Source organism: Barbus barbus, assembly GCF_936440315.1.
Source record: "Barbus barbus genome assembly, chromosome: 33".
Lineage (NCBI taxonomy): Eukaryota > Metazoa > Chordata > Actinopteri > Cypriniformes > Cyprinidae > Barbus > Barbus barbus.
Window position 1 is genome coordinate 14,502,063 of NC_136761.1, and position 144,179 is coordinate 14,646,241.

The window sequence follows — 144,179 nt, forward strand, 5'->3', positions numbered from 1 at the left end:
AATGGACAATCACCCAACGCATGGATTGCACATTGTTTTAAAACGGAAAACTGAAGAAGATGGAATAGCGAACAGGAGACAAACGGAATGCTGAAAAATGCACTCGTCTGCGTAAAACACAGACCTACCGCTTGCCCGCAAAACCCTTTCATTAACACTAAATCGCCTGTCAAGTCACAGTTGAAGCTTCAGCGGCTGGAAGAGGAAAAGCAGACTGTCTGGTTTTGTAGGATTGGGACGAGGGACAGTAAGAGAGCTCCTGGCTTAGGCTGTGGCCTCGGGACAGGCTCTCCTCTGCAGTTACTGCTTTATAAAAACATTTGTGAGATTCGCTTTGGATTATTTGATTTAACTGTTGTGCGCGATTGTTTTGAAAACCATGGCGTCCTATGTGGACAACAGTTTTCGGCAGGCGGTGATGGTGAATCCTTCAGACAGGACGCAACAGGTCAGAAGACAGTCTTTTAAATCATTTATGTGCACTGGTGGCTGGTGAATGTTACAGTATGCTGCTGCTACTAGTATCACGTGCATGGTATGCTTTTCTTTCACAGTGTTGACAGTGCAACAGTTTTTAAGTTTGTACAGCTTCAGGATAGCAGTGCAATGAAATAAAATGGCATGGATTAATATGCATATATGTATAGACTTGTCCCCAATCAGCTTATAATGCAGGCACGTGTATTTTCTCTTCACGGTTTTTGCAGTCTATTACATAAACATGAAGCAAACGTTTGTAAACTTTACGTTTTTCACTGCTACGCAAGCCTTGTCAGCTCGTCTTGCTTTAACATTAAATACAGCAGTGCTGTTGTGATGTGAGACGGAACTGACTTTTAGTTTTAAGTGCAAAATATTGTTCTATTATGTTTTGAAAGGCGTTGCGTTGGTGTAGTCTCCACCCTTTTACGTGGCTCAGCCGGCGACAGAAAAACTGTATGTTTTCTGCAGGGCTGGCGATATGTAAAAGTCGAAATGTATTTGCGGTTTAGTTTGTGTTATTTTTTTCCCCTCGAAGTGTTTGAATTGTCTGTGATGATTTGGAGAAACTACGAAAAATAATCGATACTAACGAGTCAGGCACTTAAAGGGACAGGCTGCTTTGTCAGACATAATAGAAGCTACTGCACATCTGGTTAATTAGATTTGGCCCTCTATTTTATCTTAGGTTACAATAATTCACAAAAATTGTGTATTTTTTGCTGCAAATCACCGAAGATCAATATTTTAAGGGCATTTGAGGTCATTGTTATCATAAAGTGGACATGAATTATTCGTGAACGAATCGGTGTTTGAATGAATCATTAGAGTAAACGACTCTCCGACTCTCGGGGCTGCACCGAATGAACAAAACATTTATTTTGCAAAATAAATGATCACAAATGAATCAACAGAAATGCACAACTCATATTTTGGGGGTGCTTACAAGAAATGGATGTTGCTGGATTTGCATTCATTTAAATATTGTGAATTCGCTTACAAAAAAAAATCGTTCGCTTATATATAAAGCAGTGTTAAGTGGCCATATTTGCACATTGTACATTGTGTACATTGCTTCTTTCAGAAAACGTCCATTTTAATTGTGTATGGTGAGCAGACATTTGTATGCATTCTCGTTCACAAACAATACTTGTGATTCGTTCATCACGTTCAGGTGACGTTCATTTGTAGTTCACAAACAAAACCATTAAACGACAAAACAATTAAATGCTTCACAGCCCACACAGCAATGCTATATAGGCTCTTGCTATAGTCAGTTTTTAACAGCAGGAAGCAGTCACATGTTCAGAGTCTGAACATGTGCAGAGAACGAAAAGTCAGTGCATGGAAGTGAACAAGATGGTTTGTTCACTTTAAAGATTCGTTCACAAATGAAACGCCATTAGTCAATACTAATTAAATAATGCGTTGGGCACTTGAGGTGAGAGGCTGTCAGAAAATAAACGATACAATTCTTCTGTTCTCTGGCTAATTTGATTTTAGCCCCCTTTTTTCCACTTTTAATGGGTTACAAAGATTCTCCTACAGATTATGTGTGTTTTGCTGAAAATAACCAGCTCAGTGTATGAATCTTGAGCACATTATCATACATTGGACATGAATAATAACAAACCAGCTCGTCTGCTTCACATGTGCATGCTATTAATCACACAATAATCTTATAATCACACAAAGTTCCTGTTGTGTGTAAATAAACATGTTAGCTCATTAAGCCTTTTACATCAGATTGAGCCCTAAAATGTAACAAACTGATTGTGAAAGAGCTATTTTAGTGCACTGGGGAACAATCACATCTGTTCATGCATTGAGTTGTTTGTACCTGGATTTAAGCATTGCAGACAATAGAGGCTGGTATTCATTAGTGAATGCAACTCTGTACAGCTGCATTTCCTAGAGATTACGTGATATTCCATGTCTGCTCCCATTGAGTGATGGAGCCTTTAAATCATCCCGGGTCACTTCAGAGTTGGCCTTTATTCAGCTATCCCAGTACTTCGGCCTGAGTGATCAGCATGTGTGCGTGAGTTTGGGAATACTGACCCCTGAAACCAGAGCGCACCACACCTTAAATTCACAATTGAAAAAGTCACTTGCGAGTTCGTAGAATATAGCATGATGTAATCTCAGTCAGTTCATGTGGACTAAAAGGAGCTGTCTCATTAAGTGGGCTTTAAGACACCCTTCTAGTGTAAAGGCTTCTTTTTAGGGAATGACACAGGCTGTTCTAATGGAGCTTGCAGCTCATTATGGCTTAACGGCAACAACCTCAGCGCTTTGCATTAACTTGCTGATGGATGGTTTAGATCTTAATGGGGCAAAATGTGCCCCAGTTGGAGTAGGCAATATGGGGGAATAGCAAAGGATGTAGCTTCTACAGCTTTAGGAAGCTATTTTCGAAGGCAGAAGGTTATGCAGAGGTCAAGGAGACTGTAAACAGGCTGATGGGAGTTTGTGCTTTGACCTCTATGAGTCAGTAGATCAAAGTGCAGGAGGGCACATCTCTTATTGTTCCACAGAGCCACATATTGAGTATTCGGTATATGAACAAGCTAAATATAACATTTGGCGTCAGAAGACAAAATTTGGCTGTCTTTCTTTTTTTCTTTTTTTTTGATGCCCACAAACATATGAGAAGCTGGTCATCCTGGACTGATGGTTTCCTTCCAAGCAGCTTCCTTCCTTTCTTTAACAGTGAGAGGAATTGCATGAGAGGGTTGTCTGAGCTTGACAGAGTTTAAGAAATCCTTTTTCTTGTTTGCAAAAAAAATAAATAAAGTCTTCTTGCTCCATTTCCTTTTTTTTTTTTCCTTTTTACTAATGAAGCTTTGTTTACACACACATTCCACTCAGTAAGCTGCAGGTGTCTTATGAATTCTTGTAAGAGCAGAGGCATATGGGTCAATCTCTGACAAAGAATTGTCTAGATTTTTTTTTTTTTTTTTTAAAGTCAATCAATAAATTATATTTGACATAAAAGAAAAGCCTATTAAAACATCGCTTTACCACAATGCAAAAACTATGATATCTTATTTAATATATTATTGATACATTATTAATCCATAACTTAGTATTATAGTGTTTTGATTGAATTGTTTTGCTTTATTCTGAATTACATTGTATTAATGCTATGAAAATCACCATTGATAATACTGGAAATTACAAAAAAAACAAAACAAAACAACCCCCCCCCCCAAAAAAAAAAAAAAAAAAAAGTATATCTACAATATATAATATAATATAATAACATCAATAATAATAAAAAAAATTCACCATACAAATTTCAATGTATGGTGTTATTAATATATTATTTTGGAGTGAATGTTTTACCAAAAGCATATACCTTCTAAAATGTTATAAAGAAAAATTTGTTAAACATGATTCAACTTATTCAAAATCTGTAGACTGTTGTCTGGCCATCCTCACTGTCTAAACATGTTTTAGTAGTTAAAAGTTCCTTTTAAAAATACTGGCAGTAAGAACTGCTATTCTTATAGCCTCAGGTCTTGTTTTTCACTGCTTCTGAATTTTTACATAGCTGCTTTGTTCTTAGTCTTCTTGCCAAGTGAAGTCACGTTATGAATAGGCGTCATTGCCTTGACAGGAGTAGTTGGACACATACTGTACATACACAAGCGTGCGTGAACAAAGAGTGGTTTCAATGACATCTCCCATCTCAGTTTACACAGGAAGAATAGACGGGCCGGCTGAAGAACATAAACAAATGATGACAACTGTCACGTTAAAACTAGAGCATGTGGCACGTCTTTCTTCTCCTTTGTTGTTGGCTTGTGAAATATTATTCTTTGGTAATATATAGCCTGTAATGGCCCATCAAATGCTGGTTGTTGAAATGATTATGGAATTGCATTGGTACCTTTTAGTCTTATTGGGCTGTTTCCAGTATGATGAGGTCAGTTGACCTTTTGATTTCATGCCAAATGATGCTTGGCTTATGTTAAAATTGGCCAGGCACTGGGTTCCTTTGTTTATTTAAAAGCAAAATATGAGGAAAGCCTAATGGCTGAAGTGGGAATTTCACTAGGATTTGGAAGGCAAATTAAATGTTTTTACTAGCGCATTCCAATCCAGTTATTGCAGGACCAACAGCATCTGACTATGTGGGTCCGTTAGTTTTGGTAGGAGAGTCTAAGAAGTGCATCCAATGAAGTAGAATGCAATATTTGAATGCACCAGTGGTCATCACATGCTTAATTTAATAACAAACTTAAAAAAATGCTCATCACAAGCTACAGTTGGTCATATTGCTTTGTGTTTTACCTCTTGTGCACTATGGAAAAATACATTTATAACTTTCTAAAATGCTTTTCAAAGGTAAGATGTCCATTTGCTTACACTATTGAGATTTTGCAGAGATTTTTTCAGACTGCTTGTAAAATATGAATAAGATTTGTGATAAACTGCACCTGCTTGTTTAGTTACATTTGTTCTGTTCATTTCATTTTGCTTTCTAACTAGGGAGGGAATATGGAAAAATGTAATCAGTGCTACTTAATGATTCCGATTGCTTATCGATTCCATTAAAAGTATTGCTTTAGTTACAGCTGGACTTGATGAAAGTTCACTTTGTGGTCAGTGAATAAGTGAAGAACAGCTCTGACCCGATGTTAGTTAGTCACTAGACCGATTCAAACCAATAGCTTTGCCTCAAGAATGACTTGTGAGTCATTTTTGCTGATTCATTAAAAAGAACCAGTTCATAAGAGTCATTATTATATGCGTATCTGACATCACTGGTCGTGCTGTATGTTTGTTGTTGCATGCAATCAGTGAGGATAGTTCTCTTTCATCACATTTAATCACAAATGCATATTTACAGTAGAATGCAGATATTTAAAACTGTTAAAGAAACAAAACGCCACGGAGATTCTGTTTCAAATATATGTATAAGAACCTGTTTCTTCATTCTCAATCCTATTTCCATCACCCTTAATACAAGCTCAAGTCAAAACAAGAGTGAAATGGGGTCATCACTGAATATGAATGGGTGTCTCGGGGTGAAGATCGTGATTTAAATACACTATTTGGGCATCAGTAGTGGTTGCCGGCCCATGTCCCTTCTGGTGATTCTTTTGATCCTCTCATTGGGCTGCTTGTGTCAGAGGAGACTCATCTTCATCCACGCTTACAGCGGATCGCTTTGATCTGCCGCTCTGTTTCTCTGCTCTGATCCATTTGTTAGCATCTCTGTCTGTGATCTTTCTCAGTGGATGAAACCTCTCACTCTGAAGCTACTGACAAAATGCACAGTTCTCTGAAGCATGATATAGCTTTTCACAAATCATGCTATGCACATCATGTTTAGTATAACTATTGCTGTTGCTCAAACTTAGAGCTAAAGGTTTTTTCAAAACTCTTAAAGGAGCAGTTTACACAAAAATTAAAATTCTGTCATCTCAAACCAGATTTCGTTGAAAAAAAGAAGATATTTTGAAGAATGTTGAAAATCAACCAGTTGACAGTAGCCATTGGCTTTGTGTTCAACAAAAGAAAGAAACTCCTATAGTTTGAGTGAATTGTAAGCTGACTGTACCGTTTTTTTAAATTAATTTTGCGCCTTGTTGCTTTGTGGCATCCTTCATTGAGGTATGGCAGTACATAATGCTCGGAGCGGTGGCGGTTGTGCATTGTTTTTTTCATTGCTTGTATTGCCCACAGCGCTCTGATGAACAAAGAGCTCAGACAAACATTCAGTTGCATTACAGAAATGTCAAGGCTGGAGAAATGTAAGCGCATCTGAATTCATCTCTCCGACACACAGCAGCAGAGGAACCAAAGACATTCTTTCTGATGGAAAGAGAAAAGAAAAACATGCAGACAAATTTCATCAAGTGTTCTGATGGTTCAGTGCCACCATTTGTGGAAATAGCACTCTGCTCTGGGTAGAAGTGGCCTGATGGCAACTAATCTGGAAATAGCTCCTCTCAATTAAATCCTGGCCATGCATATTAGGGAAACTACAAAACTGGTTTGAGATCAGTGTTTAAAGGTAGTAATCCCGCCTGTCCCTTACCATTTCAGCTACTGTGAATGTAGACCAACACATTAGCTGATTAATTACCTGATTATCTGCAGTGTGCTAAGGATTGTTTACAAAAGCTCCCTTCATTCAGTATGTAGGCCAGTTTCCACAAACGTGATATCCAGTCTGATGTATTTGTTCATTTTGTTCTTGTTCTTGAAAATTGTGATGTTTAGCCTTATTATTCATTTAAATTAAGCAATCAGATACTATTTGTCAGTCAATAGTGGCACACATTTTATTATTACACCGAAGTACTCTTTAAACATTGCCTCCTATGTATAATCTGTTTGCATGCAGCTCAGACACATGAGCCCGGGATTGTATTCCCCTGGATCATGAACAATTGTATGTCTCCAGATAGAAAGCTCTAGTAATGAGGTCATATTCCTCTCTGCTCTTTATGGCTCCATGTACCTGTACATTGCCATGTTTATAAGGGTTCAGCACAGGTTTTATGATGACAAGGATTTAGGCTAGGTGGTGCCCTGCTCTAAAAAGTGTCTCTCTTAGCCCAGACTGACGCCTCGTTCTCTTGCCCTTATTATTTGAAAAAGCAAGTTAGTAGTGCAAAGCCAAATGTACATGAATAAACCAATATTGTCTATTGCAAAACCTTGTTGTCTCCATGCATCATACAAATAGCGTATGTAAAGTGAGCTGGAAATTTGATCTCATTTCATTCCAGTAGAGTTTGCAGTTCACATGTTGTGAAGTTAGTGATATGATTCTATAATGAGGATGAAAATACACAGGAAATGTTGTATAATATAGACTGTTTAAATTAGTTATTTCTCAGTAGGAATTATATGTATAATTATATTTTTTCTTGCGTCATACACAACCTTGGATTTTTTTTATTTTTTTTTTACTAATATGCTGCCTGTTGTATTTTATTCAGTTTATTGACTATTACAATAACGAATTGTGCAGGAAAATGTTTAATTGCGGTATATGTCACAATATGCAACTAATTTTAAAGGTCCTAAATAGACATAATTTCCTTTGCACAAAGTATAATTGTACTGTCTTTCTGTTAATTTCGCATTCATTACGGATTTGTGCTATTTACCTATAGGGTCTATATTTCTTTTTACTCTTTTGACTTTGACAAATAATGTCTGCTTGCTTTATTAAATGCATATTAATAATCCTTATAACATTTCTCATCTATCACCTGGGTGCTAATTTTTCATTCTAAAATGCTGCCATATAGTCTTCTATTCCCCTTTCAGTATATTCCTTACTTCTCCATTATAAATCGTCTAATGAGCTTTCTCTTCCTCCCTTTTCTGAACTGATATCTGTATTGGAGGTGTTGGGAAACCATCTCAAGTGACTGTTAGCTTGACAGAAATGTGGGTAGTCACATTTTCTGTTCCATTACATGTGCCAAGAACTAACAATAACACACCAGTGGTGCTTACTAATCCAGACTAATCTAATTCTTATTGAAATGTCTGACAATTTGACTTTTGTTTTACCCTTCTACTCTTGCACAGGGATGGAAGAGCTTTGTTGTCCCTCGGGTGAGTGTTAACCTGGGATGAACCATACGGGTGGATTCCTCATGCCATGTCTGCTATAACATCCAGATTAGACAGACCGCTTTTCCCAGGTGCATCTCTTAGATCGGTGAAATGACGCCTTGCCTGAACTCACTAGGTTTAGAGCAGCTTCCCCTCAGCTCTCCTCTCCATTTCTGTTGGCTGAGGTAATGTGTAATTTTGTCCGCCTCATGGACACTGATGGCAGAAACCATTACGGATGAGTTGGAGGTGAAACTCATGACGTGAATCTCTGAGTGTACAGTATTCACCTCTGACCTTCCCTAATGGGAAGTAATTGCCTGATCTTGTCAACCTAAGGTCATGAGTTTGCCATTACGTTAGCAAGATATTATTACAAAGAATTGAGTTTGTACTGCATTTAGGTGTAGCTCACAGTGTTCAACCATTTTGCAGGGCGGTTTTAAATCATAATTTTAAAGTCTTGTTAGGGGTGAGCAGTGTGTCCAAAATACATACCTGGAAATGACATAACTGTGTAGTAATGTCTGTATATTGACTTGCATAAATACTCAGAAGTCCATTTCGTTTCTTTTTATTAATTTTTCTTTTACTTTTTTTTATTTGATGGATGCAAACCAAAAGATAAAGATATGATTATTTATAACAAATAAATAAGTCTGGCATCAGTGGAAGAACAGATGTTTCACATTTACACTCCCATTCAATATACAATATGTATTACATAAAAAGGAGATACCTTTTGCAGGAAGGATGCATTAAATTGATCAAAAGTGGCAGTAAACATTTATATTGTTACAAAAGATTTCCATTTCAAATGAATGTTGTTCTTTTGAACTTCCTATTCATCAAATAATCCTAAAAGAATGGATCATGGTTTCCACAAAATTATTAAGCAGCACAACTGTTTTCAAACGATAACAAATAGGCATTTTAGAATGCATTTCTGAAAGATCATGTGATACTGAAGACTGGAGTAATGGCTGATGAAAATTCAGCTTTGCATCACAGGAATAAATTCTGTTTTAAATTATATTAAAATGGAGAACGGTTATTTTAAATTGTAACAATATTTCTAATATTACTGTTTTTACTGTATTTTTATCAAATAAATGTAGCCTTGGTGCGCATTAGACACTTTTTTACAAAACATTAAAAAAATCTTACTGACCCCAGACTTTTGAACATTAGTGTTTGTAAAAACAAAGTTAAAAACACCTCATTAGTTTTAAATGTATGACTTCCATACTGTATGTTTGAAGCTGCTAGCACTATGGTTTATTTGGAAATTTGATGAAGCTTCAAATAAGAATTTCAAAAGGCATCCATTTTCCACCGTTCTGACAAATCACTCTATATTCAAGGACAGAAAGGTGGCCTGCGCAGATAGTGGATGGATCTTTTTGTGCCAAGTATGAGCAGCATCCTGCTTGCATGGTTCCTTCTGTGCACCTTTCTCTCTAGAATATAGATATTGTGACCCTAAATTTGTGGTCTCAGATCTTGTTTGGTAAGCTTTGCCCTGTCACGCTAAGCACTATTGTGTGACTATTTTTGTGCTAATCCCGTATGTCTAATAAAACCAATTAGCTTAAGCCCATCTTCACTGGCCTGTTTGTATTTGATCAGTAGAAGGCTTTAGACTAGGTTAGGAACAGGCGAACAGGAAAAGCTCTCCTGTTGGCCTCATCACAGACCTCTGCTGTGTACATAACCCAGATTTTCTTTACAATAGCAGCTCATAATTATCCGTGCAGTGACAAGGTCCACCGCAGTTTCGGAAACACTTTTATTATACTGCAAAGCCCTTCAGTAGCAGCTGATAAATCCCTGATATGAGTGTTTATGGAATGTGATTAAGTAATAAAGGCTCACTGATTGTTTAAAGCACTAGCTTCAGCTGTTTGTTTAATTCATGCGCTCCGTTATATCACCTTACGCTATCGTATTACACATCTGTGATTATTGGCTTCTGCACATGACGGCCATCACTGCTTTCTGATACGTGGGTATCCAAGTGCAATTTTACACTGTCCACCTCACACTGCGCTTTTGTGTCAAGAACATATTGTTCATTAGTATAATCACCAGTGATGTCTAATGGATAGGTTTTATAATCTGCATCAGTGTTCTTTATGCATTATGCTAATGAGAGTGGCTTGTGATTGTAGTAGGAGCCTTTCATCGGGACGCACCCCTCCTCAGATGGGCCCCTTCAGCTTTGTGTCCCCAGTGCGGTTTCAGTACAGCGGACCCCTGTGGAAATCAACCAGCGCTTGTCACTAGTAATCAGTGTCATTGTAATTATTCTGTCATGTAGAGAAGTTAATTACTCCTTTTGGACTTGTTCAGTAGGAAACATTAAAGTTTAAAGGCTGTTTTAGTGAAAATGACATTTATATAACCAAGGCAGACATTATTAATAAAGGCAAGGCAGGTTTTTATATGTGCAAGTCACAAAAAGAGAGTATTAGCAGCATATTGATACTCCTTTTTCCCATACAGTGAAAGCTTACAGTGACCAGAGGCAAAATCCAAAATTCATTGTTAAAATGATAAAAAGCACCATAAAACTAATACTTGTATTCAATATACCATGTCTTCTGAAGCCATTTGAAGCCTCTGTGTAAGAAACAGATGAAAATCTATAGTTTTGTTTACTAAAAATCTCAAAAGTGCTGTTGAGATTTGAGAGCTATACTGAAAGATACACAGTATTTTGCTTTTATAAACCTTTTTTTTATTATTATTTGACAGTCCTGTTTTCAGTGTGAATGTCCTTCAAAATTTCTCCATTTGAGTTTCACTAAAAAGACGAATGCGAGAGAGTGAATTTATGTCCAAACTATTTCTTTAAATGTTAGTTGTTCATTAGCACACTGAATGTTTTGATTTAGTTTTTGTATTCTAAGTTGCTTCCATAAGCTAGATAGGTCCTTAAAAAAAGCTCCAGGGAAACTGTGACATCAGTTTCCCTTTTTTAATTCAATTGTGGGCCAACATCCTGAGGATGCAGTCTGAAATAGCATGATGTGTTCTTCAGACGCCTTCACCGCAAGCTTCCAGGGTGGTATTACACGATTACTATGTAAACAGGAAAGCGACCACTGTGTTGACCAATTAGGTGAACAATTGGAAATGAGGGAAACCACTCTCTCAACAACAACAACAACAAAATATATTCATAGCCACCTGTAGTATAATGCCTTTGTTTTGCTCAGTTCTTCGAAAAGGGTTTTAAATAGTGCACAAATTTCTAGGACAAGGTTACAAAATTTCCTAATCCAGTTCATGACAATGAGCTGAAACAAAGAAACAAATAAATATTAGCATTCAAAATTATTTGTCAGACTGTCTGAAAATATTTGTCATACTGAGTTGTTCCCCTATTTATTTGAGTCTTGAGTCTTTCACCGTTTTGTTATTTTTATGTAGTGAAAAAAATAAACATTTAAATATAGATTTCCATATGTTCTCCATTACATTTTACCAATTAGATTATTTTGTTACTTTTTTATGTCATTACAAATCTTTAGCTAAACACTGTTGTTTACCTCAGTAATGTCATGTATACAGATATGTAGATTGTCAGATCTTCTCCATTAGGCGGGTGATTAATGACTTTAATCATCAATGATTTGCAACCCAATTATTAAAAAGAAAATTTTAGAAGAATGATTTGTTCGAGAATCATACATCACCAGTCCTAATATACTTGCATAGAGGTGACAGCATGCAAATATTCTTTTCTCCTTCCTGAACAATGTCCTGTTGAAAACAACAACCACAGGCTGGTTTTCAGAACCAACCTTGATACCTCAGGGCTCCAAACTGCGACTAAAATGGTCGCATTTGCGACCAAAAATATTAATTTGCGAGTGAAGTTTTTGCTGAGGTCGCCACTGGCGACTATATATAATTTGCATGAAAGGACTTTTTTCCCGATTGTTTTGCGCTCACATCTTTTGTTATGTTCACGTATTAAACTTACATAAGACGATGCGCATCAAAGTTTTACTGAAAAGAGTTTCAAACAGTCCTCGTCTCTGCCGCACACAGTCTGCTGAACACAGTGAGAGAGACCTGAAAGGGCCTGTTTACACCTGCTCACTTCATGCATTTTCTCTGATCGGATATCTATATGATTTGTTAAAACGTTTCCCCATTTACACTTGGCCACATAAATGTGTCTTCGCAAAACGGATATAAATCCGTTCTTCAATTCCCGCTTCATATGCAAATATAACGGAGTTCACGTCAATGAAAGCAATGGATAATTTTATTAATTATCAGCTAATTTCAATATCAAGAGAGCGCGCGGCATCAGCACTGGAAAGATAGGCTAGTCTCGCTACTTTTAATGAAGAAGATTGTGTGTTGAACGTCTGCGACTTACTTTCAGGTTCATTCAGTTTGCGCGTCGCTTGCTGAAGAAATAATCCGCTACTCATCCGCGGTGATGCTTGTTGCATTGCGCTGTCATATCTGACTATAACATGCCATATAGCCTATAAAACGCTCTCACACGTCTATTATTTTAATATTATGGGAGGAGTAAAATTACCATATGTGGTTTCAACAACCAGATGCATTTACACTTGTCCGGTCGATCTTCTTATCGAGATCTTATATGCTGTGTTCTGTTAATGCATGGACTTCCTGTTATTTGAAGCGCACTTGCCATCCAGTAATCGCAAAAAGCTTTGTGCTGTCTTACTTTTTAATAAACAAAGTATCAGCTTTAAAATGCTACGAAATTCAAATGATGCGGTTTGGGTGCTCTTTAATGCGGACCACAAGCGCACACTTTGGGTAATATAAACACCAGTACCCCGCGTCCACACGGTCCGTGTATGCGTCCGGATCGCGCGAGCGGAGAGTATCGCACTTAATGCTCAGGCGCGATCTCTTTAGCACCTCAGTTAAAGCAGCAAGTGAACCCATTATATATTTCGATTTACTACTATAGTATGAAATGAACATGATCAAAAGCAATAAGAAAGCCTATAGTACAACTTACTGAAATGTTTTATGTAAAAGCTGTGTTTCAGTGTTTCAAACTGAGGAAATGTATAAAGCTTGTAAACATTGCATTGTAATACATTTACCTCAGAATAACCACTCAGTGTCCATAAACTCATCAGTCAGCTAGAAAAATAACTATAAAGAGGAGCGTTTTGCTATATTCATGCGCTGTTGCATATTAATATTTTTACTTATTCTGTTGTACATGATTCAACTCCTCCTATAAAATTGCATTTTACTAATGAAGAAAAACAGACTGAATGTGTGAAAGACGTGACAACATTTATAGGTTGCAAGTGATGCTTATGGTCCATGATATTGGTACAGATTCTGTGTAACGAACAATTCTTTGTGACTGTATATTTCAAGTTGTAAAAGACATTTAATTCACACTTTAAGTGAACCTTAGTCCCCCGGTCGACCTGATCATCTACAAGATGGATTAAAATGCTGATAAAGCCTAGAAAAGATAAGACATAAACACATGACAAAATGATTGAAATGTTAAAATAGGGGGGAAAAATAAAATGATAATAATAAAATAAACCACTTTTATTCTGTGGCACCTAAAAAAATAATTTGGCGCCTAAGTTTTTCTTTTATAGGAGCCAATGGCTCCTTACTCGATTTTTTTGTCTGGAGCCCTGTACCTCCATAAGCAAATTTCTCTCTCAGACTTGGCAAGGCTGTACGTATCATCTGTATGAACAAAGATCTATTTGAATGCAGTGTTTCCTCTCTACATCTGTGCTCTTTTTAGGTTGCGTTGCAGCAGAACATTTTAGTCAGCCCAGGGTTTTCTTTCATAAGTATTTCTCCTCCAATTTATATTCTGTGCCTCACATTGTCTTCAAAGGAGGAACACTATGGACCCCACAGGCCTAAAATATGCAGCCAAATACTCTGAATGCTCAGAAAAGAAGCTCTTTGTCTCAGAGTTCCCTAGCAACCGAGTGGACTAGAATGGCTAGAAGAGAATCGCCCTACAAAGGGAGAGAATTCAATTGATCCGCTATTGTCACTTGCCTAAACACCGGCCAGTAGTAGTAGAGATGTTTTTTCTCTTTGAGATTTGAAGGAGCAGGGTGGGGGAAAAGGAGCTCAGCTGAAAAGATTGGCCTGGAAATGGGCTGCAGACGCAACACTGTACGTAGCCCTTGGCTTTTAACTAAGACTCGCTTCCCCTCCGCTGCCCGGGATGTGCTACATCATCAGAACTTGGCAGAGTAACGTTGTTCCGCCTGTGTCAGCATCGGTGATTGTTCATTTAATTGTTGGGGGAGAGAAAAAACAGCGTGCCCTTCCGTATCTCAAGCCCGTTTTATCCAATTAGCTCATCTGCTATTTGTTGATGAAGTTAGGTGTCAGAAGAGCACAGCGATGATGGCGTCTGAAACAAAGGACCTTACAGAGCCCTTCCACCTTAGGTTGTGCATTATTTTCTTTAGGGTCATGTTGATTTTGGTTCGCTGACATCTTAGAGCTAGTGGACTATTAAAGGAATAGTTTAGCTAAAATTAAATGTTTTTGTCCTTTACACACCTTTATTTTTAAGAACTAACAAAAACTAAAAGCCTTTTAAAAATAGTTTTCATTAATTGAATGAAATATAAATATTAGATTCTAAATGTAAAAAAAAAAACATTAATGTTCTATAAATGAAATAATTTAAGTTGAAGTACTAAAACTGAAATAAAAATAAATGTAAAACTAATAAAAATATAAGAAAAAAAAAATTGTTCAACAAAATTAAATTACTCAAACTAAAATTCAAATAAAAACTGAAAGAGAATCTATGCCTAAATTTTCAAAATATTAATAAATACTGTATAAAACACGATATAAAAGTTAATCTTGTTTCTTCATTAACCAGAACTTCTGTTGTCATAAAAAAACAAAACAAAAAAACATCATAACAGTAATGAAATGAGTCTGTATATCTCATTCATTGTGTTCCAGATCTTCTGAAGTCATACAATAGCTTTGTGTGAGGAATATTATCACTAAATACCATTTGGTCTTTTCTTCAAACAAAGCTATCAGAAGGTTTGGAATATAGTCATATAGGCTGCTTTTATGGTACTTTATGGAGCTTAGGATACATTAAATGTACTATTAAGAGAGAAAATAATATGGTTTAAGAATAACATAAGGGTGGATTCTTTTTGGGTGAACTGTCCCTTTAAGAAGTTCTTTTATCTGTCCTCTCTTCTCCTGCAGATCTTGCCAAGATGAATCTTTGAACACCATTATATAATACAACAGGGATAGGAATAACATTTTTGAGTTGTTTGTCGCTGACAGAGCTTGTGCATTTCTGCCTGGATGTTTGGCTTCGATCCCAGTCAAGGAGTGCTGTGATGAGGTTGAGTGTTGGTTTTTAGAGGCATCATTGTTTAAACCGTTATGTGGGACCATCTATCAGTGTGGTTTCAAGGTGATTTGTGGTTTTGGGCCATTGGGAAAGATCTCGCTTTGTGTTACAGTGCCTTATCATTGATGAAAGGGCACAGATAATGTCTGTCTTGCGTGATCTAGTCACAAGTTTCCCAGCATCAATTCAATCCTTGTATTGCAACAGAAAAATAAACAACTGCTTTAATGGACAGAAATGTGCCCATATGACATTTTTATTGTCATGAGATGATCTGTCAGTCAGCGATTGCACAAACACAGGATAAGGCTGAAGTTCTGACATATGATGTACAGTTGTTTTTTTTTACTTTCCACTTTCTGTATCAGGTTTGTGTGCTAACTCTGTTCTTTTTCTCACTGCATGACATTTATTAAAATCTCCTCATTTGAATGATTCTCTTCATCTTTCTCACTTCATCTGATCCAGCAAAGCTCCTGGAAACAGTGAAATAATAATGAAGGCAGCTAGTCATTGATGTAGTTCAAAAGAATGCTGGGAGCAGGAAGTGTTGTTTTTGGAAGGAACCGTTTTAACAGCACATCTTCTCATCGTCATCCTCGCTGGCTGCCGCCTCCTTGTTCTGCATTATTTAACGTGCATGTTCTGCTGTGTGATGATGGTGATGCTCAGATGTCTGGCCTGTTAATGAGACACTTTCTCTGCTGTTCTGTCAAAGTTTAATATGGTTTTGGTAGTTTACTGGCAGAGCAATACTTTCATTCTTTTTTTTTTTAACAATTCAACAACACATGCTTTATATTTTACTAACTATCTGTTAGTGCATATTTTTTGGATGATCCAGTGAATTATGCTTTATTTAGTGAAAAGTAGCTACTTCTAATTGCATTTTCTCTCTTATTTGAAACTTTATGGCCACAAACCAAAATATAGTTGTTAAGAAGTTAATGCTATGTTTTGTGTTATGTCAGGGACTAAAATGGCTGCAAATGTGGATTAAAAAAAGCATTTAGAATATAGTTTTTGTTAGCGAGAATCAGCAAATCATCCCAACTATTTAAAAAGGTTTTGATTATTTAAATAAAGCTGAATAAAAATTAAATATTATATTAAATGTTGCCTTTGCAACTAACTAAAACAACGTTAAGTACTTAAAGTATTCATTAAAATAACTATAAAATAAGTAAAAAAAAGAATTCAAAATCTCTAACTATAATAGTTAGAGATGCTAAACACTGGTGCATCCATAGGTGAATTCGTCAGATGATATTTTGTTAATTTCAGTTCTTTTGCACTCTGCATAAAGTAATGGACACTGTTGGAGCTCAGATGTCTGGTTTGAACTAATGACTCTAATGAACTTATTCTTTTTAGTGAGTCACACAAAGAGTCACAAAACATCTCTGACTCGCTTGTGTATTTAAGCAGCCTGCTGCGACTTCTACACTGTAATTTAGTGAAGTGACATTCAGCCAAGTATGGTGACCCATACTCGGAATTCGTGCTCTGCATTTAACCCATCCAACGTGCACACACACAGCAGTGAACACACACACACCGTGAACACACACCCAGAGCAGTGGGCAGACATTTATGCTGCAGCGCCCGGGGAGCAGTTGGGGGTTCGGTGCCTTGCTCAAGGGCACATCAGTCGTGGTATTGAGGGTGGAGAGAGCGCTGGACATTCACTCCCCCCACCTACAATCCCTGCCGGCCCGAGACTCGAACCCGCAACCTTTAGATTACAAGACTCTCTAACCATTAGGCCACGACTTCCCCACTTCCCCATTTAACTCTGTATTAATGCGTTAAATTCATAAGTACATCTTGACTTGTTTGGGACATATCCTGCTTTAATTCTTATATATTTTTTGCTTTCAAATCTATGTGTAACAAAACAAAACAAAAAACATCGTTGGAGCTGATTCGCCTGTCATTCATGTGTCGTCTTACAGAGGCAGGTTGATTAAGTTCGCTGAGGTTTAAAATTCAAGACACTGATTCCATAATTTCTCTGCTTGTGGCTTCATCCTTGTAAATATTGCTAGTGCGTCAGCATAAGACAAGACATGAATCCTGAGCATGCATCTCTCTTCGTCACAGCTGTACAATAGTAAGGGGTCTCAGAATAGAGTTTTTTAAGCATCCAGAGATGGCAGCTGCTTCAGCTGTGTCTCAGAACGACTTTTGACTCGACAGCAGCAAACTGGACCGTTTCCGTTAATTATTCACACTTATTTGCAGCATGAATAATGCAGCCTCTGGCAAGACCAGGGGCTCCAGTCGCTAGCGCTGCACTAACGGCGCGTGAACAAACACCACTCGAAAGGTGTTGACTCGACAGCAGGAGGTGTTAGAGCAGAACCGAGACCCAGCATCGTCTGCCTTGTCATCACTTCCTGTTTTTGTCTCTCTAATTGGCTGTTGCGAGTTATTCGATTTAGTTTTCCCATTTCCTTTCAATCATTAGTACGTTTTCAAAAGAAACGCGTCGCAGTGGTAGGTTTCAGCCAATGTAAGGGGTTGGATGCAACCCAGATCAGTTTCAGCATGTAATGCGTCAGTGTGCCAGCTGCTCGGCTGTCAGAATAAATGCCTGTAGACTGCTGCAAAAGCACCTGCAGTTTAATCACACATGCTACGCAGAAAAGCTGGTCTGTCGGCTGCTCTCCTGCTGATTTACTTTCACATAGACTGACAAGGCCGGTGTGTTTATTCCCCTGTGATTTACACATTGTGACACAGATGAGGACAGTGTGAGTTTAAGGGTATTTCTACATGAAATTAGATGCAGTGTGTGCAGAGGATTAAAAAAAATCTTTTGAGTAGGAGTCTTTTTGACTCCTACTCAACTCCCACTCTGTGTACCATGATTTTTTTTCCTTTCAGAAAATGTCTTTCTTTTATAATTGTACCTACAAACAGCTAATTTTCACAAATTATCTGAAAATGTAAATTCTGAAAATGTAAACGTTTTCATCATGAGATCAGGTTAGTATAAAATAAGGGTTGCATTTCATATGTGACCCTGGACCACTAAACCAGTCATAAGTGTCAGTTTTTCGAAATTGAGATTAATATACCATCTGAAAACTGAATAAATAAGCTTCCCATTGATGTATGGTTTGTTATGATAGGACAATATTTGGCCAAGATATAACTATTTTAAAATCTGGAATCTGAGGGTGCAAAAATCTAAAGCCAGTCGATTTGGTCAAAGTTTTAAATACATTTTAGTATTTCTGTAGTAAACATATAAAGTCACAATCTGTGTACCATTAAACGTGGTTTAACTATGATTAGAGCAGCAGCAAGCGCTTGAGGTTGCCATGGTAACCAGATATATTGCACGCAAATTAATTGTAAAGGCTGCGCTATTTCTAGCAATAAACACATTAATAGAATGCACCATAAACATGTTTGCCAACAGAATCAAAAAGTAGATTTTAAGCAACGAGTGAATTACCCACTGCTTTAAAACAGATATCTGTTGGACATTATTCAAGTTAAACGGGCACCCAAACACATTTAGTAACATTAAATCTTACTGTAAAAATGGCCGATTAAGCAGTTTATATTCTGAAATGCATTTCTAGGTTTTATTCTGTGTGCATTAAATTACATTTGGATGTAAATGGTCCTTTTCCTGACATAAATGTAAAAGACTGAGCTGCTAAGGGAGCGTCCTATGGATCACCTTTATGAGGCTGTCCGGGTCTGGAGTCGGGCATCTAGTTTCATCTGTCTTTATTTTGGTTAGGTTCCGATTCCTCTGCAGTTATTGTATGTTGTAAAACCCCCCCATTAAATATCCATTCATGTAATGCAACCGTTAGCCTTCTCCACACTGAGCAGTTTTGCCACTTTAAAGCTGAAGTCATTCATGACAGTCTGCCTCTGAGGCAGCAGTGGGGTCTGGAGTGTGTCTGTCTTTTTTTTGTGCGCTTGATGCGACTCTGCTTTTGTTTTTATAGGATTAGAGCTGCCAGTTAAAGACATGATGCTAAGCCCATTCACATGCTTCCAGCTTTCCTCTTTCTGAGCTGCATTTGACTGCACGCGTTCATGTCGGGTTATTACAATGACAATTTAAGCTGTTTAGCATCGGATATGCACACTGGGGACAGCATTGAGGAAATATTAAATGTCACCAGATCAGTGAACGGTTCAGATGCAGCCTGCCTCAATGTAGTATAATAGGTTTGTTTACACCGTTATGCATCATACTGTCTTTACATTGTTGAAAATATTTTGATAATTTAGCTGGTGACCCTAACCATATTCAGTACTGTTGGGACCAAGGCGGCTGTCGGCGACTGTATATTCAGTTGCTAATGCTAGTGACCTTGTTTTTGTTTGCAAAGACTCCACCTGGTGCTATGTGCTGTTCTACGGATAAAAATATCCTTAAGGGCCACACTGTCAATAGGGTCTCAAGGACAGTGCGGTGTGAGCACAGTTGGCACGGAGAACGCAATGACGCATGCTCTTAAATGCCCACAGTGAATGATCTATAGGTTGGCACGTGCCCTCGTGGTAGTTATACTGCTGACCCGGCTTAACATTGCATGATGCACAGAGACCTCATATTAACATAGCTGTCTGATCCTAAAGACGTGCCACATTTCCCTTTGTTCTTATTCTTTGCGGTATATTTTTGCAATGCAGACCAGTGATTTCTCTTTTGGATGCAGTACAGGGAATGTTGCCACACTTCTTGAGATAGACAAATAGCAGTAACACCCTCTTTAGAGAGCCACGCATGACCTCACGGGTCGCTTTGGCTGTCTAGTTGACAAATCACTTGAGGCTAATTAAAATGTGCAGACAACTTTTTTTTTTTTTTTTTTTTGCTAGTCTGAGTCTGTTTGCTTCCGATGCTATTTTTTTATTTATTTATTTTTTTTGCTTTTTTGGGCTTGGTGTGCTTCAGTCCACCTGTATAAGCTTATTTATGTAGAGTTTATGTATTTTTGTACATGTACGTGATTTTGCAATTTTGTAATGTTTTTTACAGTGTATAGTGAAATAGCCTATATATACAGTATGTGTGTGTGTTTATTTATTTATTTATTTATTTATTTGATACAATAAATAAAACAATGATTTTTGGAGTATAAGAAAATACCATTTCAGTTTTTCTACTTTAAAATTTCACTTTTAAATCAGTGTGTTACTTGCCGTTTATTTGTAATTGTATATGAAATTTACTAGCAATTTCTGAGTGAAATTTATTTCTATACGAGATGTTTTCAGTGTAGTGAATGGTGAATCTTCTATATATAATATATATGAAAGGTTAAAGCCAATAATACAAATGATAATATAATATATGGTTCGTAATGTATAACAGTTTATTTATCTGTTGTATGCAGTTTATGTAAATAAGCAACTTTGCATGGTCACACAGGACATTAATATAAATGATATTATAAAAAGTTAAATATTAAGAATACAAACATAATTTAATACATGTAATTTGTAATATAAACAGTAAAATTATTTTTCAAAGATTATAGAAGAAAATTCTATTCCAGGCTTTCTACTTCAAAATTGCATGTTTTACTTATCGTTTCTTTGTAATTAATTGTGGAATTTACTTGCAATTTTTGAGTGGAAATTGTTTCCACCTTTTTTTTTCAGTTGTGCTTATCTGTGTTTTATAAAACAGTATTGATGAATGGTGCAGACAGGTCTTCGTTTATCTATTTCACTTCGTAAGACCGACCCTTGCTTCATCATGTGTTTATCATCCCAGGAATCTCGATCATTCCCCACGGCCACAAGCTGCTCAGCCTTTCCTCTGTCATGGGATCTGTGTCCAATGGGCCCCCTGCCTTCATTTACCAGACCCGTGACAGAAAGAGGTCAGTTTTAGTGCTCAGCTTGGGTCAAGGCTGACCACCTTCTCAGCTATATGTGCATTGTTGAAGTGATTGTTAAACACCTCATGGCACATGAAAGGGGCAGATCTCCTTAAAGGCGTGGATACAGAGCTGAAAACTAAATAGCAACATATTTAGGGGAAACTGATTGTTTTCCTGACAGAAAAGACATTTTCAAACGTAACTTGTTGGAAAATAGCACCCTGTGTGTCATGTTGCATTATGGGGAGGAATCTGTACTGTTTAAATGGGAAGTTACAGGTATAGTTTGCTGTGCTGCGCTGGCTTTGTTTCCTGATATTGGGCCCTTTCACACCAAGAACGATAACTATAAAGATAACGATAAAGTAGGCGTGGGCGATATGACAAAAATCTTATATCACGATATGACTCATTTTATATCACGATATAGTTATTGTTTTTTCTTTTAAAAAGGATTTTATGATTTAAAGTCTTTTATACCATAGAAGTTTCATAATCCTTGTCACCAATGTCAATATCAAACTAATACAAACCCAAAACGAGACAAAAAACCCGTCAAGTAGTTTACTCTCTCTTAAGACCTAAATCACTGTGTTAATGAGGATACTTGCAAAGACAGGGATTCTGATGCATATAAGTGTTTATGTAATCGTTCAAAGCCAATAAAGCGGCAAAAAATGTGGGCTCCTCTCACACACAAACAGAGACGGTGCACGCGTATAGCTCTATTGTTTGTTTCAACGGCTTAAAATCGGTTGTATGAAACGATAGACTTTTTATTTCGTCCATCCGATATCGTCATATTGCACAACCCTACGATAAAGATATAGTTTTAAAAATCGTTTACAATATTAAAGAATAGCAGAGTCCACACCACAACTATAACGATAAATGCACAGAGAAACAATATAGTTGGAATCACTTTCAGAATGATTTTTTTTTCAGTTGATGAATGATAAAAACATTGACAGCCAATTAGAATCAATCTTGCTATGACAAGCTCGAGAATCTAAAGTGGAAGATGAGCATGCGCTTAGAATAAACAGACACTATCGTCTGCGGGTGTGGACGCTATTATTATGTTTATAGTTATCATTCTTGGTGTCAGCGGGCCATTTCACTTGCAACATTTATGGGATGTGATGTAATGTGATTTGGAAATCTGTCTTCGCTTTGTGTGTTAATCCTTGTGAAGGATGTGATACTGAAGACTGGAGTAATGGCTACTGAATATTCAGCTTTGCCATCACAGGAATAAATAACGTTTAAAATATATTAAAATATATATATTTTACACTATTACTGTTTTTACTGTGTTTTGATCAAATAAATGCAACCTTGGTGGGCATAGATTTATATATATTAATTTATATATATATATTTATATAATATAAATAATTCTATGCCCAACACTTCTTCACACAGGGCCATGTGGGTTTGGATTTTGTTTTCCCTTCATTTGCAACCCTGCATGTTGTGTTTACTTGTGTTATCTTTGATTAATATTTAAATTTGTTTGATGATCTGAAACATTAAAGTGTGACAAACATGCAATAAAATAAACAAATCAGGAAGGGGCCAACACTTTTTCACACCACTGTATGTATGTATGTGTGTATATGTATGTGTGTGTGTGTGTATATATATATATATATATATATATATGTATGTGTGTATGTGTATGTGTATGTGTATGTGTATGTGTATATGTGTATATGTGTATATGTGTATATGTATGTATGTGTATGTATGTATATGTATGTATGTATATGTATGTATGTATATGTATGTATGTATATGTATGTATGTATATGTATGTATGTATATGTATGTATGTATATGTATGTATATATAGAGAGAGATTGATAGATAGAGATTGATAGATAGATTGATAGATATAGATAGATATAGATTTATATATATATAGATTGATAGATATTGATAGAAAGAGATAGATTGATTGATTATATATCTATTACTTATTAGGTACAAATTGAGGCATGTATTTATTTATGTGATGGCAAATCTAAATTAAAAGCAGTCCTTACTCTAGTTCTCAGTGTCACACGATCCTTTAGAAATCATTATAGTATGTTGATTTGCTGCTCAAGAATCATTTCATCAATGTTGAAAACAGCTGCCTAATGGTATTGTGGAAACTGATATATTTCATGAATCGAAAGTTCAAAAGTACAGCTTTTATTTGAAGTAGAAATCTTGTGACATTATATAAATGTCTTTACTGTCACTTGATCAATTTAATGCATCTGTGCTGAATAATGTTTTTTTTTTTTTTTTTATATTACTGATTCCAAAGATTGAATTGGTAGTGTGTGTATTTTTAAGGTTTATAGAGCATGCTGTGAGCTTAGCAACATGCAAACAGCAAACTATTGAAATCAACTGTGAGTTGATGCTATTTTAAAATCAACGATGCCACTATATAATATTACTCCATTAAAACGTCCCTCTTTATGGTCATCGTAAATGAAGGTCATTGCAAGATGATGTTGATTATGTCTGCCTCGGTCACTTCTTTCTCCTTGGATGCGGTGTCTGGATTTTGATTAAACCATACAGATACCCGACAAACCACTCTTGAGCTGTGGTTTGGGACTCTTAAGTCTAGTTACCCTGCCAACAATACAATTCAGCCTAATGTAGGGCTGATTGTCCTGATGGTTTTTAGATGCCACCTGCTCAGGCAGCTGATCCCAGTACTGTTTATTGCTATAAAGGGAAATTATTGACTGATCATGTAGATACTTAGACTGCCGGTTGCCATGGTCACAGCGATGCCTTGAGTAGAATGTGAAGAGCCTCTTGACCCGTTCAAGATGCATCGTAATGGGTTGCATTCAAGATGTTGGGATACAAAGTTGAGAAGAGGCATTTTAAGTAGCAAAAGCAGCAAAACACTTCAGTTTATTTCTGCAGTCTCTATTTTGGACAGCCAGCATACATGCTATAACAGAATATGTGTATAAACAGCTGCGGTGTGCTGGCATGGCACAAAGGCTGATGGGAAAGTATTACCGTGATAAAATAAAAGCATGATATTTTTACAGGGAGTTATATATTATATTATTGGCTGCTTTGAGCTGCTTTCACTGATCTCCTGATTTTCTTTTGCAACATTAAAAGTCATTGACATCTCATTATTTAGTCATGTGGTTCCAAACTTTTTTCCGTGGAACTCAAAAAACAAAAACCTTTCAATCTGATATTCTTCTGAAGTTATATAATATTATATCTTACTATATCTACTAGTACTATATTTTACTATAATACAATGTAGTAAAATAAAAATGTATTTATTTTATTTGTTATACATGTTATATATTATATTATTATATTACTAAAATATTATGTTATTAATAAAATACTTTATATTTTATTCTTCTGAATCTATATACAGTATAGCTTAGTATTAATATAAAAATTTACTTTATTTTGTGTGTGTGTGTGTGTGTGTGTGAATTATGAACAATATTACTTTTGTAGGTAAACTATTCCTTGACCACTGTCTAATATGTTTCCAGTGCAAAAAAAAAAGTCACTCCACATTGAAGTAAAAATACATAATCCCGACACAAAAATAAAGACACAACAATCAGTCAGAAAATATTTGATTATTAATACAGAATTACATTGAGCATTATTTTGAACTGATTATATTTGTCCAGACTGAGTTTTCTGTTGCTTGTCATGGTTGGAAACCGATTTGGAAAAGATAGGGTCTCTGTTGTCATTCCCAAGGTCTTCTACTCATATTTGCTGCATTATATCTGAGCTTCTTTTGTGGTGTGTGCACAACACATGAAGTAGGCTGTACAGGTACAGTCTCATGGCTTTGTTCATAGAGTTGGGTGAAGGTTTGAGTCAAGGCTGCTGTTGTTTGCATAACTCACCGGTTTCATCACTGCTTTTCTACCTGGTCTCAGCGGTATTTGTCTCTCAGCTTGTTACCACAGCACCCTCTGACTCCCACGAGAGTTGCGTAAGCATCGAGGGCTGAGTGCCCTGGGCTTCACATATTGTGATTGAGAAAGTAGTCACAATGCTTAAAGAAAGGACAAACTGCGTGCAAAAACCTTGTGGCGTTTAACTCTGAACCTGGCATCTGTTGGAAAATTGTGCCAGAGGCTCAGCCTTTTATAAAAAAAAAAAAAAACTGGTAAAAGTGGTAAAAAAAAAAAGTGTTGTAGTGGTAATTCTCAGATCACCCTTGTGCTTTGTGTGTGTAAACAGAGCCCACGATGTGTGAATGATTCAGAACCAGCATCAAGACCGTTTGGTTATTATGGCAACAGTAAAATTGATGCTCTTGATTTTTTGTTTTTCCCCATGCCAGTATTGATTGTTTTTAATAGCATGCAATAAAAGGCATAACTGTGATATCTGATAGAACCTAAAACACTTAATGTATAATCAATAACCACAAACACTTTTTTTGTTGCATGATGCTAATGCTGAATAATGCTAGTCTTAAATATCATTATAAAATGTTATTTTATTATTATTTATATAATATTATATAATTAATAATCAATGTTTTGAAATTTTAGTAAAAATGTTAGTAGTTTTGTTATACGCCTTTTGCCATTTTCATTAATTTGTTTAATATTTATATGTATCTATTTTTATTTTTAGTCATTTTAGAACTTACACTTTTTTCCGTTTTTAATTAATTTATTTTTAAGTTCTGCACTGTTAAAAATAATAATAATAAACCATAATAACAACCATAATAATAATAATAATAATAATAATAAATCTACCAGGATATTATCCATTTATTTTAGACATTTTTGTTCACTCTAAAACACAACTCCAAAATTCTAAATGTAGGTAAAACTAAAATAAATAAATAATCAAGTGGAAAATTCCTTCATTTTAATACAGTACAGATGTATATCAATTAGCAATTTTTTTAAGAGTTTTAGTCGACAGCAACAATGTAAAATATTTCATGTCAGTCAAACAGAGCATAAAAGAGAAAGAAAATGCTCACTTACAGTATGTTTGTTCATTCATTCAGTTTTTGAATAAACGTAGGCATATATTAATTTCAACATTAAGATTTTACCACAGGTACAATCCTCTTATCACATGTAAGTATATTAGTTCAAAACTCTTCCTTCTCGTTGTTCATTTAGAGCAAACTTGTAGTGGTCTCATTATGAGCTCCTGGCAGAGCAGAGAAAATAAAGGAGGGAAAACTCCTCATGGGGACACTGGGACTGAAGAAATGGGGTTCTGCACATTCTTTCCATGTTGAATTTAGTAATATTTGAGGGGGTGAAAAAAGAAAGCCACAGTGGTCTGGTTGAGCTTCATTCCAGCCAGTAGAGGCTTTAAGAGGAGCCGAAAGAGCTGGACACAAATCCTTGAAATCTTACACCAGCCTGAAATCTAGTGGAGGATTTGTGTAGTGCACCTCAGCCAGAAGGTCCTTTGTCATTGTCACAATCTTATTGTTCTTTTTGTGCTGGCTAAAGCAAGCATAACTATTACTGATGCTCATATTTAGGGTTATGGATTTGGGCAAAACATTACGCATTAAAGTTACCATGTAAAATGCCACACCATTTGAGCTACAGATATGAGTGATGCCTGAAATGATTTAGCTTTGTGGAAGTGAAATGTGCTATTGCGTTTCTAAGCAGTCAGACTCAGTACACCCTAGAAACCACCCAGAAGACATGGTGTGCTTAAATCCACCCAAAATAACTTAGCAATTGCAATTTTACAATACTACTACTAATAATAAATGTTTTAAATAATTGTAATTATTTGCACTCATTTAGTAATAAATGATCAAATTATTATATAGATTAAATAAGATAACTTTGGGCATACATCTTTAAATTCTTATTTTTTTTAGTAGCATTATACTACTATAATAATATAAGAAAAGTATTGTATTTATACACAAGTACTTGAAAATTAAAAAAAAACAATTAAGCTCTTCTGTGCACTCATTTAGTAATAAAATTACTAAATGAGTAGGTGGGAAAAAGTCATTTTGGCATGTGTCATTATATTCTTATTTTATATAGTCTTATAATTCTTTAAAATATAAAAATCATATTTTTTTTTATAAACAAAATTATTAATACATTATTACTAAATTATTACCATTATTTATTTTTGGTTCTATTTGTGTTGTTTTTTTTTTTTTTTTACTACACTGCATAAAGTGTTGGTGGATATTATGAAAAAAAAAAAAATAATTATATATATATATATCTATCACACACACACATACAAACACATATATATATATATATATATAATTTATTTTTCATAATATCCACCAACACTTTATGCAGTGTAGTGCTTTTAACAGCAGGGGGTGACAAAACATAATTTAAGTAATTTTCTATTCTGCCTCTTTTGACACTGCGAAAGATTGAGGTCATCATTAGATTCAAGTGTAGTTTGTCCATGTGACCTTGCCCTTTGTATAAGTGTAAATTTAATAGGGTCACTCGCCCTCTTATAAACATAGAGCCTAAAAGACGGCGTTTAAGATGCTTTGTTGTTTTATCTGGTCTGGATCTGCATCTCAACATATTTAAAATATGAAAAAAATACTACCTATTCTGTTCTGGTCCAGTCTCACCTGACATGTGTTTTCTCTTTCTCTCATTTCAAATCTTATTTATCAAATAATCCTTTAGTCTTAATAGGAGAACAAGGAGGCAGAGGTTTACTTGTACTATATCAGAAGGCAAATGTTTGGCGAGCTGTGTGTTTGCATTTGTGTTCCTTGTCACACAGGGTCTCTCAGTTCATAATCAAGTGCATCTGTGTGCGAGCACAGAACTTCTTTTGTCCTCATCGCTATCCCAGCATGCCTTTAGTGAGCACAGTTCTGGCGTCAGTGAACTTGTGCGTGTGGAAGGGGACAGGGCCGCTGTGTGCTCATCCTTAGATGCATGGACACTGTGATGGGTTTGTCTGAAGAACCACTTATATCTCAAGCGAGACGCTCTCTGGTGAAAGGACCTATTTAGGGACCTGAGACTATTTGTTTAGTAGTGTCTTGCCAAGCCTGTTTGCAATATACTTCTATAAATTATATTTATTAAAAACTGGTTTGAAATGGGCAATAGTAATGGATCCAAGAGAAAAGTATTGTAAGGTCAGATGTAAATTTCAATAGCTTTAATCACAAATAAATGTACCGGTCGATCAGAATATAGTGTTTTTTTTTTTTCTTATTATCATCATTTATTTTTTATAATATGTTATTATTTGCTGTAGTAAAATTACATTTAAATGTTGCTCCCAGTCTTTCGGGATTACATTTTTGTTCTGTAACTGCATTTCTCCATGTGTTTCGCCAGTGCCATTTTCTGTAGCACTCTTTTCAGCGTGATATAAATGTCCTTTGCTGAGAATTGTGGGAGAGCGTGTGCTTTTACAGATGAATAGACTTTGATCTTTTCTCTTTCTTTCTCTTCTTACCTGCAGGACCTGGAGATCGTTTATTCCTACTTGCATGGAATGGAAGCGCTGTCCAATCTTCGGGAACACCAGCTGAGGTAAAACTGAAGGCAGGATTTGATAAATGGATGGAAAAAATGTTTTTGAGGTCAAGCAGGTGATGCATGAGTGCATGGGTTATGCATACAGATGCATGAAAGACAGTATTGCCGTATTTGTATTGATTCATTATTTTATTTTATTACAAAACTAGTAAAGATGTTTGTTGTTTTATAATTTGAATTATAAAATTATTGAATTATTCAATTATGAGACTATCTTTTTAATATCACTTTTGGAGTGCTATTTTTAGTTATTATTTTCTCTAGTGTAAATTTATTACTAATTTTATATTATTTTTTATTTTATTTTGTTGCACAACGTCAGATTGTAATATATGTATACTTTTTTTTTTTTTTGCTACGCATGTTAAAATATTTGTTGTTTTTATAATTTGTGAACAATTATTTTTTACTTTTTTTATAACAATTTTGGACTTTTAGTTGTTATCCACTAGTGTCAATATTTTATCAGTTCCATGTCTGTCTGTTTGTTGTTTTTTGTTTTGCAAGTTAAAGGGATATTTCAACCAAAAATGAAAATTCGGTCATTAATTACTCACCCTCATGTTGTTCCAAACCCAAAAGACCTTTGATCGTCTTCAGAACACAAATGAGATATTTTTGATGAAATCCGAGAGCTTTCTGACCCTGCATAGACAGCAATGCAACTACCATGTACAGGGCTTAGAAAGGTAGTAAGGACATTGTTAAAATAGTCCATGGTTCAACCGGTATTTTATGAAGCGAGAATACGAGAATACTTTTTGTGTGCAAAGAAAACAAAATGAGACTTTATTCAACAATTTCTTCTCTTCAATGTGAAAACCCCCAACTCCTGCGACAGCAGCATCACCCGCATGCATCGTGGCGAGTGGAAGACTGGCAGAAGAGAAAAATTGTTGAATGAACTCAAAATTTTAGTTTTCTTTGTGCACAAAAAGTATTCTTGTAGCTTCATAACATTACGGTTGAACCACTGATGTCACATGGACTATTTTAACAGTGTCTTACTACCTTATTGTGCCTTGAACATGTCAGTTACGTTGTTGTCTATGCAAGGTCAGAAAGATCTCGAATTTCATCAAAAATATCTTAATTTCTGTTCTGAAGATGAATGACGGTCTTATGGGTTTGGAACAAATTAAATACTAAGACATTCAGATTATTAATGGGGGTAATGATTTTAGTTTTGGCTTAAGGTATTTGCATTGTTGTCTGAACACTTAAATCGACCTTAAAATCACGTCATATACATAATTGGGACGTGAATATTTAAGGGGGAAAGGGAAGTGGTGTGTGGCCAAGTATGGTGACCCATACTCGGAATTTGTGCTCTGCATTTAACCAAGTGTACACACAGTAGTGAACATACACCCAAGATGTTTTGTAGTAGTGGGCAGCCATTGCTGCGGTGCCCGGGGAGCAGTTGGGGGTTCAGTGCCTTGATCAAGGGTCTCACCCTTGAGGGTGGAGAGAATGTTGGTTATTCACACCCCCACCTACAATCCCTGCCGGACCCGAGACTCGAACCCACAACCTTCGGGTTACAAGCCCAACTCTCAATCCATTAGGCCACGACTGACATAATACTTTGCTACTTGACCACAGTGTTCTAGAACATTCCAAACCCTACCTGACCCCTCCAACACCCCTTCAGTGGTCTGTACACATCCTCAGGAATGTGTCAGATGGACTTGGTTGACTTTCTATCCCCCAACCGAGCTGATCTTTAAGGAATGTCTTTTGTCAAAATGTCTTTTGTCAAAAATGTTTTTGTCCTTTGGAATGTTTTGTTCTGTGGCGATACATCCGAGTGTGCTTAAACAGCACTTCTGGCATAAACCAACACTGAAATATGTCATGCACAAACAGACTTTGGTTTTGTCCTTGCTGTTCTTAACAACAGGCAGCCTGTATTGTTTTTCTTTTGGAACACAATGCCAACCAGACCTGAATACCCACAAGACTTTTGGTCCTGAAATCCATTTTGGTTTCACAACACGATATTTCATAATCGCAGACAAAAATATGAGGTTCATTGCTTCTTTTGGATGCATTAAGTTTGGATATGCCACTGATTTATGGTTCTCTCTCTCTCTCTCGTCCTCTTTTTTTTCAGGATAATGTGTGAAACCGTCCGCTATGAAAGACATGAAGCCAACGAAGTGCTCTATTAGTGAGTAAAAACCATGCTTTCCATCCAATTTCCTTTTGTTTAAGCCATTATGCTTCTGTAAGCTTTTATAGGATGTGCAATGCATAACCACAAATAATCTTCAAAGACCGTGCCAATCCAGAAGCAATGATAAATATAGCCCGCTTTTGAGAAGACTTATCAAATTACAAAGGTGAGATGTGAACTCGCTGAAGCAAAAGTGTTATATTCAGCGCTGCATGAGCCTTCTGTTGTGTTATAATGAGTATTCTAGTATCTGAAAATTACATGAGGAATACAGGGTTTCTGGGTGATACACGCACAGCTATTGATCTACAACATCTAAGACACACTGACCCACTTTAGATTCGCCCTTCATCTGGCATGTGTGTTTTTAAAAAGTCCTTGCTTGTATCCTCTCGACACTGTTTGAAGTTTATGTTGGCTTTGTCTGATGCCAAACACTTCTTGCTTTTTTGGTCCTGTAGCCCAACACACACATGCTCAAACACACACACACACACACACACATGTGTATATATATATATATATATATATATATATATATATATATATATATATTCTCTTGGGTGGACCCAGACACTCCCCTCCAATTTCACACTCCTTTTTTCTTTTCTCCTGGAGGAAGATGAAGTGTGTGTGCGCTTCCCTGCGCGGGTCACTACCCCTTGGAACATCTCATTTACTCATTGTCTCTGATAGCATCTAGTCTTTTGTGCCCGAGTAAGAGTGGAGTTGCTGCCGTGAGCTGTTAATTACTGCTGCCAAATTAGGTCAGTTGATTCTATGTAATATTTGCTGGTGTTTCATTGAAATGGGCATATTAAATTAAAGTAGGTTTGTCTTCAAAACTCTTACATTTAGAATGCATTTTTAATTTATTTTGCAAAAAAAAAAAAAAGGTGCAAACTGCTGTCCCACAACCAAAAAACACATTTAAGTATTCAAATCTTAGATTTTTATTAAAGGGGTCATCGGATGCTAAATTAACTTTTCAATTTTTTTTGAACACAAATGTGTGTTGGAAGTGTGTGTACACACCCATCCTATAATGATAAAAATCCACCCAGTGTTTTTTTTTTTAAATCCCTATTTTAAAATCCCCTTTCTCAAATCAAGCTGTTCTGAGATTCCTGTCAGAATGACGTAGTTCTGTACAGGCCCCTCCCACGATAGTTGATTGATAAGGCTAGACCCGCCCTTAGTGAGCTGTCATCAGTCCTCCATTGTGTGGACTCTGGTGCAGGGGAAGACAAGATGTCTCCGATTGAGCGATTGAGGTGTTTTGTTGTTGGATGTAATAATGAATATAGTAGTCGTCATTTACTCCCGACATCTGAGCCGCTGAAGACACTAAGGATTAACGTTACTTTCGTTTTGAAGGGAATGCGCCGATCCCCGATCTGCCTAAATGTCTGTTCGCGCGAATCATTCGTGATCCAGCTTCACCTACAGAAGAAGTGAGTATAACGTTTTTTATGAAATCGCCTTTCCTAATGATGTACTAGTTAGCCAGTTTTGCGGCTAAAGTAAACAGTGCTTCTCATCACCCCACGGAAGAGAGGGGCGGGGTCAGCAGAGCTCATTAGCATTTAAAGCAACATGGACTAAAATGGCTTGCTAAAAACAGAGCTGATTTTGACAGGGTAAAAAAGGTGTTTTTTTACACTAACATTGAGAAATTTTAACCAAAGTATGTTATAGACTTTTTAGTAAGACCCCAAAGAATCATTAACTGGGCATTTGATGATGCCTTTAAGATCCTTCTATGAAACCCTCCATAATATTTAAAATATTAGTAAGCTGCTACCAAAGCATTACTGTCACTACCGAAAATGTCCTGTCACTACCGAAACAATGGGATGTTTTGTCAAAAATAAAGTATACTGAATAATCAACTAAGATGTAATGATTTTATTAATGATTATATTTTTGGTTCATCTAGTAGTTGTGGATTTGTATAACTGTGTGAGTCAGTCCTCCGTTTTAGGTGGCTGTTTTCATCCATACACTCTCAAACTCCCAGCGGCAGACTATTTAAGTACTAACACTCCACTGAGTCTGCTACACCAGCCTTGACGCTGTTCTTCAGCAACTCACTCCACTATTTTTTTTTTATTAGACAGCTCACTGTTTTAAAGCTCGGCACTAATAATAATCTTCAGACTTGTATGTGCTGCTGCTGGTTTCCCTCAGGAACAAACCACTCCCACCGCAACAGCCTCTGAACCGCTAGTGCCAAATACACAAACATCACGCTTTACCAAGTGCTATAAAGACACACTTTTTATGCTTTATTTTTGAGCAGGTTGGAAGGACAATAATATCACACTGGGGTTTCTAAAAATATTAGTGATAAAAGTTTTAATGTTTTTACTGAGACACATTAATTTCTGCTTTCTGTAAATAATATTTAAGCAGTGTTTAAATTTGTTAAACAAGTAGAAAACCTCGGGACTTTTTTCATGTTCATGCTAATTATGCTCTTGAAAAAGAATTAGACATTCACATCATAAATGAAGACATAATTATTCTATTTTATTGGATGACTAAAATAGATTGTTCTGTGATTTATATCAGAGTGGTAAATATAGTGCCAATTTTCTTTTTTAATGCAATACTTACCAGATGTGTGAACTTTTAAGATTTACGTGAAGAATTATATTTTTACATAACTTTATTGTTTGCTTTCAATTTCTCACAATACTATAAAGTTTGTTTATTTCCAGGATTAAATGAATGAAAATCAAATCATATTTATTTAAAAATATATATTTATTTAAATATGTATGTATACATATTACACTACTGGTTAAAAGTTAAGAATAATTAATTATTATTATAATGTTTTTTTTTTTTAAGAAGTCTCTTATGCTCACCAAAACTGCTTAATATGTTTGTGGAAACAGTGATCCATTCCCCCACCCCCCGAATACTTTGATGAATTGAAAGTTACAAAGAACCACATTTATTTGAAATAGAAAATGTTTAAAATCATAAATGTCTAAACTGTCACTTTTGATCAATTTAATGGGACCTTGCTAAATAAACGTGTTCATTTCAGAATAAAAAATAAATGTCTATTGAGCAGCAAATTTAAAATATGCTCATATAGAAAAGTTACTTTAAATTGTAACTATATTTCACAATATTACTGGTTTTACCATATGTATCAAATAAATGCAGCCTTGGTGATCATAAAAGACTTCATCCAAAGACTTTTATGACCCCCCCCACACACACACACACACAAAAAAATAAATAAAATAAAATAAAACATTGTAAAATGTAAAATCTATTGAAAATAATCAGTAGTTTAAAGAAAAATAAATGACTGATAAATAATTAGCCATTTAACCAATATTTCTTATTACTTCACCATCTCAGTGAGATTTATAGTAAGATGACTTTGAGTTCATCTGTGTTTTCACACTGTGGTAAGGCTGCTGTCATCCTGCCATCTGCACTGAACAGCCTCAATAGAAATAAAGCCCTATAAAAGCCTTTTATGTGTGTAAGAATAGCTGTTAACTTTGAGTACTCAGGCAACATTGACATAAAAGTGTGTCTGTATGTGAGTGTGTGCATGCAGGAGTGCTGCTCTGTAGTGGCATGGGTGATCCATCATTCTCTGCCCTGGTCTGATGCGCACACACACACACACACACACACACACACACACACACACACACACACACACACACACACACAGACAGAAACAGCTCAGCAGAAGGGTTCTCTCCTACAGTCATGGCCACCAGCCGGTATAGAGAAGGTTTCCCTCTCCCCATCACTCTCGCTGTATTCCTGCTGGGACTCCCATCAGAGATGCCGCTGGGCACAAACACACAGCCCAGACCAGAAATGCAGGCATATCAACACAGATAATTTTGCAAATTTTTGCAATGATAAAACCTTCATAATTCTACTCATTAAATATTACTGTAAGGATATCAGTAACTTTGCAATTAGACTAGCTCACTTAATTGTTCTATATTATTTTAGTTTTAGAATTTAATATTTTATGGCTGTCAAAGTTAACAGTTATAATTTAAATATTTAAGATGATTTAGTTTTCTTTATATCTAATGAAGGTCGTTGGAAACGTTTACAATTTAAAATATACTGTGAATATACTCGTTTCATGTTTTTTTTTCATTTCAGTTAACGTATATGTTTTTATTTACATTTTAATTTTTTTGTTCACACCCCACTGATGCCCTCACAAACTTTACCATGGCTTTTGGAAAATGCCATTAAAATGTAGTAATAGCTTCTGCTACAGTTAATAAAATACTGTATAATGTTAGCAGAAGCTTTCCAAGTTTACTATATAAATATTACAAATATTACAATTTCCTAATATGTGTCTGATAATTTTAACCTTAAACCAAGAATTTCCTTTTTTGGTTGAACAAAGATTAGCAGATAAATAACCCCCAAGGATGAATGCATGAAGTCCATATTCCTCTAAACCTTGCCCGACTTCCTGCTCTCGTTTCTGCTCCCCAGTCGTTCCTGAGGGGCTGCAGGCTGTTGCTGTGTGCTTGATGAGCATTTGATGAGCGTTGGAAGAGTGTTTCAGTGACCCAGTTCAGTCAGAGCTGCTCCGTTCATGGTGCAGAACATCCTCACGCTCTCCATCTCTCACCCTCCATCATTCCCGCTCTCTCCTTCTCTCTCTGCATTCTGCTGATTAATAATTGAGTGTTTCGTTTTTGTCTGCGCACGCTCGGGAAAAAACTATTAAAAGAGGGGAGCAGAAGCGGCAATGATGAAGGGAGGAATGTAGAAAGAGAACGAAAAAAGCAAGCAGCACTCGTGCTGCGTATGAGAGCAACCAGGAGCTGCCTCATTAGTCCTATAGAGACGTTGTAGCGAGTGTGTGTGTGTGTGTGTGTAGGATTTTCGTTTAAAGGGCAAACATCCAGAAGTTTGGAGAAGTGTTTTTTAACTTAGATGATGAGGAAGTCAATCTGTCAACAAATTTGCACTTTTTAAAAATGTTAGTTAATTAAATAAGGGAAATTGCATGTGGCTACTCAACAAATAAATATATGTGAATGTGAATTAGTTCAAATTATGGTTTTATCTGTATGTTATTCTAAATCTTTTGCTAAGAAAAGAAATTACCCATTACAATGTAGCCTACAATACGCAACAAGACGAATGCTGAAACTGTATTACAAAAATATAAACACGGAAGTTCTTGGATGTTATTTTTACTGCAATCAGAAACTGACACACAAGATGCCAGTAGTTGCGTTTGTATGAAATGTAAGCGCAACTCTGTAGTGTGATACGAGAGAAGCCGGTTTCTATTACTGAATGAGCATTCCGATGTACGGAGTTGCCATGGGTGACGGAGGAGATTAGGAAACAGAGTGGCCTTGGTTCCGGAAGTATTTTTCCCATAGCAATTTTCAAAAATTCTTTATTAAAAAATTATATGTCATGAACCAAACCAACCAGCTATGAGGTGATTAATGACATTACAAACTTTGATTTAAAGAAAAAAGTATTTGAAAATCGAAAATCTGAAAATTTGAAAATTAAAAAAATAATAATCATGAACTACAATCTCATGAAGCATTCGAAAAAATCTATTCATTTAAAATTGTTGATTGTGTATATATATAAAAAAACTTTTTGTTTATTGCAAAATATGTATGTTAAAAACCTGTATATATAGTTAACAAAATGTGAGAAGATTGAGTGCATTGTCATTTGTTGTTTCTGATTGGTAGGAGATTTTTTGCAGAATCATGGGTGATGTAGTTTTCAACTTTTAAACACAATAATGACCCAGAGAGGATTTTCTGTTCCTGACAACGTGAGTTAATGTTATCACACTGGACTAAAACTGAGTTACTGATTCACATATAGGGTCTAACAACTTCCCAAACATTTTCTGGTACTTTTTCCACCTTGTGGCCTGCAAAAATGTATTATGCATTTGTTGCTATATTATTACCAAATGTTACATTCATTTTTTGGAACTGATTAGTCTGAGCTTATGAAAGACTGAATCCAAGATTTGGTGTTAAAATGGCGTAAATGTGTAAAGGGTTGACATTTTTGACTGAGAACACCAAATTTGGTGAAGGATTTTTTAGCAAGCATATATCGATTAACAACCTTGTTCTGTTTTTAAATGTTTATAAGTATCATAAAAAATGGATTCCCCCATGGGGAAAATAAATAGGATTTTTCTGTCTGGAACCCGACTGTTGCACTCTATATGATTGACCAATCAGAATAGAGTATTCCAGTGAATCGTGTGATAAGAGGAAGATATACAAGAAATCTCAGTGCAGACAAAACATATTAAATCAAATGAAAAGCAAGTACAATAATGAGGTGTGCAGTCTAGTGTGATAGCTGGGTTGTGATAGCTGGGTTATTTGCTTCATGTTAGGAGTGTCTATCAGCTCATAAACCCCAGCACTGCTTTGGGCCTGTTATCTCACTGGAGTGTGTATCGGCTGTTCTGACTCCGTGATCAAGATGTCCGCTGCTCATTGGATTGCTCCTCTTTTCACATTTCCGCTTTTAACACTTACTGGAGAGGCAGACATGGAGCAGGGCTCGCTGGGAGCTAGAAGGACGTCTCTGGCGTCGACCCAGCATGCCTCGGAAGATGTCTAACGTTTCTGACTGCTCTGTGACCTGAAAAAAAGGAGTGTTAAGGGGGACTGTGTGTCAGTGTGTTATTTCCTGCACACACATAAATCAAGCAGTCACATTTCAACTGGCATCAATTACAAGAGGAAGAGAGATGGTGTGTGTTTCGCACTTGGCCGTTTGATCGCTCTGTCCACTGGTTTCCTCTGGGAATCTCTTTATTTCATCTTTTGTCTGTGCAAAGGACTGTATTGCAGAACAAAAATGATGACAGAATGTTTACATTAAGCATTGATGTTATGTGTGCCTGTGTCAGCTACTTCTACTCTAACCATACAGCAGACCACATGTTAGAAATAAGCATGTTTTGTTTCCTGTTGAAATCTGTGTGACATTTTTCTCTTTCTGTCTCATATAGTCCGGATGACATTGGCACGTGTTGGTACATTCTGCTTTCTGGGTCGGTCTTCATCAAAGAGTCCATGTTCCTGCCACGCTCCAGGTACGTCCCTTACCCGAATGCTTTTAAATATCAAACATTCACACTTAGAAATTAGAAAATGCACCCTGAACACCCTTTCAGTTAACCTGTTATGTATATTAAGCTTGTACCTTTCTTCTTTCTCCAAAAATTCTTACAACTGATTTGAAACATGAACATGATTTGTAAGTTATTTGGAAATGTAAAGCTCAATTATGAACAAAATATGTAACATTGAACCTTAAGAAGAGTAAATATCCATCTCTGTGCATGTCATCATCCTAGTTTGCCACTTAAATGGCCCAAGTGTAGATACGCACGTCAAAAAATGTGACTGGGACCAATTTACAATTTACTGGGACAAAATTTGCATCCAATGAAAATACCTTGAAAGAGCCACTATATATATATATATATATATATATATATATATATATATATATATATATATATATATATATATATATATATATATATATATATATATATATATATATATATAATATATATATATATATATATATATATATATATATATAAATTGTTTCACCCTCTTGTTATTTCAAACCAGTATGGTTTTGTTTCTTATGTGGAAGAGAAAAAGAGAAATTTTGAATGTCTTGGTCATTTTTCCCCAGAGGCATGATGGGTATTATCTTTAAGTTTCAAAAAGCACCATAAGCATATCATGTAAATATTTTTGTCCTGCTTCAGAAGATTTGAATATATGAGACAAACTGCATGGCCTACTTTTATATGTTTATAGTACAAACGTCTCATTATACTGTTGTAGTAAGGAAAGTCAAGTCGCCTTTATTTATGTAGTACAGTATAATACAGATTGTTTCTAATCTGCTTTACAGTAGTGAACTGGAAAATAACAGAATTAATGAGGCCAACTTCATCAACTATGAGACAAATCCTAATTCTGCTATTAAGCAGCTCTAAAAAGACAGTTGTGTTGTTACTCAACTCAAAACAATTGAATGTTGTATTGAACAATTGAATTCAATAACAGTATCAATTTTGTAAAATTTATCAGTTATGACACCATTCATCTCATGGGAAGTCATGAAGGTTTAAAACACAATAACGGTGAGTAAATGATGACAGAAGTTACATTTTTTGAGTGATCTATCTCTTTAATTTCTGACCCGGGCATGTAATCAGTTACCTAATGCAAACATCATAACTTTAGCAAGGCCCATATGCAAAAAAAGACTACCGTCATTAATGAGGATCAATATTTTGCTTGGCACACTATAATCTATCTGTAGCATAGAACTTGGTGTGACAGAAATTAAGGGTACATACAGAAAGAAACATCGACTGGGCGTAATTTAAAAGCATAGCAAGCCGCACAAAAACACTTGACAGAGATGCACTAGAATTGTCTTGCATTTGGGAATATGTCATTTTATCACCATGGCAATGAAAAAAGCAGGTCTCTCCCTCCCTTGCTTTCTCGTTTGGCTTCATGGAGATAGATGTGATGTGTTGCTCCTGTAATAGACTGTGACTCAGGCGTCCAGTGAATGAAAACCAACAGGACAGCGGTGCACTTCATAAACAATGTCTTGATAGTGCTCGCAAATGGCCATTTTTTCCCCCAAGAGGCATCACAGCTACCCTGTGTACTGATTCTTGTCTGAGACAGACCAGATCTCGAGTAACATCTTATCGGCTTCCTTTAGCACATGACGTGTGCTATTTGCTTCTAGTTTCTTTCCAAACAAAAACACTCTCATTTTAATTCAGATTTTGTGTAACACTTCTGTTTAATCGCATCTGAAACTCTCACGCATAACAAATGCAGCAGGCAAGTGTTTAATTGCACAGCTATTCCCATCATTAAAAGCATAATGGTGTACAAAGTGCTGGCAGAAGTCAGAGTTGAATTTGAGGTGGCAGTGCCACCTGGTACTCATGCCAGTACTTATGCAACAAGTCCAAGCCCTTTAAAATGGTTTTGCAATGTTAACTACCAACAATCGTTTCTATTGTTATAAACTCTGTTAAATCTGATCCTCCAGTAAATCCATTGTTTTCTTAACTATTCCTGACCCCAAGACTTGGGAAAACATTGATAATCACAGTTCCTAGAGATTTTTACCCATGCTTTACCATGGTACAAATATGGCTGTTCTAACAGGGAACGTTCTCAGAACTTTGGCTAATGTTCTGACAAGATTCTCTCAAAGCTATGAACATTCTACTTGTAATGTTAATAGAATATTTGTTTGAAGTTGTCTGGTCTTTAATGTTCTCAAAACTTTAGTACATTTTTTTTTAATTGTTTCACAAGGACATTCAAAAGTGATCCTGTGATGTTTGCAAAATTATAAAATTGACCATTCCATTTATGTTCCAGGATTGTTTTTGAAACTGCTAAAAATGTGACATTGTAAATGTTCAGAGAACATTCATAAATATACCTTAATAAGAATGTTAGGAAAATGTTCTTAGAACATATTTTTGTTAGCTGAGATGATACTTTGATATGGTGCATGGTACAAAATGATTTTTTTGCTAATAAATTTTTATGTACTAAATTATTATTTTTTTAAATTATTTTACCAAAGTGTTACATGCTGCATGTCCTTCAAATAGTTGATTCAAATTTGAAAAATTCAAATTTGGCTTAACAAAACAAACCAGATACTTTTAGATTGAGCTAAATTCATTAACATTCTCACAATTTCCATGGTTCTTTTTTATTTTTATTCATCTACAGATAAAAAGTTTTGATAAAATGCAAACTTTTAAATTCTTTCAGTTACAGTAAGATGTTTTTTTTTTATTATTATTATCTTTTTCTACTTAACCACATGCAAACTCCCAGGTGGTTTTCCCATGGAAGTGCTTTGAAAGCCTTACTGTTCCTCCCTGAAGTGATATGAATGTACTTCATGAGAATATAATCTGCAACATCTGATATATGACTCAGTCCCAGACCAGACAAGTTACTCCCTACATGCATCAACATGCCTCATTTGTTGTTTAGCCACAATTTCTTAACTTTGCATTTCAATCTCCAACTAACTTTTATTTATATTTAGTGGCATGTTTGTGAATTTAACTTTTTGTAATTATTTATTAATTATAATTATTATTAATTAAGATTGTTTTTAATTTTTTGGAATAGTGGTTTTTGAATCAAAGTTCCTTTTTTTTTTTTTTTTATTCCCAGGTTTTCCTTTAGAATTTTTCTGGGTGTTTCTCGCTCTGATCACTACAGGTCTTGAGTTAAGTTGAGAGGTCATGTTGTTTGTGGGTAGAGGTCAACCCCGCCCTCTCGGCTCCACAGGAAGTAAGAGGCAGGCAGGAATGTTGGCTTCAGTCGATCACCACTGACTCTCAAGAACGCACATTCATCAGCGCATACTCTCGTAAGATGAGGGCGGTAGATGGAGCTGTCAGAACAGAGTGCAGCGTACGTGAAGTTGGATTATCATGTGGCGTTCAGGAAATCGTGTTTGTGTTTAGTGTGGTAGCAGTGTGTGGGTATGAATATTAAGAAAGGCCATTAAAAACACATTTGAGGTAGAAGTATGGAACTGAAAGCATGATTTTCAAGAAGCCGGGATTGTTTATGGATTTCATTGGACATATTTTGTAACAACTCTCTCATCTTCAGGTGCGGGTATTTATTTATTTGCATTTTTTGTGTACTGTTTTATATTAACTGCACAGTTAGATCACTTTAAGAAATTACTTTTAAATATTTGTATGAACATTTTCCAACAAATAACTATTTAAAAGACTTTATTCATTTTTTTATATATATTTTATCTAAATATATACAGTATATATATTAGTTTTTTTAAATTAAATTTATTATAATTCATTTTATTGATACTAATGTGAAAATGCTGGTTAAAGTAATCAAACCTCAAGTGTCAAGCTTTGCTAATCAATCCTCAAGCATCTCGATCCCTGCATTATATCTAGTAACAGTTCAGGGTTGCTTTGGTGCTCCTGAAATGCTGTTTACTCTGCTTTATGTTGCCATGTGTCTGCAAGTGCAGATCTGAGAGGCAGCAGAGCTGTTTAGCACTCACGGAAGCGTTACAGTAGAATCCTGTTATTGCATTACCATTTTACTGTACTTCAGCATGTCCTTAAGCCTTCCAATGTATCCCTTCTCCCCTCTCCCACCAACAGCACTTGCATAACAGCTCTTTAATCGTTGCTCTGCTTAATATGGAGAGATGAAAAAGAGTCTTATTTACTTTGGAGACCCCTATGTTCTTTGCTGTGTGTGTGTGTGTGTGTGTGCCTACCACGTTCTTCACAGAATCACATTCCAGACACCCAGAATGTTGTGTAATATGGAATGTAGGGGCCGACTGGGTGGGCATCGTGTCTCACCGGGAGTTCAATTCCCAAAGAATGTGGTGCGGTGTCTGACGTTAATATACTTTGTGTGAATGGCTGGTGTTAATATAATTTTTACAGGGTTTTTTTTTTGGTTGGCTTCTACAGAGAATCATTATTTTTAGACCTTGGGATTTTATAAGCCAGAGTTTTTTCCCCCATTTCTTTTCATTTAGTTGTGCTCAAGGTGTTTTTTTTTGTGTTTTTTTCCTAAGCACATCTAAAAAAAAAAATAAAAAATTATAATCTGTAAGTGTGGTGAAAATGTATTCCATTTTTCTGTTCTTATTGCATTTTGCAGTTTAAATTAGACTTGGAATCCCTGATTTTCAGTGTGGTTTCAGACTATACCCACCGTATCATCAACTACGGTATATCATGAATGATAAGTGAAAACACTAAATCTTGAGGTTTTGTATTTGAATAGAAGCTTCTAAGGGAAGTCATACAGCATTACAACACAGAGTGCTCATTGTGTGTGGTCTTATAACGAGGAACAATCTATGTAGAGGGAATCCCACCTGTTAGTCTAACTATAATAGCTATTTACTATATCTGCCAGCTGCGTTTCTACAGTAACCTATACAGTGTACAAGTAGCTATACAACAGTAAGTGTCGTTTTACTAATGTAATGTTTAAAGCAGCATGCAAATTTTATTTTATTTTATTATCTTTGGCCTTTTCCCTAATTATTTTAGTTAAGTTTAGTTTTGCCTTTTTTCCTATTTATTTTCTTCTTGCGTTTAGTGAAGTAAAATGATTGTGTGAAGAAGAGGGAATGGGGTCGAGAAATGCCATTCTCTGACTTTGCATTTTAACGCCACATTGCAAGTGGAGTTCAATAAGCTGATCAATAAGCTTCCCGTTGATGTATGGTTTGTTAGGATAGGACCATATTTGGCCGAGATACAGCTATTTGAAAGTCTGGAATCTGAGGGTGCAAAAAAATCTAAATATTGAGAAAATCTTTGCCTTTGAAGCAATGTTTTTGGCAATGCAAATTACTAATCAAAAATTAAGTTTGGATATATTTATGGTAGGAAATTTACAAAAGTTCTTCATGGAACATGATCTTTACTTAATGTTTAATGATTTTTGGCATAAAAGAAAATGAATATAATATAAATAATATAATAAAACAATATTTTTGACCCATACAATGTATTGTTGGCTATTGCTACAAATATACATGTGCTACTTATGACTAGTTTTGTGGTCCAGGGTCACATGTGTATCTATTTAAAAATGTTAAAGGGGACCTAACACACACAGTTTCACCCACTCTCATGTTAATCTTGAGTACCTATAGAGTAGTACTGCATCCTTCATATCTCCAAAAAGTCTTTGGTTTTATCATATTAATAAAAGAAAAATACAGCTTTATGATACTCTCCGGAAAAAGCCGAGCTCCTGGATGCGTGCCGTTTAGGCGGAGCTAAAGAGTGACGAGCACTTGCGCCGATCGCCAACATTTGATGCTGTTTCACTTACCGTCTGCAGTTCTGAATCATGACTGGGACCTTTTATAGCTGGGGCCGCCTCTTCTTTCAGTATTAAACGATGTACAAATCCAGCATCGAACTGGGCCTTGTTTATAAAACGTTCGTCAACAAAACACTTGAGAAACTCCATTGCTACCCTGGAAACACAAACTGTATCCACTGTTCATGTAATGGTGGGTTCTTTTGGGAAGCTGAACAAGGTTATCTTTCCCTCACAAACAAAAACACAGAGACATTTTTCCCGATCGAGTCCCGTGCAGTGCTGCCAAATGAAACGCATTGATGGGCACGCTCTGGTCGATGCGTGCACGGGCGCGTTCTTCCGGGAGAAATGCCCATATAAAGAGTTCCACCATCGTTTACGTCAGCAAGAACCACGATCGAAAAAAAACTCTCCGAAACGTGTACGAACCCGGAAGTGAGATTTTTGGCACAGAAATACTCTGTCCAAATTGTTTTTTGAAACTTTTCCATGCTTAGCATGAGAATCCAACTCTTTAACAGTATAAACAACTCTGAATGCCTGAAACAGCATTGTACCCCCCCCTTTAACGCATGTCCACCTTGAGTGAGTATTTGCCTTCATCTTGTGTGGAACTCCACCTCATATTTCCATTTCTATTTTCAATAGAGTTTTTTGTGTTGCTACTCAAACGCTCCATCACTTTGCACTGTACTTCTTTCATTAGGCTGTGATATCTTTTGGTGGACTTTTCCAGTCTGGTCGTAGTTTCTTTCCCAGTGGAGCCTTACTGCCTAGACCAGGAACACTGCCACAAGTGTGTGGATATGTGCTCCTCCGGCTCAGTTTCAGAGGACGCTTTCATTCCCACAGAATCTCAGGATTCCATAATTGGTCAAGCAGATTATAACCTTTCTCTCCTGTTCTTCTCCTCTAGTTTTGGGAAAAGGTCTGCTGGGAGTTTACGGCGTGGATGCGAGTGCATCGTTCTAGAGCCATCCGAGATGATTGTGGTGAGTAATCATGGACCTGATAATCATCTTCACTTCATACTCTTACTAATCATACTATGTAATTGCTGTTTTGTGCTGTAGTTTAAGTCCTTTTCCCCAGTGGTTCCCACAGTGTGCTATGTTTTACCCCCCAGGGTTACACACAAGGTCAGATTTGACATTACATGGGCTAACAATTTCAGCTCTTCCCAATGCACTGACTAAAAACCCTTTTCCGAAGAAAATGTGATGGTTCGATAGGAAACGGTGGTGGACTGTTCAACAACTGACTGTTACTTTGCACATAAGCTGACTAGTTTATCTAGGTGGTCTTATTTTTTGATGGTCTATTTCTTTGAGATAGAAGCACTCTAAAATGTTGCTAATTTGACCGCAAAGACATGTCTTATATACTGTAAATGCCTAAATGCACCTGAAATCAGCCTGACTATGTATGGGCTTTGTGAATATTTTAACATGCTAATTACTTAAATTCAGTGCCTTTTTGCCATTGTGAACTATAAATATTTTAATATTTAATGAATACAGCAATCAATATTTGTGGGATTTTTTTTTGAGACTGATGGGGAAGTGGCTGTCTGAACACAAGATACAAGCTTATACTGTAGACATTTTAGTAACCGCTATATTGAATTTGTTTATATTTATATTAGGAGAGCAATTTAGTTGTGTGCTTTCTAGTTTTGTTTAGCATCAGGTGAGCCAGACTAAAGTTGCATTTGGGAACCACTGCTATAATGATAAATGGCATTTAAATGTTTCTGTACTCCTCCACAGCTGTCTCTTTCTCAGTTTGAATTTGGCATCTTTGTTTACATTATACCACAAGCTAATTTCATTGTGGATTTGTTCCTCTTAAATTACTCAGCCCACTGCGGTTAATGTTCAACATGGCCTAAATTCAGTGCTCTCGCCTTGCCAAAAAACCTAAGACGATTATATTTAGGAACCCAAGCACTTCTGTGCATCCTAATATATTCCATATTCAGTTCATGATGTATGTTCATGAGTAAAGAAAGACCCTCTCTATCTACATTTGCAGCCTCGGATTTGGTTAAGCTCTCTGGGTGGCATGAAAATATGCCTACATGTGACATAATGGGTTCCTATATGTTTTTGCATGTTGAGTACACTACTGTTCAAATGTTGGTGGTCAGTAAGGTATTAAAAAAAAAACACTTATTGAGCAAGAACACATTTATATGATCAATAGTGACAGTAAAGACATTTAAAATGTTGCAAAATATTTCTATTTAAAAAAATGTGTTCTATTAATCAAAGATATAAATTAAAGTTGCACAAAAATAATAAGCAGCATAACTCTTTTCAGCATTCATAATAATAAGAAATGTTTCTTGAGAATTTTGGAATGTTTTTTTTTTTTTAATCTAGCTTTGCCATCACAGGAATTAATTCTGTTCTGCATTTTAAAATATTAAAAAATATATTTAAATATTTAAATAAATAATGTTGAGCAACGGTATTAATGTTTTAACTATTTTAAACTAATGTTTACAATATAGTTAAAATGCAAGGTACAGCAATTGAATAATCAAATGTAAAACAGCATTGTATAGTTGACTGTATAAATTAAAGATTAATCTTTATTAAAGTTACAAAAGCGATTCAATCAAGAGCAGTGAGTGATTGCTTTGTTTTTGTTATTTGATTAATATTAAGAAAGTGCTGTCACTTTAAGAGAATGCACTGATCCACTGCACTGATACTGTACGTTCAGCCGGCTATGTCTGCTATAGGATACTTACCAAGACGGGAATTTTGACAGAATTTTTGTGTGAATTTGTCCATTCAAACACAATACTTCAGAGAGAGAGCTTCATATTTGCGCGTTTCTTATGAGCGCACGCACAAATCTTCTCACTGCGCGCGCGAGCTCGTGTCCTCTGGGTCATAAATGCTGTTGTTATAAACTGGCAAAGCTTACATGAGTTTAGTTTAAACACCGATATCAACGCGTGCTGTTCAGGTCTCACCTGTGCGCGTGCGCTATCAGCACCCGGGTGATGACGGAATAAATGCTCATATTCCAGCATAAGGCACTCGCATTGAACAAGAGTGAATGGTTTGTGCACTTTTTTTGTCATCGCTGTTATTGTAATGTACTGGGAAGCCAGAATGCGCATCCATTAACAGAAACATGCATTAGCCGAACCCTTTGTTTTACGTGTTATTTATAACAAACCATATTACACATGCGTTGTCAGATTTAAGTTGAATCGCGGTCCTAGCGCGTGCCGAACCGTGTGTGGAGAGCCGTTTGGTTCGATTTTTTTCCGCGAACCGTGCCATCCCTACTACTGCTTCAATATGAGTACATTAACACATGAACATAATCTCTTGAACTGTTCTGAGAGTCAATTCATGAGCATTTTACCATTTATTTTGAGAAAAAATTATGGTCATAGGCTATATAAACAGAGAAACAAAGTTTAGTTTAACTTGAAGAAACTGTGACAGAAATATGACAATGTAATGATAGTACTACCACTATTAATACAATTATTATTAAAAAATATATTTTTAAAGGAATATTAACCAAATATTTGGAATATATATATATATATTTTTAATGAAATTAACTCTTTAGAGATGCCTTTGATTATTAAATATAATGAAACCATTCAAATGGAAAGCAGAAAATTTATGGAAAACACAGAATTTGGTCAAAATAAAATTAAATTTGAGGGAGGAAAAAAACATTTCATAGGGCCTTAAAAATGTATTTTTTGTTAAACTTGTAATAAACTGTTGTTAAATTGTGTACATTTTATTATTTCAATTAATTAGGTTTTTGATTAATACAATTTTATTTAACCATTAAAATAGAGTCTAGAAAAAAATTAAATGGAAAAAAATTCAGAAAAAGTGAATTTGGATTTTGGGAAAAAACAATTTCATAGGGCCCTATAAGTCGTTTAAAAGCATCTGCCAAACACATAATCGTAATCTCCTGTTTGGGCGATGGCCACTGTCCTCGGCAGTTGATGGTGCCCTTGTTGGGTAGCTCATCTGTTATTACTGGCCGATGCTGCCCTGTAATTACGGGCCGAGGCAGGATATATATATATATATATAGATACTGCACTCTCACTCGCTCACACCGCCCAATATATTCCCACTGCTTCGCTCGCCGGCAGTTGCCATAGCAGCGGTTGGTACGGTAGCGAGAGATTTGATGTGTAATCCCAAAGGCAGAGTGGGTGTGAAATGTGAGGCTGCAGCAAAATAAGGCTGAGGGATAATCATGTCACTTTTTATGGCGTAATGTCACAATGGCCAGCTCTTTTTATATGCAACTTATACCCATCATGTGTATGATGATGCCACCCTCATTCACAGCCGATCAAAGACCTGCCATGGACAGTTTGCACGTTTTAATTTCATTTTTAGGTGGCACAGTGACAGAATACCCAGCAAAGATAAAGAATAAATATTGATCCGGAACACGCATGGTTTGGTTTTTGCACATGTCTGCAATTTGAACTCTTAATTTCTAGGATAAAGCGGCATAACATGCACGACTCGGCTCTGAAAGCCCCATGCAAGTTGCTCCTCTGAAACTACATTTCCCCTTTTCTACCTTTCCTTTCAGTCTGTTGTGCGCCTCTCTTTGACGTAGGTATTTGAGGCTCAGCCCACACACACACACACTCACACACACAGACAGGCTCGCACACCCACTTCTATTTTTACTGAGCACCAGTAAGAGGGGAGGGAGGGGGTGAGGGGTGAGGAGAGAGAGAGAGAGCGAGGGAGTCTCACTCAAATCGCTCCTCCGTTTGCAGGTGGACTATATGGATGAGAATGAGGAGTATTTCCAGCGGCAGGCATCGCACCGACAGTCCCGCCGAAGGTTTCGCAAGATCAACCAGAAGGGCGAGCGACAGACCATCATCGACACCGTAGACCCCTATCCTGCCGGCAAGCCGCCCGTTGCACGGGGATACCATACGGTTAGTCATATGCTTTAACTCTACCTGTACAGTTTCTCTTTTGCCCCTGTCGGCATTCCTGGTCCTCACCTGTCCGGCTTTGCTTTCCAGTTTGTTTACATGCTGGTAAATGTGTCATTGCAAGTGCTTGTTTTTTTTGTTTGCAATGTTATTTAAGCATATAATGGATGGTATGATAAAATCTGATATTGAAATATCAGTGATTTTAGATTGTGGTATCATAGTATAGTTATGTGTACAGGATTTTCAGTTATGAATAGTTTATGTATTAAATGATCATAGTTATGCTTATTTTTTTGGATAATTCAATGAATTCAACAAGCAATTTATTTGATCAAAAGTGACAAAAAGGCATTTATAATTTTACAAAAGATTTATTTATTTTTAAATAAATGCTGTTGTTTTGAACTGTCTATTTATCAAAGAAGTCGGGGGAAGTCGTGGCCTAATGGTTAGAGAGTCGGACTCGTAATCGAAAGGTTGCGGGTTCGAGTACCCGGCCGGCAGGGATTGTAGGGGGGGTGAATGTACAGCGCTCTCTCGACTGAGGTGCCCTTGAGCAAGGCACCGAACCCCCAACTGCTCCCCGGGCGCTGCAGCATGGCTGCCCACTGCTCCGGGTGTGTGTTCACGGTGTGTGTGTGTGTGTGTGTGCATTTGTTCACTACTCACTGCTGTGTGTGTGCACTTGGATGGGTTAAACGCAGAGCACCAATTTCGAGTATGGGTCACCATACTTGACAATACGTCACGACTTTACTACTTTTACTTTAGAATCCAAAAACAATCACCATATTTTTCTTCAAAAAATCTTAAACTGTTTTCAGCATTAATAATAAGAAATGTTTTTTGAGCACCAGATCAGCATTTTAGAATAATTCCTGAATGATCATGTGGCACTGATAATTCAGTTTTGCAATAGATATTTGTAATATCTATACTAATAATTCTGCAACTTTTTTTGATAGCCCAATGAATTACTATATGTATAATCAAAGCTTTATTGGTATAAAATTATCTTTATTTGGATGCAAACCAGAAATAAGAGTGTTATCTGTGCACAAACAGCTTCACATTTTATAACGCATAACTCAATATTATTTAACTTACTATAGTCAGTCTTAATTCTAATTCTGCACTTTCTATGCATAACGTTGGATAGTAATATATTCAATGTATTTGACTGCTGCCATGAAACATAAAATAAGCTAACATTTCTTCATTATAACAGTGCAGTGCATCAGATGCGCACCAAAATGCTCCTCTCACAAAACATACGCTACAGGAACATTATGTAAAGCTTTAGATTACTGGAAGACTACTGGAAGTCTGTTGGTACTCTTTTTTTGTAACATTAACCACTTCTTTTTCCTCGTATTACCAATGTGAAAGGAACAAGATTTCTGTCTCCTTCCTATGAACTTTGCTCTGCTACTATATTTGCATTTGTTCTTCTATTACTGTAAGAATCTGTTCATTTAGCTGCACTGTAAACCCCACTGTTGTCATTAATAAAGATATTAAGTTAATGTAACTTGACATTACTTAAAGTACTAAGTTTTGGCATCAAAACTTAAACAGGTGTATTTAACTTACTCATTTGGCAGCAAAAACGTTTTAATTAATATTTTAAGTTCTCTGAACTCAACATTTTAATTCATTTAAATGTTTCACCATGTCTCTGTTTAAAATGATTGGTCGCGCTTGAAATTCTGCTTTGACAACCGCGCTGATTGGTCGATATAAGTTATATGACACAAGGCGGGAATATTTTTATTTTTTTTTGTCGTGCTGAATTTTGCTGAAGCAGCAGCAGGACAGAGGCACTAGCAGAAACCATCTGACAGAAGAAAGACAAAAGTTAAATTAGTAAGTAGAGATTTAAACGCTCATATACATTTTTCTTTATTGATTTACACCTTATTCTAATGTTACGTTTTTCGTTTCACTCCAGTAGCAGCACAAGTACGCTGGCGGTAAAGCAGGTGGGAAGAGAGTCGTCCTGAAAGATTCATTAGAGTGACGTTACACAGGTAGGTTAATGATAAATATTTAAGTGTAAAATTCGCTTGGTTGCCGTTTTATTTTTGGAGAATTTTGTAGTTATAAACACGCATGAGTTACTAACTTTCTGTAAGAACATTTTAATTTCCCGTTTAATTTTTTTGGTTTCTTCCCCCAGCTGCACTTGCTGCAGGCGATTATGAAGCAGGTGGGGACACGCATGGAGTCGTGATAAAGGCCCATGGATTACGCTGGTAAGTTAATGTTTAACACGCCTGTACATTTTGGTTTATTGTCTGTAAAAGGTTTTATTTTGTAGTTATAAACACGCCTGAGTTTCTAATTTTCTGTAAGAACATTTGAATTTCCCGCCTAACCGTTTTCTTCTCCCAGCGGCACTTGCAGGCAGGCGGTCGTGAAGCAGGCGTGACAGGGATGGAGTAGTTATGAAGGCCCATGGATTACGTTACACTGGTAAATTAACGTTTAACACGTCTGCACGTTTTGGTTTATTGTCTGTAAAATGTTTTATTTTATACGGATGGACAAGGTATAACGTTAAATGCGTTTAGGTTAATATGAACATGAGCTTGCAACCATGTGAATTAACTTTAATTTGATAATGTTTATTCATCTTCACTAGATGTCCGATGATCGCAGCTCGAATCTTGACGTTCCAGTGGGGATTGTAATAGTTGAAGATGGGACTACTCTTCAGCCTCTCTCCTCATTTGGGATAGTAATTGAGGGAAAAGTGGTGATGGACAATCTACATGACCTTCCTGAATCAATGTGCCTTCTGTTTGGACTAATTTATTTTTGGTTTGAGATTTTCCAGTTCCTTGTGCGTTATAAATACCATGGTATTAATCTGGACCTACCACAGTGTTTTGTACGGTAGGTTTGTCGTCATTCCACAGAATCGTGCAACAAATTTGAGTGTCCTGTCATTGAATGTGAACAAACTACATTCTCTGCAAGTAAAAGGTTAGAGAACAAGGAAAAAAGTCAAGTTTCCACTTTGCTGGTAATTTAAGTTGCACTTAAATTACCCAAAGTCACTGAAGTACACATTTGAATTTATTCAATGCATTCTCCTTTCCATGGGGCAGAAAGACCTGCAGCCTAAAATACAATCCTTGGCTAACCAGCTGTTCCATTAAAATGGATAAACAAGATCAGCACATGCATTTTCTTAAAAACAAAAAAAAACACTTAAGATACAGCATGGAGGGGTCCCTTTCTGTTTTGTGCTTGTTCTTGTCAGCTGAGATTTAAAAAAAAAAAAAAAAAAGACCTTTTACATTGGAAATTAAAAACATTTTAATGTTAACAGTCAGTAAGACTTTTACCAGCAAAGTGGAAACTTGTCTTTTTTCCTTGTTCTCTAACCTTTTACTTGCAGACAATGTAGTTTGTTCACATTCAATGACAGGACACTCAAATTTGTTGCACGATTCTGTGGAATGACGACAAACCTACCGTACAAAACACTGTGGTAGGTCCAGATTAATACCATGGTATTTATAACGCACAAGGAACTGGAAAATCTCAAACCAAAAATGAGTTTACAGTTTTGTCTCTTCTGAAAATGTGACAAAATGTCTAGATAAAAATAAGCTTACCATTTGGTTGTTAATGTGTCTTTTAAAATGTGATAAATAATAGGTTTACATCTAAAAACAGTTTACCGTTCAAAAAAATAGCTTATGTTCATGTCTTTTAAAAATGTGAGCTTACTGTTTAAAAATTAGCTATTTCGTTGTTTGTGCATCTTTTAAAAATGTGAGCTTGCAGTTAAAAATACCTTTTCTGTTAAAATTGAGTTCAGGTCTTCTAAAAATGTGAGCTTATGATTTTGTTCATGTCTTAAAATTGACTGAATGTGATCTTACAGATGAAAATAGGAGTTTGCTGTTAAAATGAGCTCATGATTTTGTTCATGTCTTTTAAAAATGTGGGCTTACTGTTATAAGAAATGAAATGTAAATGCAGTATAAGCCTAATAAAGTGGTTGATTTGGGGAAAAAAACAACTTGTTTTAATGATTTATAAATTATTTAATACAAGTAAAGAATATATAAGCTGAAAATTTGGAAAGTTTTGTCTATTAGCCCTTTTAAGTTATCTGTACTTAAACATTTAAGTTAATTCAGTGAAGAGACCACATTTGGTTAACTCAATAAATCGAGTTGTCAATTTTCCATTACTCAAACGAACTGAGGGAATCACTTTCCTCAAATCATTTGAGTACTCTCAACTTATTAGGGTTTACAGTGTGGTGCAGCCCCATCTTCATTCTTTTGTTTTACCTTTTGCCTTAAAGGAATATTCTGGGTTAAAAACAGCTTAAGCACCACTGACAACATCTTAAGACTTTATCAGTTTGTAAAAACTAACAGAAAAAAGTATTTACAGTATAGGAAGCTAGCAAGTATGCAGCACTGCAGATAATTTTGCAGTTATTTCACATGTTTTTCGCGGACTATGTGGTAGGGAAGCATGCATTTCGGATGTAGCCAATGACTGTTTGCAGACTAGTTTTCAGAAGCTACATCAGATCACAAAAGTTGTGGACTAGAAAGGTTATAATGTTCTCTTTTGTTGGAAAACAGGTTTAAAAACGTGAATACAAGAGAATTTTAGCTTTAGGCATTTTAATTTAAGCATGTTTAGCTGAGCTAGTTAATGGAAGGCTACCTGCTGCTGTCAGAGCAAGTGTACTGCATTCACACTAGGGATGTTCATTTCGGTTATTTTTCCTAACCGACTACCGACGCTCGTTAACTGATTATTAACCATTAACCTACAAGATTATTTTAAATTAGAAAGAATAAGTGTCTGTGCCCCGTTAAAAATACCAACATTTGTTTTCCGGGGATTGCAAAAAGCAACAAACAGAACATGAAAAACACAAAAACAAACACACACTGCTCAGTTTAAATATGTAGTAAAATCTGTGCCGTTAAGCGTTATCACCGTGAAGTTATGCGAGTGAATTAGGCCTATGAGTACATAGGCCTAATAGGCTATTTTGGTATTCAAATACATTATGAATACGGAAACATTTGATTTTGTGTCGAACGAGAAACCCAACGTTGGTTTCAGTTTCGTTTTAGCCTAAATTAATTTGTTTTGGTTTGTCGTTTATATAGCTTCTTATATTTTTAATTCTTGTGCTTTTCTAAATAGCCAACTGTTAATTGAAATGATTTGTTGTGAAGTTAGGGGAACTAAAATAGCCTAGACATGTTTACAGTGTTTATTATAATGTTTGTAATTCGCGTCGGCCTATTTCTGAATGAAATAATAAAATGCGACTTATAGGCGACTTATGGTTCTCTCTCTCTCTCTCTCTCTCGCTAAAAAAGTTTTTTTTTTTTTACTTTTTATTTTTATACGCGTAGCTTATTTTAACCATGCAGCAAACTTCTTAAAATATTTTGATAAATTACTGAATAAAGATATAAATAAATAAGTGGCTTTAAACCGTTTAACTGTGATTGTATTAATCGGTCAAAATGATCAGTCGGTTAACGGTTAAAATGAACATCCTTAATTCACGCGCTCCACAGATGCTCTCATTTCCCGAGTTGTGCTTTTAAGCCGGAATGTGAAAACAGCACACTCGCGTTACTACAAAGATTTGTTGGACTTGTATTATTAGAGCATTCCGACTTGAGTTCACATGCATTTTCTCAGTCGGGAAATAATTTTTCACGTGCGGTGCCGGTGATGATGCTTCTTACGTTCGTTTTGGAGAAACAAAGGACAAATATTTAAATCAATCGCTCAGGCATGGCACCGAAATGAAGCACCGGAATCTGTGTTCTGATTCGGTTCTATTACATACCGGTTACAAAGGTACCGGTGCCATATTGGTACCGGGTTTCGGTACCCAACTCTACATAGTAGCCTACATTACCTTATAAAAAGCTAAAACGCTAGTCTGAGTTTTTATAAAGCAAGTTTAGGTTTAAAATGGCTCATTATAAAAAGTTAAAATAGGCAGTGAAAGCTCTCTTCAGTTCATTGCTGCCTCTTTTACACTAATGAAAAAAAATAAAAAATCAAGTTGGCATCAAATAACCCTCATGCTTATCCCTTACTTTTGGACTGTTCTTTCAGTCTCTTAAATGTTATTTTTACCTAGCAGCAACACAGTTTGTTTGTGCCGGTATGTGCAAGATGCTTTACTTGTTAGCATTATAGCTGCTAATTTTCCTTGTTGTGCTGTGGCGGCTGTTATATGGTCTCTCTGTAGGTGTTAGCTGGTCTTCTGCCTATGTGTTTGCAGTCAGTATGTCGTGTTGGCTGAGGATGTGCTGGTGTTTTATGCACTCAGTCCCCACTGTGCTCTGGCCGGGTTGAAGTGAGAATCCACTGCACTGCTACCATCTGTATGTGTGATATACAACATCATTGAGCTCCAGCTGAGTAAAGAGAACAGAGCAGAGAGAAAGGAAGAAAACATTTATGTATTTGTATATTTTCATTTGTTCAGATTAAATAAAAGATTCAGAAATCCAATATTTACGTTAGTTATCAACCATAATGTTTTTTTTTTGTTGTTTTTTTTTCATTGAATAATTGTTAAAATTATTACATTTGTTCCACCTAATCTTGGACATGTGGTTACACCCTTGGCTGCCACCAATTTTTGAGACTTTTTAAAGCTGAAGGTCAAGTTTACCCTCTTAAATATATGCCAATGCTAACACTTATTTTTCTGTTTTTATTGATTTCTGTTATGTTAATACATTAACCTGCATTAAATTAAGTATTAGTATTTTTTTTTGATGATATATAACTAATGCATATTTTATTTACATTTTATTTTATATTTTATTTTTGTTTTTATGTTTATTATTATTTGCTGTTATGTTATTACATTAACCCGCATTAAATCAAGTACTGGCAAAAATCTATTTTTAGTTTAGTTTAGTTTAGTTTAGTGCTGTCAAATGATTAATAGTGATTAATCACATCCAAAATAAAAGTTTTTGTGTACATAGTCTGTGTTTGTGTATATTTATTATGTATTTATAAATGCACACCCATACATGTATATATTTAAGAAAAATTATATATTTATATATTAAGTATATGTATATATAATATAAATTATATGAATATAAATATATGCATGTAAATATTTTCAATATATATACTGTATTTGTATGTATTTATATATACATAATAAATATACACAGTACACATACTTTGTAAAATAAAAGTTTTATTTTGGATGCGATTAGTCGCGATCGATCGTTTTACAGCAGTCTTTTATTTTATTTTGACTCATTACTAACTCATGCATTCTATTTTATATTATATTTTTTATATTCATTATTTATTTTATTTAATTAATTTATAACAAAATGAAACAAGACAAGACCAACAGAATTTTTTTCAGGTTAGTTTTGATGGGTCTTTCCTTCTGCACCTTGCACCTTGAGGTTACAAAAGGTTGTATTTATTCTATTAAATCTCCAGCGGTTTTGACAGCAAGACTCTGCTTTCATAATGTTTTGGGTGTTAATCTTTTGAATTTTTGACACAGATGTTTCGTGGAGGTTCAAAGTTGGACCCTCACGTAGACACATTTTTCTCCCCCAAATCTACTGCAGTTCATTCCCAGCATTCCTCCCATTCCCCCGGGAGAGAAGCCAGTGTTCCCTCAGCTTGTTTGGAAATTCTTGTTTTGTTTAGTACAACAAAATACGTCAAGCATCATTTAGCTAAATAGTTTTTCCCCCGAGATACATTAGAAGGGGACGCCAAACTTATTCCCACCATTGTATCTTCTCAGCTGCACAGTTTTCCCAAACAGCTCTCTTTTTGTTGTTATGGTCTGTGGGAAGCGATTTGGACCATGTTTTTGTTCTCAGATCAGTGGTAGCAGGTTAAGAAAGTTCACAGTAGCTTCTTCAAGAGGGACCGCAGCGCATTGGATGTTAAGCTGACGGGCATTCCAGCTAATCCGTGAGTTTTTGAGAGTGCTTCCACGGTGGGATTTCCATACTCAGACTTAGCCGAAGGTGAAGATTCACTTCACAAACATTACATCATGTATCAGCCTTGAGTATCTTGCATAACCTTATAGAGACTTGCTGACTGGCATTAATTTGATTCAATTTCTGGCACCAGAGTGAAATAATTGTACTCTGCCCTGCCTGCCTCACACAATTGAACTCAATTGAGTCTCTAAGCATTTCTGCCCTAGACGTGATTCAGATCAGTCATACTGTATTTGGAAGCATCTTGTAGAGGCACAATGATTCAGAACAGCTCAAAGACAAATGATGAGGTAGAGTTCATTCATCTCAGTGATGTTAGTGGACGCACAACACTCCTTCAGCATTCATTTAAACAGCATTTTTGGATATTACACAGTCTGTCTCACACCCAAACAGAAAGTTATATATATATACATACTTACTTACTTACTTTTGTCATTTAGCAGACAAAATGTATACATGCTGTGTATGTGTATATATATATATAAAATATATCATTTTATTTATTTTATTATATTATTTTTTGTTTGCTTTTGTTTTATTTAATCTTTTTATTTTAGATCTTTTCATAATTTAGTGTAGTGATAATAGAAAATGATTGCATGAAAAAGGGAATTGGATTGGGTAATTTTATTTTCATCACCTGGGAACTAAGGTTCTATCTGACTTTTTTTTCTCCCAAAATTCAGTTATTCACATATTCTTGTTCTGTGACAACTTACACTGTGATATTCTTTTTCTTTTTTTTAAGCTGTGTACATTTTGGGAGTTTTTATTAAAAAAACCAAACAAAAAGGCTCTATCTCCGACTGCTCAGAATTCAAATAGAATATATTATAATTATAATTCCAAGGTAGTGTTTTATTTCATAGATTTTTGCTTAAATTTCAGTACTATTTATGGCATTTCTGTGGTGTTTTGTGGTGAAAACCCATCAGTAATTAAGCCATTATGTACATTTTTTTGCTGAAAATCCCAAGTTATCAAAACCACTGAGAAGATCTGTTGAATTTACATTCATATCACATATAATTGTGCTGTAAAAAACCAAAATTGTAGTTTTAGTTCATAGCTTTGAGATCATGTCTAGTACTAATTTAGAATTTACAGTCTTTTTCTCTCTCCATCTACTGTAGCAAGTATTAAATGATGGTTCAAAACTGATGTAAATTAAATTATTTACTTTCTTTTTTAAAGGATAAAGCCATTCAGTATGCTGTGCCCAAATGTTCTCTTTCAATAGGAAAGAAATCTGCTCTCGTCAAGCCATTTCATGGAGTTTTTAAATGAAATTTGTTTGTCTGTCAGTAGTGACTTTAAGACCAGTGAACAGTGTCTGCCTTGTTGTTTGCTAACGCTGGGTACCATTTTGTCTTTTCCCCCTTCCTGTCCGGTAATGTGGTGCTTTAATGATCATGAGACCCTCATTCAGTCAATGAATACCAGATTTTTTGCATCTCCTAGTTTGCTGATCATTGCAGTTCAGTTGTTCAATAACTAAATGACCTCCAATCCTTTGTATTTGGTTGCATAATTAGCTGCTTTTCCGTTCACCTGAAGTGCCTGAGTTCCCTTTTATTTTAGCTTTGTGGCTTTTTATTTCAGCATCCGCCTCATGTTTCTCAGCTGTGTGTGTGTATGTATGTATGTGTGCACTACCCTCTGTTGTTTTTTGATAGCGTTTGAGCTTTTATAAAGGATGTGTCCCTCTCTTCTTCCCGTAGTATGACTTGCAAAGTGCTTAACAGGGTTTCTCTGAGCCTGCTCTGCTCTTCAGTAACCCAGGCTGATAATAACTCTCCTCTTCTCTGCTTCTCTCCTCATACTGGCTCCTCCGCAGGAATGCGTTAAGGCTAAGGTATCGTACTTATTCACTGTTTCTGTTCCTCTGTGTGTCACTTCCTGCTTAGCTGTGATTTATATACTGTATATGTGTGTAGGTTATATATGTGCATGCGATAAGAGTTTATGACCCTGTGACCATAGAACTATGGCTTATTTGTGTGGATGTGTCTTGTGTGTGTATTTATGTTGCTAAATGAATGTTTGGTCCAACAGTGATTTAAAGTGGGTGATGCTATACAGCAAGCCGTACACGCTGAGATTATTGCCTTATAACTAGTCAAACAAACTAGATTTTTACATTTTTAAAAGAATATTTGAGTGGCGAATTTGCTGCTAGGGTTCCTGAGGCATTGCTATGCTATGCTATTAATGGTTTTTAGTGTGTTGCTATGCAGTTGCTAGGGTGTTCAGGGTGGCTGCTAGGCGGTTGTTTACTGGACCAAGCCAAACGAGTCTCGATCGTTCCATTCCCTAAATATGGCTTGGGTCCACCTCTTGTTTTGTTTTGTTTATTAATTTTTTTGTTTAAGGTTTTGTGTTTTGTTTAGTTTTTTGGGTTTTTTTTTTTTTTTCGTTTCGTTTCAGAACCAAAATTGGACATCAACTGGCAACCCAGAACAGTAACTAAATTTGATGTTTATTTTGAAAAAAAAAATCTTTAAAATCAAATATTCTAATTATTGTAAAATTCTTTACAAAGAAATAAATATACATTTTGTTTTGTTAATAATTTTGATCATTTAAGCATGTAATAATATACTTTTTTTCCCAACAGGCTGCATCATTCATGTAGTTATGTACTGGTTAAGGGTAACTGTTCCACTAACAACCGATTATATTTGCTGGTTCTCAACTAGTTTTGCTTCAGAACCCAGATTATACATTGGAAATTAAGTGGCAGAACAGTAATTCAGTTTGGTATTTATGGGGAAAATCCTTCGTCAAATATTGCAATTAATGTAAAATTCTTTTAAATATGAAATACAAAAATTAAATATAAAAAAGAAATATAGAAAAAATATAGAAAATATTAATAATTGTATATGAATATATTTATTAATAATAGACCCAATAATTAGCAAAATAATAACATGGACATAAGAAACTGTTTCGTAAAAGCATAAGCAACAAAGTGTGCTGTACCATCCATACTGTTTGAACAAATATTACACCAACTAATGTATTAATTTCTGTACCTAATTAGGCATATGACAGTCGTATTTTCACCGAAATACCAAAAAGTTCATTTAATAGTATGACTTGTGTCATCAGTAACCAAAGATTTATTTGAACCATTTGATTCAAAGCATTTTCTCTTATTTACTTTGCTACGCACAATTAAATGTTCAGTGGTATTTTCTCTTGATTGTTTCATTTATTTTCCCGATGACCCTGTCAGAACAGAATCACACTAGTTGAAAACAACAATAGCAATTTAGGACTTCATAGCTAGGCATAGTGCTGCACTACCAAGGCTCAGCCTTTTTTAAACAAACAAGGGTGCATGTAAGATTTTTGTGTTTTAATGTGTTTATATGTGTCTGTTTTAGCATGTTATTTGACGCCCTTGGTCTGATGAAGATAGCTGATGGGGAGACTTAGCTGCCGCTGAGCTGATACTTGTTTTGCGGTAATTAGATTCAGTGAGGAGTGAAGCAAAGCGATTGAGAGATGGAAAGTGTGATCATGTGTGTTAGAGAGTGGAAAAGAATGAGAGAGGGAGTCTTGTCAGGTGTTCTTGTGAAGAGTCGGCTCTATTTTTAGAGCTGTCCTCAGTGATGGCTGCTGCTGCAGTATACGGCGGCACTGAGACACAAAAGGCCTGCACTTAAAAAGATTTATACCACTATAAACACACACACAAGCATGAAAAGCTATCATATGGCTTCAGAAGACTACTACAGAATATACTGTAAAGGGTTGTATCTGTTATGGCCCTCAGGGTTTTATACTGTCACAAATGTATTGTGGTGAAGAAATATCACTAGACATGCCTTGTTTTCTTCATATTTACAGCATGACACTGTAGAATGAAAATGATTTGTATTTCTGCCTTGCTAAACTGTCTATTAGCATAAATGACAGTTGACAATTATGACACCAGCTCCATCATAGCTGTTATGACCGTTATGATAGAGCTGATGGTTTAAACCACACGGGCGTTTTAAATGATAACAGCAGAGCGTCGGGTCCAGATGGACGGCTATCAGCCAGGAGCAGTGTACCTTGCAGAAACCTCGCAGCCCTCCTCGTCCTTTGATCTTGCTGTCATTTCAACTCTTTCCTCTCGTATTCAGTCTTCAGCAGTTTTGTTGTAGATTACCATGCCTACCATGGTCATAGAGGTTTACAGTTAAACGAGTGTGCTGTAAAGTCCCATCCAGTGACCTTTTAGGTTTATGCTTTAACTTTTACACCTGAAACTTTCTTTCTCCAAAGCAAATGGCTTCAGCTTTGCTCTGTTATAGCTAGAGTTGTGAATCAACAACTTATTCGTATTCAGATTCATTTATGGGTCAAACAAATGATGAACCAGTCCTTACTGAATCAGTTATAGTGGTTATTCACCTAATAACTGGGCCGGGCAAAAAAAAACTTTTAAATTTTTCTTTCTGACATGTAGAGTACTTTCTCTACCTGACTAAGAGAATCATTCATGGAATCGAATCTGAACCAGAATCGTTCATTATTTTTGATTCCATCACACAATTTCTATAGCGTCACAAATTGTTAATGTTGATGTGTTTACAGAAAGTAACTCATTATTTAGGTAAGATCATCACTCTCAGTGTTTTATTTAAAACGGTATGTTTTGATATATGCATGTTGTAGTAATCACACATCAGAATGCAGTTGCTCTACTTCTGGAAGAGGGGAAGAAACACACTTCCTTCTTTGGGTGCTGTTATGTTGACCCTCTCCGCCCTTCACAATTACCAGAACGCCGCATCTCACTTCACCATTGTTTTTTGACCACCAACTCTTCCTCCTGCATTATTTCTTTAAGAAGTCACACCAGCTCTCTCGCTCTAGTAGGAAATCCTCTTCCTGCATCTGTGTTTTGACAGGAAGCGTCCAGGATTGAAAGTGCGCTAGTGAAACATGGACACTTTGAACCCTGACCGGCGATATGAGAATCAAGCAGCACTCATGAGCTAGTCAAGACGCTTTCTCTTCCTCCACAGGATTCAACACCTATGTTGTCTATATCATTGATCTTTAATTAGTCCCATGTTAAACATATCCCTCCAAGACATATCAGCTCTGCTTAGCCACATGCTAAGAGAGAAAACACACTTTTGCCTTTGGTCAATAAAATACACAGCTGTAATTGGGATGGAACGACTTCTAAAAAAGTTATAATGCATTTTAGACTTACATTCAAAACATTTCAACTGCTATAAAAAATTATTCTGCCAAGTAATAGTTCATTTGATTAACTATGTTTGGCAAACAATAGTGGATAGGAACTATCTGTATTTTAAGGAAACTCTTCATAGTATGAATACTGTGTTTATGCAACCGCAAATGGCATGTGGTTAACTAGCAAACTAATGGATTGTATTACTGAATTGAAAAGTTGTTTATTGTATAAAAAAAAAAAGAACATCGTTATATTGATCATTGGTGTCTTTTGCTGTTTGGAACTACTTTGTCCTGCCCAACGTCACCCTTTAACCTGTTGTTAATGCATGGCCTGTCTTGGTTTATTGCTTTAATAACATATAGGTCATTTGAAGTTGCTCTCCTTCTCGTAGTATAAAGGCAGTGGTCCTTATTGTTATGCATGTGGTGTTCTCTGTCTACAGTATTAACCAGCTCTAACACTGCATGTTAATTACTGTGCAAGTCATTTAGAAGATTACTCCATGAACTAAGTATCACTATAGACATTTTAATGTAATGAAACGGGTTAATTGAGTTGTTAGTTGGACTGGGTCTTCATATCACAGTATGAGTGATTTATATATCATGAAAACAATATTTATTTCAGAATATAATTATTTGCCTGTGACCCTACAAAGGAAAAGTGATTTGGAGAATAAATGGATAGACGATTATAATTATTTTTATTCTTGTAATGGTTTATATTTTTGTGATTTATATTGGATAATAGTGTAAATTGAAATCATTTACAAATATTTCATCTAATTAGTTTTTTTGCGGGGGCAATTTAATGGACACAGATCAAAAACAGATTCTAATCATGTTGTGCATGAGTTTTAAATCAAAAGAATAACAAGTTCTTCTTTCTCTTGACTTGTTTGGAACACATTTTGCTATTGTATTTTTTTTCTTCATGTTTCTTCACCATGTAAATAATGTAAAGAAGTCCTGCCCACTTTCGCCAAATAAATATACTGTATATTATAGGGATGTGCATCTCCATAACTGAAGCTGATGCGATACGCATGTCAGTGCATGGCCAACGATATGATACATTAAAGATATATATGAAGCAGCTATATCTGACTGAAACATTGAGCTTCAGTCAATGTTAATCCTATCTGTCTGTCTCTCTCTCTCCTTCTCTCTCTTTCTTCCTCTCTCTCCCACTTCCTCTCATTTCCTCTGCATCCCAACTCCCTTGTGTATAGGCTGGAGAGGGATCTTTGACAGTTGTGCTGTTTTCAGCAGTAGAGAGATAACAGTAGCTTTTCAAAAGGAGCTAATATCTCAATTTGCATTCTGAAAATCCTCTCAGAGCTTTGTAAGAAGCATATTTTGCCTACATCATCAGTTCACAAAACCGCTGGGTTTTCCTTTTTTTTATTTTTTGATGGATTGATTCATTGATCAAAACTTTCATCAATAAAGTTAATACACTATATACCGTTTAATATTATTGCATGTCTTATGCTATGCTAAACAAAGTACTATCGATTAGAAACTGTAACGGATGTTATTTGATGACATAACTAGTGATAGACAATTAATCCACCAATAATTGGTCATTTTAAAATAATAAGCAACAGCTCCATTGTGTTATCTCCAAAGTCTATTGACTGCTTTCTTAATGGATAATGTGTTTTTTTTCTATTATTATTTTTTTATTATTATTATATTTTTAACCAGTTTTTATAGTTTTTTTTCTTATTTCTCAAAAAACACACATTCCAGTATAATTGAGATTTTATTGTAATTATTGTAGAATTTTAGTGTTATTTGTCATTTTTATTTATATTTTCAATTAGAATATTTTTTGTTTTCATTTGAATTAGTTTGTCATTTTTGTAGTTTGTCTTTTTTGCATTTTTTTGTCTAGTGTTTATTAATTTTTATTTCAGTTTTAGTGTTATTTTAATACATGAAGTTAAAATAAAATGAGCTGAAATTAAAAGAAAAATATTGTACATAATGTGTTTTCCCCTAGTAATTTCAGCATTTCAGCATCTTGTTTGCGATCATTAAAATGCATTTTATTCACCACTTTGATTTCTAGATATCAATACGTTTTAGCCTTTTTAAAATCTATATCAGTTGATCACTAAACAGCCGGATTATTATATAACTTAATCTAAAACCTATTTGCTCACTTCATTCTATCTATATTCTATCTTCATGGACATGGATGCTCATTGTTGTTTTACATGAAGCAGAGGCGGCTTGACCCACTCTCAACCTTTCCATAATGAGCATCTATTGTTCCTGAAATGCACTCTGGGTGATGCTGAGCCGTCCCTTGATGTGACCCTGTTACCACCGTGACGTAATGACGCTCTGTTTTCCTGCGATGATTGGTGGTTACTCTAACGACAGGACGTGGCAGCACCTGAGCTTGTTTTTGTCAAGCATTACATCATCGGGGATGATGTCATCAGGGGGTTGTTTTGGTCCCTGTGCATAGCTGGAAGCCATCCAGAATTTCAATCTGTATCTTCACGCCCACATCGCCTCTGTAAGCACAAACGTGCAAGCTGGCTGTTTCTATTTGATACGGTAGCGAAATGCTTATGTCTAAGCATAACACTAAAAGCCTTTATCACTTTATTGCATATAATTAGCCATTAACAGCACACATTTGAATGAAAGTATATTTTCTTGAGCAATTATTCCTTTTTTTTTTAATCAAGACTCAAGATTTTTTTACTATTAGGTTTATTATTTTTTAACCTTTATTTTTACTATAAAGGTTATTGTTACTATACTTATTGTGCTATACTATTATTTATAAAAATTACACCATATTGACATATTTGCCTTTGGCATTAGCATTATGTATGGTTCGTTGCATAAGTCATCTGATTGCTGTCTGCTGGCCTATTGACCTGCTTGATGCATTGTTCATATTTTACTTTATTCAAATTCATATTATCATATAGTGTCAGTCCAGGGCACAGCTAGATATTACAGCTCGCCTCTCTGTGAAACAATGAGTGCTTTATACCGGATGGACAGATGACTGATTGATTGAATGATAACATTTACTGTACATCTTTATTTTGACAGACAGAAAGAGAGATGGACCTTTAAGGAAGAGTGAGTGAGTGTGTGTGTGTGTGTGTGTGTGTGTGTGTGTGTGTGTGTGTGTGAGAGAGAGAGAGAGAGAGAGTGTGTGTAAAGGGTGAGCTCACTTCCACAAAGCTAAAGGGTCGTGTGTGGGCGGGGCTGTCATTCGCCTAGAGGGGTAACTGGAGCGTGTGTGTGTGTATGGTGGGGGGTGGGGAGTGAATTGGCAGCGTTGTCATAGTAACACAGAGGATGTCAGAGAGCCATGTGCTCTGCGCTTCTGTCGTCTGCTCTCGTCTTCCATCTCTCCGTCTCGCTATCTCTTTTTCTTCCTCTCCAGCCTTCACTCACACTCTCCCACCCAGACCTACCAGGAAATGGCTCTCCTCCGCGGTTGCCATGCCAACTGCCTGCAGCCCTGGTGGTGAGCAGAGGGGAGCGTGATAATGACATTACTCTCGCTGGGCTAACTGTGCTCATCCTTCATTTCTCTTGTCTTTCCATCCCTCTCTGCCCCCCCACCACCATTCAACTGTCTCTCATCCTCTCTTATTTCCATATCTGCACCTCATCCGTTGCATGCTCTTTCATTCTCATTTTTTCATTAGCACGGTCTTGTTCTCTTGCAGTGTCTGTGCGAGTGTGTGTGTGTGTGTGTGTGTGTGTGTATGGGTAATTCACGTTGAATACCAAGTTGACCGTCCTGCTTAAAGGGATAGTTCACCTAAAAATGAAAATTTTGTTATCATTTACTCACCCTCACTCACCCATTCCAAACCTGTATGAGTTTCTTTTTTATGTTGAAAATAAAAGAAGATATTTTGAAGAATGCTGGTAATTCAACAGTTGATGGTCCCCATTCACTAATATAGTATTTATTTCCCTACATGGAAGCCAATGGGACCAACAACTGTTTGGTTTTTCAAAATATCTTATTTTGTATTCAACATAAAAAAGAAACATGCAAAGGTTTGGAACGACATGAGGATGGGTAAATTTTTGGGTGAACTATCCCTTTAAGCAGGACGGTCAACTTAGTATTTAACATGAATTGGCCATATACATACATTTTTGGGTGAACTATTCCTACTATAAAATACTATAGAACATTAATGTGTATATGTGTATATATATACATACATGTATACATGCATACATATATAAAGTATATATACATGAATATATAAATACAATATTGTAACTAATAATTACAATTATATTTAATAAACATTATTATCACTTATACAGAAAAATACCATTATGATATTAAGCTCATATTAATTGAGAAACTACACAGAATGTACTCATAGCTTATGAACATCAAATAGCCCATGAAATATTTACATTTCCCAGTGAAAATGGAAGTTTTGGTCAGACATATCAAAAAGAGTGTTATTTTTTATTTAAATAAAATAAAGTAAGTAAGATTTAGCTGCATTCTTATTGTAGAGAGCATGCAATAGGACACAAAATTTGTAGTACAAGATGATGTCATCAGAATTTTAAATGTATTAAACAGAAAAAAACACTAAATTTTACATTGGTAAGTCTGCTCAAAGTTAATTTTGTTAGCTTGTCGGAGTGAAAAAATGTAAAAATGGCATAACAGACATGAACTAAAATCCACAACTTTGTTTTTGATTTCATAGGCTGTTTAAAAAGACAAAAAGCGTATTTAAAATAAATAAGCAGTTACAGAGGCCAACTTTCCCTTATACATGCGTATAAATGTTAACCCTGAAGATGATTAACCATGTTATGCGTCAACTACCCATATGTGTGTAGTATAGCAGGCACCAGCGGCGCTATTTCAACATCAGTGAGGGAGGGAGGAGGTTCCTATTCAAAGCCCCCTCTCTTCCTCCCCCTCCACACACACACACACACACACACACACACACACTCTCTCTTACACACTCACACACCCCCCTGCTTTGGACACAAATGAACCGAGAGTGTTTAACAAAGACAGGCTGGATGCGTGAGGTTGGTTCTCTGGTCACAGCCTCGGCTAATTGTGCATAAATCCATTCGCGTGGAGACGAGAGAGACAGAGGATGGAGAGGCAGTGAAAGTGCTGTCAGCCATTTTTGCCTTTTTTCCCCTCATTTTTTACAACGCCGTCGATCGGCATTGGTCGTCACTGGTGGGAGAGTCTTACCTAATTACCTGAAACGGAGGATTCAGTTTTTGCTCATCCCTGCTCGGATTTCTCATCCTTTTGCACTGTTTCTCCTTTCTTCCCTTTTTTCGTGGACCCAGTGGACAGAAAGATGTCATGTGCACCTGACAAGGAAAAACATTGATTTAAAAATATATTTTTTGGAAACTGTGTTGTTCGAATCCAGAGCATCATCTCCGGTGAACATACTCTCTCCCCCTCCTTCCCGGGGAAAGATTCTCCTCTTCTCCCCTGCAGGAGGGGGGAGAAAAACAGGAGACAGGGGAAGACTCACTGGAGGGGGGAGAGAGGGAAAGATTAGTGGGAACCAGCAGGATGCTTAAATTTCGGCTTGGCTCTGCACCTCCATTATGAAGCCATTAGTTAGTGGTGGCGGCCATGGAGTCTCCAGCCAGGCTGATAAAAGCCCCGTAAGTATCGACCCTACATTGCTAGCTCTCTCTCCTCCTCAAAATACTACCAGCATTCGCTCATCAGATTAGCCTGATGTGCCGAACATGATCAGGATGGACGAGAACAGCGTTAGATGCATTGGATGTCTAATATCACAGTCATTGCAGAGAGCTAAATGAGATTTCTATGATTTTAAAAGGCATATCAAATAGCGTTTTTGCAATTTAATTGCATATATGCAGATCTGTTGTAATTGACATTTCATGAAAGTCTGGTGTAGTGCTGTGTTTTACCGTGCGACTTGTATTACGAGAGGCTGTCGAGTGCCACGACCTCATTCATCCGCTGCTAGTGTAATATGTGTCAGTGTGTGAAGGCGGCCATGTGCACACCGCCCCCTGTCACCCCGCACACACTCAGACGTGTGTGTACTGGATGATGAAATGGCCAAGATCACGTTTGGCTTGTCACAGCTCTTGGGAATCAGTAAAAATGAGATTTAAATGGCTTTATGATGACTGTGTGTGAGTGTTTGCGTGTGGGAGGAGTTATGACATCGCTGAACGATACTGTCAGCTTAATATATATTGCGTTTCATTAAGTTCACAAAGTTGTGACCGAATGCATCTTTGAACGCCTCGATGCTTGTTCACAAACGTGTGTTTGTGCGAGTGAGTGATCACGTTTGGTGGTGTTTGCACACGGGCGGCATCGGAAAACGATCAGCGTCGGACTGCTGAGTGGAATGATGAGCACTTTTAGCTGTAAATGAATTGATCTTCTGTCACACATAATGTGCTAGTGTTCGTTTGGCCTTGTGCAAGCCCTGGAAACGTGCTGGTGTTCGAACATCTTCATAGATCCTGACATAAGTGTTGCTATGCAACAAATACAACAATTCACTGTGCAAGCTGCAGTGATACTGTGAACAAGTGTTTCTCGTCAGAGTGTGAAGGCTTGAGCACAACTAGAAAAATGCATTGACCAATCAGATGTCGGAACCGAATTATGTTTTTCTAATATTATTTTCCCTTTAAGGCATGCTAGTTCACTCTGTGGCCATCTTGGTAACTCCATTGGGCAGCTATTGTCCATCTAGATTTTATTTTTTGTTTTACTGTAAGGCAGGTTTTCAACCATATTGAGCATTTTGATTTCTCCCATTTATTTTTCTACAGCTCCTCCTCCCTCATACTTTCTTTGATTCATTTCAGTGCAAGAATTTATATTATTTTTCATACATCCTTTATATTATGTTTTATATTTATGTTTCGTTTCATGAAGTCAAATGAAGTACAAAAAAATTTTTTGTTCCTTATTACGTATTAATATTCAAACAATAAGTTTTTGGTAAGGCGTTTTTAATAAAATAAGTATTTTTTGCTCACCAAGGCTGCATTTATGTGATCGATTAAACAGCAAAACTGTAATATTGTAAAACAGTAAAAAAATCTATTTGAATATATATTAAAATGCTATTTATTTTTGTGATTTTTGTATATTCAGTAGCCATTACTCCAGTATTTAATGTCACATGATAATGCATAAATCATTCTAACATGTTGATTTGGTGCTCAAGAAACATTTCTTATCATCAATTTTGTAAAATGCGTAATATTTTTGTCAAAACCATGACATTTTTTAGTATTATTTAAAGCATTTGTATTTCATTTTAATCAATTTATGCATTTGTGTTGCCAGTATCATACTCTACCTGTTGAGCTTCAGGAATTATACAAAATCATATAGTTTATATATTTGTTTTGCTGTTTAGCATCATTTAGTTGCATCTTTAAGGAGACCAGTACTTGAAGAGATTAGTTGCGGACGCTATTTCATTGAATATCAGGAAGTTGTCGTTTTCCTTAGCTGTATTCTCTACATTAGCGTAGTAAATATATTGGCATGTGTTTGTGAGAATATCGGTCCTGTTTAATCTGACGCCCAGTCAAAGCTCTTTAATCTTTTGATCCTCTCAGCTCAGGAAAGCGAGAGGCCCCAGAGCGATGCTGAGGCTTATGGGATAGGTTTGCAGCTTTGAGTCCTCCAGCGTCAGCCCTTTTTTATAATGTCACACCTTTTGCTTTGACAGACATGAGCTCATCACACGCATATAAGCTACAGGTTCACACATCCACACCTCTAATGCTAAACAGCAGGTAGGGCTTTGTTAGAAACAAGTATGCATCCAGTTGCGCATAAGAATAAGCTAAAGCAATTGTTGGTAGCACTCTTGTCTGGCTATGTAGGTCATTAAGTATCTTTTCTGGACTTGCTTTTGACCCACAGATATTTTAAAGAGCAAGGATCCAGTTAAATCTGTGACCCTATAGCATTTATTAACCTTGCATTCGTACAGATAAGTGTGAAAGGTCAGTGTTGCCTCAAGCCCATTCATTTATTTACAAACTCCCCCAGAGGCATCACAAGAGTGATATTTGGGACCCCTGTGAGTGTAGTGTGCTGTTTGTGACCTGTGCACTGTTTGACTAAAAGCCTCTTGGGTTAATTGACTGAGGCCTGCCCTAAATTGTGTGGTAGGAGAGTTAAGTCTTTATTATGTGCAACAGTGACATGAAAAGGGCACTTAAAGGACAGGAGCGGACCCCTGGGTGGGCACGGGAGGCAGGCAGGATATTGCTATTGACACATGTATATCGACTGCCGTCGCTACCAACATTTTGTCTAAATGATGTCTTTGCATACCAAAGATGTATGTGGAATCAAAACTGGCTGGGCTATTGCTGATAAATTAAATTAAACATTTATGGTCAGTTTTTAAATTTGAGTTTTCATTCATTTTGCCCTGAGGAGCTTATGCCAACATTAATCCCTTGCTGGACTATTTTCTTTTATTCTGATATGTTTTTTCACTGTGAATGTTGAACCATCCCTCCAGGCTAATGCGTGCCAATTTTGTTGGTTTTGATTTCTTATCACATACTGAGATCACAGCTAAAAGTGCATGCATATGTTCTTTAATAATTGGTCAGTAATAATATATTTATTTATGTTTATTTATTTACTTATTTTTGAAAAGAAATAAGAATGCACTGGATTTTTCTTATTTATAAAAGTCATGTATATTGCAATGAAACTAAAAGTACTGATAATCTACAGTTCAGTAAACAAGTTCAATGTTGAGTAATAAGTTTGTGCAGTGATCTAAACCGCCACGTTCTGAGTTTGTGAAGCTTTTCCAATGATTCATTAGATTAGCTGGTTCATAAGAGCCATTTCATACGAGGATAACTGAATGGAAAGATGTGTTGTCATCTCTTTATTTTTTTTGCAGTACACAGTCTTGTTACATTCAGTTCAGCCTGCAAACTCACATTTACAAATATATGAGTAAAATTTTATTTTATTTTCTGTATACTGCTTTAACCATATCTCCCACCCCCACCTTAGAGGATAAACTTCATTAGTCTTCAATGCTCCATTTCTTGCTCAATGAACCTCATAAAATGAACTGTGTATGTTAGCAGGTTGTATCTTTGGAAGGAGCTAATATTTGTGCTTTGCCCGTGGTGATGAGATTTATGAAAGTGAAGCATTTTATAAGAAGATCACACAAGTTTTGGGAAGATAAATTAAACTTCATGGATAATTTGTGTAATATTTAGGACTTGGAACACTTTGTAATCTTTTATTCTCTTTTTCAAGCTGAACCACAGGGACAAATTTGGAGATTCCTGCAGAATTGGAACAGATGTTGTTGTTGCACAAAGTTCCCCTGCTAACTGTTTTGGCAAATTTAATAATACTCTTAGCACCGTTTAACATTGTACCATGTTTAAATCCATTCTGTGAATTTTTTATTTTTTTTCCCCAGTTCAGAGAATTAGGTGATGGGCCTAAAACAAGGTGTTTTTTCACATTTTCCCTCAGTTTATCACCATCCTTCTCCTTAGATGCACCTAGAGAACATTTAAAAATATCAGTGACTGTTCACTTCAAACAAAAATACATTTGTCTTTTCTTAAACGATGTGCTAGTATTTCTGTAGAAAGCTCTTGTCGTTGTAATGAACACTCTGTGCAGCTGAAACTCCTGTGGGAAGCATCACGTGCAAATCAGCCTCATTTACAAACAAAAAGACACCTTGAAAAATGGCAAATGCTTCATTGTTCCGTGCTCGTTTCTATGACAGCAGGGAGGAAAGCCCATGTACACTCCTGAGAAGTGAATTTACTGGTGTGCTGGAGGTTTTGATGGCTCCTTTCTGCAGTGGAAGCGAGAGGAGAGCTGATGTGTGTATCATAGCTGACAGCTCTGTGGCCATCCAGGACTGTTCAGGGAATAGCCTTGAGGAACTCGAGCGAAGGGATGTGGAGGGAGGATGGAGGCGCTTTGCTGCTATCACAGCGCCTTTATTTTAAGTGCTGAATGCACCCGCTGACCTGATAGTCTTCACTGAACCACATCAGGCTGAGTGTGTACTGGTGCTTCAAGAACCCTTATTAAGTATGCCTTTCTTTTATCTAACTTCTGTTTTGTCTTTCATTTGTTCTTCCTTTTGTTCTGTCCTTCGTTTGTTTTTTTGTTTTTTGTTTTTTCTTCTGTCTGTTTGCTAGTTCTTGCGTTCTCTTTTGTTTGTATGTTCTTTTGTACTCTTGCATGTTTATTTTTGTCTTTCATTCATTTGATCTCTTTTGTTTGTTTGTTCTTTTATTTTTCTTTGGTCTTTCATTCTGACACATTCTGTTTTTCTGTTGTCTTTCGTTAATGGTCTTTTCTTTTTCTTTTTTCCCCACTCTTGTTTGTTTGTTTGTTTGTTTATTCCATTTTTCATTTTATTCTCCATTTTCTTTTTGTTCATTATGTGCTTTCTTTTTACATGGTCTAGTTTCTTTTTGTCTTGCTTTCCTCCTGTTTGTTTATCTTATTCTATCTGTCTTGCAGTCCTGTATTTACTGTAATTATAATTATTTTCTTTTCATTCATTCTGTCTTTCACTGTTATTTGTTCATTTGTTTTGTATATAGTCATTTCATTTTGTCCTTTTCCTTTGTTAATTGTAAATATTTAATTTTTTTCTTCATTTGACTCCTCCTGTCTCTTTCTATTTGCCTTTTTTTGTTTCTTATTATTTGTCCAATATTTTGTTCATTCCTTTGCTATGTTGTGCATTTTTGTATTTCTTTCATTTTGTCTTTTACTTTTTACTAGTTTGTTTGTTCGTTCATTCTTTCCATCTATCTATATTTCTTTCTTTCTTTTTCGCTCACTCAGTCTCTTATTTTTTTTCTCTTCCTTTCTCTTATGTTGTCTCTCTGCTTTTAGGTGTAAATAGCCCTAATTAATATGGATGAACTGCCATGGCAATAGATTAAAATAATGAATTTGCGTATGTGAGGAGGAATATTCATCAACACATTAGTGTGTTAACACACCTTTAGCCTCACAGCACACCAAACAGCAGGCGTCTACCTCCATTCCCCCTGTTACCGCACGAGTATTGGTGCAGATGGTGTCTTGCAAATATATAGTATTCCTTATCTGCTTCTATTCCATCTATAAGGTTGTTTTCTCGGTGTTCAAGCTTTCTGTCTCCCGGGAGAATTGGCTGCATTTCCGGAATGTATAAGATTATGGGAGTGGAAATTAGGTCAGATGCATTTTGTATGAAAGCTATACTCAGCCACAGCTGGCTGAAGACATCCAATAGCCCCCCAAAAAAAGCAATTTCACTCGTGAACACACATACACACACGAGCACACACGCAGACACAATCAGGAGCCGATTGAAAGAGCTTTATCGGAATGTGGCCGTGTGTGTGCGCGTGTGGGCTGTGTGCACTCTAATATTAGCTGAAATTGGTTCTTAGCTCCTTATCTCAGTGCTGTTGTCAGAGCCTTTCCTCTTGCACAAGCCCCCACACACTCATGCTTTGCTCTTGCAGCCGCACCCCTTCAAATATGTACAGAGCATCGCCACAAAAGAGCTGCTTGCTCACACTGAACCAGAGGAAATAAACATTCCACGTGCATATTTTGTAGCCTTCGACTATGCAGTGTCTTTCTTTCATTAATTATGAGGTATTTGTTTTCCTAATGATTGTATTTGTGTAGATATGAACCTGCCTTGTTCTTGCTGTAAGCCAAGATAGTTCTCCAGTGCCAAGGCTGTCTTGCATTAGAAATATAATTAGAAATGTCATTTTCTCTACAGCTTTAGTCTAAATTTAGCTTTTGGGAATCAACGTATAAGCAGACTTAATGGCAGGCTTGCGGAAAATATACAGGACTTTGGAAAATATGAGCTTTTAGTTGTTTGAATGGCTTATATATTCCAAGTCTTTTGAGGTCATAGAATGGCTTTGTGTGATAAACCACTTGTCAACAACCATTAGCATTAGCAAATGAGCTGTGCTATTCTGTTGAAGGAAAATATGGAAACCCTGTATTAAATGTGACTGAACTGACTGATATTTTGATGCATTTGATGAAACTGTGGATCGGGAAAATCTCCCATGTTTAAGATATCGTCTGGTCGTGTTTTAGCTCTAATAAAATATTGAATGTCTCCGAGGCCTGGTTTCCCCAAAAAATCCTAGAGAGGAGTCATATCAGAAACATCAGACTGCAGGTTTGATGAATAAATGATAGCGTAGTGGACTGCAGCTTTCCACAAAATTGAAATTACTTTGAACCTTAGCTGAAAAGACAAACTGCAATCTGTGACATTTGGAAGTCCAATGAATATTTGCGTTTAGGTCTATATCTGTTCGCTTTGAAGCCATATATATATGATCAAAAAGTTGATTACAGATCATTATGGTTACAGATCATCCTGACACTCGGTTTGTTTGTCTCCATATGCAGCTGCCAGCAGACTTCAGCAGATTGCATCTGGCAGACGGGATTCACCCCCAGGTGACGCACGTTTCCTCTAGCCACTCAGGATGTAGCATCACCAGTGATTCTGGGAGCAGCAGCCTGTCGGACATATACCAGGTAACAAACACCTAGTCTTTGGGTAACGTAGGAGTAGCAGCTTTGTGACAATGCCATTACAATGTGACACATACTTTATGATCTAAACTGACAGCAGTCAACAGTTTTTTACTGTTTTCTGCTGTAATTACTAATGCAGCTACAATTAATAAAGTAATAGTTTATTAAAAAAACAACTTAATTTCTTGGCTCTCATGTTGTTCTGTGTAACCCAGTTGGAGGTTCAAAATATTCAGTATTCTCACTGCTCAGTTTGTAGTAACCATGTAACACGATGTACACTCACTGGCCACTTTATTAGGTACACCCTGCTAGTACCAGGTTGGACCCTCTTTTGCCTTCAGAACTGCCTTAATTCTTTGTGGCATAGATTCAACAAGGTGTTGGAAACATTCCTCAGAGATTTTGGTCCATATTGACATGATAGCATCATGCAGTTGCTGCGGATTTGTCGGCTGCACATCCATGATGCGAATCTCCCATTCCACTACATCCCAAAGGTGCTCTATTGGATTGAGATCTGGTGACTGTGGAGGCCATTTGAGTAAAGTGAATTCATCGTCATGTTCAAGAAGATGGGTGCACTGTAGTCATAAAGGGATGGACATGGTCAGCAATAATACTCAGATAGGCTGTGGCATTTAAACAATGCTCAATTGGTACTAAGAGTGCCAAGAAAATATCCCCCACACCATTACACCACCAGCACCAGCCTGAAATTCTGACCCTACCATCTGAATGTCGCAGCAGAAATCGAGACTCAGGCATCAGACCAGGCAACGTTTTTCCAATCTTCTATTGTCCAATTTTGGTGAGCCTGTGAGAATTGTAGCCTCCGTTTCCTGTTCTTAGCTGACAGGAGCGGCACCCGGTGTGGTCTTCTGCTGCTGTAGCCCATCTGCTTCAGGGTTTGATGTGTTGTGCGTTCAGAGATGGTATTCTGCATACCTTGATTGTAACGAGTGGTTATTTGAGTTACTGTTGCCTTTCTATCATCTCTAACCAGTCGGCCCATTCTCCTCTGACCTCTGACATCAACAAGGCATTTTCGTCCACTGCCGCTCACTGGATATTTTCTCTTTTTCGGACCATTCTCTCTAAACCCTAGAGATGGTTGTGCGTGAAAATCCCAGTAGATCAGCAGTTTTTGAAATACTCAGACCAGCCCATCTGGCACCAACAACCATTCCACGTTTAAAGTCACTTAAATCCCCTTTCTTCCCTATTCTGATGCTTGGTTTGAATTTCAGCAAGTTGTCTTCACCACATCTAGATGCCTAAATGCATCGAGTTGCTGTCATGTGATTGGCTGATTAGCAATTTGTGTCACCAAGCAATTGAACAGGTGTACCTAATATATATATATGTATATGTGTGTATATATGTGTGTGTGTGTGTGTTTGTGTGTGTGTGTGTGTATATATATATACACACACACACACACACACACACACACATGAAACAACACTGAACCGTTTCTTTAATGTGCATGCACATTTCATCCCTCTTTATTCATTTCTTTCATTTATGTTTTATTCATTTGGCAGATGCTTTTATCCAAATCATCTTACCCAAGTGCATTTAAGGTACATATTTTATCAGTATGCATGCTCCCTGGTAATCAAATCCAACATTTCTGTCGCTAAACATTTGTCACTGTAACTAAACCTGAGCCAATGACCTGTGAAACTGAGCCAATGAGATTAAAACAGAAGAACCCCATTTCCCTATTATATCTGTGCCAGTCTATAAAATGTGTATGTTTGCCTCCATTAATCTTATTAATAGTGTTTGGCTTGGTATTTGCCTGGCTGTTTAATTGATTTCCTTGTGTGATGTGTTTGTGGATTAAAGATGTTTTGTGGCAGGCCATGTGCAAAGGAGAATGGGACATAATTCAGTTTAGGCAGTGTCCATGATCCTGGCCTTATGGCCATCTGTTAAAGGCTAATTAACAGCTGGACAGTGTCCTCGTGAAAAGAGGTTGTGATCTTCCTACTCTACACCTCGCTTTACTACAATTCTCCTCACCTCTCCCTGCGATCCACGGCTCGTAAACAAGAGCAGGCCGAGTGGAATGTTGTCTATATAAAATGGATGGTTTAAAATCTAAATTCTGATTGCATGGGTTTGAAGCTATTGAAGCTGCACACTAATTTTATTCATGTGTCTGCCTACAGTTAAGATAATTAACTGCTGTAGATAATTATATTATTTTAATTTAAGAATAGTTCATTCTAATTATTGTTTTTAATACAGTTTATAATTTATTGAACATTAGTGTCTTTTATCATGTTGTATTTTTAAAAAAATCTTATCCAAAGTTTTGAATGATAGTGTATGTAAATTAATCTTAAAGTTTTGATGCAAAAATACTTTGTGACTTTTTTTTATTATTATCCAGTCAAAAGCTGTCTAAAGTTTGTTAGTCTTCTAATTTAACATTTCCTGCATTAAATTGATGAATTACTCACAAAAATACACAACAGAAGCATTTAGTAGCACTAGTGGTCTCACTTTTGGACCCCACTGTATGTGGGTATCTTACAGTACTTTTTGTAAAGAGTAATAGCCCATATCCTCAATGTGGCTGTCAAAGCGGTCACTTTTTTCTTTTTCTTTTTTCATTTGAATAAATAATGATACAGGTTCTTGAGGGAGGCTTGAAAGCATTGAACCAAGAATAGCCCTGCTAAAAAATTAATGTTCCCTTCATGCTCATCTTAGCCGCCCAAACAGTGCTATAGATCGCACCAGACATGGCAGTTTGAAAGATAAATCAGTTCCTTCATCGGCTACAATGTATTAACAGCCCCTGTGTTTGTCTACACTGATTAGCTGTTAAATGGTTTTCATAAGGGAAGCCAGCTCGACTGCCTGCATCATTGGTGGTGTTTGATTCTTGTTACAGCAGTGAAACTTTTTGAATGCTGGTTTATCAAGATGTGACTTGAGTGTGATGCATTTGGTTTCTTCCAGCCTATCTGCCAGAGACTTAATGATCTGGAGTGAGTCATCAACTTAACGGTGTCTGGATGAAAATGTGATGTAATGTAAATCCCAAAAGGTTCGGTTAATGGGTGACTGCTTAGTGTATTGATTTTAAGATCTTGAAGCCGCATTAATCAACAGTCATTGATACCTTTCCTCAACAAGATTGCTGTTGTTTAAGTGCATAGAATTCAGCCGTCATGCACCAGTGATTTACCGCTTTGGGAATGCATGTTTAATTAATATTTGAGAGTAGGGAATACTGGGGTTTCATGTGATTTGATGGATGTGGCATTTGAGATTGACTGTCATTGTAGTTTGTAAATACTGCTCATAGATCTGTGTTCATGTTTGAACTCCAGTCTTATCTCTGGGATAGATGTGTGTGTCAGGGTTATCAGGCATCTGAGAGCTCATGCAGGTTTTTAGGAGGATTTATGACCTTAAAGGAACAGTTGACCAAAATAGAAATTCTGTCTTCTTTTGCTAGTCGTTCCAAACCTGTATGGCTTTCTTACATTTAAACACAAAAGGAAATAGGTAGCAAAAATGGCTGCAAAAGAACCATAAAAATTATTCATATGACTTTTGTGCAACTCTCACCATAAAACTTTGTTGTTGTTTTTTTGAGGAACAGTTTACAATTTAAGCTATTTTCTTGAATTTAAGTTGGTAATCACTTTTAGTGAGCTGAGTCATTGTATTAAACTTGAGAACGAGATCTTATTGAATTAATTGTTCAGGATGGTTTTGTGAACTGAATCATAAAGAGATCTGATTAAAAATAATTCAAGAATTAGACTCACTTCCCTTATTAAAAGATTTCAAGATTTTTAGTGAATAACTATATAAACCATATGATAAAAAAACCTTGAAACATGTCTTTTTGGTACTATTATTTAAAAAATCCAAAAAGCTTTAATCCCCATTCACTGTAATTGCAATGAATAGACTCTCCACCATTTCTCCTTTTTTGCTCTGGGGAATAAAGAAAGTCATACAGGTTTGGAATTACATGAGGGTGAGTAAATCATGACAGAATTGTTATTTTTAGGTAATCTATTCCCACAAGTAGTTTAGATCTCCTTAAGAGGGATGCTTATGTGATGGATAGCCCACTTGTTTTATATAAATGCATTTTGCCACCTGCCACACTGCCATCCTCCCCCACTCCTCTGTCCCCACCCTAAAAAAGAGTCCAGCCTCACATCGCTCCACCCAGTTCGCCCTCTGAGTGGCTGCTTTCAGCACCGTCTGAATATTTGATAAGCAATACAGGTCATTTAAGTCAAAATGACATGCGTTTTTGTGAGCCCATATCGAGGGACTTAAAAAATTAAAAGTAGCTGGAAGCCTGAGCTCTAAAGATGCAGCTGGGACCTGTCTTCTGCAAGCATTTAGTCAAGGCGTCATTGTGGGTAGTTTCAGGGAGGAATAGAGCATCGCTGGGGCTCCTCAAACAGGTGAGAGCAACTCAGGGTTGGTTGCGATAAGAGATTGCGGTGTATACAATGGTATGGGTGTTTCTTTTGTTGCCTACCTAGTCAGGTTGGGCCATGTCGCAGAGTTGGGTTGTATTTTCACAAATATTTTACTCTGTATTTTAATACCCAGAATATATATATATATATATATATATATATATATATATATATATATATATATAGTTTTTATATGTATTTGGTTGGTTTCTTTTACTGCTTGCTTTGAATTGTTGTTATGCAGTAGTACATGCAGTCATGTGTTTCATCTGCTTCCATTTTGTTTTTAATTTGGAATTAAGAGAAAAACATCTAGTTTTTTTTTAGCCCTGAATCCTAGTCTTGATCATTTTGTCTTTTTTGTTTCTTGCTTCTGAAATATGTTAGATTTTAAGTCTGTGATCAGCTCCAGCGTTCATGCTATTAATTTAGAAGAAACACCACAGTGACATACAAATCTAAAACAAAAAATGTCATAAATGCCTTTCTATGATTGACTGAACAAAGGTTTCTGACCCACAGGCCACTGAGAGTGAGCCCGGCGACATGGACCTCAGTGGCCTGCCCGAGACGGCCGTTGACTCCGAGGAGGATGACGATGAGGAAGATATCGAACGTGCCTCAGATCCCCTCATGAGTCGAGACATTGTCCGAGACTGCCTGGAGAAAGACCCCATGGACCGAACGGATGATGACATAGGTAAGCGATTCGCTTAAACCAGCACGCTAGAACATGATTCAAACACCAGAGCTTGCTTGAGGAAGAAAGAGGAGATTCTCGAAAGCGATGAAATAATTTACCAAGAAAGCAAGGCAACAAAAGGTCGGGGAGACTACAAAAGGAAGGCATGAGGGGGAGACGACGTGTTATTTTTTCTAGGTCACCCTCTCAACCAAGCCTCTCAGAGCGCATTAAAATTTGATTGGCTGAGCCTCATCCACAGCTACGCTTCAGTGGTGCCGTGCCAAGCACAGGTCATTGAGTCCGCAAACAGGCCATGGGCAGGGAACAAAATCCAAAATCTCTTGTCTTCACTCTCCTCGATCTCAACTCAACCACTCCGGGCTTTGGGTAGCTTTGTCTAACTAGCTAAAGCCAGATACTTGATTTGGTTGGCCTGTTGACAAGGACAGAAAAACTATTAACTTGCTCACCGGTTCCAGTAATTCATATTGATTGTAAAATAATGATTACATTGCAATAAATGGACACAAGAGGTAAATGTACCATGTAAAGCTGTCAAAAAGAGAGACAAACTTTCTATAAATATGGAAAGGGATTCTATATGAGCTCTTTTGTCCCTCTGGACTTTATTATTATTTAAACACACTTTTCATACTCTCACTAGTTTATTTAATTTGCCTGCTGCCATTGTCCAACAGTGTTTATATAATATAGCAGAGTAAGAATTGTCATTTTTCTGTCAGTATTTCTGTCATTTCTGACACATCCCAAATTATGTATTGTATTTGATAACATCCTGTGGTGAAAATGGCTTTCTAAGGTTAATGCTGCAGCATTCTAAACACACAATTATATCTTTATTTTATTTATAAAGATATAGTTGTGTTTTCTTTCCACATTGCATGTCTTGAATTATATCTCAATGATAACAACTGAGGGACAGTTGTAATTTGGCTAAAAAGTGACAAAGTGAGCAATTAAAGAAAAAAAAAATAACTTACTAAATATTAAAGTGGTTTATTTTACTCATTATTTTACTTTTTTCTAATTTAACTTGGTATATCATGGTTTGTAAAATGCATTAATAATTTTATTTTACATTTCAATGTTGAAAATTGAGCATCTGGTAGATTAAAATAAAATATCTGCATAAAATGCATACATTTGGAAGGCAGCAAAAACAAATGATAAATGGTTCTTTGACTGTTTTATTTTGACTTCCATTAAAAAAAAAAAAAAATCTAAAATCTGTTCATTTGAATAAAACCCCCTGGGAAGTGTCCATAATTTAAGAAATTATATTCTGTTTAGTTCTTGGTTACAGTGCAAATGGATTTTGTCATGTATAATATGTCCTGTATATTGCATAGCAGGATTAGCTGGTTCTCAGAAATAGCTTCGTATTAATAATGCATTTGATGCTTGGTTGCTGTTATTTTTATAGCCATGGAAAGAATGTTTTTTCCGTTCTCCATGTGGGAAGAACAAACTGCATCTGATAGAAAAATAGTAATGAAAGACTTTCAAAGACTTTCATGTATCTCACTTAGTCTTAAATGTGACTTACACTTGTTGTTTCTCACCCTGGTTCTTCAGAACAACTGTTGGAGTTCATGCACCAGCTACCGGCCTTTGCCAACATGACCATGTCTGTCAGGAGGGAGCTTTGTGCTGTCATGGTGTTCGCTGTGGTGGAACGGGCTGGCACAGTCGTCCTTAATGATGGCGAAGAGGTCGGTCAGATTTACCAAGACATGAGCCAGTAGCATTAGCCTTTATATGAAGCCTCAGTTTAACCTTTAACCTATATGTGTGACCTAGTACAAATAGTACATGCACTGCTTTTTTTCTGCATCAATAGCTGTTAGTCTAGCTTTTTAGACTAATCCCATTTTAGTTCTTCCTTTAACCCTAATCCTCTCTCTTTTTAGATGTTATGTCATTCACTTTAACCTTTCACCAGCTTTCATGCTAATCTTGATTCTGTGGCTTTGCTTACACATACTGCCATCTCGCCTCCCTTTCGTCACAGCCAATCAGCCATTCAGCTTCTGCACTGTTAAACCTGAATGGATGCCAGCATTCAGCATCTTGAGATTACAAGATGCCCGCGGTACAGCAGGAATCACTTATCTCCTTATCTCAGTATTGACATGCTAAAAAGGACCATTTTCCCCCCTAATGCATCCATATAATTGAAAGCAGGACAGAGCTTGAGGCTTGTACAAGTTCAATGTGATGTCATGTGCTCCACTGTTATCGATGCTCAAAAAAAAGCAGCCAGTAATTAGGTCCCTGTGCACAACTTTTGTATTTCACCACAAAGGTTTATAATACAAACTGACTGATTTAAATTGTAATACAACATTAAAAATAAACTGTATGTCCTCCTTTGTCTTACTGTTAACTTGTCATTGTACCTTTGTTGTAGCTGGACTCATGGTCTGTGATTCTGAACGGCTCAGTGGAGGTGACGCACCCAGATGGCCGGACGGAAATCCTGTGCATGGGCAACAGCTTCGGTGTGTCCCCTACCATGGAGAAAGAGTACATGAAAGGGGTGATGAAGACCAAGGTGGACGACTGCCAGGTGAGTCAACCTTCCAGAATCTGCCAAAAAATTCCTATTTTCTGGCAAAAAAAGAATTTTGCATTGTATCTGATTGCATAGTTTCATTGTGTGGAGAAAATGAAGCCTATTTTTGTATTGACATTGCATTCTGAGATCATCAGATCTGTGAAGAATATAATTTGGCAAAACCATCTTATAATGTGTCATATATGTGTAATAAAATAAAAAATGTAATGTAATGTGATAAAAAAAAAAAAAAAAAGCATTTATCCCTCCAAAAACATTTTCTGTAAAAAATATTTTCCAGAAAGTTAAATTTATTGACGCAGTAAACTTTATGCAGATTTGACTTTTGATAGCAATACAAGTAATTGTAATACAAATAATATCTCAATTCAAATTATGTAAGGCTTTATTTTGCGTAATTGCTTTAAATAGGACAGTCGGGGTTAATAGCCTTGGACCTGTAGCACCGAGCCCAAAATCACTTGCCGTTTCCATCGTTGGGCCAGAAGCTCCGCAGAGCTTCACTAAAACCCTTACATGCCTCTCTGGAACAACGTCACGCAACCCCATCATTTCACCAAGGAGAAGTTATCAGAAAACTAAACGAACATGATCAGAGCAGCTGGTTGTTTGCATTTTTTGTTGTTTGCTTAAAGATTTAAATCCATAAGTATCAATGTTTTAATAATTTTACAATAATAAGTGATACATTGATCGTAATGAATTAATTTGTCAGGACTGAAAATTAATCACAGAAATAGTGTCATTTTCCGTTATTACACAAAAGACAGAAGGAACATGCTTCAGTCGCGCCAGTTTCTGTTTTTTATAGTCACAGTATACATCACATTTAGAAAGAATCTTTTTTTTTTCATTATCCTATATATTTTATGACATATGACGGTGGAGTTAAATATGAACATCAAACAGTTATTTCATACACTCGCTGCAGCCTGAAAGTGAGTTTTGAGCTCAAATTATTTAAAGTCTTTAATGCTGGTGTTATCTGTCAACTATATGAAATAATCTGTGGTGCTGTCGTTCTCCAGATGCCGAGAAACTCCGCCTTTGTTCATAGCCACTCCTCAATCCCGAGCTGGCCTGTTTTGGCCCAAGGTTTTCGGCGAGCCAAAAAACCCTGGCCGTTGGCCCCAAAGAAGCCCCGACGAGTAGGGGTGGGCGTATCGATCCTAATATCAATAAATCGTCACCAACGTTGGTATTGGTATCGGATCGATACTAGCCTGATAAGATCGATTATACTGAGTTTGGCCTTTTAATATTATTTCTTAATGCATTAAGCCACTTTAAATGTTTTCATTATAACGGTTTTCTATGGGAGTAAAATGCTTAACGTAATTTAGCAGGTTTGCATATATTCTGGGCTCAGCTGGTTGCCACATATTATATTTTATTAACAAACTGTATACTGAATTTAGTCTTTATTTATTTATTTGGTCTTTATCATTGTCTTCCTCCATTGCACCATATTAAATGTTTTTATATTGCAATGAGAGAAAATGAAATTCAGCGTGTTGCATTCATGTTCTGGGTTCATTTGCTTACCTGTACATACATACTAGGCCTATTTATTTTTATAAACTATACCAAATTTGGCCTTTTCATATCACAGTTTTTTTTATTGCAATAATAACAAACTAATATTACAGTATGTATAAAACAAACAGAAAATACAGTATGTACATAACATATGAAAATCCTTTCAATAATAAACAAGTTATGGCTTAATAGTTATTTTTCATATCACTGTCTTCGTTCAATAAACCACTTATGTTAAACTTTTCTTTATAATGGTTTTCTATGGGAGGAAAATGTATAAAGTTGAAACTTTGAGCGTTGCTTTCGTTTTCTGGGCACATCTGCTAACTTGTATATCTAGTTTGCAACTTTAATAAGGTGTATACTGAGTTTTTCCTTTTAATATTACGTTTTTAATTTATTAAGCCACGTTAATTATATTTATAACTCTTTTCTAGGGGAGGAAAATACTTAACATGAAACTGTGCATTGCTTTCATGTTCTGGGCTCCTCTACCTGCAAAGTCTGTTTAGAAAGGCAAATAATATCCACGTAGCTTTAAGGTGACTATAATATTAGTCATATCAACATTAGTATTATTAATTTTTTTAATTGTTGTTGGTCATTTAAATGTATGTTTTTTTTTTTTTTTAAATGACAAGTATCGGTATCGGCGATACTGGCCCTGTATTTACTCTGTATTGGATCGATAACAAAATTTGACCCCTACCGACGAGGCATGATCAAGCCTCGGATGTGACAGTGGAAACACGACAGGCCCTGGCATGCACTAGCATGCCCGCTTTTGGCCCGACAGTGGAAACGCGGCTAATGTCTCATTTAGTGCAGAAGTGATGTGGTCTTGCTCATTCATTAAGCATGAGAATAATTGGGGTGATTAGTGAAAATTTTGCAATAATGAAATCTTGTGTCTGTTTCAATGCACTGCTGTAATTATCATGGGGAAATCATTTGAAAATACTGCTGCATCTTAAAAGTGATATACTTTCGCCTCTCGGTTTGTGTCTGCTTGCTCACTTTTGCTCTCGCTTTCTCTCTCAGTTTGTTTGCATAGCACAGCAAGATTACTGCTGTATCCTTAACCAAGTGGAGAAAAACATGCAGAAGGTGGAAGAGGAGGGAGAGATTGTGATGGTGAAGGAACACCGTGAGCTTGACCGCACAGGCACCAGAAAAGGACACATTGTCATCAAGGTGAGAACCCAACTCAGAACGGGTGTGACAAGTTTGTGTTTTTCACACCCAGATGTAAAGACATGTTTAGAAATGTGACACAAAAGCTACCTGGTCTCATGATGAAAACGTACCTCTGAGAACCTTTTTGTAAGATGTGAAATACATGCCAATAAGTACATATTACTGCAGTTTCCAGCAGAAATGAACAGCGAGCATTTGTAATTGTTTTCGTGCACAGTTACGATTACAGCTCCATATGTTTCGCTTTCCAGACATAACAAGCTTGCTCAGCCGGCATGGAATTGGACTTTGTATGCCGAATCCTTGGATACGAATCCCATGACTTAAGATGAAAGATGAGAGCTAAAAGATGAGAAATCAAAAACAAGCTAAAATGGCATGCTTGCGATTGCGTTTTTACGTCACATTCTCTTTATTTCATACTCTATTGGGTAGGTTTAGGTGTAGAGCAGATGGTACGAGTTTTTAAAATGTCCCAGAGCATTAGACTTATAGCGCTACTCAATGAACAGTCAGAACTGTGGTGATACCTACAAAAGCAACATCACATAAAATGTACCACATGTATGTTCATCTCTATTGGGGAAAAAAGCTGAACCCTCCTTTATCGCCACCCAGTGGACATTTCACATCGAATATGTCACACAACGTACATATTTCGCATCTTGCGAAAAAGTTCCCAGAGGTATGTTTTCGTCCACGTTACAAAAAAGACAGTTCCCAACTAGAGAATGGTAATTTTCACATAAATAATTTCTCAGATAGCGCACATCAAGATTTAATACCTAATTGCAACTCTATTTTGTGGCACTTAGGCCAAAATAAATATTTGATTCGAGTTGTGAGATTGCAGTCTGAATTGAATCCAATGAGAATGTGCTACACTGCAAAAACTGCGTTCTATAGGAAACATTGACTCACACTCTCGATTGACATGGCATTTTTCCCTGATTTACACCGATGCATTGAACATAGCCATTTATTGATTCCTAAACATGGAAATATGCTTAGCACAGTAGACGCATATATGGACTGAATATCAAATGTGTTTCATGAGTCCAATATCTTGATTGGAGTGGAGGGAAATTTGCCCAATAACAGTGAAACTTGATTAAAAATGCACTGCGGTGGTGTCCTTTAAAGAGCTTTTTTTTGTTGTTGTTTTTTTCAGGGCACATCAGAGCGTCTTACCATGCACCTTGTAGAAGAGCACTCAGTGGTGGACCCCACCTACATTGAGGACTTCTTGCTTACCTACCGCACCTTCCTGCCAAGCCCCATGGTGGTAGGCAAGAAACTGTTGGAGTGGTTCCATGACTCCAGCCTCAGGGACAAGGTACATAGACACTCTTACGCAAGCACTTAAGTCAATCAGTGTTCGATGAGATGAATGATTAGTAATGTTATATGTCATCAGGTTACACGGGTAGTCTTGCTGTGGGTGAACAATCACTTCAACGACTTTGAGGGTGACTCCGCAATGACACATTTTCTCGAGGAGTTCGAGTACAATCTGGACAGAGAGGTCAGTTGTGTGCAATAAAACCTTCAATTTCTTGGTGATCTTCAGCTTTGTGGCTGAGTCGATTGCAGAAAAACTCATGTAATGCCTCTCTTTGAACCAGAAAATGTGTGGGCACCTAAGACTGTTAAACATAGCATGTGCTGCCAAAGCAAAGCTGCGGGTGGTGACCCTGACCAAACCCTCGAGGGAAGCACCCCTGTCTTTCACCCTGCTGGGGGGTTCAGAGAAGGGCTTTCGCATTTTCATTGACAGCGTGGAGCATGGCAGCAAAGCTGCAGAGGCTGGCCTTAAACGAGGAGATCAGGTAATGTCACACAAGCACCATACAGGATCTGAAGTAGGCTACAGAAATAGTTGTAGTTGTTAAATTGACACCGTAATAGCAACTTGCTGTGGCATTAGCAGCAGTAATAGTAGTTGTGGGATGAAGTGGGAAACATTGTGTGAGAGCATTTGTAATTGCCATTGTCAAGCGATGAAAGCGGTTAGTCACAACACTAAGAGCATACCACCCGAAATCATAAAGAAGACCTAAAAAAAACCTCATCTTATGAGTTTGTTTCCATTCAGTCTGTCGTTCAAAGGTAAAAGCACACACATCTCAGCCTGTAAACTTGTTCTGTAGTCTAAATATGTCTGCCACACTTCTTTCCTCCTCCAAAGCGGAAAATGTGATTTCAGATGAATAGTGTGTCACACTGTTTCCTTTTGCCCTTCACTCACTGCGGTATTTGGCTCATAAAGCTGTTTAATGAGTTGCTAACCATTTGCCCTCCGAACCACACAAGGATTGTGATTGTTCAGAATGCTAATCAGCTGATGCTTAGCCGTTTTGAGATTATTAACAATAACTGTGTCCGCTTAGCCTATTAACAGATGTGGTAGTTGCCCTTGCATCAGTCAACAGCTTTGACAATGGATAAGCAATTTGCTGTTTAATATGAGTAAATATTGTGTAGAATAAGTTTCCATTTAATTTATTTTCTATCTATCTATCTATCTATCTATCTATCTATCTATCTATCTATCTATCTATCTATCTATCTATCTATCTATCTATCTATCTATCTATCTATCTATCTATCTATCTATCTATCTATCTATCTATCTATCTATCTATTAGTGCTCTCAATCAATTAAAAAATAACTAATTAATTGCACATTTTGCTATAATTTCATATTCAATCTTCAAATTAATGTAGAAACAACATAAAGATTGCATATTCTTAATATTTGTTAAAAGAAAATGACTAAAGGTGCTAAAATATATATAGATGAATCCTTAAAGCTACAGATGTTATTGATTTCCTCTTTTTTTTCTTGTGTTCTTTGATTAATATACATCACAGCAGCTGGGTTATTAGGTTATTTGGCTGCTATTACTTTAAAAGCAAACTCATATTCACTCAGCATACCTCATCTTACTGAGAGAATTTTTTGAAGTGACATGTAATACCACAAACTGCTCTCTGTGTGCTGAAAGCACATAATACTGAAATAAAACACTGTTTTAAGTATATCTATCTACTGTTCCAGCTGCAATGTTGATTGAGATTTTGGATTTTCATCTTTTTCTCCCAGATACTAGAGGTCAATGGGCAAAACTTTGAAAATGTGCCGTTATCCAAAGCCAACGAGATTCTCAAAAACAACACACACCTGTCCATTACTGTGAAAACCAATCTCTTAGGTAAGCTACACTGGCTGAAATGACCACAGTTGCACAGACTGTCATTTAGACCCAACACAAATTGCCAGTCAGCTCTCTTTCCTCTTCAGGAAGGGAAAATGTAGCTGTAGTTCATTTTGTAAGGCTGTTTGTTGCTTGAAAATGTCAGATGGCATTGTTAAACTCATTTTCTCTGTGCTTTGTTCCCTGCTCTTAGTGTTTAAGGAGCTACTGGCCAGGCCTGACCAGGACCAGGAGCTAGAACAGGAGGAGGAGCCAGACAGGAAGAACGGGGCACCTCACATCCCCAAAATCGGGGACATTAAGAAAGCCAGCCGCTACTCCATCCCTGACCTGGCTGTGGATGTGGAGCAGGTCATGGGTCTTGAGAAAGCTAGTAAGAAAGCCAAGGCCAACACCGTAGGTGGCAGAAACAAGCTGAAGAAGATCTTTGACAAGACGCTGACCAGTATTCTTCCACCCAAACCTTACAAGTAAGCTGAGCTTGATGCATGAACGCTCTCTTGGTGATTTGGTTCCCTGTGGTGTATAACTCTTCTGGTTTGTTCACAGTGACGTTGGCGTGGGACAGTCCCAGGATGACAGTATTGTGGGGCTAAAGCAGTCAAAGCAGATCCCTCCTGCTCTTCCTGTCAGTGGAAACCTTTCATCAAGCAACCCTGACCTGCTGCAGTCACACCATCGCATACTCGACTTCAACAACCAGCCCGGTAAGACGCTTCATGTGGTTTAGCAAAGTAAGACATTTTACTGCATTAACATCCATGATGGTTCTGAAACAATAATCTGATCAACTACTCTCATGCTAGGGTTATGTTTAAGGGTTAAGGTTAGGCTGTGGCTTTAGGTTGGTCTTAAGGGGTGAACATGATTCTTATCAACTCTCTCATTTCCTTAGTGATAGGGTTAGCCAATAATCATTTGATCCAAGAATTTGTTCTACTGGGTTAGACAGCCTTCTTAAGAGAAAACAGACTTTGAGTCAGTAAATAAAGACAGCTAAGATCTTTACATGGATAGTTTAAATATATTCTTGCAATGTCTTACTGTGCACTTACCTTTAGGGCATCTACAGAACGTTTCACAGAAGTTTGCATATTTAATAAGATGCTCATGCTGTCCTGAATGTTCTCTTTCAGAATCAGTCCCTATAAGTATTTGATCTTGTCCTCTTAGAGGTTCCTCAACTACTTTCATTTTCCTAATCACAGTCATCTTCAGGGCACTTCTCTGCTTTTACATTCATTTTGCAATCTAAATTTATGTACAACAAATTTAGTGGTACTCAATCAGGTCTTAATCTATAAACACTATGCATTTTGTGGGATTGATCAAAACTATTTTGTTAATTGAATGTTGTTCACTGATTCATGTCGCTTTCATACTAGAGGTTTTGTTGCATTATGAATTTGATTGACCTTGAAGGTTGATTGGTTTGCTGGTTTTGAAGGTGTCTTCTGAGCATGCATATACACCAAGAAAAATTTACAAAAAGCTCCTGTTTATGGGTTAATGTTGAAGTAAATAGGGTAAAGTGATGATGTAGAGATAATGCATAAATTAATTACAATGTAGAAGTAATCCACAAGTGGATTGCTTCTTGATCAAAACTCTATTTCAGATTCTGACTTAAACATACCAAGTGTGAATGTGACAGTTCAATAGTAGTGTAACATGATAATGGGTAACATAAGTGGTTTTCCACCTAGATAAAGACTATATACTTTGGTGTTGGTTAATGAAAGGGTTACATATGTGGGCTTAAGCCATTCCTCTGTTCTTTAGACATGTCAGACCAGGTATTGAGAGTGTTCAAGGCAGACCAGCAAAGTCGATACATCATGATTGGGAAGGACACCACAGCAAAAGAAGTCGTAGCTCAGGCCATCCGAGAGTTTGCCTTGACCGCTGCCGCTGAAGCATATTCATTGTGTGAGGTTTCAGTCACTCCTGAGGGTGTCATCAAGCAGCGGCGACTCCCTGAGCAACTCTCCAAACTGGCCGATAGGATCCAGCTGAGTGGCAGGTGCTGCCTTAGAGCCCTTGTGGCCATTTTGTTCAGTTTTCTGTAGTATTTTGGTGTCAGATCACTCAGAACACCCATTGCCTTCTCGTTTAATGTGTAGGTACTACCTAAAAAGCAACATGGAGACAGAGACCCTGTGCTCAGATGAAGATGCCCAGGAACTACTACGGGAGAGCCAGATCAGCCTTCTGCAGCTTAGCACGGTGGAAGTGGCAACCCAGCTGTCCATGCGCGCCTTTGAGCTGTTCTGTGCCATCGAGCCCACCGAGTACATCGATGATCTGTTTAAGCTGAAAACTCGCCTCACCGGGCCCCCCAGCCTCAAGCTCTTTGAGGAGGCCATCAATCGGGAGACCTTCTGGGTGGCCACGGAGGTGGTGCGTGAGCCCAACCAGCTCAAACGCATGAAGATCGTCAAGCACTTCATTAAGATTGCACTGCATTGCCGCGAGTGCAAGAACTTCAACTCCATGTTTGCCATCATCAGGTAGAATGAGTCTTCATTTTAAGAGGCAAAAAATGAAGGGTTAAATTGAAGACCTCTTATGTATGTTGTAGTTTTGGTGTCCCAACGAACAATGACATTGTGTGTCTTTTCCAGTGGTCTGAACTTGGCACCAGTGTCCAGACTGAGAGGCACATGGGAGAAATTGCCCAGTAAATATGAGAAGCTGTTTAGTGATCTTCAAGACCTTTTTGATCCCTCCAGGAATATGGCAAAGTATCGGAATCTTCTAAACAGCCAAAACCTGCAGCCACCCATCATCCCACTTTTCCCTGTAATCAAGAAGGATCTCACCTTCCTGCATGAAGGTAAGATAGTAGTAGGTGATGACATAATATATATAATATATAATACCCGTATTTGTTTATTATTGAACCGCCTAGTTTTGGGGGATTTTTTTTTTTTTCTTTTTTTTTTTGTAATAATATTGAAGTAAATGGATTTCTTTTAGATAAAATGGCTTTCTCAAAGCTTCCTTCCCAGTCCGAAAAGTCCTTTTGTTGAAACTAAACTACAAAAATGACTCATTCTGATTTCTTGCAGTTTCATCAGATAGATCAATACATAACCATCCACATTTGTCAATAATGCATTTTCTTGGCTTTGTGTAGCACTTACATACCCTTCTTAAGATTGTTTCAGACTAAGACTCTGATCATTTCTGTTTCATTTTAAGAGTTTGTGTGGTGCATTTAATGCAAGGTTTGTCTTAAAGGCACAGATGCAAAAACTGAGTGTGAAATATGATCATAATAAAAATATGACTGCTTTGACATATACTTCACCATTTCATGTTGACCCAGGAGGAAAAAAATAAATTTTGTATGATATGAGCCTTTGTATGATATAAAATTGTATGATATGAGGCTTTTCTTTATTGTCCACTCTAGGAAATGACTCGAAGGTGGACGGTTTGGTGAACTTTGAGAAACTGCGGATGATTGCTAAAGAGATTAGACATGTAGGCCGAATGGCAGCTGTAAACATGGACCCTGCTCTGATGTTCAGAACCAGGTGAGTGCGTTTGTGTTCTAACTGCTACAGTGACGACTTTGTCCTTCTTTCAGGCTGGACTCTTCACACCACTGAGTAGCTTTTAGTGCCCACTCACTGCAATGTGTACAGCTCTCACCTCACGCTTCCATACACAGGCCTTTTCCGAAGGTTTTTTGCTATGTTGAAGTGATGTTTATGTACAAGATAGTTAAACCCTTTTGTATGTTACTCTCTGTCTGCATTATTGTCAGAGAACTTAGTGTCTCTCTTTTGGTCTCTGGTGCTCTTCACTTTGGTACCCTTGGTCTGTTTCTCCTCATCTAAGTGTGTCTCCCTCTCTTTCTCTCATGGACTTTCTCTCTCCCCCATTTCTCTCTTTGTCCACCCTCTCTGCCCCACGCTTCACTGTTCATGGCTCTCCCTTACAGGAAGAAGAAATGGAGGAGTTTAGGGTGAGTATAGTGAACTCTCACCTTTGGCCTCATGTGTGCCCCTTCCTTTAATTTGGGCTGGCTCCTCACCATCCATTATTTTTCTTTTCATGGTTCATTTGAGAATGCTTTTGCTTTGACGGATCCCATCTAAGCATTTGACTGCCATAACTTTTGCTACTCAGGGTCATTAAATACACTCACCTCATTCTAAAATACATCCTAATGTTTCTGTTGTATAATTACCATAGATTTTGAATGTTTCACAAACATGACCCCACTAGAAAGCATGAATTTATTTACAGTTGTTTGGTTCCTGCTCATTTATTAATTTGATAGCCCATGATCCATTTTTAGCAAAAGTGATTTAACGTGCCCCTTCCAGCTGAACTACTTACAATAGTTGCACGCCTTCTACTAAGTATTTGCAGTTTTGTGCAAGTTTTTTTTTTGTTTTGTTTTGTTTTTCTTTAGTTTAAAGTAATAATTATTTTATTTAAAAATGTAAAGTTTAAAAATTGTGATTAATAATATGTGTGGATTCAAACACAACCCTGTATAAGATATTTTATAAGCCTAATATAAAAAGACTAATGATGCTAGCGGTGCAGAAATTACATATTTCACCTTTAAACATAAAATAAATGGTTGGGGGAAAAAAAACAGTTCAAGAAAGATTCAAGAAAATACTTCAAGAAACAATATGACCAAAAATAATGTTATTTTTCCCAAATGTCATGCAAAGTTTAAGTACTCTACTAGTTTTTATTTAACCGCCTGATTGGCTGAGATGTGAAATGCATGGAATGTTTGGATTGTTTTGAAGCTACAAGGAATGCAACTTACTGCATGTCAAAGACAGACTGCATCTGATCCTGCATCAGCATATTACCAACTGTTAAAATCAGCCTGCATCTTTAACTATAATACTTGTGTACGTTCAGGTCACTCAGCCAGGGCAGTGCCAATGCGGCCGTCCTGGATGTAACCCAGACGGGTGGGCACAAGAAGCGGGTCAGACGGAGTTCCTTCCTCAATGCCAAGAAGCTGTATGAGGACGCACAGATGGCTCGCAAGGTCAAACAATACCTGTCCAACCTCACCCTGGAGACGAATGAGGAGAGCTTGCAGACACTCTCAATTCAGTGTGAGCCTTCAGTCAACACATGTGAGTAGCGTGCAAACACACACACACAATTCTAAATAGGTGAATCCACAGGAAAGAACACTGGCATGTGATCAAGAACACCACAGATATTTACCTCACATTAAAAAGCCGCACGCTCTACAGTATGTTCAACAAAATATTCAGTATCTCTTATGCTTACGAAGGCTATATTTATTTGATAAAAAAATACAGTAAAAAATATATATTATAATTTATTTTTGTGATGGCAAAGCTGAATTTTCAGCAACCATTATTAAGATTAAGATTATCACAGTCTTCAGTGTCACATGAACCTTCAGAAATCATTAAAATTTGCTCTTATCATCAATATTGAAAACAGTTGTGCTGCATAATATTTTTGTGGAAACTATGATACATTTTTCATTCATGTTTATTATAATGACTAGAAAATTCAAAAGAACATAAAAAAAATTCACATTAACTTTTGTAACATTATAAATGTTATACTCTCCCTTTTGATCAGTTTAACGTGTTCTTGCTGAATAAAATATTTCTTTGAAATGTTTCTCTTTTTTTCTTCAAATTTTCCTCATTCTGTAAATGTTTAGCTTAATATTTATTATTTTCCTTGTATGTATCATCACAGTGCCGAAGAGCTCCGGGGACAGGAAAAGACCCGACACGTCGCCCGTAGTCGCACGGGCTGCCACTCACCAGCGCCAGCAGCTTCAGAAAGCCAACCAGGCGCTTCAAGTGCCTGCTGTAGCCCTCTATCCATCACGCAAGAAAGTGCCCGTCAAAGATTTGCCACCATTTGGTAAGACACCACATTTATGTAGCTTAAACATAATCAGCTACTATATTATATGTCACTGGTGCTCATAAGAATGTTACTGTATTTTCACAGGCACAAGCTCACCACAGTCTCTGAAAAAGATACTGTCCCTTTCAGAGGAGGCAGGAGAGAGACACAGGAAACAGACAGAGGATAGTGTGTCCAACAACTCCTCACAGCTGTCGTCTCCTCCCACATCTCCTCACAGCTCACCTAAGAAAGGTAAGCATACACACACATGCACACACTATGGCATTTTTGTTTTCTCCAACCACTGGTCTTTGCACACTCAATTTACTTTACCCATTGACTTATCAGTGAACTGTGGAATCAGAGCCTTATGGTGGGCATGCAGTGAAATATATTGCCAACATGTTTTCATGGCTGATTTAATATGTTGAGACTGCCATCTAGTGGTAAAAAACTGCCAAGGTTCACATTTTTTTACAAAACATTTTAGAACGCTGCTTGTCTCTGATTTCATTACTGTAAAGTTACAAATGCTCCACTTTCCATCTCTACTTTTAAATTTGCATCACAGCATTTCTGTCTCTCATCATTCACGTGTTTTACCCTGTATTCAGCCATTGCATCTATAAGAAGCCACAGTATGAGGGGTTTCTCCTCCTCCTGTAGAAAATCACCAACAGGTAACAGGTCCTGGATGGAGATTTAACCTGAGAGAGTTCACACAAGCATCATTATTGCTGTGTCTCAAAATGTAGTGAGCTGCGTAGTGCGTACTAAAACATCATTCATTAGAGGTACACTACCATTCAAAAGCTTGGGTTTGGTAAGGTTTTTGAAATCTTATGTTCAACAAGGGTACATTTATCTGATCAAAAATACATTGAAAACATAATATTGTAAAACATTATTAAATTAAAAATATCTGTTTTCTATTTGAATATATTTGAATATTTAATTGATTTTTAATATTTATTATATATTTGTGTAAACCATGATAATTATTTTTCCGAAATCTTTGATGAATAGAAAGTTTAAAAGTACAGCATTCATTTGAAACCGAGAACATTTGTAACATTATAAAAGTCTTTACTGACACTTTTGGTCATTGATCACAAAAAATAAAATAAACAAATAACTAAAATAATAATATGAATTTACCAACCCCAAATCCTTTCGTCCCTTTGTGATTTTGGTTGCTTTCTTAGTATTGAGACACGACCAATGAGATGTTTTGTTTTCAGTTATATATATTAAAGTGGTATGATTAACAAGTGACATTGGTGACCAGACTTTCTTTAGCAGTAATATCAAATGTTATTTTTTGTTTTTATAGTACAGTGTTAGTTGGTGATTCCACTAATGGTTTTATACATTTCTAAATATTCTAAATAAAAGTCCTGACATTTGGGTGAACTCTCTCACCAAGTCTAGACAGTGTTTTTGCTCCTGTTGTAGCTGACAGAGGCAGGCTAGTGTTGTAGCTGTGTGTGTGTGTGTGTGTGTGTGTGTGTTTTTTACTGAAGTAACTGCCTGGTTTTGATTAGCTAATCTAAGAGAGGGGGTGACTCTAAAGTAATGCTTTGTTCTGCCAGTAGCATAGTGTTTAGGAGTTGAATCTTCTCTGATACCATAAATGTAATCTCTTCTTTCTTGCGCTGACCATTGTATCGTCAATTTCATCATGATGTAAACAGGCTTATCTTCCATTAGTAGGTTTAATGAACAACTATTGTGCAATTGTTTGACTCTTATTTCAAGTTATGATTTTGAAACTGCAAAATGCAGGCATACATTGTGAACACTGACACAATATGTCACAGATATTCAATAGCGCTGTTCCAAAATTAAGTATACTGCATTTTAAGACTGCATTTTAATCCTTCACAGTCAAGGCATTCCCAGAATGCACTGTCACATGTTCAGTAAAAAAAAATAGGTTCGAAATATATTTCTGTTTTATTTAGAAGTTAAAATTAACTCTGCAATAGTTGGTTGGCATAAAGGTAGCTCCATATATTCTGGAACAAAACCTTTTTAGGTGAAAAGAGATAGTTATAGAATGGGGTACCGCAGGGCTCTGTATTGAGGCCAAACCATTTTCTTATCATGTCATTCTGTGTTCTCATTTGCCAGGCTATGGAAGAGCAGGTGACTACCTGTTGGACTCTGGCCACAGTGAGATCTCCTCACGCTCCAGTCTGGTGAGCACCTCCTCCCTGGACATGGGGCAAGATGAACGCAGGCATCGATATGGAGTTATGGCTGGGGAGGGCCAAGGCAGTGGCCACCGGCTAGAACGCAGGGCTACAGCTGATCCTGACCAGTACAGCTTGGGGTAAGCACCACTCATTACTCTTTCAACTAGTTGGTACTGTATGTTGCCTGAATCACTAATCAGTTAATTGGTCTAAAGCAACGCTGGATCAGTTAGGCTGGTTTTGGGCTTATCTAACCCCATGTTTCTCAGGCAGTACTTACATAAGACGTGTTCTTGTGTTTAAAAGCAGAAAGTCATAGGTTTCTTGAGAAATATGAAACCTTTTTTTTTTTAAATTGTAATGAGTGTTAAAAGTACAACACTTGTGGCGGGGCACTCAAAAATAAAGCGAGTTCTATAATGCAAACTGGAAATACCAGTATCACACTAAAAATAACAAAGAGCAAGTCTATATTAAGTTACCATCATTGACCATCAAGGCAATGTAGAGTTACAATTAAACCCTTCTGGATCCTTCTACCCTTTCTTCTTTCAGGTCCTACTCATCAATGCAGGACTGCCGGGGTCTGTATGCGGGCGCCACTGTGTTGTCTTCCCCCAGCTCAGAGGAGCTTACCCAGGACCAGGGTGACCGGGTGTCTCTCGATGCTGCTGATTCTGGTCGTGGCAGCTGGACTTCATGTTCCAGCGGCTCCCATGACAACATTCAGACCATGCAGCAGGGCCGTAGCTGGGAAGCACTTGCAGAGGGTGCGGGTCTTTGGGGAAGCAGAGGTAGCTGGGCGTCTGCCTGCTCCTCTTCGTCCTCTGCGGCATGTTGGGGCGAGGACTCTGAGGGCGACACCGGCACCATTAAACGAAGAGGAGGGAGGGATGTGACCACAGATCCAGAGACCAGTAGCATCACCTCCACTGGTTCAGAAGAGTCCAGACAGCACAGTCGACGCCCCTCACCCATCACTGCAGGCAACACCAAGGCCGTGATCAGTAAGAGTCGCCACATTAACCTGGTTTGAATGGAATAGGTCACCCAAAAATGAACATTTTGTTGATATTTACTTGCCCTCATGTTGATCCAGAACTGTATGCTCTTGTTTTTTCCATAAAACACAAAAATGAGAAGCATCACACTCATATCTGTGTGGTTCATTTTTGCCATTCAGTAACATTTAAAAGTGACCGTTTTTTTCTAGCTTCATAATGGACAAAAAACATACCAGAAAATTGGTCCATACATCCCATAGGCTAAGCTTTATGAAGCCATATAACAACTTTATTTAGGAACACTTCGAAAAAAGCTGTTATATGCTGAAAATTTTGCCCAAATCAAGTATGACGCCTTTTGGCAATCATGCGAGGTTGGACATCAAACTTTGATGACCAACTTAATGTTTGGTGCTCGAAAGATGTAGTGGGGGAAAGATTTTCATTATTGGGTAACTATTTTAAAGGGATAGTTCACCCAAAAATGAAAATTCTGTCATTATTTACCCTCTTTTGCACAATCTCATGTACCACATTTATGTAAAGTTCTTGTAGAGTCTCTCAGACTGTGTGTATGTATAGTTAACTATCTATAGTATATGTATAGTCAGATAGTTAGCTGTTTATAGGTTCATAATTGTTTTTCTTATACTTCTATTGTTGTATGTTTATATTTCTGTTTAATTAGTATGTAGCACCGTGGTCCTGCGAGACCCACACATATAGCAGAATGGCAATAAAGCTCGACTCAACTTGACTTGATTCATGTCGTTCCAAACCGATAAGACCTTCGTTCATCTTCAGAACACAAATTATAATATTTTTGATGAAATCCGAGAGCCTTCTGACCCTCCATAGACAGCCAGGGTCCTATCACATTCAAGGCCCAGAAACGTAGTAAGGACATCTTTAAAATAGTCCATGTGACATCAGTTGTTCAACTGTAATTGTATAAAGCTACAAATACTTTTTGTGCAAAGAAAACAAAAATAACGACTTTATTCAACAATTTCTTCTCTCCCAGGACAGTCCTCCATTATGGAGAGTACCATAACGCATGCGTGTGGTGCTGCTGATATAGAACACCTGCACCTAGTTTGCCAGCAGAGGAATGCACACACATGTGTTATGGTACTCTCAATAAAGTCATTATTTTTGTTTTCTTTGTGCACAAAAACTATTCTCGTAGCTTCATAAAATTACAGTTGAACCACTTATGTCACATGGACTATTTTAACGATGTCCTTACTATATTCCTGTGCCTTGAATGTCGAAGGAGTAGGACCCTTGCTGTCCATGGAGGGTCAGAAAGCTTTCGGATTTCATCAAACATATTTTAATTTGTGTTCCAAAGATGAACAAAGGTCTTAGGGGTTTGGAACAACATTAGGGTAATTAATGACAGAATTTTCATTTTTGGGTGAACTATCCTTTTCAGAGTAACTACACCAAGTTATATTTCCTAACCCATATGTTGTGTTTACATTTTTAAAATGTTAAAGTCATGATTTTTGCATGAAAAACACATTCCCAACGATCATACTAACATCTGAAAATGAACACTACAATTGAATTGAACACTACAAGGCGGAACAACTCAACAAACTACCTACAAAAGTGATCCTTCCTGATCTAGTGCATGTCTGCATGTGTCCGTCCACTTGTGTGAGAAGCGTTACGGATATTAAACGGAACTGTGGTGTCCGTCTCCTCCCTCAGCACGGAAGGACGGCCGTTACCGGGACCCTCCGCCCACGCCACCAGGCTACACGGCACTGACCATCACGGACGTAACCGAGGGCACGGCTCACTCGGGCAGGAGGCCCCCGGACTACACCACCGCCTTGCAGCGCTCCCGTCTTGTCACACATTCCCCCGACTCCCAGCAGCCCCCAGCTGTGGGAAAACCCACCCATTCGCCGGACCCCCGGGGCCGAGAAGAGGAGGAGGCAGAGGAGGTGGAAGAGGAGGGTGAGTGCTTGTCTCCCAAACTCAGAGCTCAAAGGAGGAGAGGTCCACACACAGCAGTTCCCCCCAGGCCATGAGTTACATACACCACCCCAACAGGAAGGTAAAACATCCCAAACTCCAATTACTTCCACACTCACGCACACTCACGTACACCAGTCACGGGCTCTGCATGCCAGGAGGACAGCTCCTTCACCTGCCCACCATCACCAACCACCAACGCATCTCACACAGTGCATGCGCCGCCATAGAGACAGCCTGCCCCCCGTCGCCGTGGCAACATCCCAGTCATTGCTCCCTGCTCTACCGTGTGTATTGGCTCTCACCTATCAGTGCTCACAGGACAATCACTAGATCTGCCATCATAAATGCTTGAACACATGATAGAGCCTGAAGTCGTGTTTGTGTTGTCAGGTAGCACGTAAAATAGCGTTAGTACTTGTCAGCACAAAGATCCTGATTTGGGGAATTGTCATTTTTATTAATTTTCACTGTAGTAGTCTTTCCTGTCTTGTCATGTTTGTCTTTGGTATGGTAAGGCCAGAGCATATTTTATTTCCTTATTATATTTAGTGGTATGTCTGTGACTTTGTTCCAAACCCCAGTGCATTTCCTACCCTACAAAAATAGCACAACTATGCTGCCTTACATAATGTGTGTGTGTTATATATAGTGTGTATATATAATACAATATATTTATATTTAAACACAGTTGAAGTCAAAAGTTTACATGCATCTTGCAGAATCTGCAAAATGTTAATTATTTTGCCAAAATAAGAGGGATCATACAAAATGCATGTTATTGTTTATTAAGTACTGACCTGAATAAGATATTTCACAAAAAAAAAAAAAATGTTTACATATAGTCCACAAGAGATAATTAATTGTCTAATAATTGTTGAATTTTTAAAAATGACCCCGTTCAAAAGTTTGCGTACACTTGATTCTTAATACTGTGTTGTTACCTGAATGATCACAGCTGGGGTTTTTGTTGTTGTTGTTTGTTTGTTTGTTTTTTAGTGATAGTTGTTCATGAGTCTCTTGTTTGTCCTGAACAGTTAAAACTGCCTTCTGTTCTTCAGAGAAATCCTTCAGGTCCCACAAATTCTTTGGTTTTCCAGCATTTTTGTGTATTTGAACCCTTTCCAACAATGACTGTATGATTTTGAGATCCATCTTTTCACACTGAGGACAACTGAGGGACTCATATGCAACTATTACAGAAGATTCAAACACTCACTGATGCTACAGAAGGAAAAACCATGCATTACTTATTTTGTCTTCTGGGAAACATGTGTCTTCTGTATCATCTGAAGAGCAGTACTAAAAGAAAAAAAAGTGAAAGTGACGTGACATGACATGTGGCCAAGTATGGTGACCCATACTCGGAATTCGTGCTCTGCATTTAACCCATCCTAAGTGCACACACACAGCAGTGAACACACACACCGTGAACACACACCCGGAGCAGTGGGCAGCCATTTATGCTGCGGCACCCGGGGAGCAGTTGGGGCTCAAGGGCACATCAGTCGTGGTAATGAGGGTGGAGAGAGCGCTGGACATTCACTCCCCCCACCTACAATTCCTGCCGGACCTGAGACTCTCTAACCATTAGGCCACAACTTCACCACAAAGATATTTAGGCAAAATAAGAAAAATTTACATATCTTCATTCTGTTCAAAACTTTTTACCTGAATAAAAATATCTTGTTCAGGTCAGTATTAAATAAACAATAACATTCATTTTGTATGATCCCTCTTATTTTGGTAAAATAATGAACATTTTTCAGATTCTGCAAGGTGTATGTAAACTTTTTGACTTCAACTATATATATTAATATCTAAATATAAATATTTATAATCTATCTTAATATAAATCTCTCTCTCTCTCTCTCTCTCTCTATATATATATATATATATATATATATATATGTGTGTGTGTGTGCGTGTATATATACGCCATCTGAAATAGAATTTTATAAAGTCAGATTGTTTATTTTATTCACTACTGGCAACTGTTTCCATCTTTTTAAAAACTGACTTTTTTGTATGCCATGTGTTTTTTTTATGATTAGTGTCACATTGTTTATTTAACAGTTATGGTTAGTCACTTGTGAGTGATGTTAGTAACATGTTGCTGCCTATGAAGCATTTCATATCAGTGACCATTTCAGTTAGGGTGCTGTTTTCACTCAGCCCCAGTTCCAGTCTACCTGCCATGCTGGTAATTATTTTTTTAGCATTGTATTATTTGGTTCCAAAGAGTGGTGTGCTTGCACCATTAACATAAGTATTCCTGTGATTAGAAAACTAGTGGCAACTGGTTGCTAGGAGAAGACAATACAAGTTTTATTCCAGTTTTGGTTCCTTTGGTTTTACTTCCAAAATTTTATATGCACAAAACTGCACTTGCTTCTGTTTACTGCAAATGCAATATAAGAGATGTGAAGGTTGTGACGCCAAAGGCAGTTTCTGCTGAGACAATGAGTAATGAGAAATGCACATTATCAATAACATCAGTAACAGCTCTCTTTCACATGTCACTCGGGTTTGGAACAGAGCCTGTGTGTTAAGGTGATTATGTCCATGATGCTAACAGAGTTTCTCTCTTTTCCTCCAGAGGATGAACAGGTGTCTGCTGTTTGAAAGGGGCGACACTGGCTGCACTGCTGCATTGACTGATGGCCCATATCGGGCATTCACAGGTCAGACAAAGAGACCATCCAGTCTACTTTTTGCCGGCACTGCCTCTCTCCCTCCTCGATGGATTCATCTCCCTGCCCTGCCTTAATGCATCATGGGGGTTTAATGCCCTGCATGCTTAAAAAAAATACTGTGAAGAAAGGAGGCGAGCAAAAAAATTACTTATTTGGCACTTTGGAGAATGGAAAAATGAACTGAACTGAAACTCGAACACAGCGCTTTGACATTCACACCCAAAAAACAAACTACTGTTAATGGTTTTCTTCAGACAATTCCCTCTTTCCTTCTGCTTAAAGGTCACATGAACTTGTTTAGTAGTTCCCCTCAGCACTTTTTAACTGTTTTTAAGGTGTAAACTGATGCACACAATCAACATTTCAGTCACCGATTCTGGACATGCAGTTTGGATGGCAAAGAAGGCTTGACTACAACTTAACGCCACTCCTTTTCACATCAGTCCTGATGACAACACTCATATCTGTGTGGTTCAATATAACAGTATTATATTTGCAGGAGCACAACTTGAAGGACATCTCTTCTGCTGGATGACTACAGATGGAGTTCACATTGACTCCTGACAAACGTAGCACACCAATTTAATAAAGAAGGTGCTTTGTGAGAGGAAATGATGCTAAGTGAAGCCTTAGTGAGTGATTTTATTGGTTTTGGCTGCAGTGGGATTGAGCGCTAGAAGAAAGCATCAGGTTTGGATACAAAAACAAAAGGCTGAATAAATTTGCATCTGTTGGTAATCGAGGAGCCAAAGTCCATTAAAAGTGAATCAGTTCTGCTGCAAGAAGCTTTTAGTGATGAAGAGGATATGTACACACTCATCTTCGATATGATGCAGGCGTTTTTATCATTTGGAGTGCCTCTCCAGCTTCAAAGCATTTGCTGTGGTACAACATCAAGCCCTCTGTTGGTTATGGTGAGACTTGCAGGCTACTCAGGCAAATGGGGCCGTTTTATTCGGGTGCTACTTCCTTCCTCTCATTAAGTGAAACCATTAAGGTGGTGTGTGAAAGATGGTGGCTTCTGTGTTTTCTTTAAGAGGGCTCAAGTCATGCATGTTTCTCCTGGAGTGGGCCTTGAACTAACTACCACTGCTGCACAACAGCTTCCACAATCACTCACTGGAACTCAACTGAAATGTGTTTTTGAGACTCCGGTGGGCCGGAAACACGCAAACCCACCCGAAGTCAACCAGTCAGAGCGGAACTGAACCGGTGGGAGCACATCACTTTTATTCTTTCATTTTAATCACTGAGTTAAGCTGATCACATTGATCAGTAGTTAGAAACAATAGACTAAAGAAGAAAAAAAAAAGAAGTTTGCAGTGTTTTCCACTGTACTCTGTAACATCACTACTTCAATGTTTCTTTCTCTAGATGCTTGTTTGTTTGTTTGTATGTTTTTGGCTCCCACACATTTTTTTGTAATGTTGCGGATACAGTTGTTAATAACACATTTGTAACAGTAACTATATCGACCATCTGCTTCCACCTATTTTTTTTTAAATAAAATATTAATGTTTTGGCAAGCCAAGATGAGTCGCTTGTTTTGCAAAATAAGTTGCACAAATTGTACAAGCATAAATACAACAAGGTAAATAGTGGTAGGTAGCTGTTCTGCTACTCTGTTCGATATGTGATGTCAAGTGAGACGTGTACATTTAGCTGGTGAAGATTCTCTCTTTTTTGACTACTTTTACCTGTACGTCTTTTACAAAGACAATTGGTGGAGTATGTATTTGTTCTTATTTTTTGTCTTTCTTTTTGTTTTGTATTTTTAATACAATAATTGTAAATATTGGTTATATTTTTGTTGAATTGTAGAAATGTATGATGTTTATGCCTCAACATCCAGTTTATATGAAGCTGGGAATCAATAAATTCGACAAAAATGAATCAACTTATAGTTTTTAAACGTACTTATTATTATTATTATTGCTCTTTTGTTTTGTTGATTCTGCATTAAGGTTTTTGTTTTCAAATTTGTTTTCAATGACCTCTGGCACCATCTAGTGTTTGCACAAGATAAGACATGGACGTAACTTGAAATGTGTATCTCATACTTTTCTAACTGACAAATGTATGTTGGGGTTAATAAAAGACATCCGAATCGATCAGCTGTTCAACACTCTTTGCTTTTTGAGTGTTTCTTCAGAGATTTTTGACGAGCCAAAATGGATGATGCATTCAGGGGCGGAGCCAGGGCCACTGACTGATCTAAGCTTAGCCACCCTGCTCAAAACTGCAGTTTTTGTCCGCTTTGTCTTGACAAGAAATGCATTTATTAAGACACGGAACCGGTGTGTTTTTTTTACCACATCAAACGGGAGACTTTTCAGACCCGCATTTCAGCTTTGCCTCAGCGCCAGGCGCGAGTCAAATGAGCGCGGAAAAGGTACACCAGCCAAATGAGCTTCAGTAGAACAATGAGATGCTGTTAAGCTATATGTCAGTAAAACAAACTTTTTATTTATTTATTTATTTATTTTTTTTATCAGTAAAACAAACTTTCCTGCCCTGTCAGCTCTGATGAGATGGGTATAAACGGAGGTCGGAGCCAGCTGCAAATGGGTGGGTTAGCAGCAAGTGGGTGGAGCTTTAGCCGCAAGTGGGCTGTACAAACTTCCAGAGGATTTTGATTGGTTTATTTAGTATCACCTGTGTTGTAGTAGCTATTGGTTTATGCTCCACAGTTGGTGGCGGTAATGTGTAAGTTTTGTTGTGATCCATCAGAAAACAAAGAAGAAAACCGCTTTCACATGTCAGCATGCCGATGAGATGAGAACACTTTTTGGGGGGGTTTGAGAACCAGAACCAAACTGACAGCAATAAAGCTATAGTGAGCCCCTTTATTAAAATACCTGGAAGTGAGCAATAATACAAAAATTGTCATACTCAGTATTGATATAATAATTCACAAATATCTCAATTACAATTAAGTAGAAATTAATTGTATTCAGCTGTGTTTTAGGCGCTAATTAGTCTAGTACTTTATAGTCAACCACATTTTTATATTGAAATGAAGATTTCTGTGCCACCCCTATGAAAATACCCTGGCTCCGCCACTAGATGCAGCTGCAGATGAGTAAAGTTTGTGAATGAACTTTGAACTTGGCTTGAAAAAGCCTTGTCTTAAAGCAGTTGTAAAAGCTGTTTGAAAGTTTAGATCAGGGGTTGGCAAGTAAATTTGGCATCGGGCCAATAAACATTTTCGCTACTAGATGGCGGGCCAGAACATCGATCAAAGGATCATTTAAGAAAGTACTTATGAAAAATGCAACTGTGTGCAAACTTTTGTCCTACCACATGACAAGCTACTAACATGGTTGTCAGCATTATTATTAGGTATAATTGCTGATTTATGCGGCGCAAATTAGTGATGAAAATAAGAGTATGTTTTCGTCAGTTATTTTACCTACAGATCGATGGATTTCTTAGCTGCTCATTAGAAATCGTATACACATAGTAGCACGGTAATATTTGTTTGAATACATTGAGAGAGCAATTATGTGTGAATAAGTGTTGTTGTTAGGGGTGACCCCGAATAGTCGACGATTGGATGCTTCCATAGGAGGAGCCTGATTCGACTCCCAATCTCACAGTCGAATATTCACGGGGTGTTGTTATCATGCCATTTTGGCTATATGGGGGTACTAAATGTCTAATTTCACATAGGACTACCGGTTTTCTCTCAAAAAAGTTAATATACACTGTAGATAAGAATCTGAAAAGAAAGAAGCTTTAAATAAATATTTTAATTTTTTGTATAAAAAACAAGAATTACTGTAATTTGTCATTGATGGAATAATACTTAAATTAACAGTCAAGTTTTTAATTTACAGGTATTGTTTGTAATTTTACAGAGTGAACATAATTTAAAATTATTGTTTCCTTCATTTTTATTGAAAATAAATGCCTTTCTGATGCAATATGAGATTTGGAAAGGGAGAAAAAAGTTCGGCAAAAGGCACAAAGTTTGTCAAAAAGCATGCGCCTTGCCATCTACATCACTGTAACTGATGTAGAACTAGCGTCTTTTTTTTAGTGTTAACTAACCCAATCACATGTTAGTTAGCGGAGTTAGTGGAAATAGCCTTTGTCAACAAGGCGAGCTATTTGCACTTAGTGTAAATGGACACTCCATGCAATATAATACTGTAATAATTATATTACAGTAATACATATTATCTACATTTAACTCTTCTAAAACCATTTACAGCTAAACAAAGTTGCATTAAAGCAATCTCTGATATTTGGTTGGTCAGAATCACCACAATTACAATATATTTTAGACATTGCATCCTTAGCAGAACTCATTTGGAATTGCTACTCCATTTATGCTTGTGCAGATGTTTAAAAACATTAAATGGTATGAGATGCCAAATCAGTAGTTGTATGTTCTGTAGTTGTAGTGAAAAAAAAAAGAAAACTTTTATGAACTTCATGTGGAAATGCAGAAAAATCACACACATAGTATGTGATTAGTGACCTGAAAGAAGTTTAGGCTAATACAATATTTCAATTGTGTCCTGAAAATGTATGAAAGTGAGTTTGGTTTCCTGAATTATTTATTATTATTTTTTTTATTATTATTATTATTAGTGTTGTTGTTGTTTAATAGAAATGAACTGTTATTAACATTTTCATATTTTGAGTTCTATTTCAAAACTTTCTCACTTTATCATGCAACATTATGCAACATAAGATTGCATAAAATTAAGTCTTGGGTCCAGGTTGTGTTTTGTGTGATCTACTGATAAATGATTCAGCTTGTAAGAATTTTGTAATATGGTTGATAGTGTGGGTTTTTTCTTCTTTTTTTTAAGTAGACAATTATTCATCTGCTATATAAAAATTAGATCTGCACTGAGAAACAGATGAATACAGCAAGCTCTCTGTTAGTATTACCAAAATAATACATCAATTCAAACTTTTACAATAGCATCAGCATAATATTTATATTCAGATATGTATAATGTGTTTCATATGTGCAGTATTCCTGGCTGATTTCAGTGAGAAACAATAGGAGTCTGGACTGTCTGCGTGCCTCTCTGTCTGCTCTTTGCTCTGAATGCGTCAGGTAAGATACATCATGATAATACTGCAGAACTGACTGAACATCCCTAAATACCACTACTGAATTTTCACCAACCCTCAGTGTTTTATTATCTGACCTTTAACATCAGAACAACTGGTATAAAATTCCCATGTTGTTCAGTTTAGTTTTCCCAGAGATAATTTCCACTGGCAGAGAAACGTTGCTGTTTTGCTCAATATCATTAACATGGCTATGAGTAACTGAGAAACAAGGCTGCTAACATTCAGTACAAAAACACTCTTGCACGAGTTGTATTGCTTAATTGAATCAAATATATTGCCCTGCAAATCAAAACACGCATCATTAAAAAAGTAGTAAATGTTGTGAAGGAAGGTTGCACTGTGTTATACTCTTTGTGCTTTGGTCTTGTATAAATAGAAATGGGTGACAAAGTGATAAAGATATGGTCTATGTTCATTTTTGTTAAACTTGTCTATCTATCTATCTATCTATCTATCTATCTATCTATCTATCTATCTATCTATCTATCTATCTATCTATCTATCTATCTATCTATCTATCTATCTATCTATCTGTCTGTCTATCTATCTATCTGTCTATCTATCTATCTATCTATCTATCTATCTATCTATCTATCTATCTATCTAATAGCTATTTCTCCTCATGTCATACTCTCCTCAGGTGATGTGCTTGAATCATGGTGGGAACCCTGCCTCTGTACATAGTAACAAGGAGTATGCCTTCTTAAAGTGCATGATCTCAAGTTCAAAATCATACTGGATAGGAGGCTATGATGTTATTATGTTGTTCATTTTTTTATGTTGTCTAAGATGAATATGTAAAAATTTACTGTCTTTTATTAAATCAACACTGCTTAATGTGAAAAGAGTAAAAGCTGAAATTTACACAGAGTTGTAAATATTTGTGCTCTTCTGTTCACAGGAGAACATGGTTTTGGAGTGATGGGTCCAAAATTAATGTAAATTTTTGGAACCCTGGAGAACCCAACAATGTACATCGTGATGAGCACTGCATTCAGATGAACTTTGGAGGTAAATAATTTGAATGATGTGAACGTCATCTCATGTTTTCAGTTCTGGACAGTTAATAAAGTATTGTATTCACTCCCCTGACTTCCAGTGTTTAAGTTACAAGCTAGGCTTAGTTTATTTGCCTTTCTAAATATAAGCATTAGGGTTAACACTTTAGTATAGGGACCAGTTCTCACTATTAACTAGTTGCTTATTATCATGCTTATTATTAACATATTGGCTGTTTATTAGTACTTATAAAGCATTTATTCTTCTTGACCATGTTCTTCATCCCTAATCGGATACTTAAACTTAACAACTACCTTACTAACTATTAATAAGCAGTAAATTGGTTGTTTATTGAGGCAAAGTTGTAGTTAATGGTTTGTTAATAGCGAAAATTGGACCTTAAACGTGTGACCGCATTATGATGCTAAGACCTGTATAATTATAATTATTTGTATAATAAAACATCTTTTTCTTTCTCATAACAGCTAAAGGAAATCGGAATGACCAAAAATGTACAGTCAAGATACCATTCGTGTGTGGCATTTCTCACTGATCTCTTTCCATACACACCATGTTAAATCAGAAGTGGCATGCCTGTTCAATCTTATTTTTTATTGTTTCAAACATTTTTAACATAGTGCAAATGTACCAAAATTACTGATTCTAAGTTCAGTAGCAATTTTGCTTTGCACAGATGATGCCTCTGTGTCAAAAATCTTTCTTTCTGTAACTCAATAAATCAAACAGAATTCATTTATTGTTCTGATAATCTATTACACCACAAATGGGGACACAGTCATTGAAATAAAACTCCAAGAAGAGTTTTCTGGGTGGTTCATGTATCTCATGTTCTGGTCAATCAGGATTATTGTTTTCTTCTTCAGCCTCTCTTGACTCACAGAGACACAAAGTGATAGTGATGAAGCTGAACATGTTCTCATAATGAACCATGTTATATTCAGCCACATGAATCCTCATTTTCCTGTATTTTTGTTTTCTATGATAAAAAAAGATTCAAGTGTTTATAACATTCTTCATCATCAAATGAAAAGGACAGCTCACCCCAAAATTTAAATTTGGATTGAAACTGAACCTGTTATATCAGCATTTTCACAAAATGGCATGCACAAACTATAGAAAAAAATCATTGTTTGTACAGAATGTGAGAAAGAGAACAAGGGCAGTTGCTGGAATCTTCAATATATCAGAGTCACCTTGAATTAATGGAGGGTTGATGCTGTCTAAAATGTCTAGGCCTACTGATAATTAATATATAATTCCCCACACACACGCACGCACGTGTGTGTAATATATATTTCACAGATAACATTTCTTTTGTAATTTTCTGCTCATATAAAATATTATTGCAGGTTTGCTCTGTTATACATTTTTTGTTTACATTATGTGCATTGATAAAAATGTAAGAATTTTGGGTAAATTATTCCATTAGATCCTTTTTGGATCTTAATTAGCAGCACATTGTCTCATTAATCACCATGTGTCTGCAGCTCCCATTTGTAAACACACGACTACACGTTACATTCTTTAATAATAACAAGAATCTTGGTAGTTGATATTTAAACCCACATGAAATCACTTTATTTTAAGGTCTCTTAACTAGTTGCTTATTAGCATGCATATTACTAGAATATTAGCCATTTAGTAGTAGTAATTAAGCACATATTAATGACTTATTCAACATGACCTTATTCTACATCCCTAACCCTACCCAATACCTAAACTTACTAGCTATTAATAAGCAGCAAATTAGGAATCTATTGAGGGAAAAGTCGTAGTTAATAGTGAATAAGTGTCCCCTATTCTAAAGTGTTACCGAGTAAATTAATGTCAGTGAACTTGAATAACTTTATCAGAAGGTATCTTGTTTCAACTGTGGAAAGACATCAATGCACACCATTTGGTAACACTTTATTTCGATAGTCCACTTTAGACATTCTACTAACAGTAAGTAACTTTGAAACTACATGTCAACTAGCAGTTATTAGAATATTAGTAGATTGTTCTGCTTAGTATCTTCTAACACTTTATTTTGATGGGTCCACAACATACAACATACTGAGTACGAGAAACTTATTCTACTAACCCTAAACCTACTGAAACCTACTGACTTATAGTTAGTAGAATGTCTAAAGTGGACTATCAAAAAGAAGTGTAACGCACCATTTTTCAAGCTCATGTTTATTTCTGCTATTAATAGTAAAGTGGAAGAAATAATTGGCCATGCTGATTGAACTGGGGTGCATTTCCCAAAAGCATTGTTAACTATGGTCGTAATTTCCATTGAACTCTACTTGTAATGATGGAACTTGTGACCATAGTTGCTTGAAATGCTTGAATGAAAGCTGAGATTTTTTTTATGTCTTGAATGAGTGACAAATTGGGGAATGAAAGGTCATAAAATATTATGACAATTTCATACATTTGGATCGTACTGTATACTTTAATAAAGAGACAACGTAAGAAATCAATTACACCATGATGCCATACAATGCATCATTTCAGAAAACAAACCGAGTGCATGAGCATTGAGTAAATGATACACGGATTCAACCCTTAAATAAATTACACAAACTAATTTTCATTATTCAAAATTCTTATTTCATTAAAAACTGTAAAAAAAAATACAGATATGCAGTTTGTTTTTTAATGTATATAAATATTAAATCACTGTAGCGTCTCTATACACACGCTAAAAGCGCTAGCAATGTGGCTACTGGTACTGCTTATGTAAAACCTCTGCTGTCTATATTTGAAAGGCATCGATATTTTTATGATCATAATGCTAAGCTCCTGCCTCAGTCCACTTGTGATCGTATTCCCCCCTCAGTCCATTCGCGATCATGTTCCCGTGGTCCTCCTTGGTCTAATTGCCGAGGGGCCTGGTGCAGTTTTGAATTTAACTTTTCAACAGAATTTTTAAATTAAGTTTTTTTTTTTTTTTTTTGTCAAGGTTAAAAAGCGAAAAATTAATGGATGCAAAAGTACAAGGACCATACATGGACCAGATTCACAGGCTTGCATAAGATGTCAAAAAATAATTTTTAAAGAATATTCAAAGTAAAAACCTTTTTTCTATTGTAATGTTACAAGATTTGAACAAGTATCTTATACTCTGATATTTTTTATTTCACACCACGGTAAGATAAGTCAACTCTAATTTCTTTAACTTCCTATCTGTTATAAACTCAAACTTTTTTAAAAGTGCAACAGATTTTGGCATGTATCTCACTTAACTAAGGAGTCAGATGTATTTTGTTATAGATGAGCGAACGTGCTCCCCTCTTCTTCTTTTTATTTAACTTTGTCAAACTAACTAGTTTTAAATTGTAATGATAGAAAAACTACCGTATCTAATGCGTTTTGTTTTATTTTCTAACTTTTCCTAAGATTGTTTTAACAACACTAGATCGTCTTGACTTGTAGGGAAAAACAGTCATTGCACGTTTTATGTGTATGTTTGATGTTTGTTTTTTTTTCTTGATATGTATGTGAAAACACTTTAATAAAAACTCCCATTTATACCGTTTAACACAGTTTCACCATTTAAAGTTTAAAGCACATAACAGTTTCAACGGGCCACACAAAAACACATTGTCATAAATTCCTTAAGTTCACTGGGGTGGATAACCAGATGGCCACTTAGACGGGGGTGGGGGTGTACAACAGGTGTCCGAAAAGGTGTTCAGTTATGGATGGGTGGGAGGAGGAATTTTTATGAGGGGGGCAATAAATCAAATTTTTTACCACAAGGTGCCCTACCATCTCTCTGGTGACTCTTGATGCACTGATGCACGCCGCACCACCATCTCTCAGGACCTAAAGTGGGATATTCACATTGACTCCATTGTCAGGAAGGCCCAGCAGAGGCTGTACTTTCTTCGCCAGCTGAGGAAGTTCAACCTGCCACAGGACTTACTGAAACAGTTCTACTCTGCCATCATTGAATCCATCCTCTGCACCTCAATAACTGTCTGGTTCAGCTCAGCTACCAAATCTGACCTCAGAAGACTACGGAGGGTAGTCCGGACTGCTGAGCGAATCATTGGTACAACCCTCCCCACTCTCCAAGAACTGTACTTATCCAGAGTGAGCAAAAGAGCTGGTAAAATCACTCTGGACCCCTCACATCCAGCACACAACCTCTTTGAACTGTTACCATCTGGTCGACGCTACAGAGCTCTGAGCACCAGAACGACCAGACACAGGAACAGTTTCTTCCCTCAGTCAATACATCTCATGAACACTCAATAAATAAACGTAGAACACACAACTAATACATTATCCATTCACCACACTCACTTACTTTATTTTCTCATTTCTAATTTGCACATACTTCACCTGTACATACATAGTCGCCTATATTATATATTATATATTGTGTATTTTTTATTTTTTTTGCTGCTTTGTACATTGGTTATTGGCTATTTCCTGTTATTTTGTTTCATTACCTGTGTCCTGTCCTGTTACTGTCTTTCTGTTGCACTGTGGAGCTTCTGTCACTACAACAAATTCCTTGTATGTGTAAACATACTTGGCCAATAAAGCTCATTCTGATTCTGATTCTGATTCTGATTCTGACTCCAGATTGAGTCCACTCCTTGTGAAGCTCTCCCAAGTGTTTGAATCAGCTTTGCTTGACAATATTCTCAAGCTTGTGGTCATCCCTGTTGCTTGTGCACCTATTTCCTACCCAAATTCTTCCTTCCAGTCAACTTTGCATTTAATATGCTTTGATACAGCACTCCTTGAACAGCCACACCTTTCAGTAATGACCCTCTGTGACTTACCCTCTTTGTGGAGGGTGTCAGTGTTCATCTTCTGGACCCTTGCCAAGTCAGTAGTGTTCCCCATTATTGTGGTTTCAAAGAACAAGAGATATTCAGAATTTATACTGTATGGATGGTAATTTATTGAAACTCAAATGTAAATATTCTAATATTCTGAGATACAGATTTTTGACTTTCATTAGCTGTAAGCTCTAATCATGAAAATTAAAACAAAAAAAACTTTTTAAGTGTTTTACTTTACATATAATGAATCTAAAATATATGAAAGTTTCATTTTTTGAAATGTTACAAGAAAAAAATGAACTTTTTCACCATATTCTAATTTTATGAGATGCACCTGTATATGTATATATGTGTGTGTGACAGGGTTGAGTTTTGCTCAAAATCGCCACACTGCTCCTTGTGTTGTGTAGGAGAGTAGATCATATATGGCAGCAGTAAAATAAGTAGGCTACATTGTATATAGCCTACTTGTGGATTTAAATAAAAGATTGAAAAATAATCAAAAATGTTTAAATACAGTAATTAGTTTAATTAATTATAATGGGCATACCAAAGTACTATGAAAAGCTTTAACAGGTGAACCACCGCTGTAAAAACTTCTGGGGAGCTGATTGCTGAATTATTAACGAATCCCACAACTAATACCTACCAGACAGAGGCGTCATGCCCATTCACTACATGCCCCCTAAGATTTCTGAGCCAAGTGAATGCAGCTTCCAAAAGACAAAAAAACAAAACAATTATATTTGATACAATCATACAGGTGTGATTAGATCTTTCATAGCATCAGCTGCTAAATTCAAATCTGCATTTGGCACTTTGGCTGGCGCTGAGCCAGAGACAGACGTGTTTGTACAGCAGTCATCACTGAAACGCGCAGTGTTTTGTTCACTTGATCGCTTAGGAATGCAAGTAAGATATTTATTTCTCAGTGTAAGCAGCTTCAGTGATTTTAGGGAGTTTTTGAGAGTGCCTGAACTCTGGCTAGACTGAATGAAAATCTTATTTGATAATGTTCTTTACTCTCTGTAAAATAAAAGTGTTATAATTAGTAATTTGTTATTCACATTAAATACAAAGTCAGTCGTATTAAAATTAATTTTATGGCATGACACCCATATCTGGTACTTAAGCGGTTTATGTGTAGTTCATAGATTACACTATTAGTCTACTTTGCCCAACAACATTTATTGATCAAATAACAATCTATAAAGGTGCAAAACGCATTTACTTACACAAATTTGAGAATCGAGATATTTCCTAAAATAGTTATCACTCGTCATGACAACAGTCATTTTCGAATAAAAAGGAAAAAATAAATAAATAAAACATAAGCCTATATATACAGTGCTATTGTGGCTTCTGTATGTCACATGACATGCATGAACCTGCATCTGAAATTGCAGATTCGTTATTATGATTGGTCAGATCGACTGTCAGTCAAACTCCCGGTGAGAGGTGAATTGAGCTTGTTTCTTTTGCATGTCCTCAACCGGAACCCGCGTGAGCGTCGAGTCTGAGGAAGAGGCAAAGGGAAAGGGAGAAACAACTCTGTCAAACCGCTGCAGTACCCATTTTAACCACTAGCTGTCAATATTACATACTGCACCTTTAAAGCAACAATTACAGGTTAGGCTACTTTTTAAAGTGTACATGTTTCACATTTAAATATGTAATTGCTTGTGTGTACTTATGTTGAACTTGTTCCTGATTTCATGTGGGTTTAAATATCAACTATCAAGGTTCATGTTTTTAATAAAGACTGTAACGTGTGTTTACAAATGGGAGCTGCAGACACAGGGTGATTAATGAGACAGTGTGCTGCTAATTAGGACAGTGATTTAGTCATTAATGAGTGTGTGTTACAGCTGGAGGGAGCAGGAGGACTCTGGCTTGGTTACAGTACGTGTCACCTCTGTGTGGGGAGCAGCAGCAGCAGCAGCAGCAGCTGGACCATCATAAAAGGTCGCTGACGCAGTTAAGCGTACTGTATTCCCACACAAATACTGTAATGTAGACAAATACTTACTGCATTGTTAGTAGTTTTCTTATTCGTGAAATCCATTAAAGATCCCACTGGATTGGGTTGACAAGCTTTGTTTTCTTACCTACTATATGTTTTCTTATTAAACAAAAAATGAATGGGACATAGGTCTATTTATCACAAGTTGTAAGGGGAAGACTTTACAATTTAAATTAATATTTTTTCTTGGCTCTGTATGTTGCAGAAGACATATACTAGGATACAGATGACTTAGATATGAACCTACTACTCTAACTAGTGTGATTTGTTGGAGTATTTAAAAAATATTATGTCAATATAAAGCCATGCTTTACAACTTCCTATGAGTCTGTGATGTATATCACACATCTCTCCACTTGGTGGTGCCTCTGCTCCACAGACTAATAAGGTGATGTTTGCCGTAGAAGCCAAACTTGAGGAGTCAGGAATGATTAATTGTTTCCAAATAAATGCAAGGCTGTAGGGGGAAAAAAAGTTGCTGGGTCAAAAAGGAAGGACTTCTTGTGCTCCCTAGATGACTTGCAGGCACCGATGTGTTTGTGTGTGAGAGTGTGTGTATGTGGGCATCGTTTGTGCACTGTGCATGGTGTTTGTGTGTTTCACAATTTTATAGGTTATCTACAGTAATTTTAAAGGTTATTTGGTCTATTTACAAGCTGTGCAAGTTTCAATCAAATGCAACTCTGCATTTAATACTTTTAAAACCCATACTCACATGCGCTCTTGGAAGGAGCATCTGAAGTTAGAAGTGTTATTTGTATGACAGCTCTTCTCAGAGACCATCTCTATGGCCTTGCATAGCCGTGAGTAGCCATTAATAGAAATACTATATTGAAATTGAGGTGTCTAAACAGGTGACCTTCACACACTTTCACACTCCCACTGTTCTATTGTGACTGGCTGACATCACATGGCCTCTCGTGCATCTCTCTGACTGAATCTGGTGGCTTTGCTACTGGAGATTGAAGACTCAGAAGGTCTTAAGTGTGATTTCATAGGCTGCATGTGCATCTAAGCTGAGAACACCTCTGGTAGGTGAGAAATGTCACAGTCAGGTCTCGTGAATCATGCACAAGTATTTCAAAAGTATAAGCACTCTTAAAAAAACTTAGTTTCAGCTTTAGACAGTATGAGCATTAGCTTCCCACAGGTCAGGGTTAAAAGGAACCCCAATCATTTTTTCATTCCAGTTTGTTATTGTGGTATTATAGGCTAATCAGGTAAACTGGATCCCATACATGGCAGGTAAAAACAAAATGGGGTTGATTGCTTTTTAATTGTTTAACCCTAATGTAACATATTTGATGTGGTCTCTAAATAATCAACTTGATCAAAACTTGCTTTCTGTCACAGTTAAACTTTTTTTTAACAAGTGAAGAGCTTTTTTGTATCATTGTAAAAATGTCCCCCTTCAGGTCGTGGTATGCATGCCTTTTTGCTGTGAAACTGCTGATTTTTATAAAGTAAATATAAAAATAACTTTTATATTGTTAGTAATATTTCAAGATGAACACTTACTGGAATGAAGAAACCTAGGGTTTATTTGATTATCTATACATTGAGTATAAAACATGAACCATCTGGCTTTTGAGGAATGTTTATTTGTATCAGCATCTGTCAATCATTGAATTACATGTTTTGCTAAGATATTACATCATGTCAACTGATATGTATATGGATTCTATTTAACTAATCCACTATACTTGATCTCACTGAATTACTTTTCAAGCTATCAGAATTTCATCTTACTTTTTGGCCATATAAATATCAGCAATATTTTTTAGGGCTGGGTATTGTGACCAATTCTGCGATTCGATTCGATTCTTATTTTTATCGTTTCGATTCGATTCGATTCGATATCGATTAGCTATCAATATTTCATTTAAAATGTTAGTTTTGCAGACATGGGATCCATATTTTGATATAAATACTGGTAACTGAAACTCTCCTACTTAAGTTTATTACTGAAATACACATCTACATTAATAATAGGGTGCACACAGTTGTTTTTTTTAGTGGAGCAATTCGAAAGATAAGTGAAGTGACATTCAGCCAAGTATGATGACCCATACTCGGAATTCGTGCTCTGCATTTAACCCATCCAACGTGCACACACACACACAGCAGTGAACACACACACACCGTGAACACACACACCGTGGCCAAGCCTCGCTCTGGGTGAACCGCCTTCTTGATCATGGTGTCTCCCCTGCCAGGTAAGTATATCTATAGATGGTGACACCTTCAGGACGAGAGGTGAATATTCATATCCTCTTACGTGAAGCACGCGCATTAAGAATCGATTCGGGGATTTCCCGAATCGATATCGTTGCGTTAAACTGAAGATCGATTAAAATCGGAGAATCGATATTTTTTACCCAGCCCTAATATTTTTTGCTCAGTTTGATGCTTAATATTCTTCTATGTTATATTAAATGAGTCATAAAAGCTTGATGTATCAAATGATACTCAATAAACAAACAAACAAAAAAAAATCACATTCAAATATATATTAAACTCAGATTTTCTACCTTCAGACTATGAATCTGTCCAGTAACAAGATATTAAACATTTGATATTTTGAGACGATTTTAGAACAGGTAATGTTTTAATTTGTTGTGCATCTCCTAGCAATGAGACATATTTCTGCATGAGTTTGTTGTGTTCAGAAAAACTTTAAAGTGTATGATGTCTAGTGTTCGGATTTTGAAGGTGGAATAGTGTATTTCAGCTTTAAGATGCAAAATGTTCCAGATTTTATGTAACTTGTACATGTCCGTCCATGGATACCAGGCAGCACAGCTTTGAACAAACAAGGTTTATGCACCTAGAAAAGAAGCTCCACTTCAAATGAAAGGTAAGTGCTTCACATATCTACTTTTAACTTTTCTGGAACACGTTTTGCTTTGCTTTTTCAAACTGGAAGATGAGTCAAAATTCATTTCTGTGCAGTCACATGTTTTTGCCAGAGCAGAAGTATTTGACCTGAAATATTCGTACTGCAAACCTTATACAAAGAGCAAAACTGAAGAACGTGCGCTTAAGCTGTTTCACAGGAAGAGATTTCAACCGTTTAAAATTAAGTATCATGTTTCATATCTTATGCAGTAAGAGTCACTTTTAGAGCCGTTCTCCCCTGGCTTCATGAAATTAAACCTGCTTTTCATTTAGAGTGCTGCACTGAGAATGATATGATTCATCTTGTCAACCATTTAAAGAGCGCAGGAGAGCACGAGCCCTTCTCCCTTAAACTGCAGCTCCATAGTCCATAGGCAGATGTGCTTTCCAGCTACTGGAAAACAGCAAGAGACATGGTTAATACTTAATGCAGCAGTGCAAACGAGAACCTACTAGATCTACAGATAAACGCATGTAAAGAGTTTGACATGTAAGGTCAGCAAACACAGCAATCCTTCAGTCTCTGGTGCGCATGAGATGGAGACAGAGGTGTTGAAACGTCAAAGCCGCTCCCTCACCTTTACACCAGACACGTTAAATCGATATCAGCCACCGTGGATACTGATGTACAGCTCTGTGAAACTATTTACAGGCTGTGTTCTGTGTTTTAACCCATGAGGAAACAGCGTTTACTGTGGATGCCAAAAGCAGCACTGATGTTGTTATTCTCCTCGACAACCCATGACCAGAAGACTCTGTGCTGTGTTGAGGTAAAAGAACTAGGGTCAGAAGACTCGAGGAGATCTGACAAACCAGAGCAAACAGAGCTGGTGGGGGAAGGCTCCATCCATAGAGAGCAGCAGAACTGAGCCGTGACTGAGAGAAGGGTGAAGTGGACCAGGGGGACATTAGTATTCAAATGCTTAAGCCTGCAGCCATCTGCTGGACCAAGGATTAGAGCACTCGCTCATTTGTTCAGTATTATGTTTTATTTAACAGCAGTACTATATTATGCTTATATATATATAATTATTCAACATTTGAAAGTGACATGATATACAGCCATACTCTGACCCATACTCGGAATTCATGCTCCAGAATTCTGCATTTAACCCATCCAAAGTGCACACACACAGCAGTGAACACACACCCGGAGCAGTGGGCAGCCATATTGCTTGCTGGGGGTTTGGTGCTCAAGGGACTCACCTTAGTCACAGGGTGGAGAGAGCATTGGACATTCAAGGCCCCCCACCTACAATCCCTGCCGGCCCGAGACTCGAACCCGCAACCTTTGGATTACGAGTCCGACTTGCTAACCATTAGGCCACTACTTCCCCACAGAAAATGAAAATGAAAGTGACATACGTCCAAGTATGGTGACTCATACTCAGAATTCGTGCTCTGCATTTTAACCCATTCAAAGTGCACACACACACACACACACTGTGAACACACACCCAGAGCAGTGGGCAGGCATTTATGCTGCGGCGCCCGGGGAGCAGTTGGGGGATCGGTGCCTTGCTCAAGGGCCACCTCAGTGCCACCTCAGTACCACTATTGAGAGTGGAGAGAGCACTGTACATTCACTCCCCCCACCTACAATTTATGCTGGCCCGAGACTCGAACCCGCAACCTTTGGATTACGAGTCCGACTCTCTAACCATTAGGCCACGACTTCCTGATATTTGGTCAGTCAAAAAAACAGTGATCTATGCCATTGTATATGATGTGTACACACATCAATGTTTTTAGATGTAAAAATATTGCTTTTATTTTATTTTTATTTTAAAGTGAAAAGATCAAATCAGACCTCAAGATGGGCCCCCAAGAACTGACACAGAAAGTCCCAAGTGAAATGTTTTTACTAGTGGCATGTGTGTATGTATTTATTTATTTATAACTTGATTCTTATTGTAATTAATAAGAATTTTTATTCAAAAATCAGTGCATTAAATATACACTTTAGATATCCTCACTTTTCATCAAACTTATAGACTAACAAAGTGAAATCATACAATATTAATTCGTAGCGATACTATTATGACATATCTTAGGGCAATTCAATTTCAATTCAATTTGGGCAATTAAATATATAATATTCATATGCCTGTATTGTAGAATACCTTTCAGATGAATCTCTTTTACTAGGATACTATTTTAGGATACTATTTTGTCTGCCATTTGTTATTCATTTATTAACTCAATTGCTAAAACACAAATTTAAATAGAATAGTTGATGAATATCAATTGTATGTTAATAGTTATATGAATCATCATCATCCTGTATATGCTAAACATATATAAATATGCTACAGTTTAAAAGTCAATATACAATGTCCTTAATGGGCATATGCCTTAATCTTACCCTATGTGTGTGTATATACTGTATATATATATATATATATATATATATATATATACACAGTATATACAGTATATATATATATATATATATATATATATATATATATAACTTCTGTTTTCTATACTTCTACATTCAGTCAAAACTCTCACACACACACACACACACACACACACACACACACACATTTGCCTATATACTGTGTGTGTGTGTGTGTATACATGCATACATATATACACACACACACACACAGTATATAGGCACAGCTGTGACTCGGCTGTAGGTAATCACAGCGTGCCGATATACAGCCATATCTCAAGTCTACTCATGTGATATTGCATTTATACAACAGTTTGATAGCACGAGCGTGTAAATACATAAACAAAATAACAACGGAGTGTCTTTAAAAGCCCTCTTTTGTGCAAACTACTTCCTTCTGCCACAGATTCAAATCTAAAGTTGACAGTTGAACAGTTAAGCCCAAGCCTCAGTTACTAATTTCAAAACGTCACTTTATAACTAATAACGGAGGAATGTTGAGTTGCTTAATTGAAAGCTTATTGTACTGTATTAAAACCTCACTGTATTATGTAGAATATTATGAGAGAGAGATGGACTGAGCAAGTGTGATTAACGTACCTGCATCTGATACAGCATTCATTCTTCAGATCAGTATTATTAACAATAAACTTTAGTTTGAGTGTCCGCTGAGGAAATGTAAACAAATTATCTAAACAAATGAAACAACATTTATTTATTTTTCTCACAGATTTTGCTGTTGCGCCGTATACATCAATTTTGACTTATTATTAATATTAAAAACAAAATGTTTAAATTTTTCTTGAAAAAAGCTTGCAGAAAATGTAGTTTTGTGAGAATAATCCTCAATCTTGAATTTGGTAAAACAATTTTCTTTATTTATTATGTTTCATGTCTTAATGCTTTTCCTTTTGTTATACTGGGATAAATCATATCGGGATGTATGCTAAATTGTTTGGATGTGGCACCCCACCTAGAAAATTTGCCACCAGCCACACACACACACACACACACACACACACACACACACACACACACACACACACACACACACAAACACACACACACACACACACACACACACACACAAGATATTTAATAATAATAATAATATTTATGAATTAATTGTGAATTTATGTTTTTTTGTTTGTTGCAAAAACACCTGTGGAATGTTCTTTCATCTGCCTTTGCTTTGAAATGCATATGTGACGTTCACTGGTTATAGCCTGTATTTTAAACATGCATTCTGAACATACAGAGGCAGGTGACTCACTCTTCTCTTTTCCCTGTGATCTTGAGAACTGTGGCGCTCAGATAAACAGCAGTGTGATATGTTCCTGCGTCAAAGTGTACAGAAATAACATGACAGATGAGGTAAGAAATTGGATTTGTCCCGCATGCAAATATTGATTTCTGAAACATACAATATTGTTCAAAATTAACACTTTTTTTTTTTTCTTTCTTTTTGTAAAGAACAACAATCGTCAAACAGTTACAGGCTAACAATTCTGGAATTAAAGGTATAGAAATCTCCGGTGCTATGCGATTAACATAACATTAACATTTTAATTTTCAGTGGAAGACACACACACACAAAGATATTTTGAAAAATGCCTCAATTGCCAGTCTTGTAGTTCAGTTCAGACTACCACCATGCTGCATTTTTCACTGGTCAGTGATTAAGATGCAGGTATTTTGGGGGAAATAATGTGCAAAGTAGGCAAACGTTTGGTAAACGTGCCCTTTTGTCTTAATTTTTTTCGCCTGTAAAACTAGTTTAGCAGGACCTTCAGTGGTTTGGTAAACTCACTGTTTATGTCAACTCTCCCTGGTGTGGAAGCGCTTGAGAGGGTCTGGCCTTGTGCCATCGATACCAGATGTGAGACTATAATGAGAAAATTGTAGAATAGAGCAACAGAAGGCTTGACACTCCTGACTTCCTTTATCGGCAGATGCACATATCACAGCACATTATGTTACCCTCGGTATCACCTTTTAGGATATTAAGGTGCCTATTGTGCAAGATCTAAAATAGTCTTTACTTACTTAAGAAATCTAAACAACACTGCAGCTATTTGACTGATGAATTTGAAATAATTTGTATTGGGGGAATTACCTAAGAAATGGGCCAAATTTCAATTAAGACTGAACCAGCAACACTAATAGAAGAATAATTGTGAACTCTGTGATATTCAGGAATCATTTTGCCCACTCCTTACTGAGCTTTGAAATGCTAATTGAATATCTATTTTCCTCGGCTAAACTTATTAAAATAGTGTTTGCTTTTGGGAAGTCTCAGTAGGTATTGTACCAAAATTATTCTTTAAAGAAACAAGCACTCTCTCTCTTTCAAATATATACTTGCATCAAACTGTCATTTCCTCAGCAGGATCTCCTGGTTAATTTATATTTCATGCAATTCAGTTGAATGAATCCGCTCTGCATTTTATGATGCATTCTTGTGCTTTACTTATACAGCAACATTGCATAATTTTGGCATGAAATAACAACTAAAAATTATGAGCTCATTATGATTATACTACATTAACATACGCAAACAAGAAACAACAAACTTGGCCATTAGCAGTTATGTCACTCAAAGTTCCTGAGGTGGAATTTGTAATTCAGTATCTGCATGCTCCATCTATCATATTTAAGTCAGACACCTTTGGTGAGCTGTAACTCATCTGAGATAAGCTCTCATTAATTTCTCACACCCTTAAGTGCTTCATATTACTAGTGAAAGCACAGCCATCTGTATTTTAATGTCTCAAATTGCTGTCATGATAAAACATGTGAGGATCTAATTGTGCTTTTTCAGGCTGGTCATGTGTAAAATAGCAAGATCAAATACCAAATAAAATCTTACATTCTTACTTTGCAAGAATCCTTAAAGATAATTTGGCATTGAAAAACAAGCATCAACAAACATGACCTTTTTTTCACATGACTGTAAATCTATGTTCAAATCATCTAAATCTGTTTTACACGCCTCTGTGCCTCAGTGATCAAGACTAACACAAAATCTTCAGAACCAAGCTATTAATTTAGATTTTCTTAGCCGGCACCACTTCATGCCTTAATATCTCAAAATATTATGTAATTATAGTTATACTCTTTCCAAATTCAGAAAATGCTAACTCATTCAACAGTTTGGCAAGTTTTTTTGTGTCCTCTGACTATTTTGTAATGCTGTTACTCGGGTTATCTATCTCCCTTCCTCTTCCTTGAAAAATAAATAAATAATAAAACAGCATTACTTCAGATCTTTAAATGTTATGTAGGGGGAAGTTAAATTTCATCATCTTTTTTATCACTTAAATCATTTAATTATTCCATGTTTGCCTCTGTGATAGCTGCTTTGAAGTAAAATCTTTTTTTTTTTTATCTCACTTTGAAAGTTTTAATTAAAATTGAATTAAAGTTTTGAACAGAATTATATTTGTCATGAATCTGGTCTATGAACTTCCGTTAACTCACCACATGGACTCTTGCACCACACTAACTGTTGCACGCCACCTCAGACTACAATTCCCATCATCCATTGCACTGACGACACACACAGCTGATTGCACTGATCACACACCCTACATAAACCATGGACTTCCTCTTTCTCTCTGCCGAGTATTGTATCACTCTCCTAGCGATAGCTACTCTACGGAGCCCATATATTTGTCATAGCCTTGCCTTGCCTGTTTTCTAGTGTTTTGATTTCTTGCCCGTGTTTCCTGGATTAACCCTTTGCCTTGCCATTCGGACTCTGTTTGCACCTCTCTTGGACTACTGCTCGTGTACCTGGATTATCTCTCTGTCTTGCCCTGTTGGATATTGTTCGCCGATCGTCGACCTACACTTGCCCTAAGATTGCTCTTTGTCTTGCCTGTGATAATCCTGTTTGCCATTGCATGAACCTTGCTTGTTTTGTGACCTCGCCTTTGAATAAAGCCTTGCAAATGGATCCGCACGTCTCACGTCTTGTTCACCCCGTTACAATATTATTTTTGTCAAACTTTTTACATAAAATGTCCTGCAAATCTTTGCATGGATATGTTGATTTTTTTTTGTCTTTTAATCAATTTTAATAAATTAATAAATTTTTAATAAATTAGTTTTTATTTTTATTTTATTTTTATTTTTGAACTCTTGTGCATCAATAATAATAAAAAAAATTACACACAGGTCCATAGTGGACAAAAATGTCCATGTCAAAAAATCGTCATAAAAATTTGAAGCTTGGGAGCACAGATTTAAGTTTGGTAGATGGCAGATTATTGTTGAAGTAAGACAAGTTTAAAAAGTGAAACCAAAAAAAAAAAAAAGTTAATGAAAATGATTTATAAACAATATTTTATATAAAATATATATTTAATGAAACGTGTTTAATGAAACACTCTAAATCTGCTAGAAAATCAATGAATCTAAACAAGTTGTGTTCCAGATTTGAGGTTGATATCTCAAAAAATTAGCTTTCAGTAAAATTTAGTTTTGGGCGCAGTACCAAATTTTCCCCATTAGATGCCAGCAAAACTCTGTTGGTGCAGACAGTGGTTGGAGTTTTTCTCTCTGAAATATTACAAACACACAATTTTTTTATGACACACATACAAACCACACTTTGACATCCGTAACAACACACCCACACAATTATAGCTATATTATTTATCCAATTGGCTCTATTATATGCAGAAGCAGAAAAAGTATTTGCTTTATAGACCAAACCTGAAAAAATGGTATGATCTAGTAACAAAAAATAATTTTGAAGTCTTGCCAGCAGAATGAAAGCCTATTAACAAAAATTGCATCATTTTACAGTTAAACGGCACTGCGATTAAAAATAGCAGTTTTAATGGGTTTCATTGGGGACATTTTTGTTCAAAAGGTGCTGAGAGGAACTATTGATTTGTGTAGTGCAAAATAGATTTATTAAAGGAAATGAGGGTGGAATATTAAAATTCCAATAAAAATACACACCTGAGCCAAAATTTATGCAGTCAGCATTAACACCAAAATTATCAAAAAACATTATCAAAAAAAACAAAAACAACTTGGACAAAAATGTCCAAAAGGTTGCACAAGGGTTAATGCAGTAGTTTATTATTCAGCCTCAGGCTATCCAAGATGTAGATTAATTTTTTCTTCATCGGAACAGATTTGGAGAAATTTAGCATTCATCAGCTGTTTGGACTCTCATTCTGATGGCACCCATTCACTGCAGATGATCCACTGGTCCAAGTGATGTAATGCTACATTTCTCAGAATCTGTTCTGATGAAGAACAAATGCCTTGTCCAAATACTCACACTTATGGTCTTGGCCACTTGAGAGCGCATGTGCGCGACAGCAAGTAAGTGCGCAAAACTGTCCCAGATCTTAAAAACGCAATGCTCTGGAGCGCTATTCGAGGCTTAGGGTATCCCATCATGCATCATGTTCTGGAAATAAATCGTGAAACGTTTTGCCGAGATCTCGCGAGAGGTCACGAAAACTTTTAAGGTGTGTTCGACTTGAAGCAGCACTGCGCGGAATGATCAGTGTATGACGTTCAGCTTACGGCACTTATTCATTCTTATGGTATCCTTAAACAGCGATTGTAGATGTGTCTCATTTAGAAGGCAGCATCCTCTGGAGGTCTCATTTGAAGGGTGCATACGTCATCGAGGCTGTCTCATTTTAGAAAATCAAGTAGGACACTCCAAATGCGACCTTCGAATGAGACCTTTCCTTCACAGGAATTCGGAGGATGCATGAGGTGTATCCTTCGCTGCTACAGAATACCCACAATTCTTTGCGTCGCCATAAACAACCGTCGTTAATTTGAAAAATGCCGGCGCCGGCAGATGTACACACAAGTGCTAATAAATGGCTAATATTCTAGTAATATGCATGCTAATAAGCAACTAGTTAAGAGACCCTAAAATAAAGTGTTACCAAGTTGGCCAATAGCAAAGACTGCAAGTGTGGGTATTTGGACCATGCAAAACTCATCTACATTTTAGAAGATCGTCTAAAAGGGTGAGTAAATTTTCAGCAAAAACTATTACTTTAATGCTACAAATCTGATGTGAGTGCATAGTGATGGCCTCTCAGTATAATTTGGCTGATCAAATGTGTTGGACCCTGTTTACACCTGTGCTTAGCACTGTTCACTCCACAGTCTTCTCACGTAAACCATTTCAAATAAAATTTTCATGTCAATTTATTTATTTGATAAATACCCATGCTGTTGTCCTCTGTCAAGGGTTTATTTTTCAATAATGACCAGCTGATTGTATGTTATGCTTTACATAACCACCGTGCTAGCCTCGTACTTGATGTAATTAAAATCCCATGTTTCATTCCTGCCACCTATTTAAAATGAAAACTGAATGATTGTGAAGAAGCATCCTAGTTCTGGCCTCATTCATCTTCTTGACAAAGGAAAGAGGCGCTTATTGGATGGATGTGTGAATTATAAAATGGCACCTAACCATGTGCTGAGCGCATGAAAATGAGTGTGAAGGGTGAGTGGTGATAGCACGTCACCTGCAGGCACTGAGACAGAAAAGAGGCATAAACAACCAAATTCAATTACCAGACAAAAACTCAGCTGGAGAATCTGACAGCGATTGGAGGGGTTGGCAGGTAAACTGTACAGCTTAGGGTAAATAGTGTTGTATTTAGGTTTGCCACATAAAACAACTGCTTTTTTTTTTTTTTTTTATCTATGTCATTAATGAATGTGTGAAGCAGAGAGTTGTGAAGAAAAGCTGTGGAGCTCAATCTTGTGTAAAAGCAGGACAGGAAAATCATAAAAAAAAAAAAAAAAAAACTGTGACCATTGCTTTGACGTTGCACTCTACAGTATCTCTTTGTGCACTGTATAAAATGTTCTTAAATGTTAAAAGGAAATTAATTTCACAACACTACAGTAAAAACCTGTTAATGAGTATACCATATGGTGAAATGAAAAGAATACATTTAAAACAAATAAAAAGTTAGAACTCATTTTAATTAATAATTTTAAAAAGCACTAAAAAAATGACGTTAAAAGAAGTCTTTGTATGACAAATTGGATTATGTTTTATTAAAATAATTAATTTTTTAATCAGTTTCTATGTGTACATAGTGTTTAGTGTTGCTTTTATGTGCAAGAGTGAGCACATGGTTATAAACCCCTGTGGCAAAAACAACATCAGCAATGATAATAATAAATATATAGCTTTGTGGGAAATTCTTAATGGAGATTTTCTTTTTTTTAGTCTCTGTTCACCCACTAGGACCCAGAGCACACACACAGACAAACTCTTTGTTTGGAAAATACAAAATTAACCCAATTTACACATCAAACCCTTTCCCAAACAAACAAAGCAAGACTTTTTTTTAGCCTCATCTACCACGTTTAAAATTTGAAACAAATGAAAATGAAGGAAAAAAATTAATGGAACACACAAAATGTTAAAGTGTTGACCCTGTTACCAACGTTCATGTATGACATCACTGCTTGTAGGTGGAATTTCATCTCATGCGCCAACAGATTCTTTAAACAAGTAATAGAATACATGAAAAATGTTTGATCTGAATCATTCAAAGGCTCATGGTACAAACAAGTATGAGTGCTGATTTAGAATAAGACATATATACCATTTAAAATTCCACAGAATTCATCCCAAGGCCATGAACCTGAATGGCTTTGTCTAGGCACCAAGTGCCAGAGTTGTTTATTCGAAATGTATTTCACATCCAGCCTATAATCACAATCCGTTTTTTTATGTTATGACCTTCGCTAACTATGTGGCACAGTATAGATTTAGCTGTTCTATAGTATTTAATGACTCATTTGTTTTCTCAACATGTTTACCTCAGTGACACCCTTTAATGCCATGTGTTAAGAGATAAATGGATAGAACTATTTCCTCTAGTGTGCTTCTCCTATTCATCTTTAAATGTTTCAGCCACTGCACTATAAACAGTCTTAATGGAGAACACTCTACTGACAAATGAGAGCTGTAAATTAAGTCAATTGCCCTTTGTCTGAGACAGAAAGAAGGAGAGTGTGAAACAGAGAGGGAATGTCTGGCCTAATTTAATAGCACTAAACACATTAAACCAAAGGTCAGATATCTCATATTTAGTTTTTTATAGAGCGGCAGAAGTCTGACTCTGTCACTGATGTTTTGTTCAAAATGGCCCCGGGAGCCGGTCAGGACTTCATTAGCGTTATTCAAACCCCTTATTTGTTTCGTGTATAATAAACATACTCCAATTTCTCACCCTACTAACAATGTCTCTGGTCAATATCATAAGCCGTTAAAAAAGCCATCTTTTTAATACCCCATAATCGTCTCAGTTTCTGCACAATGTCTGACCTGCCTTAGCATCATTGTTTTTATAAGAAGATTTAACAAAATTTCAACCAAATCCATTGTCAGCAGCACTGAGAGAAAGAGAGAAAGAGAGAGAGAGAGAGAGAGAGAGAGAGAGAGAGAATAAAACAGTATTGTTCATTTATGAAAAAGTTTAGCCAAATTTATTTATCTATTTATTTTGCCAAACAAACTGATAACATTTGATTCTTCATCAAGGCAAAAAAGCACTTTTCTACAACCTGTTCCAATGATATGAGTTGTTTAAAAGAATTACCAAGCATTAGAGCTGGTTTATGCACACTGTAACACAAGATATTGTACACAGTACAAAATGTAGTTTATGAAAAAAGGCTAATAAAGCTAATCAAGGGTAGCGAGTCCATGTTTGTAATAGAAATCTTAAAGTAAAAGTAAATGAACAAACATCTAGACCTTCAAAGAGGTGTTATCCGTTATAAATAAACACCATGGAATTGGATTTTCATGTCTTTGTCATATTGATGGCAGACTTCTTTCTTGAGTTCATCTCTGGTTGTCATGGCTGATAATAAGGTGTTAATTCTGACAGTCACACCAATCTCTGTTATGAAATCTGTTGAACTCAATCCAGTCAGACCAATCGAAAGCCAAAGTCTAAATGCTACGGAGGAGGAATGTTAATTGAGGGCTAGAAACAGGGAGAATTATATCCATTATGGAGTTTTATTATTTAACTAAATTAGATTAAGAATAGCAATTACATTACTTATGGTGTGGAAGGACATGCCATCATTTATAAAAGATGTACATACATCTTTTACATACATAGGTATAACTATATTTTAATGGAAAATAAACTCCATAAGCATATATTTTCACATACAGGTTCTTAGATCTGCTTTGGTGGAAAATAATCTATCACTCGACTTGATCTCTTTTGAACATCGTTGCTTATCAGAGTCTTATCTCATGCAGACAGAGCGTTCATTAAAGTCATAAGTGTTGTGGAAGAGGTTGGTCAAACGAGGCCGTGAGTTGGACTGATTTAATGAGTCTGCTGGCGAACGGTGAGAAGGTTAGAGAGCATCGGAACCTGAGCTGATTTATTAGCTACCCACCATGTCTCATTTTAATAGGGAATTAAATTAGACTGACAATAGGCATCACAAGAGGATGAGAATTATGAATGCCCATTTTGTTTCTCTCACAGGAGCCAAATGACCAATAAATACCAGACTCACAGGAAACCAAATACATTTTCTCTAAATGAGGACAATGTTTATGGAAAAATAAATTATGAAGTAGGGTAGATGCGACAGACATAGATTGATCATTGGCTTTAATTATTAACTTTGAATCAATTAATGTTAATTTAATGTGAATTAGCTTGTGAATTAGATGAATGCATCAGCTTGACTAATTCCTGTGTGAATGTTTGTTGTTTAAATGTGGAGTAAGCGATTTCTGGAAGCCAATGTTGATATTTGAAACCACCAAAACAAACACGCCCATTCCCCAAAAGGGTCTTGCCCCTATTTTGTTAGCTCTGCCCCACACATACGTAATCTACGCAAACCCAGGCAACGCTTAGTTTATGTGAAACAAAGCAAAACAATGTGTTTAAAGAGAATAAAAAATAATGTCAAAAAGATCGGTCCTGTCTGTTGTTTATTAATTCAAGAGGTGACATTCTACAATGTTGTATCATGTCACTGGAATTCGAGTGATCACTGTCCCAGCATGCAGTGAGTCATGGAACTTACCAGTGACCGAATTTGTGTACACGATCAACTGATTCATGAGCTCGGGAACTAGGGAGCTGATTGAGTGTCTACACTGGATGCTGCGCGGCGTGACAAATCTCTGACGGAGAACTGCTGCCGCTTTCTATTTATGACGTACTGACACAAATTTCAAATGATTTTCAACGGTCGCTTTATCGCGTCCAGTGTAGGTAGACTTTAGCTGTTGCGGTGCGGCGCGGTGCGTCCGGTTTAGACACGGTGATACTCACTTATCGAGAAGAACTAAAGCAACCTTTAGCAGATCACAGGCCTTCCCTTCCACAAGGCTGAAGACCTTTGTTGGATGCCCATGATCTTCGGGCCCTCAGACGACACTGTTTTGTTATTGTTATGTTATCTATGTTCTATTGCGAATAAAATATTGGCTCATGTGATTGGAAATTCTTTTTCGTTTTATTCAAAAAAAAAAAAAAAAAACGTCCCAATATTTCCGGAATTCAGGTTGTAGAAAATTAAGTGCGTTTCATACTCTCTGCCTTATACTGTGGTGGATCATTCAGGTATTTGTCAACAGAAAATTTGCATAATATATACTAACGCAATAGCACACTGTAAAAATGAAATAATCAAAAAGTCATGGAAACATAATTTCTTCCATTACTCTTCTTCCATTACTTGTCAAATTAATTTAACAAAATTCAATTTCATTTTTTAAGTTATACGAGACGTCAGTTTAATATCATTTAAGTTGAAATGACCTTTACAGCCAATTTGATTATACTTAAAAATATTTAAGTTGAAGTGGGTGGTATTTTTTTAACAGTAATATTCAATTCTGAACATAACCTTAGTCTTATACTATATGTTCTGAAAAGCAATTCTGAGCATTTACCCTGTTTCTGGATTATGGCACCATGTTTTTGAATTTGGATGGATGCATTTTGGACGGATTAATCAGCTTTTGTCTGCTTAATATTATAATTTTCCCTAAACCATTTCAATAAGCCTCACACAGACATGGTTCACATAAATGTGCTCAAGCTTCAATAGTTACACAGGCTCAATGAAACTCTTTACAGCTGAGTTGAAGAAAACATGCCTACAACTAGACAAGGCTGTCTTTAATCTCAAACTGGAGTTGTTGAACTACTCATGAAATAGCACCAGAAAAACACTTTTCTACCTTTGTATTAGCGTTAGTTCATATAAAAAGTTGCGAACATTGTTTGAGGTATTAACAATTCTGCTTGCAGCTGAGTGACTGCTGTTTCTTCGGGTGCATCTACAAACAAAAATTCAAATCCAGCATCAGCAGAAGACGGGCTAGCCTGTGGCAAAGCCCACATCTCTACACAGGCTAGCAAGTTGAGCGCAGAGTGAGATGGATTCGAGAGGCAATTAGGGATGACATTCTGGGGAGACGCTCGCTTGGCATCAAAGTCTAAATCCCCAGAAGGCAGCTGTTACTGAGAGAAAGGTTAAGAACCAGCTCCAGCTTGCTCCTTCCTACCTTCCTTTCTGCTCTTCCCTGTAGCTGATGAAAACTAATCCAGACAAAGGAAAGACCACCATTCTCTCTCCAGGTATCTATGATTAAAATTTCACATCCAGGCAGTGTGAAAACAAGAGCTAATATCATATCCACTATTAAAAAATGATAGTTATGCAATACTCTAAAACTGAAGCAGTTACATTTCAAATAAATTATTTAATGAACATCTGTATTTTATTCTGTTTCTGTTCACATCGTTTTATAAACACTGTCCTTTTATTAATTACCTTTTCCCCAAAATAATATATTTGACTAGAGACTAGACTAAAAGATTGTTTATTTTTAGTTCTCTTTAGTCAGATACATTTTATTAACACTCCTCCTAACAATCACAGTATTACTATTTTTATTGTATTCTTAAGCAAATAAATGCATCCTTGGTGAGCATAACAGACTTCTTTCAAAAACATACATCTGTTTACGCTTAAAAGTATAGTCCATTGGGTAAGAAAAACTCCTTTCAATGTATTCTTTTTACTTTAGCAGACAGAAGAGCTGGTCTGAAATGAGTATTGAGCTCATGGCTTTGAGTGGCATGTGATAGACAGATGAAGGACCAGCGTTTTCTCTCAAATAGACACTTTTGATCCTGTCATGTCCACAATAAGAAGCTATGATTAAAATATCCGGTAACACTTTATTTTAGGATCTCTTAACTAGTTGCTTATTAGCATGCATATTACTAGAATATTAGGCATTTATTAGTAGTAATTAAGCACATATTAATGTCTTATTCTACATGACTTTATTCTACATCCCTAATCCTACCCAATACCTAAACTTAACAACTACCTTACTAACTATTAAGCAGCAAATTAGGAATTTATTGAGGGAAAAGTTGTAGTTAATGAATTAGTGTTCCCTATTGTAAGTGTTACCAAATAACTATAGATATCCTTTATAGCTATAATATAGACATGTCATGTGCATAATTTTTCAGGCTGACCCTGTCTGAGTACACACTCAAACACTTTTATTTATTAACTCTACCCCAAACACATTCACCACTGGTTGAGATGACATTTACATTTCTATATTTAGCAGACGCTTTTATCCAAAGCTACTTACATTGCATTTAAGTTACAGTTTTTACATTTTATCAGCTCTTGCTTTCCCTGGGAATCGAACCCATTACCTTGGCGTTGCTAGCGCCATGCTCTACTATTTGGGCTACAGGAAGGCTATAACAGTAGCTATGGAGGACATGCATTGACTCTGAATGAAAAGCTTTCAGGCAAGCACCTAAATTGGAAAGTTTCTATTTCTAGATTTATGAAACTGAAAGAGCAGCCGATCTTAAATAATCCAGTAAATGGAAGAATAATTGCAATGCCATGTTTGAATATTTGTGTACATCTGCAGTGTAATGCAAGACCTATTTTTGGATATGTTAGAAAGGCAACAGCAGTTACACACTGGGATTTCACGCTGAATTTCCTAACTTCAGCTTTCTTGGTCGCTTTCTCCAACAAGACCTCAGACAGCGCTCAAAAGTGTCTTGCTGTCCCACATGGAAAGAACCTATATGAGGATATATGCGCATATATGAAACCTATATGCAGTATATATGCACATATATGATAACATATATGCTGCATATATGCATATATATGCCACATATAGGCAAAATTGAGGTGCATATAAAGGCCATATAGGTCTCCTGTATTGCTTCTTTATATCCACATATAAGCCCTATATGTACATGTAAATTTCGACATTTTGGGCTTTTATTTATGTTGTCTAGCAGCTATGGATTTTAATAATTTTACTAATATATAGGTAAACATATAGGTGCATATATGCACACATATATATACATGCATATATGTACCTATATAGGTACATGTATGCACGTATATGTGTACATATATGTACGCATATATGTGTACATATATGTGCATATATGTACATATATGTACATATATTATAGGAAAACGGTCAATTTTATATATGTCACATATATTAAAAACATATATCAAAACCTATATTAAAACATATATGTTTATATAGGTTATTTCCGTGTGGGGTTAGGGGAGCACTGACACTAAATGCTGGTCTTAGCGTGCATAGAAACTTTGTTTGGAGTGAAAGTAGTGCATATTACGTATGAAAATATTTTCATCAGACTGCAGGGTATAAACATTAAAATTTGCTGTTTGAGTTAGTATTATTATTACTATTTGAATTTAATTTAGAAAATACAAATCTATGCAGGCATACAGACAACTATTGGTAGAAGTAGATACTGTACATTTAGATTATGAGGACCTCTTAAAGCAATAAGAGAAATGGAGATAAAAAATATACGATTCATAGAGCAAATGAGCCACTTTTTAATTTATTCAAAGTATAAGTTTTACTGAGTTTTATTGCTTTTATTGTATATAAAGAACACATAGTTACACCATTACTGAGGTATGCCGTCATTCCTTCTTTACATCAGTGTATAGAATTTAGTTAAAAAAGAAAGAAAAAGTTCAACATAGAAAGTTGTTTAATTTAAATATTTAGAATTCATAACTGAAATGCATACAGGCAAACTTGGGTCAAGTCATCCTTTCTGAATATCACAGAAGTATTTTCTTGGTGCTTTCAGGTGTATTTGTGTAAGTGAAAAGAGAAGGACGGTGCATTTATCATTGAAAAGAATCTTGTTAAAGGTATTAGTTCATTAAAAAATTGACGTTTTGTCATACTTACATTACATTAATTACCCAAGTGATTTCAAACCATATGTTGCTCCTGTGTCGATATAATGTAACAATGTATTCCAAGTCTTCTGAAGCCATGTGATAACTGAAGAACAGACCAAAACTTTGAGTTGTGAATGAGTCATTATTTTGATGAAAACAGAAAGTCATTTCTTAAATACAGAAATTAGGTCTGCATTTAAACGCATATTGACACAGATGCGGGAACGTATTTGTAACGGTGCAAGCAAGACGTGAGGCATGCGGATCCAAGTGCAAGCTTTTATTTATAAACATAGTCAATAAACAGGCAGGGTCAAACAATGGCAAACAGATATGGTACGGGCAAGACACAGAGCAATCCTAGGGCTAGCGAGAGTCGACGATCGGCGAACAATATCCAACGGGGCAAGGCAGAGAGATAATCCAGGTATACGAGCAGTAGTCCAAGAGCGGTGCAAACAGAGTCCAAACGGCAAGGCAAAGGGGTAAATCCAGGAAATGCGGGCAAGAATCAAAACACTAGAAAAACACACAAGGCAAGACTATGACAACAAAGAGGGTTCCGTATCGCAGCTAAAACTAGGAAAGTTATAAATGCAGAACAATACTGGAACTAAACAGAAAAACACAGAATGGCTCAGTAAGGCAGCTAACTGTCACGTATCCTGTGGGTGTGCCCTGGTTGGCCACCAGATGTCACTGTCTTGTCTGAGCACATGGGTTTGTGTTGTGATTGTTCCATGTGTTCCCCCGGCTGATTGTTTGACCCCGCCCTCCTTGTTATTCCCTAATTGTCTCAGCGTGTACACCTGGTGCCTCCTCGTTTGTCTCCTTTAAATGATCCTGGTGTTTGCAGTCCTGTTCGGCCACGTTGTCATATGTTCTTGGTGCAGTAAGTCATGTCTGTTTTCTAGTCCTCGTTTTTGCATTGCTCTGTCAGTCTGTTTTTCCCCTCGGGGTAATTTATGTTTCTGTTTTGTTTGTTTTTATAATTAAAACCACCATTTCCCTGCACTTGAGTTCTCGCTTCATTTGCACTGCATGTATCATGACAGAACGTGGCCGACATCAGAGAACTCAGCGGGGAATGGATTCTTCCCATCCTCCAGCCCCTAACGTGAGGAACCCCACTTTTTTACGGATCCTCCAGGTCAGGACGCTGCACTCTCTCCGTCAGAGGGGCACTGACGTCAGGATGTTTGCCTGGACGTTTTGTGAGGCAGCAGAGGGTTTGGGATACAACGAGGTGGCTCTCAAGGACTTCTTTAACCTTGCCCTTGATGAGCCCCTCGATGAGGAGTGGATGAGGGAGCTAGACCACTTGACTTTTGGGGAATTGGTGGAGTTTTTGACGCTTCTCCAAGCGGCGGTGCCCGCTCACAGCGCTCCCGAGGCGGCGGTGCCCGCTCACAGCGCTCCCGAGGCGGCGGTGCCCGCTCACAGCGCTCCCGAGGCGGCCGTGCCCGCTCACAGCGCTCCCGAGGCGGCGGGGCCCACTCACAGCGCTCCCGAGGCGGCCGTGCCCGCTCACAGCGCTCCCGAGGCGGCCGTGCCCGCTCACAGCGCTCCCGAGGCGGCGGTGCCCGCTCACAGCGCTCCCGAGGCGGCGGTGCCCGCTCACAGCGCTCCCGAGGCGGCGGTGCCCGCTCTCAATCCCCTAGTGGTGGCCGAGGATGCCGCAGCGGCGCCCCGCTCCCGGAGACGGAGGAAGAGGCGGAGGAAGGCCTTCTCCGTCCCACAAGGCCAGGAGACTACCCAGGAGCTCACTGCTGGCCAGGAGGTCGTGCCAGAGCCACCCGTGCTCCTCGCCCTGCCGGCGCCACCCGTGCTCCTCGCCCTGCCGGCGCCACCCAAGCGCCTCGCCCTACCGGCGCCACCCAAGCGCCTTGCCCTGCCGGCGCCACCCAGACTCCTTGGCCTGCCGGCGCCACCCAAGCGCCTTGCCCTGCCGGCGCCACCCGTGCTCCTCGCCCTGCCGGCGCCACCCAAGCGCCTCGCCCTGCCGGCGCCACCCAGACTCCGTGCCCTGCCGGCGCCACCCGAGCTCCTCGCCTTGCCGGTTCTATCCGAACTTCTCGCCCTGCCGGCTCCACTCGAGCTCCTTACCCTGCCAGAGGCCGTTCCTGAACTCACTGTCTGCCCTGTTACGGCCACAGAGACCGTTCCTGAGCTCACTGCCTGCCCTGTCACGGCCACAGAGGCCGTTTCTGAACTGACTGTCTGCCCTGTCACGGCCACAGAGGCCGTTCGTAAACTCACTGCCTGGCTTGTCCCTCCGGCTCCACCCTGGCAGTGCGCTGGGGTTCCTGTTGGGCCGGAAACCCCCTGGTCCGTCCCTCCGGATCCGTCCTGGTCTCCTGCTCGGCCTTGGTCTGCGGGCCCCCTGCCTCTGCACGGGCCTGGCCCACCATCCCTCCCCCTGATCTGTCTCTTGCCCACCTCCCTTCTTGACATTTTGTATTTTCATTTTTCAGGTTTTTGTGTGTTCTTAGTGTTGCAGGTGGAGCATCTGGGAGCTGCTCCTTTGTTGGGGGGTAGTGTCACGTATCCTGTGGGTGTGCCCTGGTTGGCCACCAGATGTCACTGTCTTGTCTGAGCACATGGGTTTGTGTTGTGATTGTTCCATGTGTTCCCCCGGCTGATTGTTTGACCCCGCCCTCCTTGTTATTCCCTAATTGTCTCAGCGTGTACACCTGGTGCCTCCTCGTTTGTCTCCTTTAAATGATCCTGGTGTTTGCAGTCCTGTTCGGCCACGTTGTCATATGTTCTTGGTGCAGTAAGTCATGTCTGTTTTCTAGTCCTCGTTTTTGCATTGCTCTGTCAGTCTGTTTTTCCCCTCGGGGTAATTTATGTTTCTGTTTTGTTTGTTTTTATAATTAAAACCACCATTTCCCTGCACTTGAGTTCTCGCTTCATTTGCACTGCACGTATCATGACACTAACACTAGGGGAGTGATAAACGCAATACAATACTCGGCAGAGAGGAAGAGGAAGTCCATGGTTTATGTAGGGTGTGTGATCAGTGCAATCAGCTGTGTGTCGTCAGTGCAATGGATGATGGGAATTGTAGTCTGAGGTGGCATGCAACAGTTAGTGTGGTGCAAGAGTCCATGTGGTGAGCGAGTGATCTCTGGTGGTGAGTTAACGGAAGTTCATAGACCAGATTCATGACAGTATTGTTGTTGCAGTTCTACAATCACCTGCAAGATTCTGCAATTACTGATTCCCTTTAAAATTCATTTCAAGTAGCATCCTTATAGAAAAAATTAGATGAATTTGAAGACTGAATGCTAATGCGTCTTACATGACTAAATCGAAAGTGAAGTGCATTAGGACATATTTGAATGGTTACTGAGCATAATAAGAGGCAATCTCAGATAGCAGAAATACTCTGTTATGAATTCCCCATTATAATGTAAAAGTGTGTTATTTCACATCTAATAATAATAATTCATGCCTGCACAAAACCTCATGAGCAAATACTGAATATAAGCACAGTTCATAATTGACATAAATCAGCCAAATGAAATTCTCAGACTACCACAGGCTTCAAAATTCCCCAAGGAGAAACACACAGCGCTGTCTGACTGGAGACTGTAACGTGCACTGTTAAGGGCCATCTGTGGCTTGTCAGCCCATCACATCACACACTAATTAAAACTGCATATAGGAAAATTTTATTCAGGTCCAATCTCAGATCTGGAGTTCAGTGACAGCACAGAGTTAAAAAGAGACTATTATCTCAGGAGTCCTACCTGTCTTCTGTCTAGCTTTCTTGATCCACCAGGGATTTCTGGAGACGGAAGGTGAAGAACAGAGGCCTGTGGGAGACAACAGAAATAAAACCCTTAACTGTTCATTTCCTATGTAGGTCTTACTAATAATGCATGCAGGTGTTCTTCTGCATTCATCGAGTCTTTCCATTTTCTCTTGTCTTCTTGAATATAAACAAAAAGGAAATGGGTAAATTTCATAGCCGTGATGTATGACTCCAGCATGGCTAAAAAGGCGTATGATTGTTTGGAAGCTCCAGGGGACTATTTACCCTCAATGTGCTGATTGACAATAATAAAAATAATTAAGGTACAAAAATCAACACTGAATATAAACGTGCAAAATCAGCGACATGTAAATAGACAATCAAATAGGCAAAGACACAATTAAAAATCAAACAAGGTGCAAACAATGGCTGCTCCTCAATATCTTAGCTGTTGTTTTGTCATTCCTCACTCCTTTGTCCTCCAGCTTGTGACCTGGAGATCGATAATCATGAAGGACATATCAATTTTCTAAGTGCATCGCAAGGGAAAAAAAGAGGAAGCTTCCAGAACTAGAAGCATAGAAACACAAGAGCATTCAATGCAGTCAAAACACCTGATGGACAGATAAATTCTCACCCCCTTCATAGACACAACTATTTGAAAGTCAGTAAGATTTTTCATATTTCATATTTTTGTTATAAATATGTCATGCAAATGTATTTCTAGAAAACTATACAACATATTTAAGCTTTATTGTTGTTTTCATTATTATTATGATTATGAGTAATTCTTTCAACAACCTCCCAAGTGTCTTCTTTCAAATGAGATCATTTTTTTTCTTCCATCAAATAATCCTGAAAAAAAATGATCATAGTTCCACAAAAATCAGCATATCAGAATGATTTCTGAAGGATCATGTGACATTGGAGACTGATTTTCAGCATAATGATGCTGAACATTCATCAGGTTTGGGTGAACTATCCTAAAGTTACAAAATCCTCTGGAATAAGTTGTAAACATCGCCTATGTGACATAACGGTAGTGTATGAAATAGTGAATCTTTCCAAGCAGGCAAGTCTACCGAATTAATTAACAGAAATGTGAGTTTCTCTGGAGGCTTTTTCAGTTTGTTTTCTCTTCGGTGTTTCATTTTGTTCTTTTGAGTGCTTGATGAGATTTCAAAGGCATCATCATATTTCTAGCTAATCAAAACGCAGGTCTTCAGGCCCCCAGTTACACATGCAAACAACAGTTACCAAAAATGATCAAACAACCAGATGGAATCTCATTCAGTTTGGCAAAATATTGCAGCATCTTGCTGATCAAAATCAATAATGCTAACAGATCCAAACAGCTTTGGATGTAAGAGGAACTATTGTGAAAAAAAGAACATTTCCTTTCCCCAAGTGTTCCCCAGGAGAGTGTATTAATAGTACATATACATTTTCTCCTCTGAACCCAGTGTTGGGTAAAAGAAGAGAATGAGCTGTGAAAACTGTGATTTTGTTCATTCTTTTAGCTTTTTTGGGGATGTTATTGAATTGTCTATTCTGCTCCCTTTCTTTCGTGCGTTCATTTGTTCGATATTTTGCATCGAGGGCTCATGAGAGTCTAACATGCTTCAGATAATTTACAATGCAAGTCAGCAGGAAGACTCAGAGGAGGTGCTATGTTTCCTTCCATAGAATATGCAATTTGTGTCATCACATTTTGAAAGATGATGCTTGTTAATTCGCAACAAAAAAAATCCATGTTTAATATTTAATATCCTGAAATCTTTGTTCACACAAAACAAAAATAAAAGCAAAGAGGTTTTGTGTCAAATATCTGGTTAGTAAGCTTTAGCAGCTACATTAAGCAGGCAGGAAACAAGTTTCTCCTCTGACAGCCATTCAGCAGGTGTATTCTGACTAATAAATAACAAATGGCAACATTTTCTACTTGTTCAACCAGTGATATTTTTGTAATGTATAATAGAAATATATTATTTGGGTTCATTATATTTCTCAGACCCTTTATACATCTCAGATAAAAATGAGTCTTTGCCAGCATAAACATGGGACTACTTTGGGAGCACTGTTGCTTTGAAGTACTTGAATACTTGCTAAAAGTCACCCTCTCTGACAAGGACAGCTTGTTCTTTTGTCACACTGGGCTTTTATTCACCTCAAATGCACAAGGGGCAGCGCATTGTCAGTAAATGAGTCATGATAGCACTTTGTGGTTGCCGTTTTCTCCATTTTTCACCTTTCAAACCTCTTGACATCTTCCAAAGTGTGCATTTTGTCAGTCGTTTGTTTACATGGACAAAGCTTTGTATCCATAATGGCTCAGACACTGCAGGTCGATATTACTATGAGATCTGTCAGAAGAAATCTAACGGGTGTGATCATCGTAATCACTGTCCCAATATGCTGTGCAATTTCATGTGACCACAAGTTTATAGTCTATTAACAAGGCACGTTCATTCAGGCCCCTAAGCAATTTCTCTGCTGTCATCTTTTAAGCATGAATGTCTAAATGGACTATATTTTTGGCATATTTGTCCTTTCTTTCTTTTTTGCTTTCTTTCTGCTCAGAAGATACAAGTCTTAAAATATAAATGTAAATTATGTGTGTATATGTGGAAGCAAATCTGAATATGTAAATGTAAATAAGAATATAATGGGACACTCTAAAAAATGCTTGGTTAAATACAACCCAGTGCTGGGTAAATATAGGACACAACACATGCTGGGTTGTTTTCAAGCAACAGTTGGGTTAAATGCCTTTATTCAACCTTCTGGGCAGTAACCTAACCGCTGTGTAAAAACAACCCAATCGCTGGGTTCATCCATATTTTACCCAGCACTGGGTTGTATTTAACCCAGCATTAATATATAGCCTGAGTATAGATACAAAACTTAATACCTTATGTATGTGTGTATGTATGTATTGCTTGTTTGATTGATTTATATATTTCATAACCTTAAATTGTGTAAATTCTGACTGTGCAAAAGCTGAAGCAGAAGTTTAAATGTGAAAAATCTTAATGGCAAACGAGTCCGAACTGACATGTTTACATACAGTCTTGCTTTTTAGGAATCTTCATAACACAAGTGCTTGTCACATTCAGGTCCTGTAGTTTGTTCCCAGGAAATTGATTTCTTTGTACCATCTTTAATTTTCCGAGAGCCCATGTATTTGATATTAAGCTGGGGGATGACAATGTTTTCTAATGTTTCTGTTTTTCGTGTATAAGCATTGAAGATGAAATGTGCAGCAACATGTCAAGAGCTTATTCAAAACAGAGCCGATTTTTATCATGACAGCGAGTGTTGATGTGTTTGAAATCCAAATCAGAAGCTTGTTCTTTGCCCTTATGACAAGTAATCTTGTCTTATCATCTGAAAATAGTAGGACATGGTCCTAATTAATTAATTAATTATTAATTAATTGAGGTCAAAGGCATTTTTCTTTTAAAATATACTCAAAGAAAAACACAATTTAGCATATCTAAACAATGTTATCTGAAACAAGTGTAGCATACCCAGACCTAAAGCATCTCAAGTCTGGGTAATCCTACTTTTCATTTAATGAAAAGTTAATATCTGGTCCCAAAATGATGAAGAAAATCAAATATGGTTAATGGACCGTATATTGCAGTACATATGACATTTTATATAAAGCCTATTCATAAAGCCTCTCTGGTTAATTTGAGAGACTTTCATTATAGAAGAGCTTTTTAAATCTTGTTTAATGCCTCATGCCAACACAGTACTGTCAAAATATTCTTAAGATTGTTTAGTTAGAATCATGCAGAAGTATAATTAAGCAAACAAGCCTATATTCACCCATTTTCATCTAAATAAAACAGCCATATTTTTAAAACCTGATCATGCTTTATTATTCTTTGAGTTTCTTTGAGTATTATTCTCATCATTAGCTCCTCACTAATTTGTATGTTTTAGTACTTTTGTTGCACTTCTGATGTGTTATTTTTAGCCTATTGAATGACATTTTACCAAAGGGATACATATGATCGATCTGTTTAACTTACAGGAATCTTTAGCAAATAAACATGACAGCCAACACTTTGTCAAGTGCTCAAATATAGAGATGAGCATGTTTTAACGGGAGACGTGGTTTCAACACGCCACATAATATGACAGATTAGATTTGCACCTCATAATAAATCAACGCTGAGACTGAATGTGGATCATCTGGCATAACAGGGGCACATGCTTGACAAATGAGATATGGGAACAATCACTTTGAAAAATGCCAGCCGCCCCCATGGGACCTGAGGCTGCAATCGGCTTGTTCACTAAACTAAGAAAGCATTGCAAACTACCTTTGCAGAACCAGATCTAACCAGCTTCACTGTCCTGTAATGCTACTTCTAGCTGCAATCAATGTTTGGCCTTCTCTATCCTCCTTTGAAAAATCTCTAAGGTTTTACACGTTGCTCAGCAAAACCTTGAGTACTGGAAGTACTGTGAGATTTACTTCATTTTGATATTGATTGTTAAAGATGGACTTGAGGAGGGATTCAAATGGATGGGGACTGAAAATCTTTTTAGCTCCTTGTTGGCACTATAATAATCTATTGTCATCTCAACAAAACAGTACAACTCAAACCAAAGTATACAATCGGATTAATATTCTGGGATGTCTGATGTCTTCAACTGTGGTAGCTTGAAAATGGCCAATGCCATGTCTAATAAACTAACAAGCATCAATTTGACACCACCACAATGAGATGAGACATCCAGTTTTGCATTAACATACTGTCTGGTGACCAGAACAGGTGGTGGTCCACCTGCCTCTCTGATATCAGTGCACAAACGGAGAGATGGAGCATTCTGGGTGTTGTACAATTTATCCACCAGTGACATGGTTTGCATTTCCCTTTATGCAGCTACAAGATCATTCAGTGTATAATATCTATATCCACAGTATCTTATCCACAGCCTCTTCTGAAACACATTCACATCCACACACACTTACTATCCCTTCAAGCTGTTCTTTGTTCTGTTACAGGTCTCTTTGATGTTTTTTTTTATTCAACCCCAAAGGACAGTTTTACCTTGACCAGACCAAGTTGTTCACACAAGTGTAGCTTTGTAATGACTATTACAAATCATGTCACGTTCCCATACAAATGTTACTCTTTTTTCTCTGTTCATTTTCTGTTTTGGAGGAGCTGCTCTGAAACTGTAGCTTCTCAAGCTACAAGTGACTTATAGCTAAGCTACAGTAACACTACTAACAAATTAGCTAATACATTAAAGCTTTTTAAGTATCTTTTAAAAATATAACAAAATATATGTTAGACTGAAAGCATTGAAGTTAACATAAATTCAATGTAACAGTACATCTCATTTATATACACTACTGGTAAAATGTTTGTAATAATCAAAATTTTCTATTGTTGTTGAAAGTCTCTTACGCTCACCAATATACTTCAATATACTTCAATTTAAAATAGCTGATCGAGTGTCAATATCGAGATCGAGTTAGTAGTGTCATTATTTTTAGTCAGCTGGACCTCA

General features: G+C 37.0%; 1 protein-coding gene across 1 annotated transcript; it reads left to right on the forward strand.

Moving 5' to 3' along the window:
• The first annotated feature begins 250 nt into the window (after positions 1-250).
• LOC306853444 (rap guanine nucleotide exchange factor 2-like) lies at positions 251-104,452 on the forward strand. Its single transcript, XM_079390864.1, has 29 exons — positions 251-448; positions 28,819-28,889; positions 31,012-31,068; positions 38,111-38,194; positions 44,953-45,028; positions 48,835-49,002; positions 74,725-74,856; positions 79,851-80,028; positions 81,610-81,746; positions 82,445-82,603; positions 85,193-85,345; positions 86,520-86,684; positions 86,766-86,873; positions 86,974-87,177; positions 88,455-88,563; positions 88,760-89,036; positions 89,116-89,273; positions 90,349-90,589; positions 90,690-91,076; positions 91,191-91,402; positions 91,985-92,108; positions 92,519-92,542; positions 93,466-93,689; positions 94,297-94,467; positions 94,558-94,707; positions 96,589-96,790; positions 97,209-97,660; positions 99,377-99,728; positions 102,246-104,452. The coding sequence occupies exons 1-28, from the start codon at positions 380-382 to the stop codon at positions 99,700-99,702; spliced, it is 4,818 nt and encodes a 1,605-aa protein (XP_079246990.1). The 5' UTR covers positions 251-379; the 3' UTR covers positions 99,703-99,728; positions 102,246-104,452.
• Positions 104,453-144,179: the final 39,727 nt, after the last annotated feature.

What these genes read in the sequence shown, in the direction of transcription:
- LOC306853444 (XM_079390864.1), top strand. Translation starts at nt 380, where the DNA reads ATGGCGTCCTATGTGGACAACAGTTTTCGGCAGGCGGTGATGGTGAAT. An exon ending in GCCTGTCGGACATATACCAG is followed by an intron (nt 74,857 to 79,850) that starts GTAACAAACACC and finishes TCTGACCCACAG; the next exon opens with GCCACTGAGAGTGAGCCCGG. An exon ending in AAGAAATGGAGGAGTTTAGG is followed by an intron (nt 92,543 to 93,465) that starts GTGAGTATAGTG and finishes GTGTACGTTCAG; the next exon opens with GTCACTCAGCCAGGGCAGTG.